Here is a 135,954-nt window from a genome sequence, read left to right as displayed (position 1 = left end):
TTAATTTATTGAGAACCTGAAAAACATTTATATTAAAAAATAGGGCAAATTACATATACACCCCTCCAGGTTTGGTTAAATTACAGATACCCCCCTGAGGTTTCGGAAATTACATCCCGCCCCCTGAGGTTTGTATTTTCATAACAATTTACCCCCTGAGGTTTATATTTCATAACAAATTACCCCCTAATTTCTTATGCAAATATAGCATTCAGGGGGGAATTCGTAATTTCTCAAACCTCAGGGGGTATCTGTAATTTTGTCAAACCTGAAGGGGTGTATATGTAATTTGCCCTAAAAAGTAACATATAGAAACAAGATCCCAAAGAGCCGTACAACAAAATGAAAAGAAAAAAAGAACAAAAAAAACAACAAATTATTCGTCAAAAAATTCACTTGTGATTTAGAGAAAATTGTCAATCTTTTCAAAGATGTGATTTAGAAAGTAAGATTTGTATCAAACCAATCAAGATTTACTTGAAAGCTTGCATTTCCCGTCAACGTCGTTTTCATTCTCGTTGTCCAACTTTGCCATCGCCGTTGCCGCACTTCCTTTTTCCTTAATTCTTTGGCCATTGCTTCTTCACCTTCTTCAATCTCGGCAATTACTCCCTCATTTTTCTCGCAACCTACAACATTCTCTCACCCTTTTCCTCCCATTCTCTTCCATCCTTTTCAACTCATCATCATCTTTCCCATTCTTTTTTAACATCCCATTTACCTCCTTCGCCTCACTTTGCCGAATCCATCCCTCTTCTACAATCCTCTCATCTTTCTACAAATGAAAAACAAATTTGGCAAAAGTTAGTTCTTAAAAACCAAGATGAAAGAGTGTTGCCATCGCGTTTAAAGAAAATAGGTCAGTACAATCGCGAAGATTAATATAAACAAATCCATTGCCATCTCATACAAAGGAGATGCCATTTGCCATCGTGTAGAGAAGAAAATGGGTTGCGAGAGAGGGACATGGTTGACACTGGAATGGATTGTAGAGGGGGGAGGTCAGAAGAATGTGAAGAAAGACAATGAAGGGATTGGGAAAAGTTAAGGAGGGTAAAAAAGGAATTGTCAATTGTAGAAGGTGGTACGGATGCTGAAGAAGGTGGTGGTAGGTGCGCTTGGTAAGCTAAGGTTTAAGGAGAGAGGGAATAAAGAAATAGGAAGAGAAATAGAAATAGTTATATGAGAAATAGAATTAAGGTTATTTTTGTAATTTCACAATTTTCTCATTTTTGGTACTTACTTTCAATTCAATCCTTCCAAATGTAGTGTTATTAGTTTTGATTCTCTATTACTTTGCAATTAATTTTTGGTCTTAGTATGTAATTCTTCTAATTTTCTTTACTCTCCATTTTAAAAAAAAAAAAAAAAAAAAATTGGTCGTTAACTTCTCACCCCTCATTTGGCCAGCGCTGGCCCTAGGGGCATAGGCCACAAGGCCATAGCCTAGGGTCCCTTAAAATAAATTTAAAAAAGGGACCCCCTCCTATTATAATTTAGTGTAATATATTAGGTACGTTTTAAGTTTAAAAAAATTAAAAAATGTCCAAACTAACTTCAAATAAATTGATGCATTAAAAAATTGAAAGGCTATTCAAAAAAATTAACATTGTTATTCATTAAATATAGACCTAAAAAGGGGTCTCTCTTATTTTAGTTTAATCTAATATATTAAGTATATTTTAAGTCCGAAAAAAATTAAGGAAACCCCAAATTAACTTAAAATCAATTAATCCATTAAAAAATTAAAATGCCCATTTAAAATAATTAGCATTGTTATTCATTGAAAATGATTTTACAAAAAAATTAGATTATGCAATTATGATTGATTTATTTGTTTCTAAAAATACAAGAAGAGTGAAGATCAAGCGATACTTATTAGTTATTGTAATATAATCATAAGTATTTTTTGTGATTTTGACACAAATTTTTTGTGCTTTACTTTCAATTTTTTTTTTCATTCAATGAAAAAAAAATATGAAGGATTATAGAAATTTATTAGTTGATTATCGACTTCAAACCCCAAAAATTTCAGGGCCGGGCTGCATTTGGCTCATCTTTACTCACTCCGAAATTGTTATTAAAAAAAATAAAAAATAAAAAATAAAAAACCTAAAAGAGTCCATTTTTATTGAACAAATAAAATAGACAATTATGGTACGATTGGCGGGTGGAGAGAACTTGTCACCATGACAAATTCAATAAAAGACAATTGACGAAGTTCTGATTGATTGACTGATTCCGTAAACGAAATGATCAGTTTTTTGTGGAAAAATTATTGGTAAATTATCACTAAATCTTAATAATTTGATTTAATTTTTATTAAATCTTATTAAAAATAAGTTATATTAAAATTATGGCTAAAAATATTTTTTTTGACTTTGTTTTACACATGTCGTTAAAAATTGATAATTAATAATTTTTTTGTCACAATTTTTATAAATTATCGTTATCACTTAAAATTAGTGGTATTTTTCTGTGATTAATTTTTTAAATTGTCACTAAAATTTAAAAATTAGTGATTTTTTTTTGTTACGATTTTTTTAAACTGTCGTTAAAATTTATAATTAGTGATTTTTTTATGGCAATTTTTAAATTGTTGCTAAAAATTAAGAATTAGTGACTGTTTTTAATAGTATTTTATGAAAAATATTATTAATTATCATAGGATTTATTAGATAATAAATTCACCTATTAAAAGCTACACGTAAGTATTTAAAAATTATTGGGGAATTACTTGTAAGTGGAGCTGAGAAATTTTTTTTACAAAATAATAAAAAAAATATAATATTTTAATTATTAAAATATATAAATTTTAATATTAATTTGTAATTTTTTTTAACATCATTGTGCCGTTATTTTTTCAAAATTATTTGGTGTTTTCAGGGCGAGGGTGGCTTGATTTTTATTAATTAAAATAATAAAATTTATTATTATTATTTTTAAATAAAAAAATAGTTTGACAAGTGTTTTCCATCAATGAAAGAGAGTCATGGTTCAAAATCATCAAATAATAGGAAACACTATGGTGTATATATATGTATCTTATAATAAATATAAAAAAAACATAATTTTAATTTTTTGCATCATAATTTAAAAAAATATTATAACTAAACACAATATAAAACGTAACTAAAGAACTCATGAGTTATAACTAAAGAGACAATAGTATAATTCGGAGTGCATATTATATATCATTTTTAAAGGGGTGCACATTAGAATTTCCCTCGAATAATAGAGACGGATTACTACTATGCTTATGCAACCTAATTGGAGCTTGTCCTAGACTTATTTCGATAATTTAAATTAACAGATCATATTTATGAACAAAAATCAAGTTAGTTGAATATTTGTAATTTCATAACAAAATTTGTTTAAAAAGTAATAAACAATTAGCATGACTTAGATATTTTTTAAAAAAATAATTAAAATTTAATCTTAGAATTAAGAATGTTTAAATAATTTAAATTTTATCCTAAATAATATACTCCACAAATGTTAACAATTCAGATCCACAAAATAGAAGTACGGACCTTCACAATGTGTAACTTATGTTTTTTTTTTTTTAATGTTTTTTTTTAAACTGAATGTGTAACTTATGGTTTGTGTGAGACAATTCCGACCACGTAGTCTGTTCCGAACGTGTGGGGACCACCCAGAAATTCAGTGGTCAAAAAACGGAAATCAGTCTCCAAACGCGCCTTAAAAGGTGAACTCGTCAACATAACAACCATCCATTGTTACTTGTTAGGCACACCACCACTAATTCAAGTTTATTTATTTATTTATTTATTTATTTATCAAACTAAACTCAAGTCGTTTTAAAAGTAAAATTGTCAAGTCTAAACTCTAAACTGTTCTCAAAACACGACTCGATTGTAACAATAATTTTATATATGTTGTGTTAATTTATTTTGATTTAATCTTAAAATTTAAAAAAAATTTAAAATAGAATTTTCGTTTTAAAGAGCTTGAATTTAGTGTTTTTTTTTTTTATAAAAAAAAAAAAAAAACTCACCATAACACTACCATTGAAAATTTTATTATATACTGTTAACACCATAAATCTGTAATTTTTATTATTATTTATTATTTATATAATTGCAGGACACGTGACATCCTTTTATTCATTTGGAAGTTAAAAGAAGTTATAGAGATAATGGAGAATGTGAAGGACAAAGTGGATGAGTGGGAGGACAAAGTGGATGAGTGGAAGGACACATGGCAAGACAAGAATGAAGATGGAAGAAATAGGTAGTTACTAAGTAGTTATTGCTGTATTTTTTCTTCTATAAATAGCCATTAATGGCTACATTGTAAAGGACCCAGAACATAAATCAAAGACAATTGATTTCAATATTTCTTGTCATTTTCCTTATCTTAGGAGTAGTTCAACATAGATTTATATTTCGAAGCATTTATTTTCAGCATTTCCATTTCGAAGCATTTTATGCACTTTCTTTTCGAAGCATAGGAGTAGAGGTAAGTAATTATTACTTTGATTGTTCACTCAATCATCTTTCTCCATCCCTTTTTCTTCTTTTACTTTTTCTTTTCTCTACACTTGACAATTGTGAAGTCCTCTTCGTTGAGGCAAAAGAACCGTCAACACAATCGTCTGATAATTGGCTTGAATTTAATCTGTAAGGATTTTTCAATCCTTGTTGGCACGCTCGCATTTATGATATTTTCCTTCGTAGGAAAAATAAGACAACATTTTTTGGCACGCCCGGTGGGACTCGAAGTGTAAGAAATGACAAACGATTTGGATTTCGCCATTCGAACTTGTCAATATGAAATATATTGGCATGAAAGAGAAATTTTGGATCTTCAAGAACAAATCCATTTTCTTGATGAAATAAACTTTCATCCCTTACAATATTATTTGGTGGAAGAAAAAAGACACCATTTAATTGGAGAAATTCATCAACTTGATATGGAAATTCGCCAATGGAATGATGAGTTATCAACTCTCACTACCAAATCTTTAACTGAGGCTTTAATGGTCGGAATTGTTGAATTTTTTCAGAATTTTTCCATGGTTAAAAATAGCAAAAGCAAAGAATTGATTTCATCAATGGCTCGGGGGGTTCAAGAGTTCGTTTTAAAAGAGCCAAATTATGAAATTAACACAACGAAAGAGCATGTTCTTGAGCCAAATTTGGCTAAGAATGATGTTCCATGTATGACTCGAGGGGTCCAAAAACCAAATTTTAGAGAGTGAAGTCATGAAAATAATATATCTATGGGTGATTTTCATAAGCCATTAATGGCTAACATGGAAAAACAACCCACTTTGCCAAATAATTATGAAAACCTATTCGGCAAAAGTCATGTTTTTAAAACAAACATGGTCAAGAATAATGAACAAGCCACTGTTCATGAATTCAAAATTTTTGACATTTTTCAAAATGTCAAAAAGTATAAATTTTCATGGTCACACTATACCATGACTTTTGGTGTTCAAAATCCTTTTTGGATTTGTGGTTCACATCAAAATATAATTATGATGATGTGGCTAATAAAATTAACAAATTGTTTTTATGAGTTCGAAGCACTAAGAACAAGGGATGACCATTTAAAATGCATGAACTTGGCTAGAAAAAGCCTGTGCATTTAAATAAATGGCTGAGAATGGCTTATCTTTTCAAATTGATGGCCAATTGTTTGTATGTACACAATCAAAGCATCGAAGATACATTCGAAGCATCAAGAGTTGTTTCGAAGGTTGATTACTTCACATTCGAAGCTGTATAAAGCTTTGAAGATACATTCGAAACATCAAGAGTTGTTTCGAAGGTTGATTACTTCATCTTCGAAACTGTATAAAACTTTGAAAACTTTCGAAATGTGTACATCTCTTCAAATATATGTAAAATGACAATTAATTAGTTGTCGAATAATGCCTGTTTTTGGCATCATAAGTTGGCTCGAAGAACAACAGTTTTGGTGTCTTCGAAGAATTAATCATTGGTTCGAAGCACAAAATTAATATTTTCATTAATTATGTGTGAACCAGAACATATAAGTTTTGAATAACCACAATGTTGGCCAAAAACAGCTTCGAAAGCCGTTTTGTCATAATTTTGTAAGCTTCGAAGCACTCTATCTTGCATCAACAACAGCTTCGAAGAAATAATAATGGTGGTTGTGAACCTTTGAAGCTTTGTCGAGTATTTTTGAGGATGTAATTCGTCTTTTGTCGGTTCCATCGACCTTCGAAGATTGATTTTGGTCCTTTATATCACTTTCGAAGCTTGTTACTAGTAATAATTCGAGTCATCGTCATAATTTCATACTCATTCGAAGCGCTTTATTGGTGTTGTTACATCATTCGAAGCACTTTGCTGCTTAGGTTAGTCATGTGCTTGGTTCGGCCCTTCAAAAATTCAAATAAACATCATTTTTAAGGGCCGCGGGGGGTAATGTTAACACCATAAATCTGCAATTTTTATTATTATTTATTATTTATATAATTGCAGGACACGTGGCATCCTTTTATTCATTTGGAAGTTAAAAGAAGTTATAGAGATAATGGAGAATGTGAAGGACAAAGTGGATGAGTGGGAGGACAAAGTGGATGAGTGGAAGGACACATGGCAAGACAAGAATGAAGATGGAAGAAATGGGTAGTTACTAAATAGTTATTGCTGTATTTTTTCTTCTATAAATAGCCATTAATGGCTACATTGTAAAGGACCCAGAACATAAATCAAAGACAATTGATTTCAATATTTCTTGTCATTTTCCTTATCTTAGGAGTAGTTTAACATAGATTTATATTTCGAAGCATTTATTTTCAGCATTTCCATTTCGAAGCATTTTATGCACTTTCTTTTCGAAGCCTAGGAGTAGAGGTAAGTAATTATTACTTTGATTGTTCACTCAATCATCTTTCTCCATCCCTTTTTCTTCTTTTACTTTTTCTTTTCTCTACACTTGACAATTGTGAAGTCCTCTTCGTTGAGGCAAAAGAACCGTCAACACAATCGTCTGATAATTGGCTTGAATTTAATCTGTAAGGATTTTTCAATCCTTGCTGGTACGCTCGCATTTATGATATTTTCTTTCGTAGGAAAAATAAGCCAACATATACGCTCTAAAAAGATATATCATACATATTCTTGATTATTGAATACAAATATATATATATGTATATATATTAATTGAGACAATTAATCATAATTGTATTAAATCATAACTAATATTATTTTAAGACATAATCAAAGACTATTTTAATTGTAACTAATTTTAAAACTTAATTAAACACCATTATAACAGGACATAACTAATTTTAATTTAATAATTTATTATTAACTCTACCATGACAATGACTCATAATAAACCATACACCACATTCATAATCAATGTATACTAATTTGAATTATAACTTTACATGTAATGTAATATTGTAATAGATATAGCAGGCATATTATAACATGACCCATTTGATATTTAATTGAGCTTGAATTCTCTCAAATTGGTCATTCAATAGAGAACATTTGAGTTTGATGGGTCAATTTTTGGACTGATTTTGATAATTCAAACCATTTATTTTTTAAAGGGAGCTTTTTTAATAAATCTATTTTCTAAGAGCTTTATTCCATTCAACCCATATTCTTTTTTACTATTCCATTAGGTCTAATTTGAGGTAAGAAGACCAAAATACCATTTTCATCTACTTATGTTCCATTTAGTTCACATTATTTTCTTATGTTTCAATAAGTCCTATAGGTGACATAATTACCAAAATACCCTTAATGTGACTGTTCACACCGTCAATATAAATGTTTATATCGTCAATATGTAGGGGCCCGGCTCATGTCGATCCTCGTGGATGCCCGAAAAAATTCGAGTCAGGCCGGGCCGGCCCATAAGCCAAAAAAATAGGCCCGACCCGGCCCGTTGATAATATGAATATTCACATTGACAAATTAACATTCATATTGATAGGAGTGTAAAATTGGCCTGCGGCCCGTGGGCGGCCCGAAACTTGCCCGTCGCCCGGGGCGGGCCCGGGCCGGTCCATTCACAATATGAATATTCACATTAACATATTAACATTAACATTGACAAGAGTGTAAAATTGGTCCATGACCCGTGGGCATCCCGAAGCCCGGGCCTCGGCCCGGGTCGGGGCGGGCTCGGCTCGACCCGTTGACAATGTGAATATTCACATTGACATGTTAACATTCACACTGATAGGAGTGTAAAATTAGCCCGCGGCCTGTGACTGGCCCGAAACCTGCCTGTGGCTCGTAGGCTGCCCTGGGCGGGCCCGGCCTGACCCGTTGATAATGCAAATATTCACATTGACATGTTAACATTCACATTGATAAGAATATAAATTTAGCCCGCGCCCCGTGGCTGCCCGAAACTAGCCCACGGCCCGTGGGCAGCCCGGGCGGGCCCGACCCGGTCTGTTAACAATGTGAATATTCACATTGACATATTAACATTCACATTGATAAGAATATAAAATTGACTCGCGTCCCATAGGCAGCCTGGGGCGAGCCCGGTCCGGCCCGTTGACAATGTGAATATTCACATTAACATATTAACATTCACATTAATAGGAGTGTAAAATTGGCCCGTGGCCCGTGGGTGGCCCGAAGCCCGCCTGCTGCCCAGGGCGGGCCCGGCCCGGCTCGTTGACAATGTGAATATTTACATTGACATATTAACATTAACATTGATAAGAGTGTAAAATTAGCCCGTGACCCGTGGGCAGCCCGAAGCCCGGCCCTGGGCTGACGCAAGCCCGGCTCGTTGACAACGTGAATATTTACATTGACATGTTAACATTCACATTGATAAGAGTGTAACACTAGCCCGTGCCCCGTGACTGCTTGAAACACGCCCACGGCTCGTGGGCGGCCCGAGGCGGGCCCGGCTCGGCCCGGCCTGTTGATAATGTGAATATTCACATTGACATGCTAACATTCACATTGATAAGAGTGTAAAATTGACTCGCGTCCCATGGGCGGCCCGAAGCCCGTGGGCGACCCGGGGTGGCCCGGGTTTGGGTCCGGGTCTACCTCGGGCCGCGGGCGAGCTTCGGTCAGCGGACAAGTTTTACACTCCTATCAATGTTAATGTTAACATCTCAATGTGAATATTCACATTGTCACGGGTCGGGCCAAGCCCGCCTCGGGTTGCAATCGGGCTTCGGGCCGCCCACGGGCTGCGGGCCAATTTTACACTTCTATCAATGTGAATGTTAACATGTCAATGTGAATATTCACATTGCCAACGGGCCGGGCCTGCCCTGGCCCGAGGTCGAGCTTCGGGCTGCCCACGGGTCACGGGCCAATTGTACACTCTTATCAATGTGAATGTTAACATGTCAATATGAATATTCACATTGTCAACAGGCCGGGTCGGGCCCGCCCCGGGCCGTGGACGGGTTTCGGGCAGCCACAGGGCTCGGGCTAATTTTACACTCCTATCAATGTGCATGTTAACATGTCAATGTGAATATTCACATTGTCACGGGTCGGACCAAGCCCGCCTCGGGCTGCGGTCGGGTTTCGGGCCGCCCACGGGCTGCGGGCCAATTTTACACTCTTATCAATGTAAATGTTAACATGTCAATGTGAATATTCACATTGTCAACAGGCCGGGCTGGGCCCGTCCCGGGCAGCGGGCAGGCTTTTGGACGTCCATGGGCCGCGGGCGGGTTTCGCGCCGCCACGGATCAGGAGCCAATTTTACACTCCTATTAATGTGAATGTTAACATGTCAATGTGAATATTCACATTGTCAATGGGTTGGGCCGGGCCGAGTCGGGCCCGCCTTGGGCTATTGTCTAGTTTTATACTGTTATTAATGTGAATGTTAACATGTCAATGTGAACATTCACATTGTCAACAGGCCGGGCCGGGCCCACCCACGGACCGTGGGCGGGTTTCGGGCAGCTACGAGGCGCGGGCTAATTTTACACTCCTATCAATGTGAACGTTAACATGTCAATGTGAATATTCACATTGTCAATGGGCCGGGCCGAGCCCGCCTCGGGCTGCGGGCGGGCTTTTGGTTGCCCATGGGCCGCGGCCCAATTTTATACTCTTATCAATGTGAATGTTAACATGTCAATGTGAATATTCACATTGTCAACGGGCTGGACCGGGCCCGCCCCGAGCCGCCCATGGACTGCGGGCGGGTTTCGCGCCGCCACGAGATGGGGGCCAATTTTACACTCCTATTAATGTGAATTTTAACATGTCAATGTGAATATTCACATTGTCAACGGGCCGGGCCCGCCCTGGCTCGCGGGCGGGTTTCGGACCGCCCACGGGCCAATTTACATTCCTACAAATGTGAATTTTAAAATATGAATGTTCACATAATTAAATTGCTAATCATTGAAAAAATATTTATAAGGATATCAAAATTAAATATAAGGGCATAAGTGTCCAAGAAAATAGTGTAAATCAAGAAAATGGACTTTATGAAATAAAACTATACATACATGGGACTAAATGGGTTAAAAAATTTCTTCATGGACTTCTTGGGTTAAAACACTTCTAAATTGGACTTATCAATAAAAATCCCTTTTTTTAAAATTAGTTGAGTAAAATATTCATATAAAAAATTAAGATGATTAGATATCAATAGTTATATGTTTGAATCGCATTTATTTTAAAAAAATAGACGACAAATATAATTTGAAGAGTAGTTATCTATTTTTTGTAATATAAATATAATTCAAATATATAGTTAATGATATTTGATTATTTTAATTTTTTATATAAATATTGTACTTAATAAATACTAAACAATGAATAATTCAGATCACATCGATTTTAAAATGAATTTACCAAATTTAAATTTTGTCTTAAATTGAGAGACTCCATGTGAGAGAATCTAAATATTATTTAAATTAATTGTAGGATCTATGATTTTCTTAACATTCCGTACAGACTTGCTATCTAGCATAATAATGGGGGTGTTTGGTGGAGCTTTTTTTAGCCAACTTATGGCTTTTGACTTTTAAAAAATTATTTTAGACTGTTTAGTTAAACTTATTTCAGAGAGCTTCTGATTCTAATAACTTATTTTAAGTTAAAAAAGTTGATTCTGAGAAGCTGTTCACCCCGTGCTTCTGATTATCAGCTTCTACTGTGGACATGTTAATTCACGGTTATACTCTTAGATTTTTTATTTTTTATTTTTTATTTTTTTAAAAATAGAAAAAGACACAAATGGATTATAAAATATTGTTATTATTTTTTATAAGAAATATAAACAAATAGTGAATAATAAAAAATAAAAGTTAATTGAAAAAACTACTTCACAGCTTATTTAACAAACACTACTCAACAACTTAAATCTATAATCTAACAGCTATATCAAACAGATTAACTGCTTTTGATTAAAGTCATAATCTATAATCTGTTAAGTTATAATCTATAATCTGTTAAAACAGCTACACCAAACAAGACCAATAGCTTCTATCCACGTCCAAAAAACATATCTACAATATATCCTAATTAATATTTGATTAATGCCTTGTTTGGCGTGAATTTTTTTCGTGACTTTCTATTTTTTTTTATTTATGAAATGAACTTAGTATGTTTGAAAATATATGTATTTTTAATTTTATGAAAAAACGTGAATAACTGGTTTATATACTTCTTTTTGGGTGATAGTTTTGGTGACATTTTATTATTTATTTTTTAGTGGTTGTTTTGCCCTTTTTTTTTTATTCATTTATAGCTTTTTGATTTTAAAATTGTTGAAAATATTATATAAATAATAAATTTATCTCATTTCATCAGATTAAGTTTGTAGATGAGTTGGTAATTAACACTTTAAATTTAGTGCATTTTTTAATTTTTTACAAAAAATTAAAAAGAAAAGTAGAGAGATGATACCATCTAAATAAGTGTACTTATCAAATAAATTTAGATCATCTCCAAACAAATTTGAGTTTTGTAAATTCTTTATTTGATTTCTTATAATTCTCATTAAAAAAAAAAATTCATATTAAAGTGTTTATTGCAATTTATTTATGTTTACAGTTTATAAACTAAAAATTATTAAATAAACCAAAAAAAATTGATCATTGAAAAGCAAGATGCTTTTAACTTTCATTTATTAATTATGAAATTTTACTTTACAAAAAAAATTGCATCATTGTACTACTAATTGTAGGTATAATAAGAAGGGAAAATTACACTGACATTATGTCAGTGTAAAATATTTACAAATAAATATAAAAATATTATAAATATTGATTATTATAATTATAATTTTTTTTATATTTTTTTATAAATAATTTTGCTCCCCCCCACTAATGGGTTATTTTCGTAATATTATTTGTACAGGTAATAGTTGAAATTCATACTTTTAGACTTACAAATTCAACTGCAATGATGTAATAAAAGAGTTGAGTCTTTATATCATTGGAAATGTAATAAATTAAATAGAAATGTTAGAAATTCCAAATGCTAAACTCACAAATTCACTTGTAATGGGATGCGGGGTCCCTGCGGTGGGTAATCCCCTGCCGCACCTATTGTGCCTAGAACGACACCGTTTAATCTTTTTTTCTTTTTTTTCATGTTTTGACTTTATTTTTTGGCACGATAAATTACAATTTTCCCTAAACCTTAAATCCTAAAATAAAAATAAATAAATTTTAAGAATTAAACCCCAAACCCTAAATCCTAAAATAAAAAAAAAAAAAAAATTCAGAAGTAAACCCTAAATCCTAAACCCTAAACCATAAAATAAAAATAAAAAAAATTAAGAATTAAACCCTAAACTCTAAATCCTAAACCCTAAAATAAAAAAATAAATTTTAAGAATTAAACCCTAAACCCTAAACCCTAAAGTAAAAAATAAATAAATTTTATCCCTAAACCCTAAAATAAAAAAAAAAATTAAGAATTAAACCCTAAATCCTAAACCCTAAAATAAAATAAATAAATTTTATGCCTAAACCCTAAAATAAAAATAAATAAATAAAAAATTTAAGAACTAAACCCTAAACTCTAAATCCTAAAATAAAAAAAATAAATTTTAAGAATTAAAATAAAAAAGTGACCAACCAAATGCCGTTTCTTTTTTTCTTTTTTTTTCCTTTTTGGTTGGTCACTGTTTTACTTTAATTCTTAAAATTTATTTATTTTTATTTTAGGGTTTAGAGTTTAGGATTTAGTTTTTAATTTTTTTTAATTTTTTATTTTAGGGCTTAGGGGTAATTTTTTTTTATTATTTTAGGGTTTAGGATTTAGGGTTTAATTCTTAAATTTTTTTATTTTATTTTAGGGTTTAGGGATAAAATTTATTATTTTTATTTTAGGATTTAGGGTTTAATTCTTAAATTTTATTTTTTTATTTTAGGGTTTAGAGATTAGGGTTTAAGGTTTAATTCTTAAAATTTATTTTTTTTTATTTTAGGGTTTAGGGATAAAATTTATTTTTTTTATTTTTGGGGTTTAGGGTTTGGGGTTTAATTCTTAAAATTTATTTATTTTTATTTTAAAGTTTGAGGTTTAGGGCAAAATGTAATTTATCATGCCAAAAAATAAAGTCAAAACATAAAAAAAAGAAGAAGATTAAACGGTGTCGTTTTAGGCACAGCAGGCACGACAAGGGATTACCCACCGCAGGGACCCCGCGTCCCTTGTAATGATATGGAAAGGGAGTTGGATCTATATTCTTGAATGTGTGACAAATAAAAAATTGACAACTATCATGCCAACATCATTATGGGTTTAATTGCGAGAACATTTTTTGAGATCTCAAACTTTTTTCAAATTAAAAGTTGACACTTAGGCCAAGTTTGGGAACACCCCAAAAAGTCAAAAAGTCAAAAAGTTACTCAAAAAGTTAAAAAGTTATCACTATTCACCAAAAGTCAACAATTACGGCTGCACAACTCCCAATTCTAATTTTCTCCTACAAATCAATTTTTACAATTTTTTATTACACATTTTTTCATAAAAAGTCAAAAGTTAACCCAAACATTCATATTTTCAACATCAACTTTTTAGTCTAAAAAGACAAAAAGTGCACTTATTTAATCTTCCAAAACTTGGCCTTATTGTACTACAACATTTTAAGTCAAATTGTGAGAATTTTTAGGAGTTTCAAATATTTTCCTTAACTAAAGGTATAATATGGACTAGGCTCTCCACTAAAGGATGATATTTGGGTTCGTTTTGAAATTTGTACCAGATCGGCCGGTTTGATCAATTGATCCATCGATTGGTTCAATTGTTGGTCCACTCAATTTCCATTTTGAGTGACCCCACATAACTGTTTATATTGAAAACTCAGTTTGGATGAGTTGAACCGTTGGGTTGAACCTGCAACCCACTTGAACCGCCCATCCATTAAACCGTTGGGTTGACAACAATAGTTGATTGGACCCATCATGGGACACATCTTCTATCTATCTATAGTTGGTGGACCCAACAATATATTTATATTATTACTAGTATAATACCCCTACTATTCACAGTTTTAAATAAATAATTAATAATTAATTTTAAAATTAAAATTAAAATAATAAAAATAAATTAATTAAATTTTTACTATTTTTATCACAATTTTGCTTACGATTTGTTTTTTTGTTTGTTTGTTTTTTTCTCTCTCCTACCATTAATGCTATGTTTTAAGTTCCAAATAACAATAAAATAAATCATAATGTAATTAGTAAAAATTAAACAAAAATTATGATAAATTATAAAAATTCACTTTTAAATTTTTATTTTTAGGAAAAAAAACTATACCTATGATAAAATATAAATACTTTATTATTTTGTAAGGGTTTCATAATTTTAGTTTGCCATATATTAAATATGTGAAACTCAATAATTATTATTACTATTTTTTATTAATTACATTTTTTTGGTTTGCCATATAATAGTAATATATATGTATATACTTTTTTGTGAAACTCAATCTAGCAACATTTGTTTAAGTCAAAAAATTTAATAACAAAATGAAAATGACAATAATGAACTATCAGTGACCTTTATCCTCTTAACTTTCTTGAAATCAGTATTTACCTATCAAGTACAACTTTTAAATTTTTTTCACAATAGCTAGTTTTGGTATATCACATTGTGGCCCTGTTTGGTAGAGCTATGGAAAAATGATTATAGATTATAACTTATCAGATTATGACTTATAGCTGTGAACATAAGCGGTTAAGCTGTTTGGTGCAGCTGTGAGATTATGGATTTAAACAGCAGAGTAGTGTTTGGTTAATAAGTTGTAAAATAGCTTTTTACTGTATAATTGTCCTTTCTGCCCTTATATGATATAAAAATGATTATTTTGTCATTTTTTTCAGTTTTAATTTAAAACAAAATATTTCATTAATAAAAGTTAACATAAGTAGTATTAATTAGTATCAATTAATATAAAAATTGATACATTTGCTAAAAATGTAATGGAAGTATTATTGTCACAATTATTTTCCATTATAAATTAATTAGTATCAATTAATGGCTTAATTAGTCTCAATTAATATTAAAATTATTAATTAGTATAAATTAATATTAATATTTAATTTTTATTAGTATCAATTAATATTAATAATTAACAATTGTTGTTAATTAGTATCAATTAATAATTAATTCATTACAAAAGTATACAATATTAATTTATTAATAATTAATACCAATTAATATTGATTTTTTTAATTAATATTGATTTTTTTCTTTTTCTTTAGAAATATACAATTTTTTATTTTTTAATTAATATAAAAATATACAATATGAATTTATTATAATCAATACCAATTAATATTTATTTTTCAATTAATATTGATTTTTTTCTTTTTCTTCAGAAATATACAATTTTTTATTTTTTAATTAATATTAATATTAATTAATATTAATATTTGGGTATTGACGAGGCCATTTAAATAATTTTAGTCCCCCACACCAGTTGCGCGCTTAAGTCAAAAATTTAAGCACCATCTGACCAACTTTTGAGATAAGCTGAGAAATACCTTAATTTAAGCTATAAACTGGTTAACTTAAGTTGTACCAAACACAATATTTTAACTTAAATTATGCTAAAAGCTGAAATAAGCAGCTTATAAGCTCTACCAAACAGGCCTTGTATCCTTTTCTTATTTTCTCTCTCTCATTCACCTTTGCTTAACGAATCTTTTTAGCATGGGTGTAATTTTTTTAAATTATTTTATAAATCATAATACCCGTGCTATGCACAGGCTTAATAAATAATTAAAAATTAATTTTGAAATTAAATAATAACGTAAAATTTATTTATAAGAAATAAATAAAATATGGTAGAATGTATTTTTAAAAAGTGCAATAAAATTACAAAAAATATATTTACAATGAAATATAAATGCATTTTGTCTTATAAGTTTTACAATTTAATTTATTTTATATCAAAGATAGCCTAAGCGTATGATAAATTATATTTGTCAATTTATTAACTACTCATTGTCTATTTGGTAAAAGTTTAAAAATATGTTCTCTTATATCATAATTCACGAATACAAAAGAATAAGAATTAGCTTGAGGATTTATAGTTGTGCTAGACATCAAAAGTGACATAATTTAATTGATTTAACATTTATCTCAACTTGATTATGACCTAATGTCTTAGTCTATGTCTAAGTATGAACTACTTAACTTATTTATTTATTAAATTAATGAACAAATATATGCTAGTATTTTTTATAATAAAATAAGAAATATATATATGTTTGTGCATAGTTGCTCGTAATAGTATAGATAGATATTAAGCAAAGACCCCAGTCTGAAGCCTTTGCTTCTCCACTCGCCACGTGACAGATTTCAAAATTTTATATTTTAAATAAAAAAATTATACAAAAAAAAGTAGACAAGACATGAACCCGATAAAAAAAACTCTTATCACTTAAGTCGTACACATATTTAAATTTAATTTCTTTATTATTTTATTTTATTCTTATTTATTTGAATTATATACGTATCACTTGTGCCACTCGTTAGTAATATTATTAAGTGAAAGTTTCAATTAGTGTAGTGAAGCCTTTACTCTGCTCATGCTATGTGGCAGTATATTTTTATTTTTATTTTTAAAAAAAGTTACGTAAAGAGTTGAACAAAATTTGAACCACGACTATGTGTTTAATGTAAGAGAACTCATTGCATTTAAGCTAAGTATATAATATAATATCAATATAATGCCACTTGTTTGGTTTTGATTTTCAGAAACACTTTTCTAAAAATTTTACTTTTTTATTTTCTATATATTTTTTTTGTTTTCAATGATTTTTTTAAAAAATATTTTAAATAATTTTTTTATAAAATTTTTAGGCACACTTAACATAAATACACTTAAAAAGTATAATATTTGTGAAAATAATCTTTAAAAAATTCATTAAATACCAAAAATACAAAAGAAGAAGAAGAAAATTCAATAATTTTTTCGTATTTTTGTATATTTATTAATTTTTTAAAATATGTTTTCATAAATATTTTACTATTTAGATACATCTAAGTAAGGTGTATCTAAAAAAGTAAAAAAACTGTTTAAAATTTAAAAAATATTCACTAAAAAAAACACGAAAAACAAAATATTCAATTTCTAGAAAATTGAATTAAGAAAATTGAAACCAAATACACTGAATTATTACTATTTTTTATATTTACTTACTTGAATTGCGCATGAATCAAGTGTGCCACCGGTTAGTTTAGATAATTTGAATATTTTTTTTTTGTAGGATCATTCGCGTATATTATTTAAAAAAAAAAAGATTGATTTAATATTCATAGCTCATTTAATTTACCACGTTCGACATAAAAAAATATCATCAAATTTATCTTCTTCTTTTTTTGTGTGTGGTTAATTTGAGTAATTAAAACAAAACACTATTTAGATAATGGAATGGAAGGAATCTAGATCATAATAAGAATAATAATGTTTGAAATCTTTTTTTTTTTTTTTTTGGAAATCCACACAATTCTCTTTGAATTTCAACCATGGATGGTATGGATCTCACACATATATGAGTGGGTCCCACATATTACTCATGTCTATACTATATATTAAGTAAAAGGGAGTTTTTAACCCCAAACCTTGTGAGAGCTCCAATCTCTCAATCTAAATTTCTTGATTTTTTGATTTAAAAAAAAAATCTTAGCATTTATTAACATCTCCCAACTCCTAAGTTTTACCCTTATAATAACACTTTAATGCATTAAGAACAAGTTTAAAAAAAAGGGTCTGGCTTTAGTCCAGTCCACCATCTGATTGGACCATGGTGTTGGGACCGTGGGGGTCCACTATAGGTCCCGTTTTGAAAATCTGAACCGTTCAATGTGTAGAACTCTTCGAGTACTATACGTATGTAAAAAATCACGTTGATCGGATATCGATATCTATGTGATCAAATCAGTTTTTTGTCAACCGTTAATTTATTCACCGTCGATTTTTTTTAATACAAAACTGATTTGATCACATAGCTATCGATATCCGATCAACGTGATTTTTTACAGGCATATAGTACTCAAAGAGTTCTACACATTCACGGTTCAGATTTTTAAAACGAAACCCGTGGTGAGCCCCTACGGGCTCAACAGCACGGTCCAGTCCGATGGTGGACTGGACCAAAGCCAGACCCTAAAAAAAATTCTTTGAAATCCAACATATATGAATTCCTTGAAAAGTCTCAACACATATGATTATTATCCCTCATAATAACACTTTAATGCATTAAGAACGAACATAAAAAAAAATTCTTGAAAAGTCCAACAGATATGATTATTATCAAAATATTAAACTTTAATATAATATAATAAAATAAAAAAAAACACATTTAATTCCTTGAAAAGTCCAACACATATGATTATTATCAAAATATTAAATTTTAATACAATATAAAAAAGGAAAAAAAAAGACATTTTAAAAAAAAATTTAAAAATCACAATTCACATATATAAATAATTATAAACACAATAAAATAGAAGGCATTCATGTCTACACGTTTTTTTTATAAGATCTCCTCCACTATAATAAGATAGCACTTTATTTCTCTCATCTTATAATCTATATAAAAAAATTCTTTGAAATCCAACATATATGAATTCCTTGAAAAGTTTCAACACATATGATTATTATCTCTCATAATAACACTTTAATGCATTAAGAACAAACATAAAAAAAAATTCTTGAAAAGTCCAACACATATGATTATGATCAAAATATCTATACTATATATTAAGCAAAAGAGGATTTTTAATCCCAAGCCTTGTGGGAGCTCCAATCTCCCAATCTAAATTTCTTGATTTTTTGATTTTAAAAAAAAAATCTTAGCATTTATTAACATCTCCAACCTCCAAAGTCTTATCCTCATAATAACACTTTAATGCATTAAGAACAAGTTTAAAAAAAATTCTTTGAAATCCAACATATATGAATGTCTTGAAAAGTCCCAAGAGGGCATTCATGTCTACACGTTTTTTTCATAAGATCTCCTTCACTATAATAAGATAGCACTTTATTTCTCTCATCTTATAATCCATATAAAAAAATTCTTTGAAATCCAACATATATGAATTTCTTGAAAAGTCCCAACATATATGATTATTATCCCTCATAATAACACTTTAATGCATTAAGAACAAACATAAAAAAAAAATTCTTGAAAAGTCCAACATATATGATTGTTATCAAAATATTAAACTTTAATATAATATAATAAAAAAAACACATTTAATTCCTTGAAAAGTCCAACACATATGATTATTATCAAAATATTAAACTTTAATATAATATAAAAAAGGAAAAAAATAAGACATTTAAAAAAAAAGTATTTAAAAATCACAATTCACATATATAAATAATTGTAAATACAATAAAATAGGAGGACATTCATGTCTACATGTTTTTTTTTATAAGATCTCCTCAATTATAATAAGACAGCACTTTATTTCTCTCATCTTATAATCTATATATATATATATATATATACTATATATTAAGCAAAAGGGGGTTTTTAACCCGAGGGCCTGTGGGAGTTTCAATCTCCTAATCCTAATTTTTTAATTTTTTGATTTTAAAAAAAAAATCTCAGCATTTATTGACTTCTCCCAACCCAACCTCGGCATTTATTGACTTCTCCCAACCCACAATCCCTTTTGACTTCTCTCATAATTATTGCAACACCCTTTTCAATTTCTCTCATACATTATGGTTACACACAAAAAAAAAAAAAAAAGATAAAAATTTAGTTATAGATCTCAAAAAGATATAACATTTAAATTTGAATTATAATTTAATAATATAATTATGTATTTTTTTTTATGTATATCTATCAAAATTTTAAATCACTTAATAGGACAAATTAATCAATTTTCTAAAATTATTGATTTTTAATTTACAAAATAGATTAAAAAAACTATTGACTGATTTATTTATTTAATAACAAAAATATTTCATAATCTCTCCCTCCTAATATCTCTCACAAATTTTCAAAAAAAAATATTAAAACTTGCATTCCTTTTCTCTTCTCCAAAAAATCAAATAATATTTTTTATTAAAGTTGTAGATATCTACCTATATTTTATACATTATATTATAACATAACAAAAAAAACTAAAAAGCTAAAAAAAAAATCTTAGATAAACTTTAAATCAATAAAACTCACATGTCTATCACATATCTAACTCACATCATAACTTACCTAAATAATAATAATTAAAAACAAATGGAAACCACAGATAAATTAAATTTTTAAAAAAAAGATATCCACAACTCCATCTTAAATAAATTGAAAAAAAAATCTGAATAGAAACCACACAAAAAATAAAAATAAAAATAAAAAGATATATCTATCTATCTATATTTATACTATATATTAAGTAAAATGGGCTTTTTAACCCCAAGCCTTGTGGGAGTTTCAATCTCTCAATCTAAATTTCTTCATTTTTTATTTATAAATTTTTTTTAGCATTTATTAACTTCTCCCAACCCCCAAATCTTACTCTCATAATAACACTTTAATGCATTAAGAACAAGCATAAAAAAAAATTATTTGAAATCTAACACATATGAATTCCTTGAAAAGTCCAAACAGATATAATTATTGTCCCTCATAATAATACTTTAATGCATTAAAAACAAGCATAAAAAATTTTCTTGAAAAGTCAAACACATATGATTATTATCAAAATATTAAATTTTAATATAATATAATAAAAGAAAGAAGACATATAATTTCTTGAAAAGTCAAACACATATGATTATTATCAAAATATTAAACTTTAATATAATATAAAAAAGGGGGGAAAATACATTTAAAAAAAAAAGACATTTAAAAATCGCAATTCACATATATAGATAACTAGCCTATCACCCGTGCTATGCACGAGATAATTATAGATTTTTATATTTATTTTAGATTTTTTTTAATGTATAAATTATGTTTTTTTAAGATTTTTTATAAAAATAATTTAACAATCTTATTACTAATAATAGTATATAAGAGAAGTTGAAAAGGATACTGCAGTAACTATACATAGATTATATCTATAATTATTTGTATGAGGGGATTTTAAATGCTGGTCAGGAGATTTTGACCAAATCAATAAATGCAGGCATGTGGAAAGACATGTGGATTGGAAAAAGTTAATAAATGTTGATCAGAGAATTTTGACCAAATCAATAAATGCTGAGTTTTTTTTTTTAATAAAAAATTTAGAAAATTCATATTGGGATATTGGAGCTCCCACAGGCCTTGGGGTTAGAAACCCCTTTTTACTTAATATATAGTATAGATATAGATAGATAGATAGATATATCTTTTTATTTTTATTTTTATTTTTATGTGGTTTCTATTCGGGTATTTTTTTTTTTTGCAATTTATTTAAGATGGAGTTGTGGGCATCTTTTTTTTTTAATTTAATTTATCTGTGGTTTCCATTTGTTTTTAATTATTATTATTTAGGTAAGTTATGATGTGAGTTAGATATGTGATAGATATGTGAGTTTTATAAACTTTAAAGATTTTTTTTTTAGTTTTATAGTTTTTTTTTGTTATGTTATAATATAATATATAAAATATAGGTAGATATCTAACACTTTAATAAAAAATATTATCTGATTTTTTGGGGAAGAGAAAATGAATGCAAGTTTTAATATTTTTTTTGAAAATTTGTGAGAGATTAGGAGGGAGAGATTATAAAATATTTTTGTTATTAAATAAATAAATCAGTCAATAGTTTTTTTTAATCTATTTTGTAAATTAAAAATCAATAATTTTAGAAAATTGATTAATTTGTCTTATTAAGTGATTTAAAATTTTGATAGATATACATAAAAACAAATACATAATTATATTATTAAATCATCATTTAAATTTAGATGTTATATTTTTTTGAGATTTATAGCTAAATTTTTATATATATATTTTTATTTTTGTGTGTAACCATAGTGTATGGGAGAAATTGAAAAGGGTGTTGCAATAATTATGAGAGAAGTCAAAAGAGATTGTAGGTTGGGAGAAGTCAATAAATGCTGAGGTTGGGTTGGGAGAAGTCAATAAATGCTGATGTTTTTTTTTTTTTAAATCAAAAAGTTAGAAAATTAGGATTAAGAGATTGGAGCTCCCACGGGCCTTGGGGTTAAAAACCCATTAAATAAATAAATAAGTCAATAGTTTTTTTTAATCTATTTCGTAAATTAAAAATCAATAATTTTGAAAAATTGATTAATTTATCTCATTAAGTGATTTAAAATTTTGATAGATATACATAAAAAAATACATAATTATATTATTAAATCATAATTCAAATTTATATCTTTTTGAGATCTATAGCTAAATTCTTATATATATTTTTTTATTTTTGTGTGTAACCATAGTGTATGGGAGAAATTGAAAAGAGTGTTGCAATAATTATGAGAGAAGTCAAAAGAGATTGTGGGTTGGGAGAAATCAATAAATGCTGAGATTTTTTTTTTTAAAATCAAAAAATTAAAAAATTAGGATTAGGAGATTGGAGCTCCCACAGGTCTTGGAGTTAAAAACCCATTAAATAAATAAATCAGTCAATAGTTTTTTTTAATCTATTTTGTAAATTAAAAATCAATTTTAAAAAATTGATTAATTTATCTCATTAAGTGATTTAAAATTTTGATAGATATACATAAAAAAATACATAATTATATGATTAAATCATAATTTATTTTGTAAATTAAAAATCAATAATTTTTGAAAATTGATTAATTTGTCCCATTAAGTGATTTAAAATATTGATAGATATACATAAAAAAATACATAATTATATTATTAAATCATAATTCAAATTTAGATGCTATATCTTTTTGAGATCTATAGCTAAATTCTTATCTTTTATTTTTTATTTTTGTGTGTAACCATAGTGTACGAGAGAAATTGAAAAGGGTGTTGCAATAATTATGAGATAAGTCAAAAGGGATTGTGGGTTGAAAGAAGTCAATAAATGGTGAGGTTGAGTTGGGAGAAGTCAATAAATGCTGAGGTTTTTTTTTTTAAATCAAAAAATTAGAAAATTAGGATTAGGAGATTGGAGCTCCCACAGGCCTTGGGGTTAAAAACCCCCTTTTGTAATATAGTATAGATTGTAAATATATTAAGAAAAATAGGGTTTCTAAACCCAAGCCTTGTGGGAGCTCCGATTTTTCAATCTTAATTTTCTAAATTTTTTATTTAAAAAAAAACCTCAGCATTTATTGATTTGGTCAAAATTTCCTGATCAGCATTTATTAACTTTTTTCAATCCATATGCCTGTATTTATTGATTTGGTCAAAATCTCTGATTAGCATTTAAAATCCCTTCATACAAATAATTATAGATAACGCTCGTGCATAATTACTTCAGTAGTTTTTTTAATTTCTCCTGTACACTATGGTTAGTGATAAGATTGTTAAATTATTTTTTATAAAAAATCTTAAAAAACATAATTTATATATTAAAAAAATTAAAACAAATATAAATCTCTATAATTATCCCGTGCACGGGTAATAAGTTAGTATATATTGAGCAAAAGGGGTTTTTAACCCCCAAGGCCTGTGGGAGCTTTAATATGCCAATCCTAATTTTTAATTTTTTTTTTAAAAAAAAAAATTAACCTCAGCATTTATTAACTTCTCTCAACCCACATGACTTTTTGACTTATCTATACTATATATTAAGCAAAAGGGGGTTTTAACCCCAAGGTTTGTAGGAGCTCCAATCTCCTAATCTAAATTTTCTTGGTTTTTTGATTTAAAAAAAAAAAAAAACCTTAGCATTTATTAACTTCTCCCAGCCCCCAAGTCTTACCCTCATAATAATACTTTAATGCATTAAGTACAAGTATGAAAAAAATTCTTTGAAATCCAACACATATGAATTCCTTGAAAAGTCCCAACACATATAATTATTATCCCTTATAATAACACTTTAATGCATTAAGAACAAACATTAAAAAAAAAAAATTCTTGAAAAGTCCAACACATATGATTATTATCAAAATATTAAACTTTAATATAATATAATAAAAAAAGAAGACATTTAATTCCTTGAAAAGTCCAACACATATGATTATTATCAAAATATTAAACTTTAATATAATATAAAAAAGGAAAAAAAGAAGACATTTAAAAAAAAAAAAAACATTTAAAAATCACAATTCACGTATATAGATAATTGTAAATATATTGAGGAAAATGGGGTTTCTAAACTCCAAGGCTCGTGGGAGTTCCAATATCTCAATCTTAATTTTCTAAATTTTTGATTTAAAAAAAAAAACTCAGCATTTATCAATTAATAAAAATAAATTAATTAAATTTTTACTATTTTTATCACAATTTTGCTTACGATTTGTTTTTTTGTTTGTTTGTTTGTTTTTTTCTCTCTCCTACCATAGTTACAGGCCGTGCATAGTTACTGTAATAGCTTTTTAATTTCTCCTGTACACTATGGTTAGTGATAAGATTGTTAAATTATTTTTATAAAAAATCTTAAAAAATATAATTTATATATTAAAAAAAATTAAAACAAATATAAATATCTATAATTATCCCGTGCATAGCATGGGTGATAGGCTAGTACTATATATTAAGTAAAAGGGGATTTTTAACTCCAAGCCTTGTGGGAGCTCCAATCTCTTAATCTAAATTTCTTGATTTAAAAAAAAAAACCTATAGCATTTATTAACTTCTCCCAACCCCCAAGTCTTATTCTCGTAATAACACTTTAATGCATTAAAAACAAGCATAAAAAAAATCTTTAAAATTCAATTCTTTCAAAAGTCCCAACACATATATTATTATCCCTCATAATAACACTTTAATGCATTAAGAACAAGCATAAAAAAAATTCCTTGAAAAGTTCAACACATATGATTATTATCAAAATATTAAACTTTAATACAATATAATAAAAAAAAGACATTTAATTTCTTGAAAAGTCTAACACATATGATTATTATCAAAATATTAAAGTTTAATATAATATAAAAAAGGAAAAAAATAAGGCATTAAAAAAAAAAGAAAAAAAAGAAGACATTTAAAAATCACAATTCACATATATAGATAATTGTAAACACAATTCGTTCATAGCACGGGTGATATGTTAGTCTATACTATATATAAAGCAAAAGGGGGTTTTCAACCCCAAGGTTTGTGGGAGTTTCAATATCCCAATCTGAATTTTCTAAATTTCTTATTAAAAAAAAAAAAACTCGGCATTTATTAATTTGGTCGAAATCCCCTGTTCAGCATTTATTAACTTTTTTCAATCTACATATCTTTCCACATGCCTGCATTTATTGATTTGGTCAAAATTCCCTAATCAGCATTTAAAATACCCTCATACAAATAATTATAGATACAATCCGTGTATAGTTACTGCAGTACCCTTTTCAACTTCTCTCATACACTATAGTTAGTGATAAGATTGTTAAATTATTTTTATAAAAAATCTTAAAAAACATAATTTATATATTAAAAAAATCTAAAACAAATATAAATATATATAATTATCCCGTGCATAGCACGGGTGATAGGCTAGTATTATATTAAGGAAAATGGGGTTTCTAAATCCCAGGCCTTATAGGAGCTCCAATCTCCCAACCTTAATTTTCTAAATTTTTTATTCAAAAAAAAAAAAACTCAGCATTTATTGATTTGGCCAAAATTTATTGATCAGCATTTATTAACTTTTTTCAATCTACATGTCTTTTCACATGTTTGCATTTATTGATTTGATCAAAATCCCTGATCAATATTTAAAATCCCCTCATACAAATAGTTATAGATACAGCCCGTGCATAGTTACTGCAGTAGTCTTCTTAAAAAAAATTTATTTAAAAAAAAACTCAACATTTATTGATTTGGTCAAAATTTCCTAATCAACATTTATTAATTTTTTTCAATCTACACGTATTTTCACATATCTGCATTTATTGATTTGATCAAAATCCCTTATCAGTATTTAAAATCTCCTCATATAAATAATTATAGATACAGCTCGTGCATAGTTACTGCAGTAGCCTTTTTAATTTCTCATATATATTATGGTTAATGATATGATTGTTAAATTATTTTTATAAAAAATATTTAAAAACATACTTTATATATTAAAAAAAGTTAATAACAAATATAAATATTTATAATTATTCTGTACATTACACGAGTGATAGACTAGTAATACATAAAGGGAAGACCATCAATGTGTACCATTTGTAATTTATAATTAAAAAAATAATAATAGTGTGGGTCCCACATATTACTCATGTAATACATAAAGGGAAAGACCATCAATGTGCACCCTTTGTAATTTTATAATTAAAAAAATAATAATCAGTGTGGGTCTCACATATTATAATACATAAAGGGGAAGACCATCAATGTGTACCCTTTGTAATTTATAATTAAAAAAATAATAATCAGTGTATTTAGTTTGAATTGTTTAGATTAAATTTTTTAAAAATTAAATTTTTTAATTTTTATATTTTTTTATTTTTAGTGAATATTTTTAAAATTTTAAATATTTTTTTTACTTATTTAGATACACCTTACTTAGATGTATCTAAATAGAAAAAATTTGTAAAAAAATATTTTAAAAAATTAATAAATATATTAAAATATAAAAAATGTACTAAATTCTAGTATTTTTTTTGTATTTTTGGTATTAAGTGAATTTTTAAAGATATTTTTCACAATTTTTTTACTTTTTAGGTATATTTATGTTAGGTATGTCTAAAAAGTAAAAAAAAATGCTTAAAATACTAAAAAAATTCAGTAAAAATAAAAAAATATAAAAAATAAGAAAGTAGAATTTTCTGAAAAGTGTTTTTGGAAAAATAGAACCAAGCAAATATAATTTTATATTTTTTGAATCTTAATTTAAAAAAAAAATTTATAACTAAATATTACATAAAATATAACTAAAGATCTCATAAGTCATAATTAATAAAAAATTAATTATAATTAAAAAAATTTATCATAATTAAAAAAAAACATAAATGGAATGGAATGGAATGCACATCCTTTCAAAGACGTGTAGAGTAGAATTTCTCATATACGTATGTATATGGTGGTGGCACAAAAAAAACGTTGCAATTTTTGTTTATTTTGAACAGGGGAAGGACAGAAGAAAGTGAGATCCATTACCACAACAGAGCTATGCATATATATAGAGCCAGCATTTCAGATCATACATACAATACAGACCCAGAAAAGAAGAGAGAGAAATTGAGATATATATATTGTGAGAGAGAAGACAACCAACAACAAACACCAAGTTGAGATTTTTGTATCTCTGCAAGTGGAGGAGAGAAGCCCTCGTGTTATCTCCTCATCCTCTTCTCTCTCTCTCTCTCTCTCTCTCTCTCTCTCTCTCTATATATATATATATATATATATATTGATTGATTGTGTGTAGGCTTCAATTCGTCTAGAGAGAGAGAGACCCAGAATCCGAAATTCTTGAATCGTCTCTCTCTCTCTCTCTCTGGGTCTCTAATGGCGAGTTGGGTTTTATCAGAATGTGGCCTAAGACCCCTCCCACGAATCTACCCTAAACCCAGAACAGGTCTAACCTCTCTCAATGCCAACCCTTCAAAGATCAAACTAATTCAATCCGACCCAGTTTGTTCTTCTTCGTTCTGGGTATCATCATCTGGGTCTAGAGAGAGAAACTGGAAAATCAAGGTCAGTACCCCCCTAAAAGTCCAATCTATTGAAGAAGAAGAGAGAGAAACAAAGAAAATCAATGTCGTCAATGGGGTCGAAGAAGAAGGGGAATTCAACCCAGGCGCGGCGCCTCCGTTCCGGCTAGCCGATATTCGAGCTGCGATTCCGAAACATTGCTGGGTTAAGAATACATGGAGATCAATAAGCTATGTTCTGAGAGATGTTGTGGTGGTTTTTGGATTGGCTGCTATGGCGGCTCATTTCAACAACTGGGCTGTTTGGCCTCTGTATTGGTTTGCTCAGGGGACCATGTTCTGGGCTCTGTTTGTTCTTGGTCATGATTGGTAATCAATCAATTTCTTAATTTTCTTGTTCAATTTTTGATACCCATTTGTGGATTTTGATGCTAATTATGTTTGGTTTTTTTGATTGTGCAGTGGTCATGGAAGTTTTTCTAATAATCATAAGTTGAATAGTGTGGTGGGTCATCTTCTTCATTCATCAATACTTGTCCCTTACCATGGATGGTTTGTTTCTGAAACCTCTGTTCAACCCCAAAATTCTGTTTTTCTGTTTTTTGAATTATAACACAATCATTGACAATTGTGATGAAAAATTGCAGGAGGATTAGCCATAGAACTCATCATCAGAACCATGGACATGTTGAGAATGATGAATCATGGCACCCAGTAAGTCATTGCATACTCTGGTTGCTAGGCTAATTAATTAGTTGTTCAAGTTTAATTTATTTATTAAAAAATAAAATACAATCAAATAGATTAACGAATTTTAAAATGTGCTCAGGTTTTTTGGAAGTAGGTTAAAAGCTAATGTTTTGGTTTATTTTTTAAAAAATGTGTAAAAAAAAATAGAGAAGAAATGTGACAAAAAAAAAAAAAAAAAATCAAAAAGTTACTTTTAACCGTATTCCATTTTCACAAGTCATTTGATAGTTATATGAAAAAAAAAAAAGTATATCTCCAATTTTTTTTTTTAATATTAAAATATATACTTTACCCTTATTTATCTCGTCATCTTGACACCATCTAGACACCATCTATACGAGTCCTGACTTTTAACCTCGCTAAAAAGGTTGTGAAACTTAATGTATATTTTCTGAGTTTGAAGGATGATGAGTGTAAATTATCCAAAAAAATATTAACAAGTAAACTTTAAAATATGTTCAAGTATACTTTATTCATCGAACGAGCTAATTTCAAATGAATTTTTAATATATCAAACTTGGGTGTCTTGTTTCTGTTTTATTGTCCTAAAAGTTACTTTGATGCATGAATGTCTCCTTTTTGATTACTGTCAATTTTAATGTTTTCCCCTTCATTTTCAGTTATCTGAAAAGATTTACAGAAGTTTGGACAACGCTACCAAAATCTTGAGGTTCACTTTGCCTTTCCCTCTCCTCGCATATCCCATCTACCTGGTGAGCCTCCTGCTAACTACTCTTTTAAAATTGAATCAAAATCTGAACTTTGAGTTAGTCCATAGATTATTTTTTTTCCAGTTCTAACAGTTCTATTCCTCTGTTCTTTGCCTAAAATCGCAGTGGAGTCGAAGCCCTGGAAAGACTGGCTCTCATTATAACCCGAGCAGCGATCTGTTTGTGCGGAGTGAGAGGAAAGATGTGATCACCTCCACCGCGAGCTGGATTGCCATGGCTGCACTGCTCGTTGGCCTGTCCTTTGTCATGGGTCCAATTCAATTGCTTAAACTCTATGGCGTTCCCTACGCGGTTAGTTCATTTTCTCAGTTCTTGTTGTCCCTTCATTGTTGTAGACAGATTTGTTCTGGTTACTCTTTTATCTGCCGGTTAAGATTTTTTCAATCTCAAACTTTGTTACTGAATGCAGATCTTTGTCATGTGGCTGGACTTGGTGACTTACTTGCATCACCATGGCCATGAGGAGAAACTTCCTTGGTATCGTGGCGAGGTATAGAACTGAACATATCAAGATGCTCAAGCTGAAGTTGACATTAAAAAATTGAGTTCAAGCTCTGCTTGTTGAGTCAGTCTTTGTGAAACTCGAGCTTGAGCTTCAAAAGAAAATTATAACTTAAATTAACATGCAAATTAAGAGAAAAAAGAGAAGATTATGAGCAAAATATAAATATAGTTTGTATTATTGGTTAGTTTTATTAATGAATTAACATAGAAATAAAATAAATTAATGAAAATATATTTGATATATTATAAAAATAAATATTAATTTATATATCTTTGTGTTCATGAATCTATTTGAGCCAGTCTACTCAACCTCGGCTTGATTAATAAACTAGCCTAAAAAATTCGTATGAGCTCATTCATTTAGCAAACACGCCGTACTAGAATTGTTCATAAACATCTCGGTTCGGTTTTAGCCCTATTTTCTTATCTTCACCAATCACTTGATCCATTCTTGAGCTGCAAGAACTGTTCGGCTGATTAAACGGATAATATGAACATTTTGATTAGGGTTCACGTTTTGCTGTGTTTTCTGAAAGCTGATTTGTTTCTAAACAGGAATGGAGTTATCTGCGAGGAGGGTTAACGACACTTGATCGGGACTATGGTTGGATAAACAACATTCAGCATGATATTGGAACTCATGTGATACATCACCTCTTCCCTCAAATCCCACACTACCACTTAGTAGAAGCAGTGAGTACTCTCAATAATTTGAACTTAAACACTGACTGCAACAAAATATTTTGATTGTTGTTCTGATTGGTTTGCGTGTTTTTGAAATTACAGACGGAGGCTGCTAGGCCTGTGCTTGGGAAGTACTATCGTGAGCCTAAGAAATCTGGTCCTCTTCCACTTCACTTATTGGGAAGCCTTGTAAGAAGCATGAAACAGGATCACTATGTGAGTGACACTGGGGATATTGTATACTATCAAACAGATCCTCAGCTCTCTGGCTCCCCGGAAGCAGAATGAAGCCCTAGAAGATTTTCAAGTTCACTGATAGGAAGACTGCTAAGCTACTAATTCTTTATAACCGATTTCAATTTTGACTGTAGTTGAAATAAATTATCTTGTAGAAGTAAAATTGGGGGAGCAACCATTCTGCAATAGGTATTCAAGCTCTTCTAAATTGGAGATTGTATTGAGTTAGTTAAATTTGTAATATGATAATTGAAGTTAATAGTGTATGTCATTAACATGTTAAAGAAAGGACCAGTATTGTTTTCATTGGGATCTCTCTCCCCCACTTGTGCGCATGCAAATGCACATTTACACCATGCATTAGGCAGCTATAAACTCCACAAATATTCATCGTCTACCAGAAAAGTAACTATTTTTTCATTTAGTGGATTGCTAAAAATAAGTTAGTAAAAACAGCAAGATTTAAACCTGTGTTCAAGATGTTGTCATCTTAATAAAGAGAACGACCTACCAAACATAATAACACAGCATCCTTAGTGTTCCCATGTTCTGCTTCATTGAGTTTTTGTAATCAAGACTTCTCACATCAATCAATAATGTATGGCATTTACTGCTCTCATGAAGGATGATATCCGGGACTCATCTTTTTTAATTCCATCTGAAGCACAAATGCCGCTACTGACATCAATTCCATGCGGTCTGAGTGTAGAAAGAGCTTCACAGACATTATCAGGGTTAACTCCTCCTGCCAAAAGCCAACCATATTTGCTTCTAATTGGTGGTAGTTTAAACTGGGACCAGTTGAATCCTTTCCCACTGCAGACGTATGTTACAATGAGTGAAGCAGGACAGGTAAAAATGATGTATTAGCGCAGGAAAGTAACAGAAGATTAAAAAAATGGCTCTTATTTCCTAATTGAAAGAGGATATCTGATATTAACTATGATTACCAGCTGTGGAAAAGTGTCGCAACATTTTGAGAAATGTAAATCCATAAAAACATAACCTTAGGCCAAAAATTTAGCCAACCCAAACAATAAAAATGAAATAAAAAAATAAAGTGAAGAAGAAGAAGAAGAAGAAGAGGATTTCTTTCTTCAATTGTTCATCCTCTCCAATTTGGACAATTTTGGAACCTGAAGGACTCACTATTGAGTGGCTTCAAAGCCCACTGTCTAAATTTTTTGTAAAATGTCTAGAATTTATGAAGTCAGTAGCTGATTCTTTATCATTGCTGAAGAAAGCCATTCAGAGCTGATTCTTTATTGTTGCTGAAGAAAGCCATTAAGGGCAAGCACACATAAAGAAACAGCTGACGCATTTAGTAACTGCAAATACTTCCAGCGCAGAATCCAACAATACCAGCAATCTAAGAAAATGTTGATTTTTTCAAATCAATATGTTTGTCATTATTGTGCAATAAATAAACTGCATAAGATGCATATCTCATCGAAAGTTCAATATTAGGAACGATAAGAGGACCAGTCCTTAGGCAGTGAAGATACAGTTCTTGGGCAGTGAAATAGGATAGGGCCAAGACGAAATAGGATAGGACCAAGACAAACTAAGGCATGCACTTCTTTCATGGTAGAAAAGCCATAATGATTCAATTCCAACATTGGTTCTTAGAAATTAAAAAAGGATTGTTTGAACTTATAAGAAGAAACCCATGATTATTGAATTCCAATACTGGCTTATATAGATTTATATGGACTCATAAGGAGTAATACCATTTGCTTCCATCCAAGCAAGCCACAAGAGCAACATTCTCAAGTTTCAAATTTTCACCTACTTTTGCTCTCAATCCTGCATCTAACAGATTTTTCTTTAAATACTACATGTCTACACAAATCACCTTTAAGTGAGCCCTCATTTTCAAATATTTGTAGTGGTGGATTCTCACGGATAATTATCTAACACAACAATAAGTAGGAACTAGAATAATTGCTTATGAGCGATACAACTCCAAAGATAGTTTTTGAAGCTCATGAAGATAGTACAACATGAAGGCAAACAAAACGATATTCAAGTTATATTTAAAGAGGGTAAAGATTCTTACCTGCCACCCTTTGCACTATCCACAAGAATCCAATCAACCAAAGCACAGTCTTGGTCTGAAATATGGTTCAAAAGCTCTCCATCTTTCTTGGCATGAAGAACATATATGACTTGGTTGTCTTTCACTAAAACTGGAAATGCAGCCCGAGAACCATCTCCATGAAGCTGCATAACTTCAGCAAATTACAAACTGAAAGAAACTAATTAATCCATATGCAGTGGAACTAAGATTAGAAAAACTTACCTGTACATATTCAAGGTCGGCTGCCTCAGAAGCTCTTAATATTGTGTCAGCGTCATCATCCACAAATACACCAACGGGCTTGGCCCCATGTTCCCTTGCAACTTGTGATATTTCCTTTGCAACAGAAAGTGAAATGGAACGTTTTGAGTTGGGCCATATAATCATCCCAATAAACTTTGCACCTGCTTTCGCTGCTAGAGCAGCATCACTAGCTGATGTGATTCCACACATTTTAACCAAAGGCCGATTCTCTTCGTGTTCCTTGAAAGCAGAGAAATCTTCTGTTGACTGATTTAATGTGCATTTAATCAAATTTTTAGGTAACAACCTTATCCTCGACAAATGCCATTCTGCACCATGCAAACCTGTGAACAACGAGACACTTGACTTATTGACATTAGTATATTAAACAACAAAGGAACATCTAGTATTAAGAACCATTTAATATTGGAATAGAATTGAGTTTCAAAAAATACATACATGTTTCAAATAGTTTTTCGCATGTTAGCTTTTATGCACTAATGCATGAGTAATGTTAGGGCAATACGGACTGAATTCAAGAGGTTTCGGGGCTTTAAGAATGAAGAAGATAAGAGGTAACGGTGTCACTGAATGAGTTAAAAGATAAACAACAAAAAAAGAAAAGAAAAGAAATTGTATGATGTGCTGAAATTCAATATATGATTTTGAGTAATTTTTTCTTTCTATTGTGATTCTTTCATCTTTCAAATGAGTGAAATATCTGTAGGAAAATAAGAATACTGGACTAAATCCTACTGGGAAGGTAGTTAAGCAAGTTCCTTCTAGCTCCACCTACTTACATGTATTAAAAAAAATGAGCCTTGAAAACAATACCAATCCTAAACCATCAGTGGGACTGTGGGACCAATTGAAAAAAATTATCACAGAGCTAACATAGAGGAGAATAAACTTGTGACTCTACAACCAAGGTTCACAGCAAGGCAGGTAGAAGTGACAAATATAGATACATTATGTTGACTCACTAGTTTGAATGATTCTTTAAAGCTCACGAACTCTCACACTACATTAACATGTAAAAATGTACCAACTTTGTTCAATTTATAAAATTTTGAAGTGTGATGGAGTCAATCAAACAATCAAAGTAGTTCCATCAGCTGAGAGTCACATGAGCACAGGCAACCATGAAATATGTCGATCTGAACATGGCATTGCAACACAGATTACTAATAATCACACTTGCAAATCAATAACCTTAACGCTGTGTTTGGTTGAGGGATTTGAGGAGGGATTTGGAAAGAGAAAGGGAAAAGTTAGGTGAAATGTGAATAAAATATACCTACATTTCACCTAGTTTCACACAACTTTTCCCTTTCCCTTTCCCTTTCTAAATCCCTTCTCAAATCCCTCAACCAAACACACCATAAGGCTATATAAAATAAGATAAATGATATCAAAATCATGAAGTTTCTAAACTATGTCAAAGTATGTTTCAACTCATCGGTCTAAATTGGAATTGCATGTGACTTTCCGTGCCAGAAATAAGCATTTTATGGTTCGTTAGGTCCATTTAGACTTACATGGATAAAGCAGAAATATCAAAGGAAAAAGTGAGAGCCCATGAACCAATGGCAAACACGACCTAAAACAAGACTGGTGACACGAATCAGAATACAGTACTTGAAAACATGCATTCAGAACTCAGTTCAGATTCTTGAAGTAATTGCATTATCTATCCATGCAAATTGAGCATTTAGGTTTTTTATTGTGCATATGTATATATGCGCACGTGCGTGTGTGTGTGTGTGAGTAAATTGGAGCAAAGAAAATTTCGTTTTCTATTTCAAAATTCGGCAATGCAGTAGAATTTTTGACTTGAGTGATCCAACAACCAACTGATAAATGAATTGTATGCCAAATTAACTTGACACTAGTCATGTTATTACGACAATTCGGGAAAAAAGTGAAGCATACCATTGATTTGTCTCTGGTGCAAGTTTATGACTCTGGGTTGAAGGTGACTTCCCAAATTTAGCCCTAAAAAAACCAAGGGAATACTGGTAACATATATGATTCAATAAAAAAAAATAAGAATTTACCACGAGACAATTTATGAATAACTCCCTCATTTATGCTTTACACACAAGCTACTACTACATTGTGTAACTGGTTAAGAGTTTTAACATTTGATGAAAACCAAAAACTAAATTTTCTATGGGGAAATTCATCGAACACTTAAAAGGGCAACCATAAAATCAGATATGACAAATACATTTCATATATATATATACATGGAGAGAGAGAGAGAGACCTGTGAGCATCTTGTACTTCTATGAAGGAAGAAACGCAGAAATCAACGCAGATGAGATGAGAGTGTTTAGATGTCTGATAGAATGTCGCCTTTGCCAATAATAATTGCCTCGTAATTCAACTCTCTTTGCATGTGTTTGCTTTATATGGGTCTAGGGAGGGGATTTTTGGTGAAACCCTTTTGGACCTTTTTATTAGGATGAAGGATAATTTAATCAATTTTCTTTTAAAAAGTTCCTGAATAGGAAATGCCTACCATAATAAGAATATTTTATAATTTATATTTTTTTTATCACAATATTGCCCTTCTATATATACGTATCAGACAATTGAAATATTTGAAATCTGAGTTGAAGATCTCGCAGGAATGAAATCAGGAACAAAATCGATGAAGACGATCTCCAAATCTGAAGATCTCGCAGCCGAAGATCTCTCACTTGGTCAACAATAGACGATCTCGTCGCTGACGATCAACGCTCTCAATTAAACGAGAGTTTCATTGAGATTTGTGACTGTTGATCGAGTTTTAGAGGTTTTTCTTCTCAATTAGGTATGTTGATTTGTTAATTAATTTGTTTTGTTTTGTTTTGTTTGTTTTGTTTGTTTTGGATTTATTTTTGTTGTGTTTGATCTGATTTCGTTTGACAGAACCAGAGTAAAATTTTACTTTGGTTCTATTGCTCTGTTTTTTGTTTCGGAGAATGATAGTAAAATTTTACTTTGGTTCTATTGCTCTGTTTTTTGTTTCAGAGAATGAGAGTAAAATTTTACTCTACTTCTATTGCTCTGTTTTTTGTTTAAGAGAATTAGAGTAAAATTTTACCCTGATACGTGCTCTGTTTACAATGAGAGTAAAATTTTACTCTGGTATTAGAATGACATTTAAATTTTACTCTGGTACTTTTAGATTTAGAGTCTAACATTTTACTCGTTTTCAGAGTAAAATTTTACTTTTATACAAAGTAAAATTTTACTTTTAGATTCAGAGTGTAACATTATACTCTTATTCAAAGTAAAATTTTACTTTTATACAGAATAAAATTTTACTTTTAGATTCAGAGTGTAACATTTTACTCTTATTCAGAGTAAAATTTTACTTTTATGGAATTGTTTCATATTTTCTCACTTATATGGAAGGACATTTCAGTCAATTCATAATATTTTTTTTAATTGAGGGGCTTTTGGGGTCATTGTTTTATTCCGTGGGTTGGACACAAAACATGCCCAAAGAGGGGGGGTTTTCACCAAAAATCCCTTTAGAGAGAGATTTAAAATGAAAAATGAACATAAAAGATATGTGTGAAATAAAATAAAATATAAATATTCTGATGATGTGGTCTACCGACAACATATGGTTAAATGGTGGGATAACTTCAAGATTCCACTCATTATTGAAATTGTTCAAGCTGAAATCCCGATTAACATTCATGCTCCTACACCTACCATGGTTAAAGCTCAGTAGATCCCAACTGCTTCAGTCACTCAAGGAAGCCCTTTTCCTCCAGTCAACCTTGGAAGCCCAAAAGGGGACTGAAGCAAGTTAAATAATCAGAGAGTTGAAGAGATGATAAAATATGCACACAAAATAACCAAAATTAAAATTTTAATATAACTTACAATTGTTTAATCGGAAGAACTGCAGAGAGTTGCTTCAAAATACATTGACTGAAAATAGTTTAAACAAGGGTTATACAGTAGAGAAAGGTGTGGGTTCTCACTTAGAGTGGCCCATTTTTCTCTTTTTTTCTTAACCTCTGAGTACAAATGACTAAGGCATTACAATTTATAGAAAATTAATCTAACTATGCAGCATGTGACTTGGAGTTGATCATGAGAGCAGCTAACAGCACATGGGCAAAAGCAGGCTGTCGGAAGCTTTCGGCAGATTGACTAAAGTTGATGTAGCTTTTGATGTTTAATCATGGATGAATAGTGAAAGTGAACAGTAACTTTTTACTATTCATTACTTTCGGTGGAGACATGTGACTAAGGGAATCAATATAAATACAAATTGGCAGCTTTTCTCAAAAGAGTATTGATTGAAGCTAATTTGTATCTATATGGAATCCAATGCAGAGCTGACTAGACATATGGGTCCTGAGCATCTTGAAACTCGGGTCCATATGGATTCTGTTGACTAGTTGAACCTTCAGAAGAATGTGAACTGTCTGAACCTTCTTCTGAACTGCTGTTATCCGAATCTGACTGGGTTTGGGCCTGATTAACTAGTAGATGAGCCATTTTGAGCAGCTCATCCTTAGATGACTTGGATTTAATCTTGGGCTGAGCCTGTGAAGTAGGAGCTGGAGACTTAGCTTTAGACTTTGCTTTAGCAAGTTTGGGCTTGACTTTATCCTTTGATTTAATATTTGACTTGGGCTTGGAAGAGCTTGAAGATGGGCTTCCAAGGTTGACTGGAGGAAGAGGGCTTCCTTGAGTGACTGAAGCAGTTGGGATCTGCTGAGCTTTAACCATGGCAGGTGTAGGAGCATGAATGTTAATTGGAAATTCAGCTTGAACAATTTCAATAATGTGTGGAATCTTGAAGTTATCCCTCCATTTAACCATATGTTGTCGGTAAACCACATTATCAGAAATACCATAATGCCATTTAAATATCTAAGGAATTTTGCATTTGGATATAAAAATAAGCAATTTAGGGAATTTCCTTTGCTGGGGAGTGAATGAGAAAATAGTTGAGAAATAGTTAATCTGTTCAATCAGAATATCTAGGAAGATATCTGTAATGGCGCCATAATGAGTCCACCATTGCAGAAACAAAGAAGGTAATTCTGATTTAAAATTTTGATCAAATTGGATGAACCAGGAGTGACTAAAGGTTTCAGTTTGATATAAAAATACTTTGAACCAGGCATCAATATAGTCATAATAACTATACTGAAGAGAGTGATTAGGTAATTCTCGAAGTTGATAAGGAGAACCTCATTCAACTAAGGAACCAATGTTGTGAATATAAAGTGAATGGTAAACAATTTTACTAGTGTAAATCCGATCATAAATAGGTTTAATCACAATGGACTGATGGTTAAACAGGATATCTTCATAGAATATGATTGATTTTTCTGGATGCAGAGGAACAAAATGCTATCCAGGAGGAAAATAAGATTTAACTAGGTCATTAATAGACTGACTCTTTGGGTGACTAGGCTCTTTGAAAAAGAGATTAGTAGTGGTGGATTAACATAATCAGGTCGGGCTGCTTTAATAGGATTAGGAGGGTATGGAGTAACTGCTTGGCTGGATGAAGCAAAAGGATCAGTAGCCAAAGCAGAAGTGTAACTAGGTTTAGGAATGTTACCAAGAACTTGGTAACGGTTAATCATTTCAATAGGATGGTATTGGGTTACTAGCTCCAAAGGAGGAGGAACAATAGGTTGACTAGATGGGACCAAGGCTTTGGAAGGAGGCCTGGGGCGAGACATCTGTTTAATAGAAACAAAAATTAGCAACAAGGATTAGCAACAACTAAGGAGATCTAAATAATTTTGATGGTAATCCAAACAGTTGTAATAATCAGCAAGTAAATGGCGACGAGCTTGAATCTGGTGATAGTTAATGTACTGAGTACGTCTAGTAGTTTTGCGGGCTGATTTTAGTCGAGCAATACGGTAAGCAAGTTGGTGAATAAGACCACGGTAATGGGTTATTTGGGTTTTATGGTAAGCAATAAATGGAGTGGTCATCCCTATCCCCTTGTAAAAATTCGCGGGTAAGAAAATCAAGAATAGAATTTTGACAACTAGGTATATAGGTAATATCAAAATCAAAAATACTTAATATAGATTGCCAACGAGCAAAAATTTGCTTACTAGCAAGATTTTGAACATCTTTTTCTAAAACATACTTAGCAGATTTGCAATCAACACGAAGTAAAAACTTTTGATTTAAAATGTCATCTTGAAATTTAGTAATACATAAAACAGTAGATAAAATTTCTTTTTTAATAGTACTATAATTTAATTGTGCTTTATTCCAAACACCAGAATGATAACGAACAATTTGTTCAGATGACTGAGGAGTGACCTTCTGAAGAAAAATGCCACCATAACCAATATCAGAAGCATCAGTTTGAATAATTTTGAATGAATTCTCAGTAAGAATACCAAGATAAGGAAGTGACTTGACATATTGCTTGACTTGTTGAACAATAGCAGTATGAGTAGAAGACTGAGGAGGAGAATTATCCTTTAACCTATCAAACAAGGGTTGACAAGTTTTCCTAAGGTCTTTGTAAAACTCAGCAATATAATTAAGTGAACCTAAAAAGCGTTGTAACTGGGTTTTATCCAATATTTCATCAGGAAACTTAGACGCAAACTCAATGGAGTGACTAATAGGTAAAATAGTATTTTGGTGAATATTGAATCCTAAAAAGCGGACTGTAGTTTGAAACAATTTAATCTTAGGAGCAGAAATAACTAGACCATGACTTTTAATAGTATAAAAGAAAGCAGTTAGATGTTTCCAATGTTCACTAAGTGATTGAGAAAAGATTAGTATATCATCCACATAAACAATAGAAAAATGACTAAAATGGTTGAATATATCATTCTTTATATTTTGAAATTCACTAGGAGTATTTTTTAATCCAAATGGCATTACATTCTATTCATAGTGACCAAAAGGTGTAGTAAAAGCAGTTTTATATCTATCTTTAGGATGAATTTGTATTTGCCAAAAACCACTTTTTAAATCAAATTTACTAAAAATAACAACTTGACTAAGTCGTTTAATCAAATCTTTTTTATTAGGGATAGGATATCTAATCCATTCTAAAATTTTATTAATGGTTTATAATTGATGACTAAGCGTGGGACACCTCGTTCTAATTCAACATTTTTGTTAACATAAAAAGCAGGATAAGAACATGGTGATTTACTTGGACTAATTATTCTATTTTTTAATAATTCATTGATTTCTTTTTTACACATTTCAAGTAATTCATGATTCATTTGAATAGGTCTAGATTTAGTAGAAATTTGCCTTTCATTAAATTTTTTAATATAAGGTAATGTGACTACATGTTTTTTCCTATGCCAGAAAGCAGTTGGTAAAGTAGAACAAACAGTTGTTTCTAATTTTAATTTAAATTCTTCAATTTGAGATATAATAACTGGATCAGTTAATTGTTGATCAATTCTTTGATAATTGACTTCTTCTTTGAGAAAACGTAACTGCCGTGTTAATCGATTAATAGTTTGAGAAATAGAACAATATTTTAATTGATTTAATTCCAATATTTCAGGAGGAGATAAGAATTTAAATGTAACAGGTTGGTCCAAAACATGGGTAGTTATTCCGTTACTAGAAGTAGTAAATGGATATAATAAGAATATAAATGGTGTTCCTAAAATAAGTTTATCAGCCATGTTTTTAACTAAAACAAATGAGGTTTTAAAACAAACATTATCTTGACAGATATGTGCTTTAGATAATTTATATTTAATATGCATTTTGCTACAATTAGCAGAAGTTAATTTTTCACGACATTTTTCATAATATTTAGTAGGGAGTAATCCTTTTTTAATACAATTAAGATCAGCACCAGTATCAATTAAAGCAATAATAGTTAATTCAAAATCATCAATAACTAATTTAACTTGTGAATACCATTTTTGAATATGAATTTTATTGATTAGATTTAATCTTTTATCTTCAGGATTGGATTGGTGTGATCGATTATCAAATAAGAGATTCTCAGGATTAGTATGATCAGAATCATGTTCAGATTCATTAGGAGATTCAACATTATTTTCGTGAAAGTTATCTAAACTTTTATCAAGTTATAAGGTAATAATTGCATCTTCTAAAGTTTTTTCTTTAGTTTGTAAATCTTTAATAGTTTGTTTAATCTGATTAATTTTATGTTGTAAATCTTGAAGAGTAATTTCATTTTGTTTATTTTTAAATCTTTCCAAAGTTTTGGATAAACTAATAATTGGTTTATCAAATTTAGGTTTCCTATCATGGTTGGTTAATAAAGATTTTAATTTATCAGTATATTTTTGTTTTAATTCTGGATCTTCTAAATGGCTAATTAATTTAATAAGAGCAGTTTCTTCTTGATTCTGTTTAGTAAGAACAGTAATTTGTTTCACTGGTTTACAACAAACATTATTACATTCTAGTTCAATGTTATTATCAAAAGTATCACTAGGTGAATGGTAATCAGATGAAGTAGCAGGATTATTCGAAGAGTAGTTACTGACAGATTAGTTTAATTGAAAGATTTCAAATAATTGATTTTTGGATTCATCATTAATTTGAAGTTGATTAACTTTATCTTTTAGTTTTTGTTTTTCTTTACACTTATTAGAATAATGACATTTTTGACCATAGTTATAACAAGTAATATCTTTATTAGATTTAGATTTTGTATGAAATTTCCTATAATATTTCTTTTTGGGTTTAGTATAGAATTTATCATTTGATTTGGAAGGTGAATAATTCTTTTTGTATTTATTAGAATATTTGTAAGATGACTTATGTTTATTTTTGGAGTATTTATGCGATTTCCTACGAGATGGGGCAACAGGTGGTAAACCATATTGTTCACAGAAATTTTCTAATTCATATTTAGCCTTATGTTTATCTTTAGCAGTTTTTTGACTAAGTTTAAGATCAATACACATTTTTAGTCCTTCTTTTTGAATAGTACTAATGATATCACCATAAGTTAAATTATCATATTTAATAACACCAGTAGGTTGACTAATGACATCTCTAATTTTGTGAGCAAAAAGACTAGGTAATCCATTAATAAATTTTTCTTTTCAAAAAGATTTAGTACAGTCTTCTCTTAACATAACTCTAGAGGTAAAGACATCTTTATACCATCTAAAATCACTTAAGGTTGGACAAGTAAGATTACTAAGTTGATCATGTATGCGAGAATATATATTAGTAGGGGTACCTATGAAATGTCTGACTATGGTGTAAATTAAAGTATTAATTACATCAGGGTGATAATAGCCAATAGTTTCATCAAAGATAGGTAAATCATTTGCATCTTTTTGATTAGCATGTATAATAGATTCTCTTTGATCTTCAGTTAGATATTTTTCCCACCAAGATTTGAGCATACCAGTAAAACTAGAGGTGATTAAGGAAACAATTTCAGGTTGAGAGTAATCAGGGTAATTACTACGATAACTATTTGAAACCATAGATAAATGATTTAATTTTTAAAGGATTTGATCTTCACTAAGACCATCAATATTCCATTCGTATAATTTGTTAGCAGATACAGAAAATTGATTATTAAGATTAGTTTCTTCATATTGGAGATCAGGTGGAGTAGGACGAGAATACCAATTTTTAGTAGTCTGTGGATTAACTTTAGGATAATGAATTTTATTAAGAGTGGAAGAATGAAATTGTTGAGCTAATTGATTGATCTTAGTATCAGTGGAATCAGTTTTAGATTGATTAGAAACAGTGTCTAAAGTAGGTTGTTGATTTAATACATTAAGACCTTTTTCAGCAGATGGAGAAGCTTTCTCAGATGTAGTTAATTTAGTGAATAGGTGTTCGATAGCTTTGACAGTAGAATTATCCTGGGTAACTGAACTAGTTCGCTTGGAATGATTACTAGGTAGATTAAGCAAAGGTTGATCTAAGGTTGTTTTAGTGGATGCGGTAGTAGGTGAATATTCATCAAGAGTAGTTTCTAATTTATCTAATTGTTTACCAATTATTTTTAGACATTGATTAGTATAATTATTTTGTTCAATAACTTTTTTAATTTCAGGGTCAGTACCAGGTAATTTAAAGGGAGAAGCTAGGACTTCAGATCCTTGATGTTCAATAATTATATTAGATAGAGAAGGATGACTAGAGCTAACAGTTGTATTAGGAGAAGTTTTCCATTTATGTTTTTTGATTGTATTGACTTTTTTGCAATAATTTTCGAAATATTCAAAGAAAGGAATTTCTCAACTATATTCAATCATAAAATCATAAAATTTTCTAGTTATTCGAGATTGTTGATTAGAATCATATTTAGCACGATAAGCATGCCTTTTAGTTCTATTTTCTTTAGACCTAAATTCAATAAGTAATTTATCAAGATCATGAGCAAAAAGTTTACTGATTGTCATTAATTGGGGATTTATTCGAGGTATAACTTCAAAATCAGTTTGAGTAGGAGAATCGTGAGACTCATCATCATCATCAGGAAGATATGTGTGAGTTGAATAAACAGGTTCACTAATTTGAGAAGTTGTGGAATTATCAAGACCTTTTAATTTACTATGTGAGGTTGGACCAAGATTAATTTGACTATTTTTTCGAAACAAAGGAGTACTCTAGAAGTACTCATTAATTTGACTATTCATCTTCAATTTCAGTATCAGTAGGTACTCTAGAAGTACTATGTCTAGAAGATTGACTATGATTAAATTTAATACGGATTGATCCATCAGTAAATTGTTGAATATCTTGGATATCTTGATTAGTAGATTGTTTTTGATTATGTGAGTAATTTTCATTGATTGTAACCCATTGATCAGGGAGAACAATATCTTTCCATTCAATCATGTGAGGAATATTTATATTAGTATCATTACTACTACTTTGAATTAATAAAGTTTTATCCTTAGGACTTTTATGTAAAGCTTGAACATTTAAATTAGTTTTAATACATTTATAATGAATACGATAAATTAGAGCAATATTATGAACTTGATCTTTCATATTAGTAAATAAACCATCTAATTGAATATTCAAAGTTAATGCATCTAAAATATGAGGATCACGAAGACTTAATGTAAAATCAGGAAAACAATTAAAATGGACAGGTCCTTTATGGAGACCAGTTTCCATCATACCCATTAAACTATCATTATAATCAAGAAAACGAGCATTGCGTAAACATAATAACACAAAAGTATGCACACGAAGCCCTCTTCCTCCAGTCAACCTTGGAAGCCCATCGCGTAAAATAAAATATAAATATAATTTATTTATTTATTTTTTTTAAACTTCTCCTCAAATCCATCTCCCTAGCCATCTTGGGGGTGTTTGTTTGATGGAATTAGGTTATGGAATTAGACTCTATGTTTATTAAAATGAATAGTCCACTGCTTAAAAAAATGAATGTTTTTGAGAATTAGGTTAAAAGTTAATTTTTAATTTTTTTTGACTTTTTTTTTTAAAAAAAAAATGTGTAAAAAAATAGAGAGATAATGTGAATCAAAAAAGTCAAAAGTTCAATTAGCTGGCTTTTAACCTTGTTGTCAAAAAAGGCCTAATAATTTAGTCAGACTAACATTGTGTTTAGTCGAGAGATTTGAAAAGGAAAAGAAAAAAAGTATGTAAAACTAAGTGAAATATAGGTATATATATATATATATTTTTACATTTTACTTACCTTTTCTATTTCTCTTTTTACATTCCTTCCCAAATCTCCTAACCAAACATAACGTAATAACCTCACATGTGTGGGATAACTCAATCCCATGAAGGGATGTGTGGAAAAAATAGATGAACCAAGCCAAACTACAAATTAATTAATTAAATGACGAAATTGAGCCAAATGTATGACATTTCTTTCTTTTATTTTTTTTTCAAATATATATATATTTTTAACTTGTTGAATTTTTTTTAAACTTGTTTAAATTAATCTAGTAATATATAATTGTCTTATTTTTTTATTTTTTGGAGAAATTGTAAAATTATTTTTTCAAGATTTGAGCCTTGTAAAAAATTAAATTTTAAGTTTTTAATTTTATCAATCTGAATTATTGAAAAGGGTATTGTAGACATTTTATGAAAAGGAAATTGTAGACATTTTATATATACGTACATTAACTTCAATGACTAAAATATTTTTTTTTTTCCGTTGGTTTTATTTAATGAAAATAGACGAATGATTTATATTAAAAAACAAATTAAAAGATGGGGCATTTATTCATAAATCACTTTTCACCTACTTATGTTCTACTTAGTCTAAATTATTTTTTTATATTCCAATAAGTCCTATGGATGACAAAGTTACTAAAATATCCTTAATAATAATAGGGTAAAGCGCCCATTAATGTTTATATTGATAGTGTGAATGCTCCATAATGTGAATATTCACACTGTTAATGTGAATATTCACACTGTCAAATTTATTTAATGTAGATGTTTATATCACTAAGTTGCTATGATTTCAAAAAATATTTGTAAGGATAAAATTGTTCATAAAATATATTAAATATGAAAATTTGGATTTAGTGGATCAAATATCCAAAATAATAAGACTTATTAGAATATAAGAATATCTTATACATTAATTGGGATACAAGTACTTGAAGGAGAATTTCATAATAAATTTCCCTCAATAGATTATGTTTAAATTGATAAAATTAAAAATTCAGAGTTTGTTTTGTCATAAGGCTAAAACTTTGAATTTTTTTTTTTAATAATTGTCCCTTTTTTATTTTTATATTAGCAAAATAATAAAAAGAAATATAATTCTAATGTTCAAAATGAAAATAATATATAACATCTCTTTTTTTTTTATAATATTTTTTATTTTTTAAACTTTGTTGAATTTTTTTAAACATGTGAATTAATCTCATGATGTATAGTCTTCTCTTACTCTTACTCTTACTCTTACTCTTTCTTTTATTATCAAAATCATGAATAGAAATATATGTCGTATTTAAATAAAATTAAAAGTGTTCTTAATAAAATAAAATATATATCAAATTTAAATTGTCATTATGATTGGAATCTAAATACAACACATTTGACATGATATTAACATACACTTTATTAGTCTATTTATTTGTATTATTTTATAATTTTATATAATATTATTTGTTTTCATACATTTTAAATATTTATATATAAATTGTTGTATATATTATATTTTATTATAATTTATATGATATTATATTATTTTATTAATATTATATAAAATAATAAATATAATAAAATAAATAAATAGGTAAACCCTGTCCGCGGTGAAATCCAACAGACATTACATGTGTATATATATATGTATTGTATTATATAATTACTAGCGTATGCCCGTGCCTACACATATTTTACAAAAATCAATTAACATAAATTATTAATATTGGTATTACATCATTTACAAAAAAATCAATTCAAAATGATAATAATTTCACCATTATAAAAATCAATTATAATAAATCAGTTCAAGATATCGTACAATGGCGGTTCATTTAAGTTAAAATATAATTTATCAAATTCATTAATAAAAGTTTAAGTTAAAATATTAATTTGTATTTGAACTTTTTATTAAACATTTTATAGAATTTCACCATCTAAAAAGTATTTAAAATACTCATTCTCTCTCTCCAATCTCTCTCTCATTTCCTCCTCTCATCCTCTCTCATCTCTTAACAAATACTACATTTACTCTGAGAGCTCAAATAACAAACCCTTTATTTCCTTTGTTCGATTTTCCTCTTTGTATTTTTTTTTTCACCCTATTTTATCTTAAATTTGTGATTTGATTTTGTTAAATCAAATAAAATCAACACCCATTTCAAAAGCTTTTTTCAAAACCATAAAAAATCAACACTCATTTTCCATTAAGAAATTAAATCTATTTCATAAATCAAACTGAAAATAAAAATATATTTCTAAAATCAAAACCCATTTTATAAAGATCAACTATTATATCGGACCTAAAACTTTTTAAAAAATTAAATCCAAACCCGTTTTATAAAGATCAACTATTACTCATCATCAATTTTGATAACAACAACAATAAAAATTGCAAAACCCAGATTCTTTCAAGTAAAAACTCTTGAAACCACACAGATCTCCACCCATCCAATATTCAAATTAAGCAAATTCCAAAATTACACAATAATTATCCTTTACCTCCAAATACCCCCAAAATTTGGAAAATTTGTGAATTAATTGGGAAAACCCAATCCCCATAATACAGCCCGCTTACATCATCAATCAATCACCAAAAAAATCCAACGAAGAACATCATGCCAAAATACATAACGAATTCTCAAATAAATTGCCGCATTTACAACCAATTTTGAAACCCTAATGCACCAAATTAGCTTGAACACAGAATCAAGAAACCCCATGAAATTATAGAATTATAGAAACCCAACCAAGCAAATCACATGCTTGAATCGAATATATCATCCGAGTGGTTTCCAAGTATCCAATCTTCCACATCAAATTCAACAATCCAAAGACATCAAAAGAAACAAAACAAACACAAAGGCACAACCCAAAACATAAATTAGTGAAACGATTGAGACAAAAGCAAAACAAACCCAGCAATCTAAATCGAACAAAGAACAAACCTGGTGTATTGGAGGGTACATTGAATTGGTACAAACTGGGCATTCGAGAAGCTCATGGACACTCGTCGTTGGATGAATCGCAGAAGAAACAACGTTGTTGTGAAGCTTCGAGGACGAAAACTGAGGATGACGATGGTGATGGATCTCATCCTCATCCATACCATCCGATACGCATTCAATTCTATCCAATTCCATATTTATAAAATATATCTACAAACAGAGAATTAACACGAAAACACATTCTCAATGATTAAAAAATGAAAAATGAAATATAAATCAACCTAATCAAGAAACCCCATGAAATTATAGAATTATAGAAACCCAACCAAGCAAATCACATGCTTGAATTGAATATATCATCAGAGTGGTTCCCAAGTATCCAATCTTCTACATCAAATTCAACAATCCAAAGACATCAAAAGAAACAAAACAAACACGAAGGCACAACCCAAAACATAAATTAGTGAAACGAATGAGACAAAAGCAAAACAAACCCAACAATCTAAATCGAACAAAGAACAAACCTGGTGTATTGGAGGGTACATTGAATTGGTACAAACTGGGCATTCGAGAAGCTCATGGACACTCGTCGTTAGATGAATCGCAGAAGAAACAACGTTGTTGTGAGGCTTCGAGGACGAAAATTGATGATGACGATAGTGATGGATCTCATCCTCATCCATACCATCCGATACCCATTCAATGCTATCCAATTCCATATTCATAAAATATATCTACAAACAGAGAATTAAGGGGAGATAGAGATAAGGCAAAATCTGAAACTGAAATATTTGTCTACAGTTGGAGAGAAGGGAGAGATAAAAAAGAGGAACAAAGAGGGAGATAGAGATAAGGATGAAATGGGAAGAGACGTGCAACAGAAAGGGAGGGAGAGAGATAAAGATGGAAGGGGAGGAGACGTGGGAGAGAGAGAGAGAGTAGAGCGTGCTTGGGCGGGAAGCAAATTAGAAACAAATTAAGGGGGTCATCTCAGCCATCTATCTAAATAGACAAATGAATCATAACCATTGAAATGTCCTAGTAGGACAATTGTGTCTAACATATTTTCAAAATCTGTTCTACTTTATTATATAGATATATATTATTATAATAATAAAAAGTAAAAATAAAACTAAAAATAAAAGAAAAATAAAGAAATCAAAAAACACAAAAACAAAAACAAAACAAACAAACAAAGCAATAAATGGAGGTTGAAAAAGCCCAACAACCCTCTGCCAATCATTACATATATGTATATATATTAATATAATATTTATTTATTTATTTACATTTTTTTTGCAAGTCTATCTCTATAAAAGGAGTTAAGTTGGGAAGAGAAGAGAAAAGGAGAAAGAAAAATAGAAAGAAAGGGAAAGTGGGGGAACTTAGTTTATACAGATTAAAGTGTGGCAGTTTTTTTTTTTTTTTTTTTTTTTTTTTTTTTTTTTGATTCATAAGAAAGGAAGGCAAAGTTGCCTTAGACAGTAGAAGAAGACCCAATGATGCCTGCAACAAGCAGATTTGCAATCTCAGTTGATTTGCAATCTCAGTGGGAAGGAATCATTAATAAAAACAAAAGAGTCTTGGTGGTTCACACCCATGTTTGCCAAGCCATCTGCACTTTTGTTACCGTCTCTAGGAATATGGGCTATGGTACAACTGCATCTTTTCATTAGGAATCTAGCATTTTCAAGCATGGCCCTGTGCTAAGAGTTTTGAGATGATGCATCCTTGATGAGATTAACAACTTGTGTTGAATCTGTTTCAATGCATATGCCCTTCATTCCCTTCTCAAGCATTATTATAAGGCATCTGTAAATTGTTGTAGCTTGCTTTTCGTGCTCCTTTCGGATACGATAGTCTTACAGTTCGGACTCCCGTGGTTCTGAATCTGATTGCACAAGTACAATGTGAAGTAGATAAACACAAATGAGTCCAAATTTAGCAATTCTTTTGAAAAATTGATTTTGAATAAAAAATACAAAGAATGGACCGTTTTGTCAAATTGCAGAGTCACTACCTAAATATTTTTGAGAAATTTAGGAAATTCGAGACTCGTGCCAAAGGTAACTTATCCGTCATCACCAAAGTGTCTCGGCTCGGGAACTTAGGTATGAGAGGGGAATGTCATGAATTGAGCACCCCACTCACCCGATTAAGGATCGGCCTCTACTAATCATGATATGATTTTTATTTACATTATATACTCTTGTTCCGATTATTAAGTTAACATTACTAGGTGTTGCACACAAGTATAGACTAATTTGCAAAAGTTGGAACACTTTGATTTCATGTTTATTTGAAATTATTTTGAATACGCGTCGCTTGAAAAAACGAGTTTGTATATACATTAGTCACTTTATCCCAATTTTGGCAATTAGTCTTCATCTACTAGCATTCAAACAAGTATATCACATAAGTAATTAGCCTCATGGAAAGCATGCTCGATATGGCGACAATCACATGCAATGCAATATGCTAAAGAAATAAACGCTCATATAGTACTCCAAAGCAAGCCAACAAAACAAAAGAATTAGAAAGCATGCATGCCGCTAAACAATGCAATATGACTAATGTGACACATGCAATCATGCAAGTAAATAGGCCCGGTTACTAGCATGGTATATGATCCAATTCAAGACATGTGATAAATCATGTATTCATTTAAGAAAGTTAAATGTAATATTGGTTAGTGTGATGAGCTGAACCCAAATGCATGTGAGACGAGTGTATGCAAACATGAGAAATGCTAAGGAAACATGATACTCTATGCTACCATTATAAACGCGTAAATAAAAGGAAAAAAGAAATGGGGATTGGAAGACATACACCATTATTACATATTTTTACCATCGCGTAGGAGGGTTCGAATAAGTGTCCAAGTGTCCGAATTAATAGCTAACTATTACAACATCAAACAAGTGAATTGAGCTAAATTAACTACTTATTACATATTCGAATAAACTTGAAATTAACTAACTATCTAATTTTATTACAACAAGGGTATTATAACAATACTTAATTACAACAATAATATTAATACAAGCAACAATGAGGCACAACGATTGCATGCACAGTGCCCAGAAGCTATTCTGTCTGCCCAGACTACTTTGCTTCACCCTCAGCCACTACCATTTGTTTCTGCCGAAAGTCACTGTTTACCACACATTGGGGGTCGGCTGGCCCCAAATGAGATCCGGCCGAGTCCAAAAACAGTCAGTCGTGCCTTAATTTCATGCCAAAAATGTTTTTGTGCTCTAAAGTGAGGACAGTTGTAGACGTCCCCGAACGGCCCCGGGAGGAACGAGTCCCCCGTTCCACTCGATATTGGGCTCACTACAGTTCAGGACTCTAAAATTGTCACGGTTCTAAGTTTGAACCAAAGAGTCCAAATCTGGCAAATTGTTTTGAGAAAACAAATTTTTGAAAGAAGTGCCAAACATGGACTGCTTTGCCAGATACAGAGTCGCCACCTAAATATTTTATTTTGGGGAAATTTAAGAAACCCTGACTCGTTTGCCTAAGGCCACGTGTCCGTCATCACCAAAGTTGCCTCGGCTCGGGAACTTGGGTACGATTGGGGAAGGTCACTTCGTGAGCACCCCCGCTCGCCCGATCAAAGATCGGCCTCTACTAATCATGATATCTATTTTTGAAAACATTATGCGTTCTTATTCCGGTTATTAGCCTAGATTTACTATGTGATGCGCACAGTATACAAGTATAGACTGGATCGCCTGAATTGGAACAAAACATTTCATGTTTGTTTGTTTGAAAATAGTTTGGTGGTGCTACTCACAAGTAGGCTAAGACGTGGATTTGCCACCCTCGGGTGGGCTTAGAAAACATGATTTTGCCACTATCTAGTGGGCTTAAAACACACATTTGATGAATTGTTCCAATTTAAATAACCCAACCTTCACCCACAGCCATTCAGGCAGTTATATCACATAAGCATATAGCCTCATGGTAAGCATGCTATTCATGGCAGTCACTCACACACATGCAAGGATGCTAAAGCATAAAACTTACCGAGTACTCCAAGCCAAAACAGAAACTAATTAGAAATCCATGCATGATCCTAATTATGCAGAAATGCCTAATGCAACACATGCAAAAGTGCGACTATAGCAGGCTCGGCTATTCTAAACATGGCATATGAAATGCTACAGCTAACATGTATTCAACTTGGAATTGAAAATACAATGCAGTTAGTATGATGTGCCGAGCCCGGTGCATGCAAAACAGATGAATGAATGCAAACATGCTATCATACTGTATGCTAATTGAAACATGCCCTAATCTAACCATCATAAGCGGGTAAATAAAAGGGAGAAAGACGTGGGGTTGGAAGACATACATCACACACACGCACACTTATTACAGTTATGCCCTCGCGCAGAGGGTCCGAATAAATAATACAGTCCCGAATAAATATTACAGTCCAAATAATTATAAAATCCTAATTAATTAACAAATTAAACTAGGTAAGCTGTAAACTAGCATGCAAGCTAGGAACTGCCTTGACGCTGCTTCGGATGATGAATGATGCATGTCCGGGTTGCTTTGTGCGGAAATCCACCGTGATACCCCGGTTTGCCTCTATTTGCAATTGTTCTTGGAATGTGTGCCAAACTCAAGAAGGCTGCCGATTCTTGATTTGCTGCAACAGAGAGCAAGAAAGGGGCATGGCAATGTATTTTTACATATGTATGCATACCTCGATCCTCGTGTCACCAATCACGCATCTCGATGCATGATGGCCGAGGAGTCGAATTGCACAACTCAATATGGAATGAATGCACATGAAAACACAACAAAACCTAGACTCCATCATGGATAATCCGGAGTGTCGGCGACTGAGAATTGAGACACGTTCCGTCACTCGGAGTACGAAACGTACCTCGTTTCCCGTGCTTGGGTTAACTCCTATCCCAAACACAATGCAATATGCATGAGATGCATGAATGCAACTAAGATACAACCTAGCATACACAATGCTATGAAATGGCATACACGATGCATGAGGTAACATGGCATACACAATGCGCTAACATACAACCTAGCATACGCAATGCTATAAAATGAAATGGCATACTCAATGCACAATGGACTTACACCAACATGAGTGGACCTCAGCCACACTCACATAAGAGGCCATGAGATGAAAATGAGACACTCGAAATGCGTGCACACATGCACACAAACCGAGGACCAAACCCTAGGGCACAAATGCCACTCTAACACGACATGGCAAGGCATAAAACATGGTATGCAAACATGCAAATTTCAGTGCTGAAATATGAGGCAAAACAACCCCGAAACATGGAAACATGGCACCCGATGCATGGAATGAACCCGAAACACGAGATTAGGTACATGGAATGACCTATGGCTATGCAAAGCATGCATTATTTGAACATGAAGTGTGAAGACAGAATCAAGAAAGTCCCAAAAAAAGAATATTTACAGTTTTAAGTAAGGCCAAAAAGTGAACACAAATAGGGCTAAGTTAACATGCAAAAATGGCCCCAAAAGAGAGATAATGAAGCAAGTAGCAGCTGCTGGCCCTAAATGGCCAAGAGCCATTCAACAAAGTTTAAGAGGGGCTCAAAATTAAGTACTTTACAGTTTACAATAAGTCACGAAAACAAACACAAGTATGGCTAAACTATTGTGCAAGAAATGGGCCAAAAGGGAGATAAAGAAGCAAGTGATGGTTTCTGGCCTCAAACAGAGGAGGGCCCTTCAACAAAGTTGAAGAGAGGCCCAAAACATGGTGTTTTATAGTTAGTGACCAAACCCAAAACAGTACATATGCAAGCTTAAAATACTATGCAAAATAAGGCCTAAAAAAGAGGTTTAAACACAAAGAGAAAAAAGGAAGCTTCAAACAGAAAAAATTCCTTGATCAAACATGAATAGGGGGTCAAAATAAGGCTATTTACAGTTCGGACCAGAGCCCAAAAATACGAGCACAAGGGGCTACCAAAACATGCAAAAATATGGCCAAAAGAAGGATAAAGAGGCAAGTGACAAAAGGAAGCCTCAAACAGTGAAGATCCCTTAAACAATGTTGAATAAGGGCTCAAAATAAGCTACTTTCCAGTTTATAACCAAGCTCGATACAATTTACAAATGAGCCTAAAATACTATGCAAGAAAGAGGCACACAAGAGAGGTAAAGAAGCAAGTGTAAAAAGAAAGCCTCAAATGGGGAGAGGCCCTTAAACAAACATAAAAAGGAGCTCAAAATAATGCTATTTTAAGTTAGGGTTGGAGCCCAAATATGCAAGAAAGTATGGCTTATAAAGCATGCAAAAGAAGCTCAAAAAGAGGGAAAGTATGGCTCACCCTTGTAGACCAAACTTCAACAGCCTCTTGGCTTGAGAAAAGGTGCTCCTTGCCTCTGGAAAACCAGCTCCAAGTGTTGGAAAGGATGGTGAATTGGTTGGCTTGGAGATGGAGTAGAAATGGTGTAGGGTTTGGGAGGTTTTGAGGGTTGGAGTGTAGAGAGAGAGAGAGAGATACAATGTAGAAGGCTTAGAGCAAATTTTGTAACCCTTCAAATGGGAGCTGGAGGGCCTGATATATAGGCAAAGGTGTGGGAAAAAAGGTGGGAAAAAAGGGAGGGAATGGAATTCAAGTTTTCCCCCCAAAAGTTGGCCCCCCCGGATACACAATCTGGGGGGAAACAAAATACATATTTGTAAAGTACCAGAGGAGAGGATCATGGCCGGCCGGTTTCCTAGGGTTTAGGTGGCCGGTTGGCCTTCCCCATGGCCGGTCGGCCTTCCCCATGGCCGGTCGGCCAAGGGTCAAAAGGGTCAATGAAGATTAATGGCCGGCCATGCCAAAAAGAGGGCCTCTCATGTGTGCAAAACACAACCATGTGGTCAAAAACTGGAGAGAATGAACCAGGAGAGAGAAAAGGCCACTTTTTGGAGGGGTTCAAAAGGGTCAGACACAATTACTAGCCGGCCATGTGATATTGGTGGCCTCCCAGGTGTGTACAACACAAATATGTGGTTTAGGGTTGGAAAAAGTGGCCTTAGGGTGGTCAACATTGGCTTTCGAGTGAGAAAAACGGGCGACGGAGGGCGAGGGAGGAATAAAACTGGTTGTCAGAACAATTACTGGCCTCCCACCCTTCTACGACCTTCTTAGCAGTGAAACAGAGGTCCCTGCCAAAAATGAACTCAAACCGATGCAAAATGGAGGTTCGGGGGCCGAAACGCGCAGCCCGAGGTCCCGAAAACTGACTGTTAGGCACCGGAAGTGGTGTTCGACCACGAAGTTGGTTTTTCGGACCGTAGTGTCCCTCAAAAGGAAGCAAATAAGATGCATGCCAAAAACCGGAGCAAACGGAGGTGGTTAAGCGGTCCCGAACCGAGGCACATGACCAACGGTTCCGAAAAACCGGAAACCGGACTCCAAACGGGCAAAATGGCCTTCGATCACGAAACGTAGCCTACGGCCACTGAGAGATGATCTACGAGACCTCTCCCTTCCTTCGGGAAGAGAAAATAGAGAAAACAGAGCTTGGTTCGCAAATCGAGGCAAAGCATGAAAGAGTCCGGAAGTCCGGAGGCAAGGCTCGCAGCCGAAACTCTGAAACTTCTGAACGAGCACAATATGCACCATCACCGAGCACTCAATCAGTGACGTCTGAGTCTTAAGGTCGGTCAAAAATGGGGTGCCTACAGTTGCCCCTCTTTGATAGAACTCGGAAGTCAAGAAGTGACGGGAGTGAATGTCAAAGCCCAGAGACGACCCATTTTTGACAAGGCCGAAGACTTAGACAAACATACAAAACAACAAAGATGTGCCCACAGGCATGCCCGCAGGCAGGGGGCAAGATGCAAAATGATATGCACAAAGTCGGACGCAACTCATGATCATGCAAATGCAGCAAGCTGTAATGAAGCAAGTATTCGCAAATAGATGCAACAGTTTGAAGCAAGAATACAAAGCAACAACTACATTTCATGCAGTTAGGAATGCAGAGAATTATTCAATTCTCGTCGCGTCTCACACGGAGAAGATACGATACCTGCGCGATTTGTCTAGTCGCACCAGCTTCAAATGAACCGTACATACAATATCGTGCCTGCAAAAGAAAGAAACTCAACAAGCACAACATATCTAACAACATATGTTCAATGTGATATCGAATGCAGACAACCGCGGTGTCGATAGAAAAGTGCATCGCAATGCGGGAAGAAACGCACGTGACAACGCGAGTTTAAGCACGGAGGCTCGATGATATCAAAGAGACGTGTATAACAATGCAAGTATGTGCATGAGAATGCAAGTTAAGTGCATGATAATGCAGAAAAAGCGTAAACCAGGATGTATGTTTGTCACAAAACAGCGAGCAAGGAAATGCGCGTTTCGGCGTGGGCGACTCGATCGCGGCCTCCAGTTCACCTCCTGGAGAGGTTACAACATGTTCAAAAGGATATACCTCACTTTCGATGAGTAACGATGACACACGCATCGGAAGTTGAAGCTGAGGTTCCGGCGGAGCGATTTCGCGACAGAAAGTGCACTTCTCTTGTACTTTTTCAGGTCTCGGGGACTCCAATCCTCCCCAAAATTTGCAGAGAGTTTGGTAGGCATCTTGGTAACACCACCGGCCACTTTTATGGCAAGGGGGAGGCCACCGGCCAGTTTTTGAAAAAGGAAATGGCCGGCCTGCTAGAAAAAGTGGCCGGCCGGCCACCTAGCCCAGATTCGGGGCAATTTTGTCTTTTCAGTCTCTTTTCTTTAAATACACTCATCCAAACACTTCGTGCTCACAAGTGCAGCTCCGAAAACATCTCCTCTAGCTTCCCAAACCATTTTCTCCCTCAGATCTGTGCTCTATACGCGTTTTCCAACGTCCCACGCAAGTTGTTTTCGCGAAATCTTTCAGTTTTAAGCACTTTGAACCGATTAAATTTTGATTTCGGGGCTTCTTTTCTCATTTTCTCCACTTGAGGTGAGTTTGTCTCAATATTTGGAAGATTTTCTCAGGAGTTGACTTTTGTTGACTTTTCATTTCCCGAGAGTTGACTTTTGTTGACTTTTTCTAATTTTGGCTCATTTTTGCCCCTTTTTGCAGATTTCTTGAAATGGCGGGTCACTTTCCCCACGGCGGAGGTTCTCTAGGCGCCGGAGGCGAGCCTGACATCATGTCTTTGCATCCGAGGGTTCGCCCCTTTATCCCCGAGAGGTACGCCCCTCAGGCTCATATCCTCCCGCGGGCTATTTTCTATCACTTCACCGATTTCGACGAGCGAGCACCCGAGGATCTCCTTCTGCGGGAGCCAGAGTATCACCTCTCCCATGAGGCACGAGAGGTATTTACTTCGTTCTTACCTTTTCTGTAACATATTATGAATTTTTCATGCATTCTGTTTGCACTCTGAACACACGGTTCAATCACTTGAATTCCTGAACACTCAGCCCATAAATTGATTGTGAACACACGGCACACACTGGTTGAGGGTTGAACACGTAGCCCACACACTGATTTTCGGAACTCACAGCCTGAATTGAAGGTGAACACGCAGCACACACTGATTGAGAGTTGAACACGCAGCCCAAACACCAATTTTCTGAACACACAGCCCAAATTGAAGGTGAACATGCAGCACACACTGATTGAGAGTTGAACACGCAGCCCAAACACCGATTTTCTGAACACATAGCCCAAATTGAAGGTGAACATGCAGCACACACTGATTGAGAGTTGAACACGCAGCCCAAACACTGATTTTCTGAACACACAGCCCAAATTGAAAGTGAACACGTAGCACACACTGATTGAGAGTTGAACACGCAGCCCAAAACACTGATCTTCTGAACACACAGCCCAGATTGAAGGTGAACACACAGCACACACTGATTGAGAGTTGAACACGTAGCCCAAAACACTGATTTTCTGAACACACAGCCCAAATTGAAGGTGAACACGCAGCACACACTGATTGAGAGTTGAACACGCAGCCCAAAACACTGATTTTCTGAACACATAGCCCAAATTGAAGGTGAACACGCAGCACACACTGATTGAGAGTTGAATACGCAGCCCAAAACACTGCTCTTCTGAACACACACCCCAGATAGAAGGTGAACACGCAGCACACATTGATTGAGAGTTGAATACGCAACCCAAAACACTGATCTTCTGAACACACAGCCCAGATTGAAGGTGAACGCGCAGCACACACTGATTGAGAGTTGAGCACGCAGCCCAAAACACTGATTTTCTGAACACACAGCCCAAATTGAAGGTGAACACGTAGCACACACTGATTGAGAGTTGAACACGCAGCCCAAAACACTGATTTTCTGAACACACAGCCCAAATTGAAGGTGAACACGCAGCACACACTGATTGAGAGTTGAACACGCAGCCCAAAACACTGATTTTCTGAACACACAGCCCAAATTGAAGGTGAACACGGCACACACTGATTGAGAGTTGAACACGCAGCCCAAAACACTTTACTTTGCACGCAGCTTATTCATTTTATGCTGAAACATGTATTCATTCTGAATGCAGGTGACTTTTCGCATTGTGCGGGGATATGGCTCTACCGCGGCGAGAGATTGGTACGCCGAGCTCCCGGAGGCTATTCGGGATTTGGTTGACTTGGCGAGGTTTGGGCCCTTCTGTACTGGGCTATCTCGTTGTCCTGCCCGGAGGACGTTGATGGTCGCCTTGGTGGAGAGATGGTGGGACACTACCAACTCCTTCCATTTTTCTGCCACGGGGAACTTGACTATGACCCCGTTTGACTTTGCCGTACTGACTGGCCTTGACGTGGGAGGTTGGCCCATCCCTTACGACGAGGACATGGGCCAGTGGGAGGCTGCTTGGATATATTTGCTGGGGGTTTGCCCGCCTGTTGATAGACCTTCGGGGAGAGTCCGATACACCTGGTTCTCTTCCCATTTCCGGCGGGTGGAGATGGAGCCCGGGACTCCTGAGGAGGCAGCACAGTATGCCCGCGGCTTTCTGATGTTCCTCTTCGGGACCACTTTGTTTGCCGACAGGGGGAACACTGTTGGGCTTTATCTGTTGAGTGCTTTGGTGGACCTGTCCCAGGTCAGACGGTATGACTGGGGTGGTGCCGGCTTGGCTATCCTTTATTGCTACATGAGCGCGACCTCTCGCGGACGGGGGGACTTACTTGGCGGCTATTGGAGAGCCTGGGAGGTACTTTCTGCCCTCTTGATTTACATTTTTGCTCCTTATTACTTGCACATTGCACACACGGCGCACTTTATACTCTGTATCGTGCACTTTACCCTCAGCACTTCGTATTCTGCTTTGTTTTCCACAGTTGTGGGTCTATGTGTATTTCCCGACATTGGCCCCGGAGTTGGTGGTAGAGGGACCTCTCGTGACCCCGTACTCACTTGTATTTGAAGGCCAGCACCGGCCAAGACCTCGGGAGTCTCTCCTTTATCTGCGGCAGTACTTCGACACAGTGCGGTCGACGGAGGTATTTCAGAACTCTCAGTTCTTTCTGTTTTCATCTTTGATTTGTCCTGTACATTTTTGATTTCTGCTTGGTTTATGCGTCTGTTATCCGTAGATTACATGGCAGCCCTGGGCGCCTTTAGGTGAAGGTCTCCGATTCCAGTTTGCCGGAGGGTGGGGTGTCTCCCGGTACAGGATCCCGTTCGAAGGGCCAGTTGGTAGGGCCTGGTTTTTGGGGGACCGCTTCTTACGTCAGGTCTGGGGGTACACTTCTCAGGACCCTCCCTCAGCACCCCCAATCGATATGCAGATTGCTGATAGGCTCTCTTCCCGGGATGTTGTTAGTGCTATGCTAGGTACTGATGCTTTGCTACATCTTGAGGAGGGGGATTACGCTACTTACCGTCACATATACCTGATGTCTCCATTGACGGGAGTTCGTACTCCGACGATGAGGCCTGCTGGCATGCCATCTTCGAGCCAGGCCCGAGCTCGGGCTGCAGACGCCCCTTCCACCAGCAGGGCTGGTACATCTAGAGGTGGGAATGGATTGGTTCCCCTGACTTATCCTCATCCTGGATGGCCGGACATGCCGACCGAGTTGATAGGGTGGCAATATGGGACTACCTCTCCGATTCCGATCCCGATAGAGCCTCCGATGCCCGGCCATCGATATGTCAGAGACCCCGACTCACCACCGGTATGTTTTACGGCTTTGATTCATTACTCAGATACTTAGACGTTCCTTCCTTTACTGATACCCTTGCCTTTGCACCTGCAGCCCCCTGTTGAGTACATGGATCAGGTGCTCGAGATGGTAGCCTCACTTGAGCGGATGGTCCTGCGGAGGGAGGCGCAGTTGTCCATCATGGGCTTCCAGGTACCCTTTAGTTTTCTGGCATTTATCATACTTCTGGTGATATGCTGATTTCTGCTGCATTGATAGGCTACTTGTGTAGAGCACATCTGACACACACCTCACTTATACACTGTGTTTACATGTACCCACTTCATGTAGTTTTCTTGTATCTGCATCTGATGTACATATTTGGACTGATGTATTTAAATTGAACTCTTTATTCTCAGATGCCCCCGGTATATGCTCAGTCGCAGGCCGGGCCACCTGGGCCTTCTCGGGGAGGTGGACCATCCAGGCCTTTTCGAGGAGCTGGGCCATCCAGGCCTTTTCGAGGAGCTGGAGGGGGGTCGTCTCGTAGACGTAGAGCACACATTGTAGAGGAGGAGCCCGGTGAGGATGAGGAGGAGGAGGAGGCTGCAGATCGTCAGTCGGAGACAACTGCTGACAGAGAGGACGGCTCCGGTCTTGGTTCCGAGAGTGGAGGCGAGGCTGAGGGGGATCCCGAGGATGACGACTCTGATTCAGATGATGATGATGGCGATGGTGGCGGAGAGTTTATTCCGCAGAAGAGGGCGAAGAGGGCCTCTTATTCCTGCTCTTGAGAGCACAGATGCGGCTGTTTCCTGTTTTATTTATCTTTTTGCTAGTAGTTGTAGCACATTGTACATTATCGAGCAGTTTTATTCTTTGTAAAACTTGTGCCTTAGTCTGTAAAATGTTGTAACAAGCGAAGCATGATGGAATGAAACAGCTTTTGAAAAAAGTGTTGTATTTTAAACTCTTAGCATCATATCGCATCATTTTGCACCATAATGAGATTGAATGGAAATGTGCATTGTGCATTTTGCCCAGTCAGGTAGTGAACCGACGCAACAACTTAACTTTCTAAGATATAACAAAACTTTAGCAAGTTTACAACTCGATAAGCAAAACACAATAGTGTTGACAACTCAATAAACAAGACTCAAACAAAAATTGCTTTCAACAAAGAGTAACAACTCAAAAACACGAAACACGACAGCTCGACAAACAACTCGATAAGCAAAACGACAACTTGATAAACAAAACAACAACTCGATAAACAAAACTTAACAAAACAAAGTGTACTTCGAACGATCTGGGCAACGGAACACATCCGAAACAGAGGGAAATAGAGGCCTTCGACACACCCGTTGCATGGAAATGCTTGAAACTTTCTCTTGGAGGGTAAAACAAGGCTAAAGACACACATTGGAGCATGGCCGGCTACTTTTGGGAGCCGGCCGGCCAGATTTATTACAAAGGGGAGGCCACCGGCCAGGTTTTGAAAAAAGAAATGGCTGGCCTGCCAGAAAAGGTGGCCGGCCGGCCACTCAGCTCAGCAACCGTCAAATTTTTGACACTTGTCCCCCGAATAGTGTCTTTTCCTCTTTAAAAGCCTTAGCTCCGTGGTTCATTCAATTCATCTTAGTTTTGCACAAAAATGGAGGTGTTTCTCGTTGAAAATCTCACAGCTTGGATCGCTTCTCTAGATGGTTCGGAAAAGTTAAACTTTCGGGGTTTCGACTTGAATGCACTGTTCGCGCTGAGTCGCACTCTGCTGCACCTTCCTTTCCTCCATGCCGCGACGAGGTTTTGGAACCCGGTGACGCATGTCTTTAGCTTTGGCGGGCAAGAGGTATGTCCAACTTTTGAAGATTTTCAAGTTTTGATGGAATCTGAATGTCATGACGAGGTCTTGCCCTAGTTTCGCTGTGGCCACGCCCAAGCTTTAGGGCGGATGTGTGGACTCACCACGCAGGACGCTCGGTCTCTGATCTGTAATGGGGAACTGGATATCCTCGGTTTGATTCATCGCTTTTCTGACGCTGGTGACCGCATCAACCATTATTGGCAAGGTTTCCGGCAGCGCGCCCTTTGCTTGTGCCTGCTGTCTCACTTTCTGCTTTCCCCGGGCTTTGGCGGATTTAGCATTCGTCTGATTGAAGTTGCTCAAGGCTTGAAAGAAGGAAAGAGCTGCATCGCCATGACCTTGGCCGAGACACTGATGGGCTTGGATGCTATTTATTGCCGGGAGACGACTAGATTTGCTGGGAGTCCATTGCTGCTGCAGGTAATGTTTCCCACCCAATCTTACATATGTATTTGCTCACATCACTCGGCCCTCAGGCTCGGTTTTTCTCACAAAAACCCTTTTCTCACTTTTCCCTCACCGTACATCTCTCTATTCTTTATTCTCTCATTTTTCATCCCTCCCCAGGTATGGTTGATGGACAAATTGCAGGTTGTGGACTCTTGCCCAGCCTACTCAGCTCGAGGCTATTTCTTTCGACAGCGCCTAGTCGATGCCCCTGATGAAAGGTGGTGGTTTGACTGGATGTGCAATTTGTCTGCAGATCGCATTGCTTGGCGTTGTCCTTGGCTCAATCTCCTGGCAATGAGCTATAGCATGTCCCGGCTGATCGGGATCCAGTTGATTAGTCTGACCCACTGTGTGTTCTACTTTCCGTTCCGGTTCCTGCGCCAGTTCGGTCATGATCAGATTTGCCCGCCAGAGGGGATTGAGTACCCGGCTGCTTTCCCGGTCCGAGGTGCACAGGTTGCCCGATATGCCACAGCATGGAGGACTAGAGAGCTCCTGGCCCCTGCTCCCACTTTCAGTTGCACTTTGTCTAACGAGTGTTGGGACTGACTTAATGAGGAGGCACAGGTCGGGCCCAGCTTGGCATCAGAGGCTTCGACCAGCTCTAGGAGGGGGCGCAGGGATACTTGACTTGACTATGCCCCAGATTTATTACTTTATTAGTACTTTCAAGTTTTCTTTATGAATGTAATAAAAAGCAACTTCGATTGTATGCAAGAGCAGGAAAACTCTGTTTTGAAATCAATGAAATTGAAGGTTGTGGTACTGAAAATTTTCCGCTTTGGTCCAAAAATGGTCTTAGTTGTAAAGAGATTAATTTGAACAAAGTCAACTTTTATTAAAACTTTTCAAAACCATTTTCGATATGGATCAGAACTGGACACGTCTAAGATCTGTCACTGAGATGCACAACCCCGGATCCTAGCAACTGGAAAGTTGCCCCTAGTCTGAGTAGTACCGCGACACCGTGTGGCAACGGAAAGTTGCCCCTAGTCTGAATAGCACTGTACCGGAGATTGCGATAAATGCTGATGGATAAAGATGACTGAGATGGTCAAAATGGACAAAGTTGATCGGGGAAAAGTTTATGGCTGAACTTCAGGATGAAGTTGCCTACGTATCCCAAAGATGGGAATCAAGCCTTACGTAGTTCAGGCTTAGGTTCACTCGAGTATTTTCACTCTCCTTTTACGCTCTAACTTTTGCCAAGGTCGCCCTTCGCGGGTTTTCAACCTTGCGAGCTCAGTTTTTATATTTTCCAATTTTTTTGTGCTCTAACTTTTGCCTAGGTCGCCCTTTCGGGTTTTCGGCCTAGCGAGCCTCTCAGGGGTAATATTTCTTCAACTTGTCCATGTTGATCGGTTGGAAAAATTTCAGGCCATCTAGGTCCATCAGAACCACAGCTCCACCTGACCAGATAGCTTTGATGATATAGGGACCAGTCCAATTAGGTCTGAACTTGCCCCTTGGGTCGTGGATGGGAGCTCGGTTGTCCTTGAGCACCAAATCTCCTTCCTTTAGATTCCTGGACTTAACTTTCTTGTTGAAAGCCCAGGCAATTCTGCGCTGATAACCTTGAACATGGTACAGTGCTTTCAGTCTCCTCTCATCGAAAAGCATGAGTTCCTCAAACCTGCTCTGCTGCCAATCTGCTTCAGCTATTTGACACTTAGCCAATACTCGTAATGACGGAACCTCAATCTCGATAGGTAGAACGGCCTCCATCCCATAAACCAATGAATACGGAGTCGCTCCGGTAGAAGTTCTGATTGACGTTCGGTAGCCCCACAGAGCAAAGGGCAGCTTATCTGGCCAATCCCGGTAGGTTTCCACCATCTTCTGCAGTATGTGTTTGATATTCTTGTTGGCGGCCTCGACTGCTTCGTTGGTTTGCGGCTGGTATGTGGATGACTTATGAAAAGCCACGTTGTATTTCTCCAACAAGTCAATCACTTCCTTCTTGAAGTGGGAACAATTATCTGAAATGACCTCGTTTGGGACCCCATAGCGACAGATGATGCTATTTCTGATAAACTTTGCAACGTGCGACGCCTTCAACACGGCATATGATTGGGCCTCAACCCACTTTGTGAAATAATCTATCGCGACTAGGATGAACTCATGCCCATTCGACCCCTTCGGAGTGACAGCCCCGATCACATCAATTCCCCAAACTGAAAATGGCCATGGTGAAGTCATGTTGTACAGCTTCGACGGCGGGATATTCATGCGATTTGCATGGATCTGACATTTGTGGCATCGCCGAACAAAACTAACACAATCCTTCTCCATGGTGGACCAATAGTAACCCTGTCTGAGGATCTTCCGTGCTAACATTACTCCATTCATGTGTGCACCGCATTCCCCTCCATGGATGGCTTCCATTAGATGTTTCGACTCTTCGGCATCAACACACAGCTTATGCATTCCCAGATGACCTCTCTTATACAGCTTACCCCCACAGATGATGAACTGAATGGCCATTCTTCTGATTTCCCTTTTATCCTTGGCAGTTACCCCTGGTGGGTATTTTTCCTTCTCTAAAAAATTCCAAATGTCGTAATACCAGGGGTTTTCGTCCTGAACCTCATCTATAGCAGCAATCGACTCGTAGGCAGGTGCAAATTTCTGGTCAATGATGACTGGACACATCTGGACTCCGAACGGGATGTCTATCATGGAAGATAGAGTTGCTAAAGAATCTGCGAACCTGTTGTTCTCTCTTGGAAGATGAGCAAAGTTTAGCTTCTCGAACCTAGGAATTAACAAGTCCAGGGTCTGGTGATACATCATCATCTTCTCTTCTTTGACTTTCTAGTCTCCTTTTGCTTGAGATACAACAAGGTTTGAGTCACCGATGACGTCCAACCGTCTTGCCCCTAATTCCAGGGCTGCTTCTAGACTGGCAATGCATGCCTCATATTCTGCTTCGTTGTTCGAGACTTTGAACCGGAGTTTGAATGCTAGAGGGATACGGGAATTGTCGGGTGCTATCAGCAACACTCCTATCCCATACTTGTATTGGTTTGACGCTCCGTCAAAGTACATCGTCCAATATTCGTCGTCGATGTGCAAAATGGCTTCATCTGGGAATAAGTACTCAACTGCTTCACCTCCTTCGACTGGATGATCGGCTAAGAACTCTGCCACTGCTCTTCCCTTGACTGACTTACGTGTTACATATTTCAAATCGAATTCGGAGAGCAACAGCAACCAACGAGCTAGCCTACCTGTAAGTGCCGGTTTCTCAAAAAGGTATTTGATAGGATCCAGTCGTGAAACCAACATTACGGAGTGAGCTAACAAGTAGTGCCGCAGCTTCCTGGTAGCCCATACCAAAGCTAAGCAAGCCTTTTCCAGCGGAGTGTAGTGGGTCTCGTAATCCAACATCTTCTTGCTCAGATAGTAGATGGCCCTCTCCACCTTATCCTCTGATTCATGTGCGAGCATGCAGCCCATTGTAGTCTCAGTCACTGAAAGGTACAATATCAACGGTTTCCTCGGCTCTGGTGGCGACAACACGGGTGAGTTCTGTGAATATTTCTTGATCTGTTCAAAAGCAGCTTGGCATCGGCCGTCCCATTGGACTTTCTTGCCTTTCTTCAGGAGACCAAAAAGTGGTTCACAAGTTAAGGTTAATTTCGAGATAAACCGTCTTATGAATTGCACTTTACCCAGAAAGCCTCGCACCTCCTTTTCAATCCTTAGTGGTGGCATTTCTAAGATAGCCTTGATTTTTGAAGGGTCGACCTCGATGCCCCTTTGTGTAATCAGAAATCCCAGCATTTTTCCCGCTGTAACACCGAACGTACACTTCTGAGGATTCAGCCGCAACCGGAATTCCCTGATCCTTTGGAAGAACTTCTGTAAGGCGGTGTAGTGGCCCTCTCTTTCTTTGGACTTGACAATCATGTCGTCCACGTACACCTCAACCTCTTTGTGGATCATGTCGTGCAATATTGTGGTCGCGGCCCGTTGATAAGTAGCTCCGGCATTCTTCAACCCTAACGGCATTACTCTGTAGCAGTATGTCCCCCACGGGGTGGTGAATGCAGTCTTTTCCCGATCTTCAGGTGCTATTACTATCTGATTGTACCCTGAGAAGCCATCCATGAATGAGAGCAAAGCATGCCCTGCTGTGAAATCCACCAACTCATCAATATGCGGCAAGGGAAAGTCATCCTTCGGACTAGCTCTGTTTAAATCCCTGAAATCCACGCACACCCGGATCCTGCCATCTTTCTTCGGCACTGGAACGATGTTGGCCAACCAAGTCGGGTATTCGGACACCAGTAGGAAGCCTGCATCGATTTGCTTGGTGACCTTTTCTTTAATCTTGAGAGCCCTGTCCGGGCGGATCCTCCTGAGTTTCTGTTTGACAGGTCGGGCCTCGGGGTCAAGGGGGATCCGGTGCTGTACAATCTCAGGATCGATCCCAGGCATGTCTTCGTAGGACCACGCGAAAACATCTTTGAAATCTTTTAATAAAGCGACTAAGCGCTCGCGTTCCTCCGAAGACAACGTGGACCCGATCTGGACCAGCCGCGGGTCCTCCTCAGTACCAATATTCACGGTAATGATTTCATCCGTTAAGGGTTTGACAAATCTCTCCTGCTCCTGCTCAATTAAACGTTGCAAAACCGGAGGAATTTCTTCCTCGTCGTTTTCATCAAAATTTTAAAAGTCTGAGTTTATGCAATAAATTAAGGGCACAGAAAAGTACTCAGAAACCACAGTTACTTGATTCTCATTAAGCACATCCAAATCGTCCGAATTCTCGGTTACAACAGACTCAAACGAGAAAGAAAAAGACGACCTGGACATAACTGTGGCATCCGGGTTATCATCCCTAGGATTATCAGACTCAGACTCAGTCGAGCTGGAACCTGATTCTGACTCACAAGATTCGGTGGAATCGGATTTCGGCGCACTACCTGACCCGGCGCTGCTGGACAAAAACCCCTTCTCGTATTGCCAAGTGAGAGAGAGTGCGATAGATGTATCCAAAATAGTTGCTGGTAGGCCCGCAGCCGTTTCATCCCCAATCATGGAAACCGAGAAGTTATCCCCCAAGCACTTTTGGTCGATCGAAGGATCTGAAAGTAGACATGCCAGCGCTACCCCCATTTCAATTTCAGCGCCTTCGGAATCCACTGCCTTACACTGCCCAATCTCAGCTGATGGGTCTGTCTGCTCTTCGGCGATATCATCCCCGGGTAGTTGCAGGTCGAAGAAGATCTCGAAACCTGGCACGCGCTTCTTCTCCGCGTTTAGCCACGGCTCTGGGAAGCCGCAAAATGGAAAGTCTTTCCCCTCCCGGACGAAGCGTCCGTTTAGGGTACCTTGAATGGGCCTATGCATCAGCTCAAAAGGCTTCTCGGCCTGCTTTGCTCTGGCTCTTCCAGCCATTTCCTTTCCCTTCCTCACCCAGTCCTCCTTGGTGGGCAGATAACCCAAGCCAAAGGTATGAGGGTTGTGTGGTACTTCGGCCAATGCTGCGACGCCCTTCCAGCCGCTCCTTCCTAATCCCATCCCGGGGATGTGTTGTAACTTGTTCATGAGGTAGACGGATTGAGCACTGACGTACACCCCCTCATTCACAGCCATAATATTCTGCACCACTCGAGCCTCAGCCAAAGTGAACCCTGATAAGAACACATCCTCAGTGCCATGCTCGATTTCCAAGACAGGTGTGGACACTTCCGACGGCAGATGGATTGATGAATTCTCGAAGACAATAGCCACCCCCTTCCCGTAAGGGTACTTCAATATCTGATGTAAAGTGGAAGAGACTGCCTTTACTTGGCGCAACCACGGCCGCCCCAAGAGTAGATTGAAGGTTGCGGGAACGTCCAAGACATGGAATTCAATTTTGTGTTGTCCGGGACCAACCTGGGTCTGAATTTTGACAGTCCCCATCACTTCCCTGCTAGTATTATTATATGCTCTGATCACCTGAGCAGTCGGCACGAAGTCCGCGGGCTTCAACCCGATTGCATATGCTGTTCTGGCTGGGCTGACATTGATGGCGGACCCGGTATCAACAAGTACCACCGGTATCCACTTGTCTCTACATTCCACGGAAACGTAGAGGGGTTTGTTGTGATTTGTGCCCTCAGGTGGTAGTTCTTTTTCTGAAAAGGTTAATGCCGGGGAACCTCCTCCCGGAAAAACCAGCCCAACCAACTGTTCTGGTGTAGTATCTATAGAGAGTTTGGCCTTGTCCATGGCAGATAAGACAACCTGTCTGTGTACTCACGACGCCATAAGCAGTCCCCAGATGGAGATGTCTACTTGTATCTTCTTCAGCTGTTTCAATACAGCTTCCTCTTCGATCTGCTTCTCTTTCTGTCTCTCGGCTTCTCTGTCCTTCCCAGATGCCTCGGGTTGGTCTAGGTGCGGGGGCTTGAAGTACCGCCCGCTTCTTGTCATGTGATCAACCTCATCGAGGTACCAGGTGTCGTCTGGTTGATTGCTTCCCCAGTCTTCGTCTGTGTGGGCAAGACATAAGTCATCGTCTTCCCACTACATTCCGTTGGCATTCAAAAGGCACCTGTCTGGCTCGGGCATGTTTGTACTCACAGCACTTTCAGCCTGCATGCTCACAGCATCCTCTGTTCTTGTGCCCACAGCACTTCTGATCCCCTCATGGATTTTGGCTTTCCCAGTTCTCTCAGAACCCTGTTGTTCTACATGCGTCAGTGCAGTTTGTTGTTCAACTTTTCCTGCATTCACAATGTTTCTGTCCTGAGCGAAATTCTTTGTATCGGCGCTCTCCGGCAATGCACTCTGACTTTCGGTCCTTCCGGCCATCACTGGTACTCTCGCCCCTGCTTGGCCTCGTTCTGGTTGAAATTCTACAATGTTTGGTTGATCATCTAACCATCCGGTAACTTCTGCCGACTCCTCATATTCAAACCAGTTGACTGCCGCATCCCCTGATTCTTGGTCACTGAAGAACTGAAGGTTGGCAAGGCCCTCTTCTACAGCCGTCAGATTGTCCGTTTCTTGTTCAAATCTGTCCCCCTGAATCACACATAGTTTTGCTTTTTCTGGCAGCCCTACACTTAGCTCAGATTGGCCCACTAACAGGATGTACTCACTTGGGTCGTAGGTTTCCCCAGCAAAGTTTCCAGACTGCTCAAACCCTGTCTCAACCATTCCATCCTCCTCTGTAACCTCTGTTGTGCTGTCTCCCACAGTCGCCACCACTGGCTCAGGTTGGGTTGTAGAGATGTCCAATATGCACAAGAAGTCAGTGCAGTCGGGAAGGAGCACCTCCGTCTTAGGTAGATGGGTAGGAGTAATATAGGTGCTAGGATCGTAAGACACGACCCCAGTCTGGATAAGATTGACTCTTTTGGGAGGTGGAGCTTGGTTGTGTGTAGGGAGTGGATTGGTTGTGACGTTAGGTTTCTCTGGGGGTAGGATCACATTTTTGTCAACGAGGTCTTGAATCTCGTGACGTAGCCTGAAACATTGGTCAGTATCATGACCGTGCTGTTGGTGATATGCACAGTACTTGGCTGGGTTGTGAGAGGGTGGAAGTGGATTTGGTAATGGCCTCGGCTCCAGGGGTTTTAGATGCCCCTTTCTGATTAAGACCCCCAGAGCCTTAGACAAAGGCATGTATAGTGGGGTGAAGGTTCTTTGACCTCTGGGCTGGTATTTAGTGGTTTGGGTATTACTTCCGGATGCACCGGAGAAAGGTGTGGCTGCCATGGGCCTTGGAAGGGGAGGGGGAATGGTGGCGACCATGCTGACCTTCGAAGCTCTTACGGTTGCAGCGCCACTCGGGCCTGCGTTATTGTTGCGGTTAAATGTTCTCCGGGGTTGCTCCCTGTCCTGGTCAATCAGACTTTGCTTCATCGCATCCTCGATTTGTACCCCCATCTCATGTAGATCCGAAAAGGTGGGGAAGGGGAGTACAATCATCTTCTGCATCAATTTTGGTTGAAGATTGCGCACAATCATCCTGATTTGGTCCTTATCAGTGGGCCTCAAAGTGATCATCGATGCCTTCGCCCTCCACCGAGTTACGAAATCTGAGAAAGTTTCTTTGGGCTCCTGCCTCGTTGTTTCGAGATCACGAGTTGTAATCTCGATCTGGGTATTGTACGAGTACTGTGCGACAAAGGCCTCGACCATTTCATCCCAACTTCTTTTTACATCATCTTCCAACTTCGCGTACCAGATAGCGGCTACACCCGATACGGTTCGGCCGAACAGCGAAAGCTTTTGTGGTCGGGTTAGGCCCATTGGCCGCAGTATATCTGAGAATAACTGGAGGTGGACCATGGGATCCCCGGATCTGTTGAAACGATCAATCTGCGGCATTTTGAATCTATTTGGCAACGTTACGGCCATATCGGTATATCCGTCCTCGATATTCGGAATAGCCTTTACTCCTTGTGATTTCTTGAAAAGCTTCTTGAGCTTGCTCAGCTTCAGAGCTGTATGGTCTATTTCGAACTCGAAGGGAGAGTCCGGGTGGTTGGGTGTATGGGTCTTGGACAGTTGAGGCGGAAGCGGGAGCGGAGCTGGCCCCGTTGGAAGGTCTGTGTCCTCTTGGATGTTCTGGACATTGGGTAAGGTGTTCTGGGTGTTTGGCAGGACATTCTGGACAGTTGGTGTCTGCTCTGGTAACAGGATCCTTGGTGGGGGAGGAACTGGATGTGAGGCTGATGCTCCGGCTTGTTGCTGGAGCCAGGTAATTATCTCCGCCTGTTGGGCCATGATTGCGGCCTGCTGCTTAGAGAATTCCGCTTGGCGGACAGCGTCCTCCTGCATTTGCTTCATGCTCTCTTGGAGCTGACGCATCATTTCCTCCATTCCGGCTACACTCTGCTGATCCCGCTGACTGACTGGTATGTGTATTTCTATGGCAAAAACTAAAACCTCAGCTCGACTGTTCACTGCTAGGGTAGACCACTGTTCTGGTAACCTCTGCTCAGACACACTGTGTCTTCTTGGCCTTCTTCTGACAACTGGGGGTAAAGAATGAAACACTGGCTGTCCGTCAACCAGATCCTCAGATCGATTGAGCCGACGACCTCTTGTCCAAAGTGCTTGGGAATATCTACTGGGTCGGAAGCAATTGTGCTAAAATTGCCCTAATAAAAAGATAAATAAAGCAATAAGGAAATAAATAAACCGATAAATGGACAGCATAACAGCTAAAAATAAATACACAACACACGGCTGGGCATAACAACACACAGTCGATAAGCTGAATACACACTGTCCTCAAACACTGATCATTATTCCTGAATCACTATCCCTAGAGACTGAATCTGATACCCGCAGATAACTGATTCTCAAACACTGACTGATGCCCGCAGGCCTGATGCCCCAAACTCGCAAATTGATATATGCAACCCCTGTAGAGACACACTCTGACAGCACATAACATATAATTGAGAGCCAAAACACCCCTATGTTGGGGTAGGGTTTTCCCTGTCCTATTTTGTCAGGAGCTAGGGTTTCACTACGCACGCAGCGGTTTCAAACAACCTATATCGGGTAAGCAACCTGTCCTAGTTTGGAATGGTCACTATGGATTCTGAATATGCACTAGGTCGAATGGTCAAAAAAGGTGCCCCGGTAAAATCGGAGTTTGTGTTCCCATACTGGCAGAGCTCACAACCGGTCAGCCTTATGGTCATGCCTTGACAAGACAAGCCTCCGGCAAACCGCTCAGGAATAGCAGATGGCAAACACGGTGTCCTAGGCGCACCAATGCAAATGCAATGCAAAGAAACACATAAGTGTAGTCAAAACCAGATATCATGAGTTCGAGTCAAGTTCATAAATCCCCAGCAGAGTCGCCAGAAACTGTAGACGTCCCCGAACGCCCCCGGGAGAAACGAGTCCCCCGTTCCGCTCGATATTGGGCTCACTACAGTTCAGGACTCTAAAATTGTCACGGTTCTAAGTCTGAACCAAAGAGTCCAAATCCGGCAAATCGTTTTGAGAAAATAAATTTTTGAAAGAAGTGCCAAACATGGACTGCTTTGCCAGATACAGAGTCGCCACCTAAATATTTTATTTTGGGGAAATTTAGGAAACCCTGACTCGTTTGCCTAAGGCCACGTGTCCGTCATCACCAAAGTTGCCTCGGCTTGGGAACTTGGGTACGATCGGGGAAGGTCACTTCGTGAGCACCCCCGCTCGCCCGATCAAAGATCGGCCTCTACTAATCATGATATCTATTTTTGAAAACATTATGCGTTCTTATTCCGGTTATTAGCCTAGATTTACTATGTGATGCGCACAACATACAAGTGTAGACTGGATTGCCTGAATTGGAACAAAACATTTCATGTTTGTTTGTTTGTTTGAAAATGGTTTGATGGTGCTACTCGCAAGTAGGCTAAGACGTGGATTTGCCACCCTCGGGTGGGCTTAGAAAACATGATTTTGCCACTATCTAGTGGGCTTAAAACACACATTTGATGAATTGTTCCAATTTAAATAACCCAACCTTCACCCACAGGCATTCAGGCAGTTATATCACATAAGCATATAGCCTCATGGTAAGCATGCTATTCATGGCAGTCACTCACACACATGCAAGGATGCTAAAGCATAAAACTTACCGAGTACTCCAAGCCAAAACAGAAACTAATTAGAAATCCATGCATGATCCTAATTATACAGAAATGCCTAATGCAACACATGTAAAAGTGCGACTATAGCAGGCTCGGCTATTCTAAACATGGCATATGAAATGCTACAGCTAACATGTATTCAACTTGGAATTGAAAATACAATGCAGTTAGTATGATGCGCCGAGCCCGGTGCATGCAAAACAGATGAATGAATGCAAACATGCTATCATACTGTATGCTAATTGGAACATGCCCTAATCTAACCATCATAAGCGGGTAAATAAAAGGGAGAAAGACGTGGGGTTGAAAGACATACATCACACACACGCACACTTATTACAGTTGTGCCCTCGCGCAGAGGGTCCGAATAAATAATACAGTCCCGAATAAATATTACAGTCCAAATAATTACAAAATCCTAATTAATTAACAAATTAAACTAGGTAAGCTGTAAACTAGCATGCAAGCTAGGGACTGCCTTGACGCTGCTTCGGATGATGAATAATGCATGTCCGGGTTGCTTTGTGCAAAAATCCACCGCAATACCCCGGTTTGCCTCTGTTTGCAATTGTTCTTGGAATGTGTGCCAAACTCCAGAAGGCTGCCGATTCTTGATTTGCTGCAACAGAGAGCAAGAAAGGGGCATGACAATGTATTTTTACATATGCATGCATACCTCGTTCCTCGTGACACCAATCACGCATCTCGATGTATGATGGCCGAGGAGTCGAATTGCACAACTCAATATGGAATGAATGCACATGAAAACACAGCAAAACCTAGACTCCATCATGGATAATCCGGAGTGTCGGCGACTGAGAATTGAGACACGTTCCGTCACTTGGAGTACGAAACGTACCTCGTTTCCCGTACTTGGGCTAACTCCTATCCCAAACACAATGCAATATGCATGAGATGCATGAATGCAACTAAGATACAACCTAGCATACACAATGCTATGAAATGACATACACGATGCACGAGGTAACATGACATACACAATGCGCTAACATATAACCTAGCATACGCAATGCTATAAAATGAAATGGCATACTCAATGCACAATGGACTTACACCAACATGAGTGGACCTCAGCCACACTCACATAAGAGGCCATGAGATGAAAATGAGACACTCGAAATGCGTGCACACATGAACGCAAATCGAGGACCGAACCCTAAGGCACGAATGCCACTCTAACAAGACATGGCAAGGCATGAAACATGGTATGCAAACATGCAAATTTCAGTGCTGAAATATGAGGCAAAACAGTCCCGAAACATGGAAACATGGCACCCGATGCATGGAATGAACCCGAAATGGAATGACCTATGGCTATGCAAAGCATGCATTATTTGAACATGAAGTGTGAAGACAGAATCAAGACAGTCCCAAAACAAGAATATTTACAGTTTTAAGAAAGGCCAAAAAGTGAACACAAATAGGGCTAAGTTAACATGCAAAAATGGCCCCAAAAGAGAGATAATGAAGCAAGTAGCAGCTGCTGGCCCTAAATGGCCAAGAGCCCTTCAACAAAGTTGAAGAGGGCTCAAAATGAAGCACTTTACAGTTTACAACAAGCCACGAAAACAAACACAAGTATGGCTAAACTATTGTGCAAGAAATGGGCCAAAAGGGAGACAAAGAAGCAAGTGATGGTTTCTGGCCTCAAACAGAGGAGGGCCCTTCAACAAAGTTGAAGAGAGGCCCAAAACATGGTGTTTTACAGTTAGTGACCAAACCCAAAACAGTACATATGCAAGCTTAAAATACTATGCAAAATAAGGCCTAAAAAAGAGGTTTAAACACAAAGAGCAAAAAGGGAGCTTCAAACAGAAAAAGTCCCTTGATCAAAAATGAATATGGGGTCAAAATAAGGCTATTTACAGTTTGGACCAGAGTCCAAAAATACAAGCACAAGGGGCTACCAAAACATGCAAAAATATGGCCAAAAGAGGGATAAAGAGGCAAGTGACAAAAGGAAGCCTCAAACAGTGAAGATCCCTTAATCAATATTGAAGAAGGGCTCAAAATAAGCCACTTTCGAGTTTATAACCAAGCTCTAAACAATTTAAAAATGAGCCTAAAATACTATGCAAGAAAGAGGCATACAAGAGAGGTAAAGAAGCAAGAGTAAAAAGGAAGCCTCAAACAGGGAGAGGCCCTTAAACAAACATAAAAAGGAGCTCAAAATAATGCTATTTTCAGTTAGGATTGGAGCCCAAATATACAAGAAAGTATGGCTTATAAAGCATGCAAAAGAAGCTCAAAAAGAGGAAAAGTATGGCTCACCCTTGTAGACCAAACTTCAACAGCCTCTTGGCTTGAGAAAAGGTGCTCCTTGCCTCTGGAAAACCAGCTCCAAGTGTTGGAAAGGATGGTGGATTGGTTGGATTGGAGATGGAGTAGAAATGGTTTAGGGTTTGGGAGGTTTTGAGGGTTGGAGTGTAGAGAGAGAGAGAGAGATACAATGTAGAAGGCTTAGAGCAAATTTTGTAACCCTTCAAATGGGAGTTGGAGGGCCTGATATATAGGCAAAGGTGTGGGAAAAAAGGGGAGAAAAACGGGGGGGAATGGAATTCAAGTTTCCCCCCAAAAGTTGGCCTCCCCGGATACACAATCTGGGGGGAAACAAAATACATATTTGTAAAGTACTAGAGGAGAGGATCATGGCCGGCCGGTTTCCTAGGGTTTAGGTGGCCGGTCGGCCTTCCCCATGGCCGGTCGGCCAAGGGTCAAAAGGGTCAATGAAGATTAATGGCCGGCCATGCCAAAAAGAGGGTCTCTCATGTGTGCACAACACAACCATATGGTCAAAAACTGGAGAGAATGAACCAGGAGAGAGAAAAGGTCACTTTTTGGAGGGGTTCAAAAGGGTCAGACACAATTACTGGCCGGCCATGTGATATTGGTGGCCTCCCAGGTGGGTACAACACAAATATGTGGTTTAGGGTTGGAAAAAGTGGCCTTAGGGTGGTCAACATTGGCTTTCGAGTGAGAAAAACAGGTGACGGAAGGCGATGGAGGAATAAAATTGGTTGTCAGAACAATTACTGGCCTCCCACCCTTCTACGACCTTCTTAGCAGTGAAACAGAGGTCCCTGCCAAAAATGAACTCAAACCGATGCAAAATGGAGGTTCGGGGGCCGAAACGCGCAGCCCGAGGCCCCGAAAACTGACTGTTAGGCACCGGAAGTGGTGTTCGACCACGAAGTAGGTTTTTCGGACCGCAGTGTCCCTCAAAAGGGAGCAAATAAGATGCATGCCAAAAACCGGAGCAAACGGAGGTGGTTAAGCGGTCCCGAACCGAGGCACACGACCAACGGCTCTGAAAAACCGAAAATCGGACTCCAAACGGGCAAAATGGCCTACGACCACGAAACGTAGCCTACGGCCATTGAGAGATGATCTATGAGACCTCTCCCTCCCTTCGGGAAGAGAAAACAGAGAAAACAGAGCCTGGTTTGCAAACCGAGACAAAGCATGAAAGAGTCCGGAAGTCCGGAGGCAAGGCTCGCAGCCGAAACTCTGAAACTTCTGAACGAGCACAATATGCACCATCACCGAGTGCTCAATCGGTGACGTCTGAGTCTTAAGGTTGGTCAAAAATGGGGTGTCTACAATAGTGCAGACAGAGCCTTTCTAGGCCCTGTTTGTCCTTTCTACTCTTTTCTGTCATGTTAAACTCAAGAGAAGAACAAATTCGAGTCCGAAACTACCAATAAGCACAAGTTGATGGCTTGATGATCCCGAGCACGTTTGGACAAAATTGAATAAATGTAATGAAAAACCACAACCTCTTCCTTCTATCATGAAGGCTCAAAGAGGGAAGTAGACACGCTCTAAGTCTCATCAACGTATCATGGATTGATAAGTGACAATTCTCGGGACGATGGTCTTGGCATAACGTCTGGCCAAATCCAACCATCTAAACATTTTCTTTATGTCGGTTTCATTCATTTAAAACCAATTTTATTAATCCTTTCCATTTTTTAATCAATTTGTCCAAAGTGATGTTTAAGTCCACTAAATGAGAAGAAATGTCAAACGAGAAGTGATTCATAGCATAAAAGGGAGACTACGCCTTGATGATGAACTTCTATAGAGATTAAGCCATTGAGCATATGTCGCTCTCTTATGTCTTGAATAACAATCAATCGTTTGAAATAACTCTTAAACGAAAGTAAAGAAAAAAGGAGGGAGAGCGCAAAAATGATGACGTGAACTTGATTATTAGGATGAGACTCTTGATATGAAAACTAAGTAAAGCAAAGCCATCAACTCAAATGACTTGGTGTTTAAGACTTAAACAACCGAAGCCACGAGGACTTACAACACAACAAGCTAGATATTCAAAGTATAAATTAATTAAATAAATTAGGACAGCCCTAAACAGCCTCTAATATGTGAAAAACAGTGGCTAAAAATGCACAAAAAGAGAGGAAGAATGAAGAGACACAAAACTAGTAAACAAGAGTAAGGAGAGATGACTAACCTCTCCACTTTTTGAGACTTTTAAACCATCTTTTCAGCCCTGTTAAACTCTGAAAATCAGTTTGAAAGCCAAAGAAAAGAGACAAGAACAAGAGGTATGAGCTATGAGTTAAGGCACAAGAAAGGATGTTAGCCCTCTTTACCTTTGGTAGCTATTCAACCCCAAGTTCCAACACTTGAAATGGATCCAAAACAACACAAAAACACTAGAAATAGATAGAAAGAGACAGAAATAAAAGCAAGGAGAAAGGTGGTAAACTTCTATCTCTTGAAGAGGATAAGCTCTTGTTGTAAACTAAACTCAATCTAAAGAAGAATAAGCTTACAAGGGTGATTTAGCTTCTTTAAAATTTTTGTAACCCTCAACACCGTGGCTTAGGCTCGTATTTATAGAATTTGAGCAAAATAGATCGCAAATATCTTCAAAAATGGACAACTGACTAATTCTCACCCAGAATACACTGCTGGAAATTAAGCTTTTAGTGGCGTTTAAAAAACGCTGCTATAACTATCAAAAACGCCGCTAATTGTTTTTGTGACGTTTAGTACCAAACGCCGAAGATGCGGCCGTCGCTGTAACTTTATGACGCTTTAAAAGCGTCGCTATATTAGTATAGGCGGCGTTTTAAAAAACGCCGCTAAATGTGCTTCAGAATGATGCAATGACGTCACTCCACATTTAGCGACGTTTTAAAAACGCCGTGATAGATCATTTTTATTTTAAAAATATAACCGTTAGTATTCTACAGTGGCGTTTAAAAACGCCGTTATAACTTCATTTTTTTAAAAAAAATTAATAATAAATTGTGCTAATTCTGTGAGATTTAACCCAAAAAAAATCCCTTTTATAAAGATGAAAAATATACAATATATTGACTAAATTTAGACAAACATAATACTAGATCAATTCATGCTTCTCAATACGCAAAAATATTTCAATTCCAAGATGAAATAAAGTTAACCTAGTGGTAAGTTGAAAGTTATTACAAAACAAATCGGCACAAAAGATGCAATTCAAACTAATTATACATACAAGTACTATGAAAGCATCTACTAAGAAACAAAAATTCCCGGGTTCTATAAGGAAGATGATGGTCCTTTGTTCACATCTCAGCATGGTTGACACATCTTGTGCTGTCACCTACCAAGCATTCACCAAAATAGGTGTTAACAAGGACAAATTTACCACACAACCAGTAAGTACAGAGAATACAAATGTAGTTGCCTAAACAATCACAGTAGTTATCAACAAGAAGTTAATAATCTAAAATGAGATCAAGACACTAACCTTAACAAGAAGGCTGCGGAACCGTGACTTAACCCAACCCACCATGTGGTCTCTGTTACCTATGAAATACACATAAAAGAATTAGCCTTATTAAGTCTCTGTTACCTATGAAATACATAAACACACACACACACACACACACACACACACACACACACACATGTATATGTAAAATTTAAAGTGCCCCTATCTAGCTATGATACAGGTTTCGGCATCAATTGAAACATGTCCAATAGCAGTCTAACAAAATCATGTAGCCATCTAAAAGCACTAAAATAAATCCGAAACTCTAAATGTTCAATTTTTCTTTGTTTTCTCCAAATTCTACTTCCCTTTTGTGAGGAGGTGGGTTCCTTTTGTTTTTGACTCCATTTTTATGGGAAAAAAAAAAAGAGGAATCAACACTGAGATGATAAAATTACAAGCATTAAACACACCAATATCACTTCAACCACAAGTACAGGCAGATGGTTTGGACCAACAAAACAAGGAATATACTTGAGAAAATCTTAATGTGAATCCACATAACCCTTCCAGTTTCCCAACTAATTTTTCCTTCTTTTTTTCTTCCAAGAGATGCTTGAACATGTAGAATTTTATGAGACATTAAAATTTGGTTGGAGAATGGTTTACAAGGTTTCAAATTCCTCTATAGATTAAAATCACCCAACAATAGTTTCTGAGCAAATAAAGCCTTATGCCTCTGCATGAATAAACATTGGGTACAAATGGAAAATCTACAGCATTGGTATAGAAGAGTAAGCATGCCCATCACTCGTTGTACATAAATAAATGTCTCAAAAACTTGAATGCCACTAGCAATTCATGAAGAAAAAAAATATGGAAGAATACTGTAGTAGGATGTGCAACAAGATTCAATGCTTACCCAATTTTCAGTATAAGGACAGGACAAGCAAGTGCAAGTTCTGTAATTAAAGCATTTTGTACAGTCATAATAGAAAATAAATACTCAAAGAATAATCAAACAATTTGAATCATGGCCGACTCTACCAAGCAACTGATGGGGAGCCATCTCCCCATCAGCTTGCCAAAAGCTTTTGATTTTTTTTTTTTTAATGGTAAATGTTTTACTTAATAATCAATTGACCCCAACAAATCAATGGTTGAATGATTGCTTGATAATATATATAGAAAATGATGTGTTTGACACTATTGACAATGAATTTATCATGCAAAAATTTCAAAAAATGGCACCTCATTGAATGTAATTGTAGAAGCTTACATATTTTTTTGATTTGTTAAGACACTAGTATTTTATTAAAAGTTTATTTTACTTGAAGTTGAAGAAGTTTAAATTTTAATTAGTTTAATTTTTTTTTCTCATAAAAATTGGGGAACTTAATTTTTTGGAGTGAACCCCATCCTTATAAAAACCTAGAGTCGCCACTGATTTGAATCCAATAAGATTTTAAAGTAAATTGATGCTTAGATTACATACCCAGATTTTTCTAAATTATTAGTGTGTTTTTGTTAAACTTTAAGAGACGCTAATATAATTTATTATAAAATTAAAGAATATATATATATATATATATGAAAAAAGACAACGTTTATGTGTCTAGAGAGCACAAGTGTCATAATTATGATAATAATGACATGATTTCAAGTAAAAAGATATATGTGGTATGACAAAAACAATAACAAAACTCCTCATACAGGTATATATGTGACGCTGAAAGTAGTATTTCACGTTATAGATACATACCGGCCTGGGGATGAGGAAACCAGAGAACAAGTTCCAAAAACTGAAGAAGAAGGACATAACAATAGCCGCAATTTGATGGTTAGGAGTCAAAGCCACAACCATCATTCCATACATGGAGAAGTAGGTAAAGCACATGAATATGAAGTAGTAGAAATAGAAGAACTTGACTGCTGTCCATTCAAAGCCAATCATCGAGTAAAGGAGAAAAGCATAGATAAAGGTCTGAATTACAACATAAATTGTTTCTATGGCCACCTGTAATAGAAAAAGTACCGTGTAAATATTGGATGTGGGAGACCATATATACACATTCTTCTTAGCGAAAAGAAGAGAGAGATGTGATGTAATGTCTTTTATCCTTTACCTGAGCAAATGCGTAAGGCAACTCTGAATACATCCCAGCTGCCCTTTCACGGTAAAATACTGTTCTCTCAACTGCTACAACAATTTGCACCGCATTAGCATTGGAGGCTCCAAGGAAAAGGACAGCAGAATAGGTAGCTCCAAGCAGATTAAGCAAGTCTTGTTGTTGGTGTCTGTTGACCAAAAATTATACAATTAATCTTCATGTTAGTATTGACGTCAATTGATAATAATAATAATAATTACCACAAATGTGATAACTAGAGTGTAAATGCCAAAATTATAGACTTGCATTTTGCTTTCTTTGCCCAAGAAGATAACACCAAAAATAATACCGATGACAATTGTCATGAAGAATCTGATAGCATTATACTGTGAGTTCCTCCAGTATGACCAGTGTTGTTTCCAGAAGCAAGCCAAGCATTGAGTTAGTAAGGATTGCGAGTATTTGGTAGGGAAGTTGAGGTCATTGGTACCTGGTGCTGGAGTGCTTAGTTCCTTGATAAGTTCCTGATTTCTCTTGGAAAAGAAAATCATGAGAAATATCAGCACGCACTCGGACAATGAGAGAGAGAGAGAGAGAGACAGTGATAAAGTGTAAAGGACTCAGTACTGTCTATAAACATACTGGTAGAGGCCAGAATTGGCATAAATTTCTGCAAAGTCAACATCAAGTTGTGCCTCAACTGAAGTAGAGCTGACGTCCAACATCCAAGTAGCTGGATTGTAACCCTCAGTAATCTCAGGAACCCCTGGAACAGCCTTCAGGAGAAGGTATTGATTCATCATATTTCGAACTTTCAAATTGATAATAGATGACTCTTTAGAAACTAGCTATGGAGGAAAATGAAAACTGACCTCAAAATATTCAACAAGCTTGTGAGAATGGCGACCGAGAGGTCCAGCATATATCACATTCCCTCCTCTCTTCATCAATAGAAGTTGCAAGGAAGAAAAATTCGTACAAATATATGAAGAATGCAAACTCCATATGGAGGCAAACTCTTAACATATTATGGAAAGAAGGACAAACTCTATCAAATTAAGATTGTGGTTACACCGTCTGATATCTGTTAAAGAAGCTAAATGTTAAACTTTGCAAAATGGTTCACAAACGGAGGAACAAAAGAAATTATCACTCCTCCTAGAAGGATTAAAAAAAAAGCTACGTTTGCATGCCCTGGAGAAATGTGATACAGACATTGCTCACTATAAGAAACAGCTGGACTTGCACATAGTGCTCAGACATTAGCTTATGACAGAACATCTGGAACACCAAATTGCACTGAAGGGTACATAAACAAGAAAAGGCTATAGCGTTAGAGTAGGACAAACCTGAGCAGCCATAACTGGATGAACCATATTTTGAATTTGGCTTAAACATGACTCCAATGTGTTTCGTATTTTTTCACATCTCAACAAAATCTTATACCCTGTGATTGCCTGGAAAAATTAGTTAAACTAACTGTTAGACAAAGAATGATATGATTTACACCTACACTCTCCCAAAAAAAAGAGGATAAAAAGCATGATTACATTGAAGAAGGCAAACAAATAATGTATATAATGGGTTTTTTAGATAATAAATCACTTCACAAAATAAACAAGCTAGAACTACATTACAGAATCCCCAAGCATCTTCAAGTGGATGTAAAGTTTGATTCTCTTCTGGAGACTACTTTACATTGTAGAATCCCCAAGCATCCTCAAGTGGACGTAAAGCTAGAACTGCTTTACATTATGTAAAGTTTGATTCTGCTGTGACCCATTTTGTTTGGCTTTTGGAAGTATTTGAGGTTGAAGATTGAATGAAAATTTTCTTTCAGTTGATGAGGTGGTTAATGGAAACTCAATCCCACACATTAGATTGACAATATATGTATAAGCATGTTCAATCCCACACGATAGATTGACAATATTGGTATAAGCATGTTCAACAAAAATTAAAACAAAAAATCACAACAGTTTAATCAATTATGTAAATAGTAGTGAAAAATACCAAGTAGAGTTTACTAGACTCAGAGCAGTGCAGAATAAGTGAATTGGCTCTCTCCATGGCAAGGTGTAAAGCGCACAGAACCTTCATTCCTGATTGGCATCCTGGTCGAGAAGATTCAATGGACGAAAATATCTGCGAGATTTTGTCGATGCATTTCTTAAGCTCTAGGCACATTAAACGATGCACCTGTGGCCATCAAACATAGTCATAAAAATGTGTTGAAAGCAACAGCAACTTTGGATGAAGTGATTGGGTGCACCCTTAGCAGTTAATAAAGAATCACCAGCATATTAAAGAAATTTGGGAGGATATGCTTAGTTTATTTCATTCATAAATCTTGAAATACTTAATTTGGTGCAACTAAATTGCGTTAAATCTTGTTCTCAACGGACAAAATAATACTAGAGATGCTAAAATGATAATTACATATCCTAAAACTCAAAGACAAAAACTACTATTTACCTTAACGGTACAATATGGAAGTTCCATAAGGTCAGCACCTCATTCACATTTTTTAATATCTGTGGCCTGCACATTGAAAGTGATAATCATAATGTCTTCAATTAGTGTTCCTGAAAGAATAAAGTAATTAATGACTGAGCAATCAAAGTTGATAAAAGTCACATGAACCCAAACAAATAAATAAATAAATCAAATTCAATTTCTAGGTATGACTAGAAAGCTGTATGTGAAATTCAGGAATACATGCTAATTGCAGACATCCAAAAAAGGAGAAAGTCAATTGCTATTGTGACTCTAAAAGAGTAAGCTATGAAGATATTAAAATAGTTCAAATAATGTGACTTTAAAAGAACATACTTTTCTGAGCCACCAAACATGAACTGAGAAAATAAACTATCAAAACTAGTGTTTCTCATGTAAACGTATAAAAACTGCAAATTGCGAAATTCATCCCGAAACTGAAAGCCATCTAGCAAATAAACACAAAAACATTTATGCACTTGTTTTCAACCTAAAGGGTCCGGAAAATAGTATGAGGTTCGATTATTAGGACCTTCTCAAGTGTCTAGTAAAGAAAATCAGCTCAACCAAAAGTCAATCATATCTGGATTCACCTATAACAATAATGCCATGGGCAAGTATATATCCCGTGATAAGTATTATGTCTATGAACACTTTTCTTCCACCAAATCAATCTTCATAACTAACCTCGTATCTATGCCGATGTCGTTCATCCACATACTCTGAATTATGGTACCTAGAAATAAACAGAGAATATAGTATTATGCATGCATGAAGGAAGATGAAAAAATCAAAGAAACTTGATTGGAAAATGTGGACATTCATATCTCGCAGAAAGGGATGTTGGGTTCACTTTTGGAAATTATTAAATGGAGCATTGATATCTCTTACAGTTTTGCAGTGATACAATCAGGAGTCTGAAACGGCGTTTCGCGACACCCCAGTCTCATTGTGCTTCCCATATGTGTTCTTGAACCCTGTATAAAAATAGAAAGATGATGGTTATTAATTTGCTATAACCAGTGTTTCTTGCAAAGGAGTAGCTCAAAAAAATGCAATACAATGCAAGCACCTCTGGCATGAAAATTACAACAGGATTGGGTGTCTCGTTGTCAAATTCTGTACTATTTGCCTTTTCCCAACCCAAAACCTAAAACATGTGATGAAAATAAGGTTAGTACATGGTCTGTCATATGAAACATGTCAATCTATTGGAAGGAAAGTCACTTACAGATCTAGCATACTCAATAACAGAAATCTGCATGGTCAAGCAAATCCCAAGATATGGAACTTTATTTTCTCTGGCATACTTTGCAGCTAGCATCATTCCTTTCACACCACGATCTCCAAATCCACCAGGAACTAAGACACATGCTGCATTCTGAAAATGTTTGGGTAACCAAATTTGTATGATTTGGTGAAAATGTTCTAACTAAAAAATTAATGGCAGTCCTACTCAATACTAGCTTAAGAACAATCAAGATGGTCATTGCTTAGGTTTGAACAAATAGTATGCTCAACACTCAATTCACATGTTCAACTTAATAGGAATCGTGCAATCACACAACCATCTTGATACTTTTCCACTTTTTTGTACAACTGGTCACCTCATCCACATAGAACTAGTTTCCTATTTCAAAATCCATTTCTTCTTAATTATTCTATTCTTAAGGAGAGCTAAAATTTCTTGTCTTTAAAAAAAAATGTATTAGAAAAAAAAAATCAATGGGGATGCCACTCATGTAGAAAAAGAAGAAAAAACAAAACAAAACAAAACAAATCAGGAAAAGACACACGAAAAAATAAAGGCATATATATCACCTCTGATATCAAAAGACTCTACAAAATTCACAACAATTCCCATGACCCAACTACATGAATGCCACCTGTATATCATGTGCATCTTGAACCATATATGCAACTAGAGTCAACACACAATCAGTCAACAAAAAATTCAACCAATGATCTGGTCTAGAAGGTCTTTAAAAACTTGGTTTTTCATGTTATGTAAACTATGTTTTAAATAATGTGATTCGCAAAACAAGAGAGTTCCCATTTGAATACAAACAAATTATTGAAGATGTGTGACCTATTGGGAAGAAAAATATAAGAACAAAAAGAAGATGCCACACACCAAAAAACTAAGGCACAAAAGAAGAAGAGAGAGATTCCATAAAACTTACCTTCAATGCCTCTCATGCAGTAGCATGATCTTCTGGTGCCTGCACAAGGAACAATGAAATAACACATTGTCCTAAAAAATATTTGATAGAATATCCAACATACAACTAGTAAAGGCCCAATGCCAATTTTGCAGTTTCATCTCCAAGGTCTGAAGCTGCAATCCAGTCAACTGATGGCTTCAATGAACATGCAATACAAGCATGTAGATAGAGAAAAACGTGGGGTGCCATTAAAATAATTCATAGCCACATCATTACTTGAAAGGGAAAAATCGTAGATATTTGGTATATTTACATAGCAGATAGCTTTGAAAAGAAAGAGCATTCATGGTAAAAACAAGCACTCATCATCCTATTGTCCTAACAGTTGATGAAACAGAGCTTCTTATTCCTAGAGAACAAGTTTATCAGAAATTTCTTGCCACAAGCCTAAGATCCTACAATCAATTTTAACAGCTTTTTCCTTGGGCTATATTTCGATCATTGACTTGTGGTGGGAAAAGTCAAGAAGAAACTGAAGTGAAATAAGACTTTTTTTTTTTTTTACTTTCCACTTGATAAATCCATGATCTGAACATAACACTAATTTGTGTTGGTGTGATCGTGCAGGTTTGTCACTTCTGAAATCCCAACTAGAGAATAACAGCCATACTGAACAAGCATAACGGATATCAAAACCATTCAAAAGCAGCATAAAATGAAATATTTTCAGAAACAAAATATGAACCAACAAACAATTAGCACGTTCAGTGAGAAGAAACAACAGCGCATCAACATTCAAATATCAAAACCATTCATAGAATTCACCGGATTGATTTCAATAACCAAATCGACATTGCACCATCAGTTCAGCTTGAGAGAGAGACAGAGACAGAGACAGAGAGAGAGACAGAGACAGTGGAGCTCACCGATCTAAATCGCTGAGATGAACTTCGATTTCGATTTCGAGAGAGAACTTTGAAATGGCTCTGATGAATCACCAATCTGTTTCGTTGAGACCATGCTGAATCTCTGAATCACCGAGCTGAATCCCTGAGATTATTAGGGTTTAGACAGCAGTGAAGCTCACCGATCTGAATCGATTCACCGATCTGAATCTTTGAGATCATTAGGGTTTAGACAGCAGTAGAGCTCACCGATCTGAATCGATTTTGAGAGAGAACTTCGAAATGGCTCTGATGAATCATCGATGTAAGATCTTCGAAATGGCTGTGACTTCGATTTTGAAAGATCTTAGACAGCGCAAAGAGAGAGAGCTCGAGATTTTCATTTTCGCTTATCAGATCAAAATAGCTTATTATATTCAAAATAAAGGTTGAAAAGACGGAGATAAAGAGCGCGTGGGACAACACCATTTGAAGGCGTTCAGAATCGTCTTCTATTCATGAAACGGCGCCGTTTTGATTAAACGAGAAGGTGACGTTTACAAAATGTCATTAAATATTTGAAACAGTGACGTTTTCAAAAACGCCATTAAAAAAACGCCTCCAAAACAGATATTTCTTGTAGTGATAGTGTTTCTCACCAAAGAGACCCGGCCGGCCCCAAATGGCCACAGCCAGCTCCCAGTGTTTCTGCAATAGGTATTCAAGCTCTTCTGAATTGGAGATTGTATTGAGTTAGTTAAATTTGTAATATGATAATTGAAGTTAACAGTGTATGTCGTAACATGTTAAAGAAAGGACCAGTATTGTTTTCATTGGGACGTCTCTACCCCAGTGTGCGCATGCAAATGGACATTTACACCATACATTAGGCAGCTATAAACTCCACAAATATTTGTCTACCAGAAACGTAACTATTTTTTCATTTAGTGGATTGCTAAAAACAAGTTAGTAAAAACAGCAAGATTTAAACCTGTGTTCAAGGTGTTCTCTTGACAAAGAGAACAACCTACCAAACATAATAACACAGCATCCTTAGTGTTCCCATGTTCTACTTCATTGAGTTTTTGTAATCAGGACTTCTCACATCAATCAATAATGTATGGAATTTACTGCTCTCATGAAGGATGATATTCGGGACTCATCTTTTATAATTTCATCTGAAGCACAAATGCCGCTACTGACATCAATTCCATGCGGTCTAAGAGTAGAAAGAGCTTCACAGACATTATCAGGGTTAACTCCTCCTGCCAAAAGCCAACCATATTTGCTTCTAATTGGTGGTATTTTAAACTGGGACCAGTTGAATCCTTTCCCACTGCAGACACATGTTACAATGAGTGAAGCAGGACAGGTAAAAATGATGTATTAGCGCAGGAAAGTAACAGAAGATTAAAAAAATGACTCTCATTTCCTAATTGAATGAGGATATCTGATATTACCTATGATTACCAGCTGTGGCAAAGTGTCGCAACATTTTGAGAAATGTATATCCATAAAAACATGACTTTAGGCCAAAAATTTAGACAACCCAAACAATAAAAATGAAATAAAAAAATAAAGTGAAGAAGAAGAAGAGGATTTCTTTCTTCAATTGTTCATCCTCTCCAATTTGGACAATTTTGAAACCTAAAGGACTCACTATTGAGTGGCTTCAAAGCCCACTGTCTAAATTTTTTGTAAAATGTCTAGAATTTATGAAGTCGGTAGCTGATTCTTTATGATTGCTGAAGAAGGCCATTCAGAGCTGATTCTTTACTGTTGCTGAAGAAAGCCATTAAGGGCAAGCATACATAAAGAAACAGCTGACGCATTTAGTAATTGCAAATACAAATACTTCCAGCGCAGAATCAAACAATATCAGCAATCTAAGAAAATGCCGATTTTTTCAAATCAGTATGTTTGTCATTATCTTTTTTTTTTTTGAAAATAAACAACAAAATTTATTAAAGAAGAAAGTGTGGAGGACAAGAAGTCCTCATACAGTGAAAAAGTGCCTAATCAAAACAAAAACAGCCATCAAAAAGTAAGAGAAAACAAGAAAATCCAATAAACTGCATAAGATGCATATCTCGTCGAAAGTTCAATATTAGGAATGATAAGAGGACCAGTCCTTAGGCAGTGAAGATATAGTTCTTGGGCAGTGAATAAGGACCAAGACAAACTAAGGCATGCACTTCTTTCATGGTAGAAAAGCCATAATGATTCAATTCCAACATTGGTTCTTAGAAATTAAAAAAGGATTGTTCGAACCTAAAGGCATGCATAAATCTTATAAGAAGAAACCCATGATTATTGAATTCCAATACTGGCTTATGTAGATTTATATGGACTCATTAGGAGTAATACCATTTGCTTCCATCCAAGCAAGCCCCAAGAGCAACATTCTCAAGTTTGGAATTTTCACCTACTTTTGCTCTCAACTCCAGATCTAACAGATTTGTCTTTAAATACATGTCTACACAAATCACCTTTAAGTGGGCCCTCATTTTCAAATATTTGTAGTGGTGGATTCTCACGGATAATTATCTAACACAACAATAAGTAGGAACTAGAATAATTGCTTATGAGCGATACAACTCCAAAGATAGTTTTTGAAGCTCATGAAGATAGTGCAACATGAAGGCAAACAAAACGACATTCAAGTTATATTTAAAGAGGGTAAAGATTCTTACCTGCCACCCTCTGCACTATCCACAAGAATCCAATCAACCAGAGTACAGTCTTGGTCTGAAATATGGTTCAAAAGCTCTCCATCTTCTTTGGCATGAAGAACATATATGACTCGGTTGTTTTTCACTAAAACTGGAAATGCAGCCCGAGAACCATCTCCATGAAGCTGCATAACTTCAGCAAATTACAAACTGAAATAAACTAATTAATCCATATGCGGTGGAACTAAGATTAGACAAACTTACCTTTACATATTCAAGGTCAGCTGCCTCAGAAGCTCTTAATATTGTGTCAGCGTCATCATCCACAAATACACCAACGGGCTTGGCCCCATGTTCCCTTGCAACTTGTGATATTTCCTTTGCAACAGAAAGTGAAATGGAACGTTTTGAGTTGGGCCATATAATCATCCCAATAAACTTTGCACCTGCTTTCGCTGCTAGATCAGCATCTCTAGCTGATGTGATTCCACACATTTTAACCAAAGGCCGATTCTCTTCGTGCTCCTTGAAAGCAGAGAAAACTTCTGTTGACTGATTTAATGTGCATTTAATCAAATTTTCAGGTAATAACCTTATCCTCCACAAATGCCATTCTGCACCATGCAAACCTGTGAACAACGAGACACTTGACTTATCGACATTAGTATATTAAACAACAAAGGAATATCTAGTATTAAGAACCATTTAATATTGGAATAGAATTGAGTTTCAAAAAATACATGTTTCGAATAGTTTTTCGCATGTTAGTTTTTATGCACTAATGCATGAGTAATGTCAGGGCAGTACGAACTGAATTCAAGAGATTTCGGGGCTTTGAGAATGAAGAAGATAAGAGCTAACAGTGTCGCTGAATGAGTTAAAAGATAAACAACAAAAAAAAAAAAAAAAAAAAAAAATGGTATGATGTGCTGAAATTCAATATATGATTTTGAGTAATTTTTTCTTTCTATTGTGATTCTTTCATCTTTCAAATGAGTGAAATGTCTATAGGAAAATAAGAATACTGGACTAAATCCTACTGGGAAGGCAGTTAAGCAAGTTCCTTCTAGCTCCACCTACTTACATGTATTAAAAAAAATGCCCCTTGAAAACAATACCAATTCTAAACCATCAGTGGGACTGTGGGACCAATTGAAAACAATTATCACAGAGCTAACATAGAGGAGAATAAACTTGTGACTCTACAACCAAGATTCACAGCAAGGCAGGTAGAAGTGACAAATATAGATACATTATGTTGACTCACTAGTTTGAATGATTCTTTAAAGCTCACGAACTCTCACACTACATTAACATGTAAAAATGTACCAAATTTGTTCAATTTATAAAATTTTGAAGTGTGATGGAGTAAATCAAACAATCAAAGTAGTTCCATCAGCTGAGAGTCACATGAGCGCAGGCAACCATGAAATATGTCGATCTGAACATGGCATTGCAACACAAATTACTAATAATCACACTTGCAAATCAATAACCTTAGGCCTATATAAAATAAGATACATGATATCAAAATCATGAAGTTTCTAAACTATGCCAGATTATGTTTCAACTCATCGGTCTAAATTGAAATTGCATGTGACTTTCTGTGCCAGAAATAAGCATTTTATGGTTCATTAGGTCCATTTAGACTTACATGGATATAGCCGAAATATCAAGGAAAAAGTGAGAGCCCATGAACCAAAGGCAAACACGACCTAAAACAAGACTGGTGACACGAATCAGAATACAGTACTTGAAAACATGCATTCAGAACTCAGTTCAGATTCTTGAAGTAATTGCATTATCTATCCATGCAAATTGAGCATTTAGGTTTTTTATTGTGCACATATATGTGTGTGTGTGTGAGAGAGAGTAAATTGGAGCAAAGAAAATTTCGTTTTCTATTTCAAAATTCGACAATGAAGTAGAATTTTTGACTTCAGTGATCCAACAACCACCTGATAAATGAATTGTATGCCAAATTAACTTGACACTAGTCATGTTATTACGAAAATTCGGGAAAAAGTGAAGCATACCATTGATTTGTCTCTGGTGCAAGTTTATGACTCTGGGTTGAAGGTGACTTCCAAATTTAGCCCCAAAAAAACCAAGGGAATACTGGTGACATATATGATTCAATAAAAAAAAATAAGAATTTACTAAGAGACAATTTATGAATAACTTCCTCATTTATGCTTTACACACAAGCTACTACAAAATTGTGTAACTGGTTAAGAGTTTTAACATTTGATGAAAACCGAAAACTAAATTTTCTATGGGGAAATTCATCGAACAGTTACGCTATGTTTGGATTGAGTAATTTGGAGGGAAAAGAAAAGAAATGAAGTGATATGTATTTCTCTTATTTGTTTGGATAATCTAAGTTGAGAGAAATGGGAAGAAATGGAGAGAAACTCATTTCTCTTATAAGTCTCATTTTCAATCTTCCCAAAAGTGGAGAGATTGGGAGAGAAAAGAAACTACTATTTTCATAATATCAATTTTGTCCCTATAAAAATAAAAGAAATAAAATGATTGAAAATATAAAAAGGCTATTTTGGTAATATAACATAAAAGAATTTCTTTTCTTTTCTCTTAATGAAACCTAACCAAAGAAGAATGAGAGAAATCACAATAATTTCTTTTCTTTTATTTCTTCCTTATCCAAACAAAAATGAGAGAAATCACAATCATTTATTTTCTTTTCTTTTCTCTTATTACTTAAATAATATTTTATTTTCTTTTCTCTCCTAGATTCCCAAACATAGTGTTAAAGGGCAACCACAAAATCAGATATAACAAATACATTCATATATATATACATGGAGAGAGAGAGAGAGAGAGAGAGAGACCTGTGAGCATCTTGTACTTCTATGAAGGAAGAAACGCAGAAATCAACAATATGATGGAAGACAAGCAAGCAACGCAGATGAGATGAGAGTGTTTAGATGTCCGATAGAAGAGAATGAGACTTCTTTTCAATAGTAGTTTCTTTTCTCTCCCAATCTCTCCACTTTTGGGAAGATTGAAAATGAGACTTATAAGAGAAATGAGTTTCTCTCCATTTCTTCCCATTTCTCTCAACTTAGATTATCCAAACAAATAAGAGAAATACATATCACTTCATTTCTTTTCTTTTCCCTCCAAATTACTACCCCACCCCTCACTATCCCCCTACTACCCCACCCCTCACTATCCCCCGGTTGGTTATTGAAAAAAAAAAAAAAAAAACAGTTTACTAATGCTTGGGACCTCAATGGGGAGACCCCCGGCACCTTCAGTGGGCGGTTATTGGTCAAAACTTTTTTTTTTTTTTCTCTAATCACTAACTCTCACGTGTGTGTAGGGTAGTGAGGGTGGAGGATAGTAGGGGTCTGTATCATGGTTCAGATAATAATTGTCTCGTAATTCAACTCTCTCTGCATGTGTTTGCTTTATGGATTTAGAGAGAGATTCAAAATGAAAAATGAAAAATATGTGCGAAATTAAGTAAAATATAAATATATTTTATTTATTTTAAATTTCTTCTCAAATTTTTAAATCAAATATAACTTTTAGGGACAGTTCAACCATTATCCCCTGGCCATCTTGGGGGTGTTTGTTTGATGGGATTAGGTGTGTTTGATTCAAGAGATTAGATGGGGATTATTTACTATTCAGATTGCTTATTCAATGGAGGGGGATGTCCATTGTTTGGTATCCATTTTAGTCCGTTGGATATGGAGTATTACCGGACTCCATATCCTTCCTATGAGGGACTAAACAATCCTAGGGAAGAGGTGAGATTATTTCCATGGGATTGGTATCCCATGAGATTAATATGTGAAATGTTCATTTTACCTTCATGCTATTACTTAGTAAATAATTGGAAAATGGTAAAATAATCTTTTGAACATTTGTAAATTATTTTTGTGTTGTTAATTTAAAATTATATATTAAATAAAAATATAAATTATAAATTAAATTTAATTAAAAATAATAAATTAAAAATTATGGTCTTATAAATTAAATTTTTTTAGTATTGTTAAAAATTAAATTTATATATTAAATAAAATTATTTTTTTAGTGTTGTTAATTTAAAATTATATATTAAATAAAAAATATAAATTATAAATTTAATTTAATTAAAAATAATAAATTTAAAATTATATATTAAATAAAAAATATAAATTATAAATTACAAGGGTAAAATATTTTTTTGAACATTTATCTTTATCCAGTCTGACCAACCAAACATTGGATTCACTAAAAATAGTTCTTTCTAGACATCTAATCCCATTAGAAAGCAAATACGGGATACACATCAAATCCAACCATAGTTTGGGGGATTCACAGTCTTAGAATTCAAATCCGATGGATTCTAATTCCCCATTATCTAGCCTGTCCAATCAAACAGTTTATTAAAATGAATAGTCCAATGATTGATTAGAAAAATGAATGTTTTTGATAATTAGGTTAAGAGTTAATTTTTAAAGTTTTTTGAATTTTTTTTAAAAAAAAATGTGTAAAAAAATAAAGAAGCGATGTGACTAAAAAAAGTCAAAAATTCAATAAGCTGGCTTTTAATCTTGTTGTCAAAAAAGGCCTAATAATTCACTCAGACTAACACTGTGTTTGGTTGATGGATTTAGGAAGGGATATGAAAAGAAAAAGGAAAAGGAAAAGGAAAAATGTGTGTAAAATTAAGTGAAATATAGGTATATTTTTTTTGCATTTCACTTACCTTTTCCCTTTTTCTTTCTAAATTCCTTCCCAAATCTTCTAATCAAACATAATGTAATAGTCTCACTAGGGATGGTAATTTAAACTCGGCCTGATGGGGACCTGATCCCCCGTCCCCGATAAGAGTAGTTTTTCCCCGAAAAATACCCCCGACGGGCCGGGGATGGTATTCAAAAATAAATCCCCGGTGACATTCGGGCCGGGGACGGTGATACATATTTCATCCCCGGCCCTGGCCCGGCCCCGGCCCCGGCCCCGCCGCCCGCCCCTGATTAAATATTATATATATATATGGTATTCAACAACAACCTTATCTCTTTAAATATTATATATATATATATATATGGTATTGAACACCAGCCTTATCTCTTTAAATATTATATATTATATATATATATATATATATATATGTTTAGGATGGTGGTCTGAGAGACAGAGATGCAGTCGGCTTACACTGGTCTCTTACACTCTCTCTCTCTCTTCTCTTCTCTTCTCTCACTCTCTCTTCTCTCCACACAGACGCAGTCGGCTCCTCCAGGCCACCACCGCCTCCTCCTCCTCCAGGCCACTGCCGTCTCCTCCTCCGTCGCCTCTCGCAGCCTTCTCCCATCGCCTCTCGCGGCCTCGTCCATCGTCGACTCCTTCTCCGCTAGGCCTCGTCCTCCGTCGTCCTCCGTCGGCTCCTCCTCCTCCGTCGTCGCCTTTCGCCTCCTCCTCCCTCTGCCACGGTAGATCAGAGAAGATCCTGACCGCCAGATCTGTTTCTATTTATATATATATATATATATATTTTGTTGATGAAAATGATGTTGATGATCGATGATGTTGTTGATCGATGATGTTGTTGATGATGATTTGTGTAACAAGCCCGCGGGGGACCTCGCTACAGCTCGGACTCGATTTGTAGTCACGGTTCTTAATCTGAACCAAAGAGTCCAAATCCGGCAAATCGTTTTGAGAAAACAGATTTTTGAAAGAAGTGCCAAACATGGACTGCTTTGCCAGATACAGAGTCGCCACCTAAATATTTTATTTTGGGAAATTTAGGAAACCCTGACTCGTTGCCAAAGGCCACGTGTCCGTCACCACCAAAGTTGCCTCGGCTCGGGAACTTGGGTACAATTGGGGAAGGTCACTTCGTGAGCACCCCCGCTCGCCCGGTCATAGACCGGCCTCTACTAACCATGATATCTATTTTTGAAAACTTTGTATGTCCTTATTCCGGTTATTAGCCTAGGTTACTATGTGATGCGCACAGCATACAAGTATAGACTGGGTCGCCTGAATTGGAACAAAACATTTCATGTTTGTTTTTGAAAGATGGTTTGCTACTCGCAAGTAGGCTTAAAATGCAGATTTTGCCACCCTCGGGTGGGCTTAGAAAAGATGGTTTTGCCACTATCTAGTGGGCTTAAAACAAATATTTGATGAATTGTCCCAATCCAAACAACCCAACCTTCACCCACAGGCATTCAGGCAGTTATATCATATAAGCAATTAGCCTCATGGTAAGCATGCTATTCATGGCATTCACTCACACGCATGCAAGGATGCTAAAGCATAAAAACTCACCGAGTACTCCAAGCCAAAACAGAAACTACATTAGAAATCATGCATGATCCTAAGTATACAGAAATGCCTAATGCAACACATGCAAAAATGCAAACTATAGTAGGCTCGGCTATTCTAAACATGGCATATGGAATGCTACAGCTATCATGTATTCAACTTGGAAATTGAAATACAATGCAGTTAGTATGATGCGCCGAGCCCGGTGCATGCAATACAGATGAATGAATGCAAACATGCTATCATACTGTATGCTAATTGAAATATGCCCTAATCTAACCATCATAGGCAGGTAAATAAAAGGGAGAAAGACGTGGGGTTGGAAGACATATAACACACACACGCACACTTATTACAGTTGTGCCCTCGCGCAGAGGGTCCGAATAAATATACAGTCCCGAATAAAAGAATATTACAGTCCAAATAATACAGTCCAAATAATATACAAATTCCTAATTAATTAACAAATCAACTAAGAAAATAAATAAAACTGGCATGCAAGCCAGGGACTGCCTTGCTTCTGATGGATGATGCATGTCCGGGTTGTCTTGCGCGGAAATCCACCGGGATGCCCCAATTAGCCTCTGTTTAGCAGTTATTCTTGAAACGCGTGCCAAGTCCCGAAAAGTTGCTGATTCTTCATTTTGCTGCAACAGAGAGCAGAAAAGGGGCATAGCAATGTATTTTCACAAATATATGCATGCCTCGATCCTCGTGCCACCAATCACGCATACCGAGGCATGATGGCCGAGGAGTCGAATTGCACAACTCAATATAGAATGAATGCACATGAAAACACAACAAGACCTAACTCCATCATGGATGATCCGGAGTGTCGGTGACTGGGGAATTGAGACACATTCCGTCACTCGGAGTACGAAATGCACCTCGTTTCCTGTGCCCGGGCTAACTCCTATTCCGAACACGATGCAATATGCATGACATGCATGAAATGCAACTAAGATACAATCCTAACATACACAATGCTATGGAATGACATGCCTCGAAATGCGTGCACACGGACACGCAAACCGAGGAAATGCATGAATGCGATCTAAGATACAACTTAGTATGCACAATGCTATGAAAATGAGATGCCTCGAAATGCGTGTACACGGGCACGCAAACCGAAAAAATGACATACGCAATGCAAATGGCATGGAAATGTGATATGGACTTACACTAACATGAGAGAGCCTCAGCCACACTCACAAGAGGCTGGTGGATGAAAATGAAGCGCCTCGAAATGCGTGCACACGGGCACGCAAACCGAAGCGATGGCATATGCAATGCAATGGCATGGAAATGGCATATAGAATGCGACATGGACTTATACTAACATAAGAGAGCCTCAGCCACACTTACAAGAGGCCGGTGGATGAAAATGAAGCGCCTCGAAATGCGTGCACACGGGCACGCAAACCGAGGCGATGGCATATGCAATGCAATGGCATGGAAATGGCATATAGAATGCGACATGGACTTATACTAACATGAGAGAGCCTCAGCTGCACTCACATAAGAGGCCGATGGATGAAAATAAAGTGCCTCGAAATGCGTGCACACGGGCACGCAAACCGAAGCAACGGCATACGCAATGCAATGGCTAAAATGGCATGGAAATGACATATAGAATGCAACATGGACTTATACTAACATGAGAGAGCCTCAGCCGCACTCACATAAGAGGCCGATGGATGAAAATGAAGTGCCTCGAAATGCGTGCACACGGGCACGCAAACCGAGGCAACGGCATACGCAATGCAATGGCATGGAAATGACATATAGAATGTAACATGGACTTATACTAACATGAGAGAGCCTCAGCCGCACTCACATAAGAGGCCGATGGATGAAAATGAAGTGCCTCGAAATGCGTGCACACGGGCACGCAAACCGAGGCAACGGCATACGCAATGCAATGGCATGGAAATGACATATAGAATGCAACATGGACTTATACTAACATGAGAGAGTCTCAGCCGCACTCACATAAGAGGCCGATGGATGAAAATGAAGTGCCTCGAAATGCGTGCACACGGGCACGCAAACCGAGGCAACGACATACGCAATGCAATGGCATGGAAATGACATATGCAAGCATGCTAATGGATTTTCAGCAATGAAATGTGGGGGAAAACAGTCCCGAAATGAGGCGAAAACACACCCGATGCAGGGAATAGTCCCGAAATATGAATTTTGGCACCCGAAATGGCCTACAGCTATACCAAACATGCAAAATTGGCACATACAATGAATATACAGTAGCAAGGCAGCCCCTAAATATGCACTTTTCCAGTTTATAGCATGGCCAAACAGCAAACCAAGACAGGGCAAAATTAGCATGCAAGAAATGGCCCTGAACATGAGATTAAGAAGCAACTCACATCTGCTGTCCTCAAACAGGTTAGGGCCCTTCAACAAAGTTGAAGAGGGGCCCAAAATATGATGTTTTATAGAACTGTAAAAACCCCAAAAACAAACACAAGTATGGCTGCACTCCCATGCAAGAAAAAGGGCCAAAAGGTGGCCAAAGAGGCAAGTGGTATATGCAAAGCCCAAACTGAAAAATTCCCTTCTAAAACATTGAAGAGGGACCAAAAATAAACATATTTACAGAACTGTAAAAACCCAAAAACAGAATAAAAACATGCTAGAAATGCAATGCAAAATGAGGCTCAAAAAGAGGCTATAACATGAAGTATGCAAAGCATTCACCAAACAGCCAAAGACCCTTAATAAAACATGTTAAGAAGGTCAAAATAAGACTATTTCTAGGCCTGTAAAAAGACCAAAAACAGAAGCATGATAGGCTGTCAAAGCATGCAAGAAAATGGCATTCAAGGAGGATATTGAAGCAAGTGCAATATGGAGGGCTCAAACCAGGTTGAGCCCTTAATGAAACAAGAAAATGAGCTCAAAAAAATGACCGTTTCAGTTTTGGTCGGAGCTCAAATCAATAAGCATGTATGGCTTACAAAAGGTGCAAGAAATGGACCAAAAAGGGGGAAATGCTACTCACCCTTGAAGACCAATGCTTTTGTTGCTTCTTGGACCAACTTTGATGACTCTAAGCTGTTGGAGTTCCTCCCCTTGCTGCTGAAATGGAGTGGTGAGGGTAGAGCTTGAAGATGATGAAGAAATGGAGCCCAAAACTTGAAGGAAATGGGGTGATATGTATGTATATGCTCCAACCAATCCTTGTAACCCTTTTTCTAGAGTTGGGAGGCCAGCAATCTATGCAAGAGAGGGAGAGAAGACTCTAGGCCAAAGTGGAGGGAATTGAGGCCTCTTGTTCCCCGACAAAATATCCCCCGGATATAGATATTTTCTGGGGGAAACAGTTGTACAGCTGTAAAGTACACACAGTGAGGAAGCAGGCCGGCCAGGTATTTTTGTTGCAGGTGGCCGGCCGGCCACCACCCCTAGCCGGCCGGCTAGGGGTCAAAAAGGCCAAGTTCAAATAGTGGCCGGCCACCACAAAAAGGTGGCCTCCCAGGTCCCCTCATCACAACCCTGTGGTTCGAATTTGGAAACTCTTAAACAGGAGAGAGAACAAGCCATTTTGAGGAGGGGTTCAAAAGGTTCAAATGGAATTAATGGCCGGCCATAAACTTTTAGGGTCCTCCCATGTGTGTACATCACAAATATGTGGTTCAAAGTTCAAGAAAGTGGCCCAAGGGTGTTCAACATTGGCTCGGAAGGAGGGGTTCAAAAGGGTCAAGAAACATTAGTGGCCGGCCATGAACTTTTAGGGTCCTCCCATGTGTGTACATCACAAATATGTGGTTTGGGTTTGAAGAAAATGGCTCCAAGGTGTTCAACATTGGCCCGGGAGTGCGAAAGACGGGTGTCGGAGGGCGAAAATGGAACATAACTGGTTGCCAAGATAATTGCTGGCCTCCCACCCTTCAGTGACCTCCCTGGTGATAAAACAGAGGCACCTGCCAAAAATGAACAAAAACCGATGCAAAACGAAAGTTCGGGGGCCAAAACGCGCAGTTCGGGGTCCCGAAAATGGGCTGTTAAGCACCGAAAGTGGCGTTCGGCCACGAAGTGGGTTTCTTAGACCCCAGTGTCCCTCAAAAGGGAGAAAATAAGAGGCATGCCAAAATTTAGAACAAACGGAGATGGTTAAGCGGTCCCGAACCGAGGCACACGGCCTGACGGCTCCGAAAACCGGGAACCGGGCCCCGAAATGGGCAAAATGGCCTATGGCCACAAAATGTAGCCCACGGCCACCAAGAGATGGTCTACAGGACCTCTCCCTCCCCTCAGGAAAAAGAAACAGAGAAAATCGAGTCTGGTTCACAAACCAAGGCAAGGCACAGAAGAGGGTTCGGAAGTCCGGAGGCAGGGCTCGCAGCCAAGACTCTGAAACTTCTGAACGAGCACATTATGCAATATCACCAAGTGCTCAACTGGTGACGTCTGAGTCTCAAGGTCGGTCAAAAATGGGGTGTCTACAGTTGCCCCTCTTTGACAGAACTCGGAAGTCATAAGAATGACGGGAGTGAATGTCAAAGCCCAGAGACGACCCATTTTTGACAAGGCCGAAGACTTAGACAAAGTAGACAAAATAGACAAAGATGTGCCCGCAGGCATGCCCGCAAGCATGCCCGCAGGTAGGGGCAGAATGCAAATGATATGCAAGAAGATTTTGAAGATTGGACTTATACGCTACGCGAGGCCGGTTTTGAAAGTTGGACTTATACGCTACGCGAAGCCGGTTTGAAAATTGAGGATTCATGCAATGCACTGTAATGTAGTGGCTAAAATGCAATGTAATGGCTAAGAGGTAAAGGTACCTTACAGGGGCAATTGGCAATGACTTACCTCATGCTGCTGGGGATCTTTCGCTTCTTTTTGGTTGAACTGCAGGTACTACTTTTCTCCCTGACCAAGGTCGCAGCTTTCCCTATTCTCCGACAGGGTGACAGACTAGGTTGGTTCAGTATCCAGAATTGAGGTGCATACACGCTATCTCAATCTATGGGGCTGCCATACAGATTTCAAGCCGAGGACACGCCTCTGGGTATTTAAACCAGACTTTAGTCTCGGAAATCCCGTACCTTTGCGTTCTAGGCATAAGCCATTCGAACTCTAGTTTCCACCGTCTCAGTTGGTCTCCTAGGAACTCACCGTGAACACAGGCAGGTGGCTATACCAGACCACCGGAAGTCGTTCGGGCACGACAAACACCAAAGGAATTGCACCTTTAGAGGATTTAAGGTCTCCTAGACCGGGGAGTGCACAAGACAGTGCGATGCAGAGTGAATGCACAAAATAGTGCTAAATAGATAAGGTGCGCGAGATAGCGCGATACAATGCACTAACAAGTACAGGTAAGATGCGCAAGATAGCGCGATGGAATGCGTGCAAAATGCAAGTAAGGCGCACAAAACAGTGCAATGCGCAAGAAGGCGCGAGTGATTTGAAATGCACAAGACAGTGCGAGTGATTCGAAATGCACAAGAAAGTGCGATTGAGATGCGTAAAATAGCACGAAATGTAAACTGCACAAAACAGTGCGATGCCCAAAATGGCGCGAGTGATTTTTGAAATGCACTAAACAGTGCGATACGCTAAACAGCGCGATTGAAATGCACTAAACAGTGCGATACGCTAAACAGCGCGATTGATTTTGAAATGCACAAGACAGTGCGATACGCTAAACAGCGCGATTGATTTTGAAATGCACAAGACAGTGCGATACGCTAAACAGCGTGATTGATTTTGAAATGCACAAGACAGTGCGATACGCTAAACAGCGCGATTGATTTTGAAATGCACTAGACAGTGCGATACGCTAAACAGCGCGATTGAAATGCACTAAACAGTGCGATACGCTAAACAGCGCGATTGATTTTGAAATGCACAAGACAGTGCGATACGCTAAACAGCGCGATTGATTTTGAAATGCACTAGACAGTGCGATACGCTAAACAGCGCGATTGATTTTGAAATGCACAAGACAGTGCGATACGCTAAACAGCGCGATTGAAATGCAATGCACAAAATAGTGCGAGTGAGATACAACCACAAGATGCACAAGACAGTGCTAGTGAGATACAAAGTGTAAGTGCACAAGATAGTGCGAGTGAATGCATGTTCTATGCAAATGAGGTGCATTTTCTATGCAAGTATGGAAGAGTGCATTTTCTATGAAATATTGAAAGCAAGCATATTCTATGCATGAAACAAGGAAAACATATTCTATGCGGAATCGAAAGCAAGCATATTCTATGCATGAATCACAACGATGCGCGGCACGTATGCCACAGAAGTGTATACGAAAGTGCACATTCTATGTAGTAGAGGAGCATCAAACATGTACCCTGGTGCCTCTGATTTATCTCTTAGAGGACTTTGCAACACACTCAGCTCAAAAAGGGCACACCCTGTTCATATTGGCGAGAGATAACATCTGCTATTGCTGCTTTAATTGCCGTTCTGGCTTGAAGCATGCTTAAGCTTGGAGTAGAGGCACACTCATTCTTCGGGGCACTGGCAAGGCCTGAAGAGGTACATATGGAATGCAATCTCAGAATTTTCTGAAGGTGAAACACACTCAGATGCTCAAAATTTTCCCTGTTTTCTTTTGCTTCGTAGTCCGGAACTTATATAGCTTTAGATAGGTCCTTGTTTTACCGTTCACACTTATCAGGGGTGGACCCTGCAGTTTTGTGAAGGAACAAATCCTGTTTTGCACAAATGTAGAGAATGGCACAACACTCTGAGCACAAGATGATTTTTTTGAAATTGAGAAATGAGCTCTTAACCGGGTATTGAGCCTACGACTGCACACAGTGAAAAAGACTCAGCAACGGAAAACAAAAGGTAAACAACCTAAACACATCGAGTAACACTCGAAGCGACTCACAACAAGAATCGAGACAGACAAAATAAAACACAAGACTCAAATGTGTACATGGAGCCTGTTTCCCCGGGTATTGTTTCCCACCGTTTCTCATTTGTGATCCTCACGTCACTCGGCCCTCAAGCTCTATTTTTCTGAAAAAGCCCTCTTCTCACTTTTTCTCTCATCGCACATCTCTCTATTCTTTAATCTCTCGTTTTTTTTTTCAATCCCTCCCGTGGGTGGTTGATGGATAAACAGGAAGTCGTGGGCCCTTGCCCCTGGTATTCTACCAGCTTTTGATTCTTGTTCACAACAGTGAATTTCTTCCAAAGAAGGGCTGCGCTACAATTGGGTGTGTAGCAAATCTGCAGCTGACATCGGTTGACGATGCTCTGGTGGGGAGTTTGGACGTGATCAGACTTGTCTAGATAAAGGAGTGGAATATCTTGTCCCGTTCCGGTTCGTGCTTCGCACTTGGCTTGATACCTTGTTGCTTTGAGGATGAGGGAACCTTCAGCCGTTTTGTGATCAGCCTCAGTGGTGCCCTTTTCTGGCGAATATGGTGCCCTTTCGGCAAGTAGAGTTCCCTTTCTGGCAAGTAAGTTGACAACAGGAGGAAGACAGAACATCTGACTCAACTGTGCCCCTATTTCATCATTTTGACCATTTTTTATTTTGGTTTTAAAACAATTCTGACCAACATGAAAGTTAGATTAACATGCTTGTTCAATTTTTGATTTGAAAATCATGCAAGTCAGGCTATGAGCACTGAAAATTTTCCTTTTTTTGTCCAAGAAATGGTCCAGTTTTTGGAAAAGATGAAACAATTTTCGAGAAAATTAGTCAACCTTAGTAATAATTCTCAAAGACTATTCTCGCAAACGGCCGACGCTTAACAAGCGCGGAACTTACTCTTGAGACGTACAACCTCGGATCTGGACAAAAATTGCCCTCTTGCTCGAAGAGAGCTGCATGGCAACAGAAAGTTGCCCCTTGTTTGGAATGACACTGTGGTGTTCTGAATGGCAACGGAAAGTTGCCCCTTGTTTGGATAGCACCGCAGCGCATTGAATGGCAACGGAAAGTTGCCCCTTGCGTGAATGGCACCGCAGCGCATTATAATCAGTCCTCGAAGTGACGATTGCAACCGAACTCTCGGATACAGAGAAGGTAAAGATTATCAGAACCATTTACATGGACATGATCGAATTTGAAGTGTTTTAGGGCTGGACTTCAGAATGAAGTTGCCTACGTATCCCAATGATGGGAATCAAGCCTTACGTAGTTCGGGGTTAAGGTACACTTGGGTATTTAACCTCTCCTTTTTATGCTCTAACTTTTGCCAAGGCGCCCGTCGCGGGTTTTCGACCTTGCGAGCTTTGTTCTTCTTTCTTTCTTTTTTCAATTCTTTTCTTCTTCCTTTTTTTTGCATTTTTTTTTCTTTCTTTTTTTTTTCTTTTCTTTTGCATTTTTTTTTGTATTTTTTGTATTTTTCCCTTGCTCTAACTTTTGCCTGGGTCGCCCTTTCGGGTTTTCGGCCCAGCGAGCCTCTCAAAGGGTAAAAGTATAACAAGTCCATGCCAAATGGTTTTAGGGTTTTGAAGCCATCCGTATCCAGGAGAGTGGCTGTTGTATTGATTTACTGAAGGATCCATCTTCGGCTCTTCGAGCATATCTGACATTTTTGCCCCTAGTTTGAGGGGGGGCTCCTGATCTAGCTTTACAAGCTTCCTTTGATCTGATCTTCTTGATCTGACTTTGGTGCCTCTTGTTCGAGGGCTGCTTCAAAATGGCCACACAGGCCTCACGTTGTGGTTGACCGTTGAACACTCTGAATCCAGGTTCAAGGTTTGAAAGCAAAGAGGGTCGAGTCTCGAGGCTGAAAGCGATCCTAAGCTGCACAATCTCAAGAGCGATCCCACACAAGTCTTCGTAGGACCGCGCAAAATATTTTTTGAAATTTTTTAAGAAAGCGACAAATCGCTCGCGCCGAAGACAGTGTAGAACCAATCTGGATCAAGCCAGGGTCCTTCTCAGTACTCACATTAACAAGCATGATCTCAATCATTAAAGGCTTAGCATGCATCTCTTTCTCTCAAATGATCAAATTTTGCAAAACCCGAGGAACTCCTTCCTCTTCGTTTTCACCGCAGTGTTCAAAATGTTTTGAAAAACTTAGGTCAATGCAATGATTCTGGGGTGCAGAAGAGTAGGCGAAAAGTACTGCCGTTTCATTCAAACTTTCTGGCACAATTGGCACACGGCTGAGGCAAACACAAGAGCGTAAAAAACCACTGCTGTTTCATTCAAATCTGTCGGCACAACTGGCTCCCTAGCAGAAACAGACTCAAAACAAAACGAAAAGACAAACACAAAACAAAATAGTGATATCCAAGGTAACGCCCCCGGGATCACCCAACTCCTATACAACAGGACTGACTCGATACAACAAGACAGACCCTACTGACTCAGTAAGAAAAGACTGACTCTGTACAAAACAACAAGACTGACCCAATACCCAGGTCAGAAAGCACAAAAGCTAGCATTCGCAAATGCTCAAAACAGTGCACGCCATCCACCATATCTGGAGTAAACTGAGCGCTGCCCGCAGGTGGTTCATCCCTCCAATCACATCACATTATCCCCCCAAGTTCACTGATCAAATGCCGATAGACTTTGTAGGACTTGGTGCGGGGATGACCCCATTGTCGATCAGATCTTGTATTTCGTGGCGGAGATGAAAGCACATGTCAGTGTCATGGCCAGCTCGCTGATGGAAGGCACAGTAGTCGGCTGGGTTGTGCGAGAGAGGGAGGTTCTCTGGTAATGGCTGCGGCTCCAGGGGCTTCAAATCCCCCTCTCTAATCAAGATCCTAAAGGTCGCTGATAGAGACATGTATAGTGGTGCGAACACCCTCTGGCCTCGAGGTGGGTATTTTGAGGTTTGTGGATTTTTACTGGGCGCACCATCAAAGGGATTGGTAGGTGCTGGCCTAGTTTTTCGATCTCTTCCGAGTGGAGGATTAGAGATAACAGGATCGTCTCTGGTATGATAGCCCTTCCCCCGATGTTCCCTTTGATTCGGACTGCCTCCAACCTGAGTAGCGAAAGCGTCATCCATAGCTTTTGCAACAACTGCGAGGACTTGCTCTTTGTTCAGTCCCTCGGCTTTCAAAGCCTCAACAGCCAACAGAAGATGTTCATTGGGATCCATGTCCGCCCCTATCTTGTTCCTGCCACTCACCTCCATTCTGCCAAGGGATTGGCTTTCCTCAAATGCAGCCCGTCCCAACATCGGGGAGTCTCTTGACATGAAGTTCCCGGTATGTGGTGTGGTCGATGATGGAGCCAATGTCCCGGAGGCCAGATCCGTCACGGTTTTTTGAAGATTTTTAATCATTCCCATCAACTCAGAAGTAGTGGGTTCACGGGTTTGAGATGGTTGAGGTTCAGGTGCACCCATCATGCATAAGTCCATGCTTTCTGGGATAAACACCTCAGGCTTGGGTAGATGGGCCGGGGTGATGTATATGCTGGGGTCAAAGGTGGACGGCAGTATGTGGATGTGATTGAGGTAGGCAGGAGATGTTTGGTCATTAGGGTCTGAAGGTGGAGCTATCGTCCGGTTGTCGATGAGATTTGGACCTCATGACGAAGGCGGTAGCAACGGTCGGTGCCATGACCGCGCTGCTGATGGTACATACAGTACTTGGAGGCGTTATGTCTAGCTGGGAGTGGGTTGGGAAGAGGTTGAGGATCGAGATGCCCTTTTTCCATCAAGGCTTTTAGTGTGCTAGTCAGGCTCATATAGAGGGGGGTGAAAGTTCTACCCTGAGCTCGGACTGGGCCGGTTGTTTCTATGCTTGGTTTGGCAAAAGGGTTGGCTGTAGTGACTGTATTGATTTCGGTGGGTTTGGGAATAGCGCTACTACCAGCGTTGGTACTCCCTGAAATCACCTTCCTTGTCAGTTCCCTTGTCCTGGGAATGATCCCGCTGTTGAACGCATTCTCGACTTGAACCCCCAGTTCATGCAAACTTTTGAAAGTGAATAGTGGAGCGACTATCAACTTTTGCAACATATCATGCTCGAGGTTTCGGACCATCATCTGCACTTGATCCCTCTCAGAAGGGCGACGATCTGTCATTTGTGCTGCCTTTGCTCTCCACCTTGCAATGAATTCTACAAAAGGCTCTGTTGGGTTCTGGCGAGTTGCTTCGAGCTCTTGGATGGTCATTTCAGCTTGGGTATTGTAGGAATACTGATCGACAAAGGCCTCAGCCAGTTCTTCCCAGTTTTGCTTCACTGTATCCTTCAATTTGGTATACCAAGTAGCTGCTACACCCGACAGGGTTCTTCCATACAGAGAGAGTTTCTGTGGCTTAGTCAGACCCATCGGCTTCAGGACATCTAAGAAAAGTCGGATATGTACCATTGGATCTCCAGACCCGTCGAAACGGTCGATATATGGCATTTTGAATCTGTCTGGTAGCCGGATGGAAGCCTCGGTGTGCCCATCCTCAATGCCAGGAATGGAGTTAAGGCCCTGTGCCTTTTTGAATTGCTTCTCAAGGTTTGCAATTTTCACTGCAGTCAGATTGAACTCATCAACATGAAAGGGTTGAGTTCTCTCATTAGGCTGCACCGGGGGTCTGAGCACCTGAGCTTGAGCCAACCCTTCTTGAGGATTCAGACACTGCAAATCTTCAACTGGCGGAATTGGGTCAAAGTTCGGTTGGGGTCCCAAAGCTGGATGTGAGGCAGATGCCCCAGATGGGCGCTGCGTTTCAATACTGGTCTCAGCTTGCATGGCAGTTCCCCAATTTAGCGCTGCTGTCACGGCCGCAAATTCTTCCGAACCTTGTGCCATCACGGTCTGCTGAGTCCGAACAAAGGTGATGTGACTGGCGACTGACGGATTAGATGAACAGATGAGCCCTGACCGGCTTTTCTTTACCTTGCCTCAGCGAAGGAACACTGGTTGCCCTTGAATTGAATTTCTGACCTAACAAAGTCTATCAGCACAAGTTCGATGAACCTCGGGGGATATCGGAGCCTTCTGAAGCTACGGTTCCCAGACTACCCTGCAAAAGAGAAAACAGACAGCACCTGAGCCTGATTTCACGATAACCCACATGAGCAAAGCTGAGTGAGTGTACTCTCTACTGGATTCTGTACCAAAATTCGGCCCCAAATCTGAGTCTGATACCCACAGGTAAAGCTGACTCCAAAATACTGAACTGGTGCTCGCAGGCCTGATGCCCAAACTTGTAAACTGATACATGCATTCCTGTAGAGACGCACTCTAAAGCACATAACAGATAAGTGAGAGCCAAAACACCCCTATGTTGGGGTAGGGTTTCCCTGTCCTATTTTGTCAGGAGCTAGGGTTTCACTATGCACACAGCGGTTTCAAACAACCTATAAACGGGTAAGCAACCTGTCCTAGTTTGGAATGGTCACTATGGATTCCGAATATGCACTAGGTCGAATGGTCAAAGACGGTGCCCCGGTAAAACCGGGGTTTGTGTTCCCATACTGGCAGAGCCCACAATCGGTCAGCCTTATGGTCATGCCTTGACAAGACAAGCCTCCGGCAAACCGTTCAGGAATAACAGATGGCAAACACGGTGTCCTAGGCGCACCAATGCAAATGCAATGCAAAGAAACACACAAGTGTAGTAAAAAACAGATATCATGAGTTCGAGTCAAGTTCTCTAAATCCCCAGCAGAGTCGCCAGAAACTGTAACAAGCCTGCGGGGGACCTCGCTACAGCTTGGACTCGATTTGTAGTCACGGTTCTTAATCTGAACCAAAGAGTCCAAATCCGGCAAATCGTTTTGAGAAAACAGATTTTTGAAAGAAGTGCCAAACATGGACTGCTTTGCCAGATACAGAGTCGCCACCTAAATATTTTATTTTGGGAAATTTAGGAAACCCTGACTCGTTGCCAAAGGCCACGTGTCCGTCATCACCAAAGTTGCCTCGGCTCAGGAACTTGGGTACGATTGGGGAAGGTCACTTCGTGAGCACCCCCGCTCGCCCGGTCATAGACCGGCCTCTACTAACCATGATATCTATTTTTGAAAACTTTGTATGTCCTTATTCCGGTTATTAGCCTAGGTTACTATGTGATGCGCACAGCATACAAGTATAGACTGGGTCGCCTGAATTGGAACAAAACATTTCATGTTTGTTTTTGAAAGATGGTTTGCTACTCGCAAGTAGGCTTAAAATGTAGATTTTGCCACCCTCGGGTGGGCTTAGAAAAGATGGTTTTGCCACTATCTAGTGGATGATGCATGTCTGGGTTGTCTTGTGCGGAAATCCACCGGGATGCCCCAATTAGCCTCTGTTTAGCAGTTATTCTTGAAACGCGTGCCAAGTCCCGAAAAGTTGCTGATTCTTCATTTTGCTGCAACAGAGAGCAGGAAAGGGGCATAGCAATGTATTTTCACAAATATATGCATGCCTCGATCCTCGTGCCACCAATCACGCATACCGAGGCATGATGGCCGAGGAGTCGAATTGCACAACTCAATATAGAATGAATGCACATGAAAACACAACAAGACCTAACTCCATCATGGATGATCCGGAGTGTCGGTGACTGGGGAATTGAGACACATTCCGTCACTCGGAGTACGAAATGCACCTCGTTTCCCGTGCCCGGGCTAACTCCTATTCCGAACACGATGCAATATGCATGACATGCATGAAATGCAACTAAGATACAATCCTAACATACACAATGCTATGGAATGACATGCCTCGAAATGCGTGCACACGGGCACGCAAACCGAGGAAATGCATGAATGCGATCTAAGATACAACCTAGTATGCACAATGCTATGAAAATGAGATGCCTCGAAATGCGTGCACACGGGCACGCAAACCGAAAAAATGACATACGCAATGCAAATGGCACGGAAATGTGATATGGACTTACACTAACATGAGAGAGCCTCAGCCACACTCACAAGAGGCCGGTGGATGAAAATGAAGCGCCTCGAAATACGTGCACACGGGCACGCAAACCGAGGCGATGGCATATGCAACGCAATGGCATGGAAATGGCATATAGAATGCGACATGGACTTATACTAACATGAGAGAGCCTCAGTCACACTCACAAGAGGCCGGTGGATGAAAATGAAGCGCCTCGAAATGCGTGCACACAGGCACGCAAACCGAGACGATGGCGTATGCAATGCAATGGCATGAAAATGGCATATAGAATGCGACATGGACTTATACTAACATGAGAGAGCCTCAGCCGCACTTAGATAAGAGGCCGATGGATGAAAATGAAGTGCCTCAAAATGCGTGCACACGGGCACGCAAACCGAGGCAACGGCATACGTAATGCAATGGCTAAAATGGCATGGAAATGACATATAGAATGCAACATGGACTTATACTAACATGAGAGAGCTTCAGCCGCACTCACATAAGAGGCCGATGGATGAAAATGAAGTGCCTCGAAATGCGTGCACACGGGCACGCAAACCGAGGCAACGGCATACGCAATGCAATGGCATGGAAATGACATATAGAATGCAACATGGACTTATACTAACATGAGAGAGCCTCAGCCGCACTCACATAAGAGGCCACTGGAGGAAAATGAAGTGCCTCGAAATGCGTGCACACGGGCATGCAAACCGAGGCGACGACATACGCAATGCAATGGCATGGAAATGACATATGCAAGCATGCTAATGGATTTTCAGCAATGAAATGTGGGGGAAAACAGCCCCGAAATGAGGCGAAAACACACCCGATGCAGGGAATAGTCCCGAAATATGAATTTTGGCACCCGAAATGGCCTACAGCTATACCAAACATGCAAAATTGGCACATACAATGAATAGACAGAAGCAAGGCAGCCCCTAAATATGCACTTTTTCAGTTTATAGCATGGGCAAACAGCAAACCAAGACAGGGAAAAATTAGCATGCAAGAAATGGCCCTGAACATGAGATTAAGAAGCAACTCACATCTGCTGTCCTCAAATAGGTTAGGGCCCTTCAACAAAGTTGAAGAGGGGCCAAAAATATGATGTTTTCCAGAACTGTAAAAACCCCAAAAACAAACACAAGTATGGCTGCACTCCCATGCAAGAAAAAGGTCCAAAAGGTGGCCAAAGAGGCAAGTGGTATATGCAAAGCCCAAACTGAAAAATTCCCTTCTAAAAAATTGAAGAGGGACCAAAAATAAGCATATTTACAGAACTGTAAAAACCCAAAAACAGAATAAAAACATGCTAGAAATGCAATGCAAAATGAGGCTAAAAAATAGGCTATAACATGAAGTATGCAAAGCATTCACCAAACAGCCAAAGACCCTTAATAAAACATGTTAAGAAGGTCAAAATAAGACTATTTCTAGGCCTGTAAAAGGACCAAAAACAGAAGCATGATAGGCTGCCAAAGCATGCAAGAAAATGACATTCAAGGAGGATATTGAAGCAAGTGCAATATGGAGGGCTCAAACCGGGTTGAGCCCTTAATGAAACAAGAAAATGAGCTCAAAAAAATGACCTTTTCAGTTTTGGTCGGAGCTCAAATCAATAAGCATGTATGGCTTACAAAAGGTGCAAGAAATGGACCAAAAAGGGGGAAATGCTACTCACCCTTGAAGACCAATGCTTTTGTTGCTTCTTGGACCAACTTTGATGACTCTAAGCTGTTGGAGTTCCTCCCCTTGCTGCTGAAATGGAGTGGTGAGGGTAGAGCTTGAAGATGATGAAGAAATGGAGCCCAAAACTTGAAGGAAATGGGGTGATATGTATGTATATGCTCCAACCAATCCTTGTAACCCTTTTTCTAGAGTTGGGAGGCCAGCAATCTATGCAAGAGAGGGAGAGAAGACTCTAGGCCAAAGTGGAGGGAATTGAGGCCTCTTGTTCCCCCACAAAATATCCCCCGGATATAGATATTTTCTGGGGGAAACAGCTGTACAGCTGTAAAGTACACACAGTGGGGAAGCAGGCCGGCCAGGTATTTTTGTTGCAGGTGGCCGGCCAGCCACCACCCCTAGCCGGCCGGCTAGGGGTCAAAAAGGCTAAGTTCAAATAGTGGCCGGCCACCACAAAAAGGTGGCCTTCTAGGTCCCCTCATCACAACCCTGTGGTTCGAATTTGGAAACTCTAAAACAGGAGAGAGAACAAGCCATTTTGAGGAGGGGTTCAAAAGGTTCAAATGGAATTAATGGCCGGCCATAAACTTTTAGGGTCCTCCCATGTGTGTACATCACAAATATGTGGTTCAAAGTTCAAGAAAGTGGCCCAAGGGTGTTCAACATTGGCTCGGAAGGAGGGGTTCAAAAGGGTCAAGAAACATTAGTGGCCGGCCATGAACTTTTAGGGTCCTCCCATGTGTGTACATCACAAATATGTGGTTTGGGTTTGAAGAAAATGGCTCCAAGGTGTTCAACATTGGCCCGGAAGTGCGAAAGACGGGTGTCGGAGGGCGAAAATGGAACATAACTGGTTGCCAAGATAATTGCTGGCCTCCCACCCTTCAGTGACCTCCCTGGTGATAAAACAGAGGCACCTGCCAAAAATGAACAAAAACCGATGCAAAACGAAAGTTCGGGGGCCAAAACGCGCAGTTCGGGGTCCCGAAAATGGGCTGTTAAGCATCGAAAGTGGCGTTCGGCCACGCAGTGGGTTTCTCAGACCCTAGTGTCCCTCAAAAGGGAGAAAATAAGAGGCATGCCAAAATTTAGAACAAACGGAGATGGTTAAGCGGTCCCGAACTGAGGCACACGGCCTGACAGCTCCGAAAACCGGGAACCGGGCCCCGAAATGGGCAAAATGGCCTATGGCCACAAAATGTAGCCCACGGCCACCAAGAGATGGTCTACAGGACCTCTCCCTCCCCTCAGGAAAAAGAAACAGAGAAAATCGAGTCTGGTTCACAAACCGAGGCAAGGCACAGAAGAGGGTTCGGAAGTCCGGAGGCAGGGCTCGCAGCCAAGACTCTGAAACTTCTGAACGAGCACATTATGCAATATCACCAAGTGCTCAATTGGTGACGTCTGAGTCTCAAGGTCGGTCAAAAATGGGGTGTCTACAATTTGTTATTGAGAGAGAAACCTAAACAGAGAGAGAGATAGAGTTACGGGGCTAATCTGGGGTCGGGGAAACCCGATCCCCGCTGGGGGTGGGGCCGGAGGAGGTGAGGGGTTCTCCGCCGGGGATCGGGGCCGGGGATGGGGAAGTTTGTAGCTTCGGGGATCGGGGATGGGGAGGGTGATCCCCGGCCCCACGCCGCCCCGTTGCCATTCTTAAGTCTCACATGTGTGGGATAACTCAATCTCATGAAGGGATGTGTGAAAAAAATGGATGAACCAAGTGAAACTACAAATTAACTAGTTAAATGACGAAATTGAGCCAAATGTATGACATTTCTTTCTTTTATTTTTTTCAAATATATATATTTTTTAACTTGTTGAATTTTTTTAAACATGTTTAAATTAATCTAGTAATATATAATTGTCTTATTTTTTTTTTAATTTTTTGGAGAAATTGTAAAGTTTTTTTCCAAGATTTGAGCCTTGTAAAAAAACAAATTTTAAGTTTTTAATTTTATCAATCTGAATTATTGAAAAGGGTATTGTAGAAAAGGGAATTGTAAACATTTTATATATACGTACATAAATTTCAATGACTAAAATATATATTTTTTCGTTAGTTTTATTTAATGAAAATAGACGAATGATTTATATTAAAAACAAATTAAAAGATGGGGCATTGATTCATAAATCACTTTTCACATATTTATGTTCTACTTAGTCTAAATTATTTTCTTATATTCCAATAAGTCCTATAGGTGATATAGTTACTAAAATATCCTTAATAATAATAGGGTGAAACGCCTATTAATATTTACATTAACAGTGTGAATGTTCACAATGTTCCATAATGTGAACATTCACATTGTCAATATGAACATTTACATTGTCAACGTGAAAATTTACTCTGTCAAATTTATTTAATGTGAATGTTTATATCACCAAGTTGTTATGACTTCAAAAAATATTTGTAAGGATAAAATTGTCTATAAAATATCTTAAATATGAAAATTAGGATTTAGTGGATCAAATATCTAAAATAATAAGACTTATTAGAATACAAGAATATTTTATGAATTAATTGGGATACAAGTACATGAAGGAGAATTTTATAATAAATTTCCCTTAATGGATTATGTTTAAATTGATAAAATTAAAAATTAAAAATTTATTTTGTCACAAGGCTAAAACTTTGAATTTTTTTAAAAAAATAATTGTCCTTTTTTTTTTAAATTTTTTTTATTTTTATATTACCAAAATAATAAAAAGAAATATAATTCTAATGTTCAAAATGAAACTAATATATAACATCTCTTTTTTTTTTTTTTTTAATATTCTTTATTTTTTAAACTTTGTTGAATTTTTTTAAACATGTGAATTAATCTGATGATGTATAGTCTTCTCTTACTCCAACTCTTACTCTTACTATGATGACTGGGGGTATTATTCGCCCCGTTCTACTTTGTTTAACTTTAGATTCGTGGTGTTCGGAAGTTGTTTCTCAAGTAAATTCTTATTCTTGTTTGTTTGGTGTTGATTTTCATCTGTTCCAAAGAGTGCGAGACCAGGTCCAAAGTGCCTAGAATTGAGCGGAGAAAAATTCTGGGCTGGAGAAACAGGGCTGCACGTGCGGGGCCTTGGGCACGTGCGGAATTCAGGGGAGGTTTGGGGCAGCACACTGCAATATATGCAGGTGCGGAGCTAGGTGCGAGAGGGGATGGGCGCACGTGCGGGGATGAAGGCCGTACGTGCGGGAAGGAGGCTCCGCACGTGCGGGACGCTGGGCAGTCCGAATCTCTGTTTTATTTTCTCTCTAGGGTTGTATTTGTATCACTTTTGGCTCATCTCTCTCTCTATAAAAATCATCTCCTCTCCCTTCTCTCTACATTTCACCCACCAAAACACTTGGAGTTCTTGATTTCTCAAGATCTATTGCATTTATAACCCTAGTTCCTTCATCAAAGCAGAAGAGCTCCTCAAGAGCTTCATTGTGTACGGTGGAGATTAAGCTTTAGCATCTTTGGTTTCTAGGGTTTCATTTATTTTTCTTCATCAAAACTTGAGGTGGGGACTTCTTGAGTTATATATACATGTTTTGCATTATTGATGTTGATTTAAAAGTTCTCTTGAAGCTATTATGTTGGTTTTGATTTTATGGCTCAAAATGTAGAGATTTTCAAAAGTGAGTTTCAAAAATCTTAAATCCTTTTAAGATAGTACCTTGAGGGTTGAAATTATTTTAGGTAAGAAAATGATGTGTTCTTGAGGGCCCCTTTCAAATGTTTTGTGTGTGTGTGTGTGTTGTTTGTAAAGAGGAAAACCTAGAATTTTGTGGGGGTTTCTTGAATAAAAGAAGATGAGAGTTTTATGGGTGATATTATATATATATATATATATATATAAACTCATGTTGGTGTGCCATGATAAGTAAAGAAAGCGGAGGTTTTTCTTGTTTAATTAAAAATGCATATATATAGTGATGTTGGGCTTCTCTACTCATGAAAATTGTTGAGATTGGAGATTGTTGTTTAAATTTTGCAATCGTTTGAAATGATGAAAATGATGGAAGTACACGGATTATGGACATGTTGTTGTATTAGTGATAATTGGTAGCAAACTTTGGGCTATTTGTGGAATGGCATTGCAAGGAGAAAAAGGAAATTTGATCATTATTGTATATTGTTGATATTATGTTGAAAGTGGACAATTATGGCACTGCATACTCATTTAATTAATTATTACAAGATTTTTATTTAGCTTTGGCATGTTGTATAGACATTTCTAGCATCTATTGTTGCAAGTATTGAGTTGAGATTTGAAATCATTTACTTTGAGAAAGGAATAATGTGAAATGATATTATTGAAATGTTTTGGGGTAAATACGTTGATGAGTCCGAATAGGAGGTGTAGATGAAACTAATTAAGCTGGCCTGAGTGTCCGGGGTGAAAGACCGAAACACGTGCGGAGGAGGTACCACTTCCCTTCCGGTTAGCAATCGGTAAAGTGGGGTTTTTGGCAGTGCTTGTTGAGCCTACTTGCAGATACCAACCTAAGGATTACCTGAGTCGTATTTACCGCCCCTATTGAACAAAATTGGAAGTTTTCGAAATTATCGAGCTTCCAAGTTATTATTGAAACATGGTGATTTTCAAAAGAGCATGTAAATGAAATTCTTTGTAAATGAAATTCTCTTTAAATGGTATTGCACTGGCATTTTCATTTAAACGTTGGCATTTGCATTTAACATTGGAAATTTGAATAACTGTATATACTTTGTAAGGATTCTCTACTGGGCTTTGTGCTCACCCCTATGGGATTTGGTGCATGAAAAGATGTGGTGATCCTGCCGAATTGAGAGCGTGGATATATTTTGTGAAGAGTAGATGACTCTATTTTGTTGTGATTTATTTTGCTAGCCAAGGGCTATTCATGTATGGGCCTGAGAGGCCATTTTTGTGTAACCGGGCTTAAGCCTTGGAAATTGTAAGCCCATGAGGACATTTTATTATTTTTGGGACTTGATGCTCTACATGCTATAGATTCATGTATTTCTATATCATTGAATGTATAATTCGCATGTGGGACTTTTGTATAAACCTTGTTGATTAATGGTGCAAAGATTGGAGTATTATTACTATTGTTTAGTGGACGTAGGTTGATGTATTAAATTTATGTTGGAATATTTCAGAGCGTTACAACTTGGTATCAGAGCTACTGGGTTTGAATACTTAGGGCTCGCGGGAAATGGTTGTTTTGCCATAATGGGTTCATTTCACATGATTAGGAAATGTTTTTGTTTTTCGTGATTACGTGATAATATGCTTATGTGACTATATGGGTATGAGATTGGACTTTTGGGATGTTATTTGCGCCTATTAAATTCCTTGAGGTCTTATTAGAAGGGTACCTGATCAATACTCGTTCTGCTAAGAATTCTTGATTTTTCGTGGGACGAATCTCATCACAAAAGGGTAATCCATATGTGCTTACGTGACTAAGTGCTTATGTGGAGTGAATTGAATTGTTTGTGTGGTAGAATATATAAAATTGTTGTAGTTTAACCTGTGAGGTAAGTTGTGAGCACATTTGGAATTATGTGCTGAATTATCTATCTTGTTCCTTAATTAGGATGTCAGGAAGGGGTCAAACTCGTGGTGGTAGAGGTGGAATGCGTGGTAACAAATAAATTAAACTAAGTAATTAAATTAACAATTATAAATAAAATTGGATTTACTAATTTGGGAAAAAACCTAGGGCAATGAGTCCACCACTGGTTACGTAAATAGGGTTTCAAATTGAAAACAATTATGACATGGTTTGAACGGAATAATGCTTTGCAACTACAAGTTCAAAGCATTTAACAAGAAAATCATCACGTTCAATGTATGAGCACGAACCATCTCAAGTAGTACGAATCGTTCACTCTAAACTAAGGTAGTGACACGACTCGTCTCTCGTAGTATGGTTCGTCTCATACCTTGAATGTGAAAGAATAGAAAACTCTTGTATGGAAAACATTCAACAATCACAAAAAGTTGAATATTTGAGAGAGTAATGGAAAATATATATATGAAACTTCTAAAACACTATATAATTGTTCAAACCTTTACATAATTGAAAATCAAAAAGAAAAACCTAATTACATGGCTAGGGTTTCTTCAAAACCCTAGAAAAGAAGACTAGCCACTCATGAAGGAGTGGGAAGAGGAAGAAGATAAGGAAGAAGACCCCATGGAAGTGTCCTTCAAGCTTTTTGGAGAAAATCACCTCTTGGAACCTTAGCCTATTTTTCCTTGCAAAAACAATTTTTGAACCCTAATCCAGCCCTTTTCTTGCCTATTTATACTTCTGATGTCTTGTAAACAGGTTTAAAACATCGGGCCCGTTTTCCCAGAAAAGTCAACGCAAGTGCGTGAAAGTCAACACACGTGCGGGAATCTATTTGCTCTCCAAATTCTGTCTTTTTGCCCATTTTATGCTCCGACTATGTACAACCTGATTGACATTAAAGACACATAAAATATACAGTTTGACAAGTAAGTAAAGTTAAGAGATCCTAATTAAAGGCCTCAATGTTGCACAATTCGGCCTTAATCACATCCCCCAACTTACAACTTGCTAGTCCACAAGCAAGTAATAAAAATAAAATAAAATAAAACAAAATGTAGCTATTTCCTCTTTCGTGGGAAAAAGGTTGCATTTAGCATATGCAACAAGCTTTTAAACCACAAAGTTACCCCAAGTGGACGAGTAAAGTCTCGTGAGGGTTTCCAGAAATGATGCCCATAAACATTAACATATTTATATATACTCAACAATAATTAAACACACTAATCCACCTAACAATCAACTTATGTGCCACTATAGTGCGATATTAAGACATAATGAGTCATTAAAGGTACAGTGGACAAGCATGAAGGAATCTATTGAGTCAAAACCACAATTCAGTTAATACAAAAGTAAAGTCCCCTGTACTTGTGCATGCTAGTAGACAAATCATCAGTATTCTCGGTGTAAAGCGCAATCTCCATATTAGTTAACTATCTACTATAACAGCCCAGTGTAATTCATAATAACACCCAACATATACTGAAAAACTAACCTGTTGCAGCCAAGATTCTCAAAAGTTTTTTTTTTTTTTTTTTTTTGTTTTTTAAATGACTGTGCAATGTCTTGATCCATTAAGCTTTTGAATTAACCCATGTAGCAAGTATTGGGCCAATGACTTCCAAACCAGACGGTTTTAGGGCACTAGGTGTAGAGACACCCCTACGGGCTTAATAATTCGAGTTAAAAAGGCTATGAACCCAAACAAGTCAAGTTTTTTTTATTTATTTATTTATTTATTTATTAAGAATCTTGGCTCCTTATTTATTCTTTTCTGCAACCCTAACTATTATCAATGATGTACACCAGGGATTATAATAAAAAGATAACTGCTATGATAGTGTGTTCATGTAAATTAAGGCATACTCATGATAAGTGTACTAATACCACAAACACAAACAACTCTCCTCGTGCAAACATTGCACGCAAGTATCTACCCAATAAACCCTTTTCATACAAGTCTACTATGCTCTCTAATTAACATATGCAAATATCATCACCCTACTAGCAACAAGTCACATTAAGTGAAGTAATGCAATCAAGTGAAACAGGTATAAACATTAATTATGAGCCAAATAGAAATGCACAAAAGAAAATACAACCCTCATCCCCCAACTTGAATATGACATTGTCCTCAATAGAAAAGTAAAAACAAATGAAAGAAGATTACCAGAGATTGTAGGTGCACATCCAGGTAGGCATATAGTAACACACACACACACACACACACTTCACAATTTTTTTTTTTTTGAAAAGATAATAACTAAAAAGAAAAATAAAAATGAAAAAGACAAAGTAGATTATAGGCCGGTACTAGAGAGAATCCGGTGGCAGTGGTGGCGGAAAATTCTGGGCAAACAAGGTGTTCATCAAAGAGCATGTTTCAAAGGCTTCATCCTGAACCCGTTGGCCGAGCTGATCAAAACGTTGCTGGCTCGACTCCCCATATGTATGAAAGTCAGTTTACAGTGATGCAACTGACTGCTGAATGTCGAGCTGGCGGGCGTGTAGCTGGTCAAAGACCGCATGAGAATAGTCTCTATGCGCGTGAAAATCTGTGCGTAACCCCATGAGACTTTGGTGGTGATCACGAAGAGTGCTGTGGACCTGATCCACAGAGTGCTGAAGCTGTAGGTACTCCTCGCGAGTCATGTAGAATGGGTCCCCTCGGGGAGGCACAAGGGAAGTAGGATGAGGTGGTTGGTCGTAGACAGGGTCCTAGGCCTCATCAACCGAGGCACTAACTTACTGCAGGATGCGAGATATGCTATGCTGTCATTCACGCGGGCCGAAAGTTAGATAAGCTCTATCAATCTCCTCATTCGAATCCATGGGAAGGCCGCTCAGCTCGAAGACAAGTGTGAGCATGTCGACAAATGGCAGGGGCCAAGTCAGGTTCTGCATAGGTTGAGGCCGAACTGCATCTCGTAGAAATTTGCGCATATGCATCCAGATGATGTGCACAAGCGGGACCTGATAGCCATGCTGATACCCATGTGAGACCCGAACAAACTCCAAACGGCGCTCAGCTTTATGCCCTAGTGGAAGGGCATTCTTATGTACCACGGAATCAATGAATAGCAAGCGACCAAGCAACTTGCTCCGGCGCAAGCATGTATAACTCGCGTCACCGTGGGCTTCCGGGAAGTACTCTTGGATGAGGCTGTGTATAGGTCGTTGGTCTTCAACTTCCGGGAAGGGCTAGTGTTCCGTCTTGGAAAAGAACCCTAACACGTTGGCAATCATGGATTCGGTGATGCAAACGAGATGACCATTAATAATGCACAACAGTCTGTCCTCGGTGAGTGACTCATACAGGTTCTGGTAGAATAGTCATACCAGACGAGGATAAGTTGGCGCTGTCACAGTGCAAAGGCCTAACTATTGCCGGAGTTCGAGCTGTTCAACGACCCAAGAAGTGGCTGGGTCACGCTGAAAATATGAAATGTTGAACTGCGTGAGCTTGTGAAGTGAGCGTGAAGCCCACTCTGGCCGTGGCAAGTCACCCGATGGTACTGGTGAAGATGGTGGTGACGGTGGCGGCGGTGGGGCCGAGGAGGTGGAACCTCTGGCCTTTTTGGAGGCTCGGGTGGATAGCCGTCTACTTATATCCTGCATACACCAACAACAAATAGACACAGACCCGTGGAACCAATCAGGAGAATAAAGCAAAATATGAAAGCACAAGTCTGCCCACCAATATACCACATGCAATTCTTTTTTTTTTTTTTTTTTTTTGAATTAACCTAAAATAATAGAATATATCTAAACAACTAAATAGATGGAAAATACAATGAATTAGAAAAACTAGGTATTAGATTTTTTTTAAAAATTATATATGTATATATATATATATAAATGAAAAGAAATAAATAAATGAATAAAAATGACTTTAAATTAAATTAGCTACTGAACGACAGTACAATTTTATTGAAGTAACTAATGACTAAATAATTAAACTAACAGAACTAAACTATTTAAATGACCTAAACTATCAAGTAAAGAATGGAGTAATACAATAAAATAACAGAAAAATAAGATAAACTAAATTATAAAACAAAATAACCTTAAACTATAAAATAAAATACACTAAACTAAACTATAAAATAAAATAAACTAAACTTAACTTTTTTTTTTATTTTTTTTTATTTTTAAGGATGAACAAACTAAATAAACATGGCTAAATTAGTATACTACAACTAAATAAACACAAATAATAATAATAATAATAATAATAATAATAATAATAATAATAATAATAATAATAATAATAATAATAATAATAATAAAATAACAGAAAGATTAAACAACTAAATAAATAAGTAAATCACCTATGAACAAACATGGCTAAGTAGTATAAGAAACCCCCTTTTTTTTTTTGTTTTTTTTTTAAGGATGAACCATAGATGAACAACAAACAAAAACAAAAACTCTACATATTTAGTCCTACACTCACAAATCTACACAAAAAGGAAAAGTTACCTTAAAATAGTGGAAAAAAGAGGGAGAAAGAAGAATGATTCGTCGAAAAAAATGGTGGTCGCTGGAGATTCGACGGACGGAGAGGAAATAGTGATGCCGACGGTGAGATGGTGGTGAGGAAGAAGGAAGGAGGGTTGAGAGTTGAAAGGTTGGTGATGGTGGAGTGTGATGAATTGGTGGGTTTATGGGGTTGTGAGAGAGAGAAAGATAGATAGAGATAGATAGAGATAGATGAGAGGTAGAAAGAGGTAAAGAGAAAATCTGTGAGTGATTATGAGAGAAGTGGGTTAGGTGTTGATAAGGTCAATTATTCTTTTTTTTTTAACGAAAATAAAAAAATAAATCAGATTTTTCTTATTTATTTATTTATTTATTATTATTTTTTTATATGTAAATAAATAAAGAAATAAAATTTGTACATTTATTTTATTTGTATTTTTTTTAAAAATAAAATAAAGAATAAAATTTGTAAATAAATAAAATAAAATAAAAAAATATATTTTTTAAATAAGTAAGTAAATTAAAATAATAATAAAAACAAAACAAAATCTGCAAATTTTTATTTTATTTTATTATTTATTTATTTATTTTTTTTCAAGAGAATCGCCGCACGTACGGGAGTGTACGCCGCACGTGCGGACGCACAGCTCGCATGTCCTCCTCCGCACCTACTTTTAAAGCAGTGTGCTCTTTGGTAAAGTCAAAGAATTGCTGCACATGTGGTGGGTATTTCCGCACGTGCGGGATTTTTTTTTTTTTGAAGAACGACGTTCTGCATGTGCGGGGTCCAGGCCGCATGTGCGCTGTGCAAGCCGCACTCCTCCTCCGTACTTGCTTTCAATGCAGTGTGCACATTTGGGGGATGAACTTTTGCCGCACGTGCGAATTTTTTTTTTTTCAACCTAACTTATACCAAATGCAACATTTTTTAGTATAACTATATATAAATATATTTTTAAAAGATTAAAGAAAAGTAAATAAAAACCAAGTACAACCCAAAGCATACTTAACCATTTCTACCTTCATTTGACATCTGAAATAACTATAGCACTTTAGAAAATATCAGAATGCTTAACAAGGGTATAATCTTCACGCGAAAAACACGAATACTACTTTTCTCCCTAACAGTGTGTGTAACTTTCCCTATTCTCCAACAGGGTGACAGATTAGGTTGATTCGGGATCCAGAATCGAGGGGCATAAAGCTAACTTGACCTATGAGGCTGCCATACAGAGTTCAAGCCGGGTTGGTTTTGAAGCAATCTCCACACCCTTGGGTATTTAAACTAGACTCTAGTCTCGGAAATTCCAAACCTTTGTGTTCTAGGCTTTGCCATTCGAACTCTGGTTTCTACCATCTCAGTTGGTCTCCTAGGAACTCACTACAAACACAGTTAGGTGGCTATACCAGATCGTCATATGCTGTTCGGGCACAGATAACACCAAAGAAATTACACCTTTAGAGGATTTAAAGTCTCCTAGACGCAAATAAAGCACAACAAGAACAAAGAAAAACAGAATAGAATAGAAGGGAAACAAAAAAGAACAAGAAATCGATCTATTAATCATAGTAAAAAGGGTCCATCAAAGCAATGGACTCAATCATTTCCCCATTCCCAATCCCCTCTATAGATGGCTTTAGTCTTTGGCCATTCACGTTGAAAGTGTGGCCAGTCTTTGGATCTTGCACCTCAACGGCGCCATGAATAAATGCCTCAACAACCACAAATGGACCAACCCATCTTGATCTAAGCTTACCCGGAAAGAGTCTCAATTTTGAGTTAAAAAGCCACACATTTTGGCCGGGTTCAAAGGATTTTCTATTAATGTGCTTGTCATGGAATTCTTTAGTCCGAGCTTTAAAAATTCTTGAACTCTCATATGCATCATCCAGGATTTCCTCAAACTCATTGAGTTGCAATTTCCGGTTGAGCCCAGCTGCGGCCATATCGAAGTTAAACTTCTTTATGGCCCACAATGCTCGGTGCTCAAGTTCAACCAGGAGATGGCAAGCTTTGCCAAGCACCGCCCTATATGGTGACATCCCAATGGGTGTCTTATAAGCAGTGCAGTAGGCCCATAATGCATTAATCAATTGTTGTGACCAATCTTTCCTATCTGGCCTCACCGTTTTTTCTATTATGTGCTTTACCTCCCTATTTGAGACTTCTACTTGGCTACTAGTTTGAGGGTGGTATGGAGTGCCAACTTTATGAGTGATAGAGTATTTCTTGACTACCAACTCAAAGAATCGGTTACAAAAATGCGTACCCTGATCACTTATTATGGCTCTAGGAAACCCAAAACGACTAAAGATGTTTTCATGCAAAAATTTGATTACCACTCTATGATCGTTTTTCGGGTAGCTATCGTCTCCACCTACTTAGACACATAATCTACTGCCAAGAGAATATACTCAAACCCGAATGACGGCGGGAAAGGCTTCATAAAATCAATCCCCCAAACATCAAACATCTCTACCACAAGAATAGGGGACATTGGCATCATGTCATGCCAAGATATCGAACCCATTTGCTGACAGCGCAAACAAGTTCTACAAAATTGATGGGCATCTTTAAAAATTGTGAGCCAATAAAACCCGCTCTGTAAAATCTTGGTGGCCTTTTTATGCCCACTAAATGACCGCCACATGCAGAAGAATGACAAAATGTAAGAATGCTATGCACCTCACTCTCCGGCACACACCGTCGGATCACTTGGTCGGAGCAATATTTAAACAACTCCGGATCCTCTCAAAAATAATACCTGACTTGCGAAAAGAATCGGTCTTTGTCTTGTTTAGACCAATTTGCAAAATTTGCCCAATGGCCAAGTAATTCACAATATGTGCAAACCACGGGGGGCTTGCTCGCGACAGCTCAAGGAGTTGTTCGTCTGGAAACGAATCATGCAAAATAAGAGGGTCACTAGTATACTCAACGAGGATTTGGGAGAGGTGATCCGCCACCACATTCTTAGACCCTTTCTTATCTCTGATCTCTAGGTCAAATTCCTAAAGCAACAAAATCTATCTAATTAACCTAGGTTTGGTCTCTTTCTTTGATAGTAAATACCATAAAGCGGCATGATCAGCGAAGACTATGACCTTGGAACCTAGGAGATAGGATCGGAATTTATCTAAGGCAAAGACCACAGCTAGCAACTCTTTCTCGGTGGTAGTATAGTTCAATTGTGCATTCGAGAGAGTGCGACTAGCATAGTATATAGCAAATGGTGCCTTGTTGACCCTTTGGCCCAACACAGCCCCAACAGCATAATCGGAGGCATCACACATAATTTCAAAGGGAAGCGACCAATCTGGTGATTTCATGATTGCGGCGGTGGTCAGGGCCATTCTCAGTGTTTCAAATGCCTTCAAGCATGCCTCATCAAAGATAAAAGGCGCGTCCTTAACAAGTAAACTACACAAAGGACGTGATATTTTACTAAAGTCTATGATGAACCTACGGTAAAAACCTGCATGCCCTAGGAAAGACCTAATTTGACGCACAGAATTGGGTGGAGGAAGGCCTGCAATGAGGTCAACCTTAGCCTTGTCTACCTCTATACCTCGAGGGGACGCAATGTGTCCCAACACTATACCCTCACGAACCATAAAATGGCTCTTTTCCCAACTCAAGATTAGGTTTGCCTCAGTACATTGTTCCAACACTCTAGTCAAGTTCCTAAGGCATTCCCCAAAAGACAGTCCAAACATCGAAAAATCATCCATGAAAACCTCTAAGAATTTCTCCACCATATCGGAGAAAATGGCCATCATACACCGTTGAAAAGTCAACGGTGCATTGCATAGCCCAAAGGGAATGCCCCTGTAAGCAAAAGTGCCAAAAGGGCATGTGAATGTGGTCTTTTCCTCGTCAGCGGGGTACAGGACTTGATTATACCCCGAATAGCCATCAAAAAAATAATAGAAACCCTGCCCTGCTAACCGCTCTAGGATCTGGTCAATGAAAGGTAAGAGAAAATGATCATTCTTAGTCAAGGAATTCAGTCTCCTATAATCAATGCACACTCGCCACCCAGTAGTGGTTCGTGTGGGGACTAACTTTTCTCTCTCATTCTCAACAACAGTGATGCCTGATTTCTTGGGCACCACTTGTGTGGGACTCACCCACTTGCTATCCAAGATGGGGTATATAATACCCGTATCTAATAGTTTCAATACCTCATTTTTTACCACATTTTTCATATTAGGCTTAAGTCTCTGTTGCATTTCACGAGAAGGTTTGGTGTCCTCCTCTAGGTGTATATAATGCATGCACATAGAGGGATCTATTCCTTTCAAATCAGCCACCGACCACCCTATAGCACTCCGATGTGCCACAAGAACATTCATTAACTGACTCTCCTGCTCTGTAGTCAAGTCAGATGCAATGATGACAGGTAAAGTATCCTGGGGCCCTAAAAATGCATACTTGAGTGTTGCCGGGAGTGGCTTCAACTCAAGTGTAGGTGGTGTGATCAAAGATAGTATGGCGGGCTCTCTCGACGAAGGGGGAAGTGACTCAAACCGGGTTTTCCATGGAGGAAAATCCGGTGTAGAAGAAGCATTAAGTAAGGCATTCACCTCCTCAACCGACCCGTCAATATCAGAATTTTCGAACCCAAAATGAGCTAGACAATCCTCTAGAGGGTCTTCTACAAGAATGGAGGGCAAAGCCTCCTCCATAATCCTATCCATAACATCCACAAATAAGCACTCCTCTCTCTCATGGGGTTGTTGGGATGCTTAGAAAACATTAAGTTTCACTTGCATGTTACCAAATGAAACTTCCATAACCCCGGTACGACAATTAATGCATGCATTGGCCGTAGCCAAAAAAGGTCAACCTAAAATCACCGGGATTTGTTTCCTAGAACTGGCTACCAGTTCCATAGCTAACACGAAAAAATCAACAGGAAAGTAAAACCTATCAACCTTTACTAGCACATCCTCGATCATGCCACGTGGCACTTTGAGGGACCGGTTAGCCAACTGGAGAGTAATAGTAGTGGGCTTCAACTCGCCAAGCCCAAATTCTTCGTACATAGAGTACGACAACAAATTGACACTAGTTCCTAAATCTAATAAGGCCCTATCAATGAAATGGTCCCCTATAATGCATGCAATGGTTGGGGCACCCGGGTCTTTAAGCTTAGGGGGTGTGTCATTCAACAAGATGGAGCTTACTTGCTCTGTGAGTATGACTTTTTGGGACACATGTGTCCTAGATTTACGCTTTTGCCTACAAAGGTCCTTCAGAAATTTTGCATAGGAAGGTACTTGCTTAACTGCCTCCAACAGGGGGAGGTTGATTTTTACTTGTTTAAAAACCTCCACCATTGTTTCCAGGGATGCCGCCTTCTTATTAAAAGGAGATGGTATATCAAGGCATTGGGGAAAGGGTGCCTTAGGCACATATGGTGCCTTGGGCTCATGTGAAATGTTAGGGACTAAGTCATCCCTCTTAAGTGTTTCCCCCTCACCCTTGCTCTCATTGGGTGAACCACCGTGGTCACCCTTCTTAGCTCTAGATGCATCAGACGCAACTGACTGAGGCTCTAACTCCCTCCCACTTCTTAACGTAATCACCGCTTGCACCTGCTCATGGTGCTTCCCATTTCCACCTGAACTCTCTGCCCCGTATTGTCCCTTAGGGTTGGCCACAGTTTGACTCGGTAATTTTCCCTCCTCACTCCTATTCATGTTGTTAGCCATTTGACCCAATTGGTTCTCTAGCTTGGCAATGGAGTGAGTATGAGAGTGAACTACTGGTGCTAACCCCTTAAGTTCTGAAAGAACTTCTAATACCTGAGTCTCAAAGGCCGAGTTGCCTTGAGGAACATGAGGGGGTTGTGGTTGCCGGTACGGCTGTGGCGGTCGATAAGGTTGTGGTGGTCGATAGGATAATTGGTTGGAAAAATTATTAAAATTCTGCCTTGGTGGTGGAGGACTGTAAGAAGTGCCTTGTAAAGGAGGTCTCCATGAAAAATTGAGGTGATTTCTCCATCCGGGGTTATAGGTATTGGAATATGAGTCATTACTCGGGTTGGAGAATCCTTGAGCCGCATTCACATGCACTTGGACTAACTCCGGAAATTGTGATGTCGAAGGGCACTCACTCAAGTCATGAGCAGGGCTCGCACATATAACACATGCCTCGTGAAATTGACGCTGATCTTGCTGTGTAGGGGCATGTCTCGCAGCTAATAATTGGCCAATTTTGTGAGACAATGCCTCTATTTGTTAGGCTAACTTTAGGTTTTGCCCGATCTCATAAAAGCCACCTCTCTTCGGGGCTCCAACTACTGGTTGCCGAACTTGTCGGGCTGCGGAGGCATGGTGAAGGGAATTATCACTTAGGTTCTCAAACAATTGTCATGCCTCGGCATCATTTTTGGACATGAATGTCCCACAACAGGATGAATCCACCATTTGGCCGTGCGGCTCAGTTAAGCTATAATAAAATGTTTGAACAAGTTGCCAATCAGGCACTTGGTGGTGGGGACACTGTTAGAGAAGGTCACGAAGTCTTTCCTACGTCTCATGAAATTGCTCGCCATCAATTTGAGCAAAATTGGTGATGGCTTGCCTAATTTGGTTGGTTTTACCTATGGAAAAGTACTTCTCCAAGAACCATTGCTGTAATTGGTCTCAAGTTGTGATTGAATTAGCAGGTAAGGAATTCAGCCAGTGTTTGGCTTTATCCTTTAATGATAATGGAAACAATCGCAACATTAAGGCCTCTGTGAAATTCTGGATCCTCACTGTTGAGCAAATTTCCAGAAATTCATTCAAATGTTTGTAAGGATCATCATGAGCTAGTCCATGGAATGATGGGAGCATTTGTATGGTGTTGGGCTTAATCCAATAATGAGTAGCAGTGGTGTTGGGTAATTGGATACATGATGGTGATGTATATGCAGTGGGTGTGAAATAATCCTTAAGGGTCCTATTGGGCACATTCAGGACATTTGGATTTTCCATCTCTAATGGCTCAATGTATGAATATGAATATTCAAGCCTAGGAACACGGGTAGAGGCTCTAAGTCTCCTAAGAGTCATTTCTAGTTCAAGGTCCAAACTCCATAATTCAGGGCAACAAGAACGGTGCCCGTGCATACACTACTCATACACACACAAAAAGTTCTGACTCTGTGCACTAAGTTACGAAAGCAAAATAACAAAGGGAGAAATACTCACAGCGGTTTAACAAAAACGCTTTACTCGTCTTGCGGGTGCTTGACGTGTAGACATTGTCTGTGACCTCTAATTGAGTTTTATCTTTCTTTTTAGTACTTTGGTGCTTTGCTTGCGAGTGTTTGCTTCTGTTTAAGCACTTTAGCGCTGTGGTTTTTTATTTTTTTATTTTTTTAGAGCTCGGTTGGCTCCGTTTGCACTTCAGTGATAGCTTCCACTTTCAAACGCTCTGCACACTTAGCAACACAAAAGCATAAAATCCTAAACTAAAAATTAAAATAAGAATATAACTTTAAATTAATTAATTTCGCCAGAAGTCCCCGGCAACGGCGCCAAAATTTGATGGGTCGTTACACACACCAAAATTAAACACAAAACTACACCAAATTCTTTTAGAATAGTGGCAAGTCCAAGTATCGATCCACAGAGACAATTGTGAAATTAAACTAATTTAATTGTTAAATTCCTAAATTAATTTTGATGAAAAGATTGATTGTTCATAACCTAATTTAATAACAAATAAATTAAACTAAGTAATTAAATTAACAATTATAAATAAAATTGGATTTACTGATTTGGGGAAAAACCTAGGGCAATGAGTCCACCACTAGTTACGTAAATAGGGTTTCAAATTGAAAACAATTATGATATGGTTTGAACAAAATAATGCTTTGCAACTACAAGTTCAAAGCATTTAACAAGAAAATGTATGAGCACAAACCATCTCAAGTAGTATGAATCGTTCACTCTAAACGTCATACCTTGAATGTGAAAGAATAGAAAACTCTTGTATGGAAAACATTCAACAATCACAAAAAGTTGAATATTTGAGGGAGTAATGGAAAATATATATATGAAACTTCTAAAACACCATACAATTGTTCAAACCTTTACATAATTGAAAATCAAAAAGAAAAACCTAATTACATGGCCAGGGTTTCATCAAAACCCTAGAAAAGAAGACTAGCCACTCATGGAGGAGTGGGAAGAGGAAGAAGATAAGGAAGAAGATGAGGAAGAAGACCCCATGGAAGTGTCCTTCAAGCTTTTTGGAGAAAATCACCTCTTGGAACCTTAGCCTCTTTTTCCTTGCAAAAACAATTTTTGAACCCTAATCCAGCCCCTTTCTTGCCTATTTATACTTCTGATGTCTTGCAAACAGGTTTAAAACATCGGGCCCGTTTTCCTAGAAAAGTTAACGCACGTGCGGGAATCTATTTTCTCTCCAAATTTTGTCTTTTTGCCCATTTTATGCTCCGACTATGTACAACCTGATTGACATTAAACACACATAAAATATATAGTTTGACAAGTAAGTAAAGTTAAGAGATCCTAATTAACGGCCTCAATGTTGCACAATTCGGCCTTAATCAGGGCCCTAGCCCGAGAAATGGCGGGGGCCTTGAGGGAGTCTATGAACATCCTAAGGGTGGAGAACCAAGCTAAAGAGAACGTCGTAGAGACGAGGGCGAGTTTCCTCACGAGGGAGTTTTTGTGGGCCAAGCTGGATAAGTTCCATGGTGGCCCTGAGCCTAAGAAAGCGAATGAATGGCTCGAATAGACAGTGAAGACATTTGAGATGCTTCACATCAAAGGCAGTGAGCTTAGAGCGACTCTTGCGAGTTACTACCTTAAGGGGGACGCGGGCCAATGGTGAAAGTATGCCAAGGGCCAAATAGAACCGACATGGGAAGTGTTTGTAGTGGCTTTCCAAGACAAGTATCTACCTTCCACTGCTAGGAAGAGGTTGAGGTGGGAGTTCCAGGACCTTAAGCAACTCAATATATCCGTGGCCGAGTTTGAATCAGTCTTTTCTGGTTTGTCCCGGTTTGCACTGGAGTTGGTAGCGACGGAAGAGCGCCATTGCATTGAGTTCGAGAAGAAGTTGAGAACTAAGATCTTCTTCAAGGTTGCCGGGAACATGATTCAAAATTATGACCGTCATGTGGAGGCGGCTGCGCATGTGGAAATTACTGTGGAGGCCAAGGAGGAGAGACTTCAGAGTTTGAGGTCTAGGGGCCAAGGTCACAAGGGGACTATAGGCCCAACAAGAAAAGTAGAAACACATTTTCATCGCAGTCTCAACCACAACAGTCTAGATCTACCTTTCCCTTGCCTAGTGTGGGCCCAGGGAAGAGTGCACCGAGTGGGTTTTCTTAATTCAAATGTGGCCAACCAGGTCACAAGGCTTTTGCGTGTCCACAGAAGGGAGGAGGACATCAGACGTTGCCACTGCCACCACCTAACCGATCTCAGAGTCAGTCTCAGAGTAGGGGGTAGGGGCCTACTTGCTATCAGTGCGGTCAGTTAGGGCACATGAAGAGAGCTTGCCCACAGTTGGGAGGCGCATCTGACGCATCAGGGTCGAGGCAGACTCAGAGCCACTAGCAGGCTCATTCAGTCCAGACTTCGCGAGCTAATCAAGGAGCCGCTTCGGCTCAGTCAGTGCAGCAGGCCTATGCTCCGAGGGATGAGCAGGTTGATTAGAGGCCACAAGGGCGCGTGTATGCTGTTACCGCGCCAGAGCAGTTGCCAGGATCCTCAGTTGTAAGAGGTATTTTTGTTGTGTGTAGCTCTTTGGCTAATGTATTGATAGACACGGGTGTGTCTCATTCATTCATATCTGCTTCATTCGCATCTACATCGGGGTTAGAGGTGGCACGGTTAACGCCTCCACTCAGAGTTGAGTCACCGGTTGGGGGTATAGTTGACTTAGATCGGGTGTGTCGTGGTTGTGAATAGAGGTTGCCGGGCGTCGACTCCCGTTTGCTTTTATGTTGTTAGACATGTCGAGTTTTGATGTTATTCTAGGCATGGATTGGTTGTCTTTGTATCGAGCAGTGATTGATTGTTTTCGTCAGAGGGTCACAGTGTGCACCTCGGGTGGTGATTGTTTTTACTTTCTGGGGGACAAGGTCGATCGGGCTTTATTGCCAGTATTTGACCCTCGTAGTAGAAATGAGCTTGGCGGTCTTCTTGCTACTCTGTTGGATAGTGAGAGTGACGGGACTCGTGTTAAGTTGCTAAGGGTAAATTGTGAATACCTGGACGTATTTCCTGAGGATCTTACTAGTTTGCCACCCCACCGGGAGATCTAGTTCACCATTGACTTAGTGTCTGGAACGACACCGATTTTCATGGCGCCATATAGATTTGCACCCGCGGAGTTGTATGAGTTGAAGATTCAACTCTAAGAATTTTTAGACAAGGGTTTTATTTGCCCTAGTACATCGCCTTGGGGAGCGTCGGCTCTCTTTGCCAAGAAGAAGGATGGGTCGTTACAGTTGTGTATCGATTATCGCAAGTTGAATCGAGTTATCGTCAAGAACAATTACCCCTTACCCGGAATTGATGACTTGTTTGACCAACTTAGGGGGTCTTGTTGTTTTTCGAAGATAGATTTGAGGTCGGGGTACCATCACTTGAGAGTCCGGGAGGAGGACATCCAGAACCTTTCGTACGCGTTATGGCCATTATAAGTTCCTTGTAATGCCATTTGGGTTAACTAATGCACCGGCTTCCTTTATGGATTTGATGAACCAAATTTTTAGAGAATACTTAGATCATTTTGTGGTCATGTTTGTGGATGACATTCTAATCTATTAGACTTCCGAGGAGGAACATGAGGCTCAGTTGAGGGTAGTGCTTGATTTGCTTAGGAAGCATCAATTGTATGCCAAATTCGAGAAGTGCAAGTTTTGGCTCACCGAGGTGAAGTTTTTGGGCCATGTAGTGTTGTAACACGCGCCCGTGTGGGCCTCACGCTACAGTTCGGACTCGATTTGTGTCACGGTTCTTAATCTGAACCAAAGAGTCCAAATCTGGCAAATCGTTTTGAGAAACAGATTTTTGAAAAGAAGTGCCAAACATGGACTGCTTTGCCAGATACAGAGTCGCCACCTAAATATTTTAAAATGGGGGAATTTAGGAAATCCTGACTCGGTGCCAAAGGCCACGTGTTCGTCATCACCAAAGTTGCCTCGGCTCGGGAACTTGGGTACGATCGGGAAAGGTCAGCTATGAGCACCCCCTTCGCCCGGTCTGAAGACCGGCCTCTACTAACCGTGATATCTAGTTTTGAAAACGTTATGTGTTCTTATTCCATTTATTAGCCTAGAATTACTATGTTATGCGCACAGCACACAAGTATAGACTAGATTGCCTAATTTGGAAATAAACATTGCATATCCGTTTGTCTTGAAAAACACTTTGGAATTTGTTACTCGCGAGTAGGCTAAAATACGGATTTCAATAAGTTTTTCTAACTCAGACAATCCAACCTTCACCCACAGGCATTTAAACAGTTTATCACATAAGCATCTAGCCACATGGTAAACATGCTGTCATGATAGCATTCACACGCATGCGATATGCTAAAGCAGGAAAAATACTTACATCGTACTCCGTGCCAAAACAAAGAACTCGTTAACAATCAATGCATGATCCAAGTCCATGTTTAAATGTCTAATGCAACACATACAGGATGCGTTTAGAGTAGGCTCGGCTAACCTAGACATGGCATATGAAATGCAATCAATTGATGCACGTATTCAATTTGGAATTGAAATACAAATGTAGTTAGCATGATGAACCGAGCCCGGTGCATGCAATACAAATGCATGAATGCACGCATGCATAGCATAAGGTATGCTAATTTAAACATGACCTATTACTAACCATCAAAGCAGGTAAGTAAAAGGGAAGAAAGAAGTGGGGATTGGAAGACATGCACACACACGCACCCACACTTATTACAAATTCACCCTCACTCGGAGGGACCGAAAAAATAATACAAATCGAATAATGAATTAACTATCCTAGCTAATTAATTATTACAAATTACCTAATTAGTTAACAAACTAACTAAGCTAGGAAAAATAGTAAACCGCCTTGGGAAGAGAGCTCGATGCAATGCATGCTCGGTCTTGCTCGGAAGTACACTGCCATGCGCAAGCTGCCTCTGTTTTCCTTGTTCTGCTCCTCTGAAGGCTGCCAAAATCTCAAAATTGCTTCTCTGGACACTGGGAGACACCACCGGCTGAGTAGGACTGCCACCGGCAGTGGTATGTGGTCACCGGCCATTGGTGAATCTATCAGCAGAGGGAGGATTGCCGGTCGGCACTTAGCACTGCCGGTCGACAGAGAGCTCCTGTAGAATCTGCAATTGACAGCAACAGAGGGCAAGGCAGAGCATGGCAATACAATTCAAGCAATGTATGCACCAATCATGTCCCTTATCATGTCAGTGACTCGAGCGGACATGCTTCTTGGTTCTCGGACCATCAATTGCGCATTTCAATGCGTGATGGCCCAAGAGACCAAGTCATGCATTTTCATGTCAAATGTAATGCAAACCAATAAACCAAAGAGACTTAACCTCTATCACAAACATTTCAAGAGGCCAAGCATGCATGCAAGTGGAATGCAATCCTAAGCATGTAAACTAGCATGCAATATGATCATGAGAGCAAGCATGCAAGCATAAACATGGGCAATGCACAAACATGGAACAACATGTTAAGTGGCTAAAGGAGAGAATACATGCCAAATGTACTACAACCTAAGCATACAACAACATATTATGCAACTCAAGCATTGCGACAAAATGCAATTACGCATGGCATGCACCATAAGGTGAAATGGAGCGAATATGTGGTGATATGCAAGGCATGCATGCAATGACATAAGAGGATGGTCTTACACTAATTTGGACAGCCCTATGCTAGGCCCAAAACAGTGGCCAAAGTGCCATGAAATGAGGACTAAATGACATGCAAATATGCATGCACACAAGGGCCAACACTTAAGCCTTAAAGAGCAATTCTCGAGCACACTCAAGAGGGTGTAAACATGGACATATGGCATGCAAATTAAGCCTTGAAAACATGTAGGAAATGATGCCAAATCAACCTACCAATGCAAGCTACGCATGCAACCAAGCCTAAGGACCTAAAACATGATCATATGACTCATGAAGCAAATGACCAAATTGAATCAAAATAGTCCCAAATCATGCAAAAGTAAGCCTCAAGAATCACCTAGATGGCATCTAAATGACCTAAATTCCAAAGCATGCACAAATGCCGAAACATGGAGCATGCTACACAAGCTTCCAAAGCTTCAAAGAGGCATCCAAGGCAAGCATACAAGCATGTCAAAGGGACTGAAATATCATGGCAAATGGTCCCAAATCACTAAATTAGGGCAAGGATGCATGCTACACATTCACATACTTAAGGCCAACAAGCCAAAAATACAAAGGGGCTATATAATGCATGCCAAAGCCGACCCAAACAACTATGGACAGACCTCTAGCATGGCAAAATAAGCACAAAAGCTTCACAAAGCTAGACCTAAAACATGCTCGAACAACGGTTTACAACCTAAGGCATGTTAAGGCCTAAACATGGCATTACAAGGTAGGTATGCTAAGTATGCATGGTGTACCAAAACCAACAAAAAATAGAGGCATATTATGACATAATAAGCACAAAAAACAACTAAGGCATGGTCAACATGAAGCTTAGCTAGGTGCTCCCTCAAGAGGCCAAAAATGGTCCTTTTCAAGGACAACAAGGAGAGGGGGTGGCCCTCTCCTCCCTAGGACCTCAAGGCACCATCCTCACCTCTGAAATCCCTCAATATTTCAGTGATGAGGAGGCCCAAACACCAAGGTCCCGGAGCTCACTCAAAATAGCACAAAATGGGGCCTTTCAAGGCCTAAGAGGGGTCAAACACCTCCAAACCACAAAACACTCTAAACAAACTATTTAGAGGGCCTAAAAATAGAAATTTTTTGTATTATATACTAAGCTCAAAAATAGTTCTAAGATAGGCAAAAATACAATGCAAAAATGGGGAATAAAAGGGCAAGATTCTTACCCTTGTAGACTTTCTTCACAAATGGTGGACCAGCTGATTCTTCAAGCTCAAAACCACCCAAGAACACCAAGAACAACCTCTGGTTCTTCAAGGAATCAAGCAAAGGTGTAACACTATGTGTTTGTGTGCAATAGTAAGACACAAACACACTTATACACACACAAAGGCCAAATGAGAGAGAGGTATAGAGATAGAATGTGTATGGAACCCTAGACCTAAAACCAGAACTCTCACACAACTTTTCTCTCTAAAATGTCTAACCCTAGAACAAGGAGAAGAGCCCTCCTCTTATAGAAGTCCTCCTTTGCAAAGCTTTCCGAACAAGCTTCTTAGAGGGAAATCCCTCCATACACGTGTATGGAGGGGAACAGAGTGGGTGCCAGCTATCACAGCTGGCACAAAATATCTACAAAAAGTAGATAGACAGTAGTCGGCTGCTCAAAATTGCCATTTGACAAAAAAGAAGTGCCGACCGGCAACAAATAATGCCGACCGGCAGTATACATTGCCGATGGCAACAAAATACCAGCCGGTGGCCCATGGCCATGGCTGGTGATGTGTGGGGATGCCTCACAAGGCATTCCTTGCCCTTCCAAGGCAAAACACAAGTGTTTGGTGCAAAACCAGACACTAAACAGTCGAGTCGAGAGATTCTGAGGCAAGGCGCGCAAGCCGAGACCTCCGGGAACTCAAGATGAACACAAACATGGATGATCACCGGGTGTTCAAACGGTGACATCCAAGTCTTGAGGACGGTCAAAAATGGGGTGTCTACAAGTGTCAAGAGAGAGAGTAGCTGTAGATTCTTCAAAGATAGATTCTGTACAGGATTGGAAGTATCCCAAAAATGTTTTTGAGATCTAAAGTTTCTTAGGATTGGCGGGGTACTATCGGCGTTTTATGAGGGATTTCTCTAGACTAGCCATGCCTTTGACTAGATTGACTAGAAAGGGGGTTAAGTTTGTGTAGAGTGAGGCTTGTGAAA

General features: G+C 37.6%; 3 protein-coding genes across 8 annotated transcripts; 1 reads left to right on the top strand and 2 right to left on the bottom strand.

Moving 5' to 3' along the window:
* Positions 1-27,499: 27,499 nt before the first annotated feature.
* On the top strand, positions 27,500-31,328 carry LOC114292016 (omega-3 fatty acid desaturase, chloroplastic). The gene is made up of 8 exons (XM_082876717.1): positions 27,500-28,485; positions 28,579-28,668; positions 28,764-28,830; positions 29,487-29,579; positions 29,703-29,888; positions 30,007-30,087; positions 30,657-30,794; positions 30,888-31,328. Exons 1-8 carry the CDS (start codon positions 27,971-27,973, stop codon positions 31,071-31,073), a joined length of 1,356 nt encoding a protein of 451 aa, XP_082732843.1. The 5' UTR covers positions 27,500-27,970; the 3' UTR covers positions 31,074-31,328.
* An 89-nt stretch (positions 31,329-31,417) lies between these two features.
* LOC114292026 (N-(5'-phosphoribosyl)anthranilate isomerase 1, chloroplastic) lies at positions 31,418-92,042 on the bottom strand. Of its 5 annotated transcripts, none has more exons than XM_082876724.1 (5): positions 91,917-92,033; positions 35,278-35,340; positions 33,325-33,689; positions 33,082-33,245; positions 31,418-31,838 (listed from the first exon to the last, which is right to left on the bottom strand). In XM_082876724.1, exons 1-5 carry the CDS (start codon positions 91,924-91,926, stop codon positions 31,613-31,615), a joined length of 828 nt encoding a protein of 275 aa, XP_082732850.1. In that variant the 5' UTR covers positions 91,927-92,033; the 3' UTR covers positions 31,418-31,612. The 5 variants fall into 5 exon arrangements, with proteins under 5 accessions (XP_082732850.1, XP_028091734.2, XP_028091740.2 ...); XM_028235933.2 differs by lacking the exon at positions 91,917-92,033 and adding an exon at positions 35,615-35,809; XM_028235946.2 differs by lacking the exons at positions 31,418-31,838; positions 91,917-92,033 and adding exons at positions 31,936-32,391; positions 35,615-35,804.
* LOC114299372 (uncharacterized) lies at positions 81,839-86,696 on the bottom strand. Of its 2 annotated transcripts, XM_082866913.1 has the most exons (9): positions 86,435-86,696; positions 85,527-85,565; positions 84,575-84,724; positions 84,416-84,493; positions 84,235-84,320; positions 84,031-84,079; positions 83,323-83,388; positions 82,861-83,046; positions 81,839-82,304 (listed from the first exon to the last, which is right to left on the bottom strand). In XM_082866913.1, the coding sequence occupies exons 3-7, from the start codon at positions 84,668-84,670 to the stop codon at positions 83,362-83,364; spliced, it is 336 nt and encodes a 111-aa protein (XP_082723039.1). In that variant the 5' UTR covers positions 84,671-84,724; positions 85,527-85,565; positions 86,435-86,696; the 3' UTR covers positions 81,839-82,304; positions 82,861-83,046; positions 83,323-83,361. The 2 variants fall into 2 exon arrangements, with proteins under 2 accessions (XP_082723039.1, XP_028099892.2); XM_028244091.2 differs by lacking the exons at positions 85,527-85,565; positions 86,435-86,696 and having other exon boundaries at positions 84,575-84,802.
* Positions 92,043-135,954: the final 43,912 nt, after the last annotated feature.

The sequence above is a fragment of the Camellia sinensis genome, chromosome 1 (genome assembly GCF_055761805.1).
Source record: "Camellia sinensis isolate YWXY chromosome 1, ASM5576180v1, whole genome shotgun sequence".
In the NCBI taxonomy this organism is placed as follows: Eukaryota; Viridiplantae; Streptophyta; class Magnoliopsida; order Ericales; family Theaceae; genus Camellia; species Camellia sinensis.
The sequence above is the reverse complement of the archived record's forward strand: the minus strand, read 5'-3'. Positions and strand labels throughout refer to the sequence as shown.

Coding starts and splice junctions, on each gene's coding strand:
- LOC114292016 (XM_082876717.1), top strand. CDS start 27,971: ATGGCGAGTTGGGTTTTATCAGAATGTGGCCTAAGACCCCTCCCACGA. Junction 28,486..28,578: donor TTTGTTCTTGGTCATGATTG/GTAATCAATCAA, acceptor TTGATTGTGCAG/TGGTCATGGAAGTTTTTCTA. Junction 30,795..30,887: donor ACTACCACTTAGTAGAAGCA/GTGAGTACTCTC, acceptor TTGAAATTACAG/ACGGAGGCTGCTAGGCCTGT.
- LOC114292026 (XM_082876724.1), bottom strand. Junction 33,690..35,277: donor GCACCAGAGACAAATCAATG/GTATGCTTCACT, acceptor CGTTGTTCACAG/GTTTGCATGGTGCAGAATGG. Junction 31,839..33,081: donor GATAGTGCAAAGGGTGGCAG/GTAAGAATCTTT, acceptor ATACGTCTGCAG/TGGGAAAGGATTCAACTGGT.
- LOC114299372 (XM_082866913.1), bottom strand. CDS start 84,670: ATGATGCTAGCTGCAAAGTATGCCAGAGAAAATAAAGTTCCATATCTT. Junction 84,321..84,415: donor TTGTAATTTTCATGCCAGAG/GTGCTTGCATTG, acceptor ATTTTTATACAG/GGTTCAAGAACACATATGGG. Junction 84,080..84,234: donor GATTGTATCACTGCAAAACT/GTAAGAGATATC, acceptor GTTTATTTCTAG/GTACCATAATTCAGAGTATG.